Here is a 106735-nt window from a genome sequence, read left to right as displayed (position 1 = left end):
CGATACTGAAAAATCTTTTTTCTTTTTTTATTTTAGTCTATGATCTGAACGAGTCACACATACACCTTTATTACAGGTTCCTCGGCGCTGAGGACATCCTAACATTGATAAGTTTATCTGACTTACTCTAACAATAATGCCACCAATTATACATTTCAAGTGTTGATGCCTTGGATCGCATATATAATAGATGTTTTTGTAGGTATTTTCTACCTAACAATGCACCAATTATACGTTGTAGGTTCATTTTTTTATTTACCTTCAACCATTGCAATACTCTACATTACATGCTTAATGCTTGCTGTACCGCTTCATATATGTGTGTCCATCTTTGCTTATGATTCAACTTCTTAAGCAACTAATTAGTAAATAACTAGTATTTTTATCCGTAATAATATTACAAAAATATAAATTTTTAAAAATTATTATTTATTTTGTTTTGACACGTACAATATAGATTATAGATTATATATGACACAAGATTTATAAAATCAAATTACTTTTATAAAAAAATTAAAAGTTTTAAGTTGATAAAAGTTTTTTACTAAGAAAATTAAAATTATAAAATTTTTAGTTATTATTTTTATATGAAAAAGTCTAATTTTTTATTAATAATTAATTTTAATATTTATTATCTAAAATTTGAAATAATTTAACGTGTATACTTTCACATTTAATTAGGTGTTAAGTATGTTACACGAATAGAAATAATTAATTTTTATACTTGCTATTTAAAAATAATATTTTTTTTCTATGTATATAAAAATATAATTTGATATTAGCATAAAAAAATTATATTAATAGTTATAAAATTAACTCAAAATTAATTTTTTTTAAACAATTAAATCTTCATTCTAACTTTTAATTATAACATTAGTATTCTCTCCAAATTATATGTAATAAATATTTGAAAGAAGAGAAATAAAAATATAGATTAGAAAGATAAGCGGTAAAAATTTAAAATTAAATAAAAAACTAAAAAATACATATATAATTAATAATAATAATATTTTTTATTTAAATTATATTATTTTGTTAATTTTATTTTCTGTAGAACAGAAGGTAAAAAAAATAGAGAATAAAAAGAGAGAGAGAGAAAGATAAAGATGAATAATGAGAGTAATAGTTTGTTAATTTTGGAAGAAAAATTTTATTTTAATTGTAATAAAAAATATCGGATGACATATTTTGATTTGTCAAATTACTAATATAAAATATAAATTATATATAGAGTGAAAGTGGTAGAGAGAAATAGAAAAATAGAGAGAGGTAGATGAGAGAATTTAGGAAGAGAGTTTATTAATTTTGGAGAAAAATATTTTCTCTTAATTTTAATAAGAGAATGTCATGTGACACATATATATGATTATTAAATTAGATAGTAATATTATGATATATGATATATAATATAGGTACGTATATTTCAATTTCAATATTTCAATTTTAATTTTAATGTAATTAAAGAATGTCATGTTACATATTTTAGTTGTCAAATTTGTAATTAGTCATTGATAATGATATATAAAAAAGATAGAGTGGTTGAAAAAAATGAGAGATAAAAAAAGGAAGAGGGAGGAGAGGAGAATTCCTTAATTTTGGAGAGAAAGATTTAATTTTAATTGTAATTAGGGAGTGACATGTGACACATTTTGGTTGTAAAATTAGTAAAAAGAATTGAAGAATTCTTTAATTTTGAAGGGAAGGATTTAATTTCAATTACAAAGAGAGAAACATGTGGCGTATTTTAATTGTAAAATCAGTAAAGCTGCGGAAAAAATTTTTTAATTTTAGAAAAAAAATGATTTTAATTGGAATGAAAAAGTGATACATGACATATTTTAATTGTAAAATTAATAATATATAATAAAAGTGAAATCTGTTGGTGTATGTATGTGTTAATTAGCAACTAATTTAACACCAAGAAAAACACCTAATGAAAAATGCCAAACACATTAAACACCGTACATCCAACTTTATATTAACTAGGAAAAATAATCAATTTCTAAATACACCTTAAATACGATGCATTCCAAATTTTCATATTGATATGTTCATGCATGTATTCCGTGTTAATGGAAAAGCAATATAATTAAACGATATAATGATATTACACATACTTGAGATTACACATTAATGATTCAATTGAAGAGTCAACAAAAAATTTAACGTTCTAGAAACACATGATGATCATCATCATTATATAGCATTCATATCAAATCTATCACCACGTGTTTGAATCTTTATGTTAGTTTTTTTTTTTTTTTTTTTTTAAAAAAGAAACGAGTGGTGATAATATATTAAACTCTACCATTTTTTTTGGGTAAAACATTTTACTATGACCATGCAATAATTTGGCCAAACTTGTAGCTATTGACGTAGTTGCTTTCAGCGATGAAACTCATCAGCCATGGATCAAGTTCAAAATTATTACCAATCTTTGAAGGAGAGAACAAGTGATCATAATCATCATCATCAACATATAAGGGAATAGAATAAAATAATGGTGATATATATGGGAAATTATACACCGATTTTAATTGTTTTAGATATATATGAATGTAAATATGGATTTCTTTGATGGGAAGAGTTTCCAATACCCTCCATCATCTATCATTTTAGCAGGTAATAATGAATTCATTTTTTCAAAAGTAGGCTTATTTTTTTAACCATTTATTGCATTATTAATACGCCATGCATGCAAAATAAAATTGTTGATCTTGCATGCATTGAGAATTTGATTAGCCTAGCATATAAAAGTGGCATGCAACTTTTAATAACCATAACATATATATGAGTATTGATTAATAATTACCTTTGTTTTTTTCAGGTTAAAGACATGGCCATCTTTAACAATGGCCTAGCATATACTATTGTGATTGTAGTTTTGATTTCTCCAGAAATCACAACACAAGTTGTCTCCCCTCCTCCTGATTCTCCACCAGGTAAGAAAAAATTTGAATCCTCTAAATTTTGAATTTTCACTTGAAAAGATAAAATGTGATCTCCCACGCTTGAATGGTTTCTCTCTCATATTTTCTCTCGATCTCACCTATAAAATAAATGGTAATAAGAAATCACACTTTATCTTCTAAAATAAAATTCAAAATTTAGAGGATCCAAATCCGACAAGATATCATGCCAACTCACAAATTATTCATCATTTGAATCAATTTAATTTTATTTAAAATGAATTGAAATGAAAATGAAATATTACATTTCAAATAAATAATGTTGTTTTACAAAGAGAAAGAACTCAACACTTATGGTAAAACTTATTACAAAAGAAAATATAAAAAGAAATAAAGACAACTAATGGACATACCCTTAAGAAATACTTAAAGGACAAAAAGAATTTTTTTTATATTTTTAACATATTAAATCATTTTAATTCCAATCAAATTCTGTAAAAGAAAAAATTAGGGTTAGTTTAATGTTACAAATGTAATAAGTCAATTTTTAATTTTTATTCATTTCGAACAAGGAATTTGATTTTAAAATAAAATAAATTTCAATTTCATTATATTTCAAACACCCTAATTAATAGACTTTAAGCCTATTGTGATTTCATCCAGTATGTTAATATTCATCTTGGTTTATGATTGATCTATGATATGAAAAATTTATGCAGGTAATGTGTCAGAACCAATTAGACCTAAAGACAACACTGTAAGAGTGGACCCATCTGATAACTTCAAAAAATATAGAGGAGGCTTTAACATCACCAACAAGCATTATTGGAGTGTAAGTCTCTCTTTTTTCTTTAATTGATGTCTAATATATCTTCATTCCTTATTAACAAATCAGTTTTGTTACATATTAACTTAATTAATTGGATTCTTAATGTTTGTAGTCAGTTGTTTTCACAGGAGTATATGGATATGCAATTGGGGTGCTATGGCTTTTGTGTGGAATTCTATGTGGACTTTTCTTCTTAATAATAAATTGTTGTTGCCAAAGTTTTGGTGGAAACAAGGGTTGTGATCTTTTACCAATTCCTCTGGCCATTTTGCTACTCATAATAGCTATGTAAGAATATATCTATTAATTAAAAAGTTATATATTTTTAGTGTTTTAGTGTTTTTACCTTTTAGTGTTTCTTTAAAAGTTTTAAATTGATGGAAGGAGGGACATTAATGATTATATTTCTTTCGCACCCTTTTAAGTAAGAGTCTCTTTTTTTGAATTGGTGTAAAATTTTTACGGGTGTAACAAAAGTCAAACTCTAGACCTAATCTTTGAGTAATAAAATTTCTAATACTATATCATAAAACTATTTTTTACAAAAGTTTAAACCGACAAAAAAATTCCATAAATAGTTATATTTCTAACCATTAGTATCACATTTTACAAATTCAAAGTGATGTATGTGTATGATTCTTGTTGTTGTAGGGCTGCAAGTGGGTTAGTTCTTGCTGGAAGTGCAAAATTCCGTTGTCATGCAAGTAGTTCAGTTAATGTTGTAATCAATACAGCAGATAAGGCATCAGGTATTATATTCAATATAACAGGAGCATTGAAAGGCATCCCAACTGAATTGGTGGATGCTGATATTGCTTCAAAGCTTAACACCACATCTCAGAGATTTGACACTGCTGCTCAAAATATCACACAAGAAGCTGCCAAGAATAGGCACATCATCAACATGGCTTTAAAAGCATTGTAAGTAGTGTTTTATGCACTTACTTGTCAACTCTCTGAGCATGATTCATTTTAGTCTCTGACATTTTAAAAATAGTATTTTAGTCTTGTGATTACAATTCTGCTAATGTCATACGTATTATTTCGTCTTGACATATCAGCGGATTTATAATAACAGGACTAAAATGACCAATAGAATATAATATTTTGTACCAAAATAAAAAATTTGTGTCTATCTTTCTTTAACATGAAAAAATGAATAATGAATAGTGAATTGCATATTTCAGGTTTATTTTTAGCATTGTGACTGTAAGCTTGAACTTGGTTTTTGTAATATCCATGTCAGGTATGCTTTATTGGTAAATAATCAACATCTAATCATCTATCTTAGATTTCATACTAATAATTGAAGGAATTCTTCTGCATTAACTAGACATGAGTCTCATAAAAATGTTGGAATTTTCTGTAGAGCAGTTTTTGGAGTACTAAGAGTTTGGAAGGCACTTTACCTGTTAGTAAGCCAAATTGTATTTTCCTTGCACCTTAGATGTTTGTGAATTTGCCTATACATATATAAAGCTAAAATTTCTCATCTTCCATGATTTTGTTGCTTTCTCTATAATTTTCACAGATTTGTTGTGTTGTGCTGGTTGCTGACAGTGATATGCTGGATACTCTTTGGAGTTTATTTCTTCTTAGAAAAGTAAAACAAAATTCTTTAGTTTATAATTCAAATTTCTTTTCAGTTTCTTTCTCAATAGCTATTAATTTAAACTATTTTTCAGATTTTCTGATGATACATGCAATGCTCTATACAATTTTCAAGAAAATCCCTACAACAACAGCTTAAGTTCCATGATACCCTGTGATGAATTGCTCTCAGCAAAACCAATTGTATCTGAGTTTAGTTCAGGAATCTTCAACCTTGTCAATGAGGTAAATTATATTTTGCATAATCTTATACACCAATTTCTTCTTTGTATTATGAGCAAAAAGATTATTTTCATATCTCATGCAATGAACCAAAAAATGGTAGAACATAATATTATTATTTACTTTTTTTGGTACATCTGCAGGTGAATGGAGGCCTATCAAAATATCAGGGAGCACTCTTACCAAATCTACCAAATATATGCAATCCTTTTTCAGCACCACCTGATTTTTTATATCAGCCATGGAACTGCTCACCTGATTCTACTAAAATAGGAGATATCCCTGAGGTATGCCACAGATAATAACAGAATTATATTCTTTCCATAACATAATATCTGTTACTCTAAAAAATTAGTATATTTGGATACAATTTGGAATTAGCATTCATATATATCAAATTACATGAATGTACCAAAGTTTTAAAGAGACATATTTGTGGATGAAAATTAAACCCTAAAGTGGCCCTCCACTGTGTGCACTAAGATAGTCCCTGAGACCCATGCATAATTATGTATCTGAAATTGATAAAAGTGCACCATGTTAGTCCCTTAGTCTTTTTCCATCAAGTGACTCACCACCCGTTATGGACTAACATGGTGCATTTTTGCCAATCTCAAAAATGTAACTGGTGTAACTGGAATCTCAATGACTATTTTAGTGCAGGCGACCAATCTCAAGTACCACTTTGGAGTTTAACTCAAGAAATATCTACTTGGTTAATTACATGACTTTTCTATATACTAACAACATAAACTTCATTGACAAAAGGTATTGAGGCCTTATACTTGTTTTGGTGATGAAGATGCAATCTGTGGCAAAGAAAAGTTCATACCAGGAAGTGAATATGAGGTGATTAAGGAATACACAAGTTCAGTTCAGAATCTATTGGATGTGTATCCTAGCATTGAAAGCTTGTTAGGATGCCAATTAGTGAAAGATGCATTCTCTCAAGTGCTTCAAAAACACTGCAAACATTTGAAGAGATTTAGTAAGGTGACTTGGGCAGCAATGGTGTCTCTTGCAGCAACCATGGTGCTTTTGGTTGTGTTATGGACTATGAAAGCTAATTATCATGAGCATAGTCATCAACCTTAGCTTAAGATGGTTCATTACATGTAACACATTTTTACTAATTAACCCTCACTAATCAAGATCATTAATCAAACATTGTTTAGAATTAACAAACATTAACTGAAGAACAAATTGGATATTTAGTACTTTGCAAGACAAGTCAAAGTCAACCATGTTGGATTGTCTTGCAAAGCCATGAAATGTCCAATTTGACCTTATAGATCAGTAGTGTCACACAGCTTCTCAAGAAAACTGTATAGGAATGAGGTGCAGAGACTTGTACATAGAGAAATTGAGTTTTCTTTATTCTTTTGGAAATGGTAGACTTAAGGGGTGATAGATTTTTTTTACAAGATTCTTACCCCAAAAATTTCAGATGTGTAATATGAGAATCATCAAACAATAATATCAGGTTAAGAAAATTAATTTCTATCAAGATTCATAGATAAGTTGCATTTTTATCAAATTGCATTATATTATTTACTTTATTAAATGTGTCCATGTAATTGTATCAAAATCCACACACACACACTTTATTATAACATTTTTCATTATATATTATAATTCTGCTTGTGATCCTTCTTGGGATGATATAATTAACCAAGGTCAAGTTGTCAACCTCTGCTGGCATGCATGTATGTGTCTATATATGCAAACATATGTGTAATTATTTATGAGAATATAGGTTACATTTAGATTCACATTTTATCACTGATTCCTCAAGGGAAAATATATTTGAGACTCTGAGAGATAATACAATCATTAATGCAGAAAAAAAGAAAAAAAAAAATCCGATATACAACCACAAATGCTACTCAAAGTTTGGTAATAATATTATATTATGTATGTATGTTCTGCCATGCTTAACACAAACATTATGTTCTTATTTTATCAATGTCTCTTATTTGTTTGCATTCACTTAGAAATATGCTGTTGTTTGTTATGCATGTTTTCTTTTAGAATGATCTGATTGGCAATTTGGCATGATATCCATTGACTTATGAAATTATGTTGATTGTGATGCTTCCAAGGAAAACTGTGTGATAGATTAATTTAAACACATCATTCCAAGAAATGATGGTTTCCTTTTGTTATCCAACTCTAGCTACATATTCTAGATTTCCATTACCACACCACACATATTTCATCTATTAAACAACCAGAGCTAGCAAGCTATATTCATATGACAAATAATATTTGCACCACTTTTTATGTACATCTTTTTTTAGATATAAAAAACAAACTTTCCTCTCTTTTGTCACTTGTTATTATTTACTATAGAAGAGATGCTATAATGAATAGCTTGAATTATTCACCACAATATTAATGGAGGGCGTGCAATTCAGAGCATCAATTGTCCTTGGAAACATTGAGCCGCAATGAACTTTGTCATTAACTCTTGTCATCACACCTTGTGTATGTATCTGGTTTTTATATTAGATTTAATTTGTGCTTCCCTCTTTTCATCATCACATACATCACTCTGTCTAGATAATCTTCAACAACATAGATATATACTTGTGATTGATAATAAGCTAAATGGCACAAATATACTTATTTATTACTAATACTTAACATAATTTTCCTATATATATAGCAAAGTTATTATCCAAATGAAATAGCAATAACACCTCTTGACAATAATGATCCCTATATTATAATTTCCAAACTCTATATCATATAGCAAAGAAAACTACACTTATCAAATCACTTTACATTCTGATACTGTAGCAGCCTTTTCAAGTTAGTTGCTAACTCCAAAAGAATTTCCTGAAATTCACTACCCAATTGAATAGTCTCAATCAATCTAATGAACTATGATGACTAGCAGCTCTTTAAACTCAGATGATCCTTGTTTTGATGGTGATGGAAAATGGGCCACCAAGCTTCTTAGGGAGTGTGCTAGAGCAATCAATGATAGAGACTCAAGCAAAATCCAACACCTTCTATGGATGCTAAATGAGTTAGCTTCCCCTTATGGAGATTCTCAGCAGAAACTAGCCTCATATTTTCTTCAAGCTCTATTCTGCAAGGCCACTCAAACAGGCCAAAGATTCTACATGAATCTAAAATCAGCATCTGAAAAGAACCAATCTTTTGATTCAGCAAGAAAAATGATACTCAAATTTCAAGAGGTAAGTCCATGGACAACTTTTGGACATGTAGCTTCAAATGGTGCAATCTTGGAAGCCTTTTTAGAAGCAGGAGGAGAGAAAAACAAAAAGAAAAAGCTTCACATCATTGACATAAGCAACAACACTAGCACATTTTGCACTCAATGGCCTACTTTCTTGGAATCCTTGGCTACTAAGAGTAGTGATCATGTTGAAACTCCTCAATTGAAGCTGACAATTGTGTTGGTGAAAGAGAGCTTAAAAGGGTCAGTGATGAATGAAATTTGTCAGAGAATGGAGAAGTTTGCAAGGCTAATGAGAGTGCCCTTTGAGATTAACATGATAAATGGTGTGGAACATTTATGGAAGGTAACAAAAGAAGAGTTAGGAATAGTAGTTGAAGAAGAAGATAATGATGATGATGATGAGGTTTTTATTGCTGTGAACTGTGTTGGGGGATTGAGGAGAGTTGAGGAGGGAGAAAGGGGTAATGTAATTGGAATTTTGAAGTCTCTTAGTCCAAGAATTGTGACAATTGTTGAGGAAGAAAGTGGTGGTAGTGATGATTCTTGCATCACAAGAAATGATGATGATGACTTTGTAAAATGCTTTGAAGAGTGTTTAAGGTTTTACAAGATTTACTTTGAGATGTTAGAGGAGAGTTTTCCAACAATAAGCAATGAAAAGTTAATGCTAGAGAGGGAGTGTTCAAGAAACATACTTGTTGATTTGGGTTGCAATAATAATAATAATAATGATAGTGATCATAATAAAAGGGAGAGAGGAGTAGAGTGGTCTATGAGGTTTAGGGAGTATTTTACTCCAATAGGTTTGAGTGATGATGTTGTGGATGATGTTAGGGCATTGCTAAAGAGATATAATAGGTCAGGGTGGTCATTGATGTTGCCATCATCAAAAGTAGAAGGAATTTACTTGAAATGGAGGGATCAACCTGTTCTTTGGGCTTCAGCTTGGAAACCCTAGCTAGCTATATAGTTTTAGCTCTTGATCATGAAGTTGAGCTAGATATTATTTAATTTGATTTATTGTATTATTATATTATTTTATTGTGTTAGCTACGAGTTTTGTAGCTCAAGTTTCTTTAATTTTAAGAATAAATTATTAAATTTATTTGGTGTTTATTTCTAATTCTAATTAAAATCAATATATATATATATATATGTTACTTACATGAAAATATATAGCGAGGCTTTTTTTTCCTGTAACAAAAATATATAGTGAAGCAGTTAATTATATGAGTGATAAACGTTCACCAAAACAAAAGAAAGAAAAAAGGAATCATGACAATAATAAACAACATTAATATTATTATAAATATTAAAAACTAAAAAGGCAACATAATCGTATCTTATATAAATATTTCTTTAATTTCTATGAACAAATTAGTTTTCCTGTTGATCCTAATTATTAGTATAGTATACAGTAAATAATTTTCTAGTGTCTTTAAGTTTAGTGATCAATTTGTCCAACTTATCTTTTATAATAAGTATTAAATATTTAAAAATTATTTATTTTTATACTTTTTAAATTAAATGTTAATTTAAACTATTTTTAGTAAATTAGGCCATCTATCTATTCATGATAGAATTATACTACACATACAAGTTTTTTTGGTTTACGAGTCTTACAAGTTGGGTCAAGTCTAACAAAAACTATACTCACCTACTGGAGTGTGATAACACGTGCATCACTCAACCGTTTCCAAAGCGCGCTCTTACTCACCATTATGGAAAGACGCTTCTTCTTCTTCTTCTTCGCGTTCTTCCTTCTCCTCATCCTCTTTCTTCTTTTTCTCCTTCTTCTTTGTGTTTTTCCTCCTTTTTCTTTGCGTGTTTCATCTTCATCGTCATTTTTTTATTACTGTTGTTGTATTTTTTTCCCTCCTCTTTCTATTGATTTTGTAATATTATGTATTTTTTTTTTCTTTGTTTGATTTTTTCTCCTAAGAAGAATTATAAGAAAACGAAATAAGAAGATGAGGAAGAAATAAAAAATAGTAGAAGATAAGGAGGAGGAAGAGAAAGAGTTTTGAATTATGTAAAACTTATCAGAATAAAAATACACCCAAAATTCCTTAAAATACACCCAAATTTACTGTAAATACAGAAAAAATATTTTCTCTAATGCTGCATTTTCTTCTTCTTTTTTTATTTTTTTCTTTCTTTTAATTAAATGAATGTAAGTTCATCCTCTTCCAAGTAATTTTGCAACATTATGTGTTTTTTCTTCTTCTTTATTTAATTTTTTTTGTTTTTATTCTTATTAAGAGAGTAAAACAAGAAAAAATTTGAGAAGGTAAAACAAAAAGAAAAAGATGAATAAGAAAAGAAAGAAGAAGAAAATGTTGACGATGATAAAAAAAAAGAAGCAGCAGAATATGAGGAGGAGGAAGAGAAAGAGTTTTGAATTAGGCAGAACTTATCGGAATAAAAATACACCAAAATTTCCTTAAAATACACCAAAATATCTTCATGTTACACCCAAATTTGCTGCAAATACAGAAAAATGTTTCCTCTAATACTGCATTTTTTTCTTTTTTTTCTCTTATTTCTTTCTTTCTTTTAGTTAAATGAATATAAGTTCATCTACTTCCAAGTAATTTTGCAGTATTATGTGTTTTTTCTTCTTCTTTGTTTGATTTTTTTTATTTTTGTTAAGAGAATAAAATAAGAAGAAACTTGAGAAGGTAAAACAAAAAAAAAAGATGAATAAGAAAAAAAGAATATGGTGATGATGATGAAAATAAAAGAAGAAGCAGTAGAAGATGAGAAGGAGGAAGAGGAAGAGTTTTGAATTATGCAGAACTTATCAGAATAAAAATACACCCAAAAATTTTTAAAATGCACCTAAATATCTTCGTGTTACACCCAAATATCTTCGTGTTACACCCAAATTTGCTGCAAATAAAGAAAAATGTTTCCTCTAATGCTATATTTTTTCTTCTGAATTGAACCACACCTCAGCCACTTGATTGGATTCAAAACAATAATCAATTTCGTTCTGGTTCAATTAATAATCTGAATCTGAATTATTAATTATTTTCAACAACGAGATAACTGATGATGGAGGAGAAAAAGAAAAAGAAAGGAGGAGAAGAAATTCCAAAGAAAAAAGAAGGAGGAAGAGGAGGAGGAAGAGGTAGTGTTGATGACGACGATAACGAAAAAGAGGGTGCAAGAAGAAGAAGAAGGAGGAGAAGAACGTGCATTAATTGTGTGTTTTTGGAGAAGCGCGTGAATATAAATGCGCGTGAATATAAATGATTTGTAAAGACTTGTATGAGAAAAATGTTTGTATATGAAGAATAATTGTTTATAATATATAAAAACTGATCCCAACTTTTTTCACAATAAATTTAAATCATCTTTTCTTTACTAATGATGTCACGTCAGTAATTCTAATGACTTAGCAAAAGATAAAAATCGACCAATCACCATTTAGTAAAATATTTTAAAAAAAATTAAAACAAAAAACTCTTATCTATTATTATTCAATTGAAACATCAAGTACTAATTAAATACAATAAACATATATTAAAAGTGTCATAATAATAATAATTATAAAAAAATTTAGTTGCAAATATTCAAATTCTACAACTTATATATATTAAGACTCTTACTACTCGCCAATGAGTAATAGCTCAAATGGCATAAGTCTCCACATACTCAATTAAGAGGTTGCGGGTTTGAGTCTCCTATCTTTGGTAAAAAAAAATGACTCTTACTACTTTTCATTTCTTAATTTCTTATACCAATTGTCAAAATTTTCTTAAATTTAATATAAAATTTTTATATATTTTTTATTTTCATTCATTCATTTTCTTTAATTATTTACCAAAAAAAAAAGCATGAAAAGACAAAGTGTAACTTAATGCAAATCAAAAAATGAAAAAAAAAAACATACAATTTTATATAACTCTAATATAAATAATTTATGTCTTTTTTAAAAATAAATAAATTTAAAATTCTAAAATAATATGTTCTGTAAAATATTTTTAATATAATATTTATTAAAATATGTTATATAATATAAATAATTTACTTCTTTGTGCATTGCGCGAAACTCACTCTAATTATATATAGAGTCTATGCAAGCACCATATACTTTAATAAGATCTATTTGGCTTTTCAAGTCCAGTTATTTGAATGAGAAAGTTTAGGTATTTAGTATCAATAGAAAAAGTGAATAATTCTGTATTATTAGATATAATCTTATACTATTAAAAATATTAATAATGACTAATTAACTACAACAAATTACAAAATCGGTTAGACTCTAACACTCTTCGATTTGAAAAGCATAATAGGGTGATCGCTTTCACCTTCGTCTTTATTTATTATTAGTGGTCTTCGTAGGGCAGCAATTATTATTACACAGTAATAGATAATGGTTAAAAAACAACTTTTTTTTTCTTTTTGAGATTTAAATTGGACTTGACTGCTATCGTTTAATTAATAAAAAATTTAAAATTTTATTTTAATAAATATATTAAAAACTTAATATTTGTGTATATTTTTTATAAAATTGATTGCAACATAGAAGCAATAATCTGAAATTGATTGCAACAAGTCAACAACTATGGTACTAATGTCCAATCGATGGACCATTTGAATTTAATTTTATATCGAATAAAGTTACTACCAATAATTGTTTTTTTTTTTTTTATTTGCAAAGGGGTCAAAGACCCAAAAATAGAAAAAGAAACTAGTGAGGAATCATCTTAGGATGCTTAATACCAAGAGCATCTGCCATTAGAGCTGTTGTCAAAAAAAGCAGGGGAAGAGGAGAAGCACGATAATCCTAGTAGAATCAACTGTGTCTTCTTGGCAAGCACATCTGCACACGCATTTCTCTTTCTGTAGATATGGGTAATGCGCACATTTTATGGATGGACAATGAGAAATTTTAGACCATTTTCAATAAGAATTTTATCTTAATTTTTTTTTATAATTCACTTGTCATAAAAATAATTTCACATCATCTTTTGTATTATAAATAGTAAATAAAAATTTAAAGTATTTTTCTCTTCTTTATTAAGAGGAACTAATTTTAATTTTTATTGTAATTCTACTTAATTAATTAATTAAAATAAATAAAATTAATGTAGTTACTTTTTTTTACAATAATATTATTAAAATTTATAAATTCAAAAATAATTTATTATTAAAAAATATTAATATTCGAAAAAAATTAATAACTTTATATATAACAATATACACAATAATATTTACAACGGTTAGTTTTGTAACGTAGTTAATTAGCATTTTAAATTTCATAAATAAAAATAAATAACTCATTAAAAAATTATTTAATAATGTGTAAAAGTTAAATTTATTTTTTATATAAACAAATTTAATTAATTATAATTTAACATAACAATATAAATAATATTTAATATTAATTTAATATAATTATTTATTTTAAAGATAATTTGTCACATCATTAACATTCACAAGTCTCTCTGAAAAGGGACTCCTCCTCGAAACATGAGCAAGAATCCAATTTCTCTCCTTTCCAACTGTTGAACCTGTATTATGTCAAAAAAAAAAAAAAAAATGAAACGTCGGAAGACTCTCTCATTGAAGTTGCTCTTATAGCATACATATAGTGTTCCAATAATTCTTACAGTGATGTAGTTCTGCATAAATTAAAACACACAAAAAAAATCTATCTTAACATATTTATTATTTTCATATTCCTATTCTTCAGATCTTCTTCTTCCTTCGAACATTTTTTAGAGTCATTGAGAGAGTTTTCAGAGTGTACGACGAGTCCTATTATACACTATTTGTTATTACCAATAATATGTATCATTAAGACATATATTAGCTGAATTTTAATTAGCTTTTTTACATTACAACAAAATAATATTTTTACAACGGTTTTTTTATTGCTTAATAATGATTGTTACTGTTGCTAAATTTTTGTGACCGTTAAAATTTTTTTACCAATTTGAAGGTCGTTAGGGGATATAGTGACAATTTTAGACCATTATTTATAAGAGCGTCACTAAATTATTTGTGACAGTTTTAAAAGTACAAAATCGTCAATAATTTATAATACTTGTTAGAATATTTTAATGCTATATTTAGTGATGGTTTAAAATCGTCACTAAATTACTAATTCATATGTCTTTTTATTTTTATTTTTAGTAATTGTCTTAAACCGTCATAATATATGTAGCAACAATTTAAAATCGTCACTAAATTATTAATTTCTGTGACATTTTTTTTATATTTATTGATTGTTTAAAACCGTAACAATATCTCTAGTATTAGGTTTATCATTTTTAAATATTTATAGTTGTTCAAAACTACCGCAATCTTTTTAGCATCAAATTTTTGTTTTATTAACTTTTAAAAAACCATTTTTATTATAAATAACAATTTACATGTATACAAATACTATAATATCAAAGATTTGTTTCATTTTTAAATATCTTTTTGTCTAATTATATTTTATCTTTTTAAAGTCAAAGATGATAAGAAGAGGGAGATAGAAGCACAATATAAAATCTCGGTTCTATTGAAATATATATATATATATACAACGGATTAATTACTACAATATGGATATTTGCAATGTATGTATTTATATCTAACCTAAACTCTTACTTAAAGTAGTATATTTAACTATATTGCTTCCAAAATATTCTAATTTAATTTATCATCACCGTTTAATTTTTTATTATTTAACATAAATTTTGGATTGATTATTGATCCAGTTTTTGAACCGATGCGGTCACTGTCTAGAATTTGGTGGCTTCAAAATCAGAACGAAGGGGCTTGGCTTTCTGTGTCGGTGGCTCATTAATTAATTAAACATGTGCTTGAGTTTTAATTATTATTTATTTTATTGTTTTTATATTGAATAAACTAATTGGTAAACAAAATATTAGAAGGGAAAAATTATAGAAAAACATATAGTTTTTTAAGAGTTGGTCTTTACGAAGTACGGATACTTTTGCTGAGTTATCGTATCCGTAGGTCGGATACATTTCGAACACAACATTCATTGATATTTGTCTGACATATATGTCTACTATATCCAATCGCGTCTTAATAAAAAATAAAAAATTTTCCCAGATATGTTTAGATACGCTTAAATAACATCACGTGTTAGCATATTCAGTTTTATTCTTAACATGTATTTTTAAAATAAGTTTATAAATAATATATATTATTATTTATTAAAATAAAAAATATTTTAAATACTTTATATAACTTAAAAATGACATTAAAATTAGTTAAAAAATTATCTTATATTTGGTTTAATTACTCTGCTGGTCCCTATAGTTTCGCAAAATTTTCAATTAGGTCTCTATACTTTTTTTTCTTTTAATTGAGTCCTTGCACCAAAATTTTTTTTAATTGGGTTCCTACACTTTTTTTTCCTTTTATTTAGGTCCATGTACCAATTCTTTTTTTTTTAAGTTGGGTCCCTATAAAATTAAGCCAATTACTACTAAAAGAGACTTAATTGAAAAAAAAATTGGTGTAAGGACCCAATTAAAAATAAAAAAGTATAGGGACTTAATTGAAAATTTTACGAAATTATAGGGACCAATAGAGTAATTAAACCTTTATATTTTAATATCAATAAAATATCAAAAATATCATAATTCATCTAAAATAATATACTTTATATTTATATGTTGTGGCTTGTATTTTCGTGTCTTATAAAATTTTAAAATTTATGTACTATATTTATATGTCCCATATCATATCATATTATGTCTCGTATCTATGTCAATATTCATGCATCATAAAAACTAATAAAAATTATGTGATCACTACTAATTACATGATAATCTTTTTTGGAGAAGAAGTTGTAGATTTTGTGCTAATTATTTGGATTTATTCATTGTTTTTTAAAACTAACTAACATTGACCTTTTTCCACTTAAATTAATCACTTTTTTCTCTTTTAATGAGTGTGGCGTAGAAGCTTAAACTTTATACTTTATCCTCCATTATATTAACTTTCTTTCATAGCTAGTGACTACTAATAATTGCAACCACTGCATCAAATTAAACCAAAACCAAATTGCAATTACAACCACTTAATATAATAGTTTAATTTCATCATTATTTTATATGTAGCTGATTCTCTATGTTTCCTCCAAAGTGGAACAATTTCATCGACACAGAATCCCTAATTATTAGGTAATCAATCATTAGCAATAAACCAAACCAATTCGCCAGCTAGTTATTTTCTTGTGTGCTATCTGAATCTGAAAGGCACCATGTTCTAGAGAAAATAAAGGTGGGGAATAAAGTGATTAATTCTTTCTAATAATTTGAGTTTATTCTTAATGAAATAGTTTTTAAGTATCTTTTTACATGTTTATTAGAAATTAATAACCAAATCAGTTACGTGTTTGTATGAATTTATACATATTAATTTATATATTTTTTAACTAAATAATCAAATTTATTATAATAGTATCAAAATTTATATAAAGAATTAACATTTCTAATACATTCAATACATTAAAAAATATAAAATATATATTTTTTATAATTTTTGTTGGTTTTTTATTCCTTACAATTAAGATTCCTTTGCAAAAATCGATATATTAAGAAGAAAAATACTATTGGTATATCAAATATTGACATCCGTATAAATATATATTATTAATATATCAATATTATTAATTAAGGGAGCTATTTAGATAAAGACGTTTAAAACGTCTTTTTTTAAAAATATTTTTTAGCAATTAAAATTTAACATATATAATCGATTAAATCATGTTATTTTTGTTAAAATTAGGCCAGACAAATTAATTTAAACGAAAAAATTGTGAATCAAATCTTGAAACTGATCGACAATAATATATTTATTATAGAAAATAACTAAAATATTCCTATTTTATATATATATATATATATAAATTTTCAAAATCTTAAATTATAGTCCTTTACTTCTTTGCAGTCGTCGGATTAGAATTTAGAGTTTTCAAAATTAATATATATATATAATAGGAGTAATTTAGTCATTTTCTATAATAAAGGTATTGTAGTATTTTTTATAAAAAATAATATTAATTTAGACTGGTTCAATATTTGATTCACTATTTTTTCGATCAAATTAATTTGTCTGATCTAATTTTGACAAAAATAACATACACGATTTTATCGATTATATGTGTTAAATTTTAATTATTAAAAAATATTTTAAAAAAAATATTTTAGATATTTTTATCTGACTGACTCCTATTAATTAATTATATATGTAGTTTAATTATTTTATAAAAAAAAAACACAAAAATAAGGGAACGTGTGAGGGCAAAGGAGTGCAAACTGGTACGTAGCAAGATGTAATAGGACGATTCCTAGTTTGTTACATTATATTTTTATGGTTTATTAGGTTTTTACTTTTGAAATTTATTTTCACAGTTTCAGGCTTAAGATTTGGGATTTATAATTTATGATTTAGAATTATAATTTAGAATTTAAAATTTAAAATTTAAAAAAAGAAAAGTGTGCGTGATTTGATTTAAAAGCTTTTGAATTTGATTTGAATATAATTTAGGAAAATATTTGTTTGAATATTATTATTGTATATGTTAGGAATGATTATTGTATATGTTGGGAATGATTTAATTAGTTTGAATATGTTTTTATGTTTAATATTATCTAATTTTAAAATTTTATGTTGCCATCATCTTTCTTAACAAGATACTTCAAAATAATAACATAAAATACAGTTATCATTAAGAAAAAAGAAAATATTAATTACGAATTTTCAAAATAGAAATTATTTTGTATATATTATAAGTGTTCGAAATTTAAATTTTATCTTGTATATATAATAGTTTATTAATTAACAATAAATTCTTAAAATTTTAATTCATAATAAATTAATTCTTAACCTACTAAATTTAAAAATACTGCCAAAAAAAAAAAAAAAAAACTTCTAAGGTAAAAGCATTATTAATGGTTGTAGCATCTATTCTATAAGTTCCTTCTTTTGTAGCAGTTAAGGACTAATGACTAATGAGTAGCACTTCAATTTCATTAAAAAGCACAAGTAATGGAGAAAGGACACCAAGATCTTTATCTGCGTACATAAAAATTATTATTTGGCTTAAATTTACAATTGATTGATTGTATTCAGGTAGGTGTAAGGTCATTAGAATATATATGTCGTGCAATAATGAATAATGTTATCCTCTCCCTCCATAAATAAGTGTCATTTTAAAATTAAAATTTTAGCTTAATATTAATATCTATCAGCAGCCAATAAAAATTTGGATATTGTCTTTCTTTTTTAGCATAAATAGCAATTGTTGATTTTTATTCGATGCATGTATATCTACGAAATATCAATACTAATACGAATACAACACACGATACAACATAACAGATACAAAACACATCTAATAAATTATAACTTAAATGGCATAATCTTTTCATATTTATCATATGGAGACATAATATAAATATACTGTATTTTTCGAATGAACTGTAATAATATGCTTATACTTTTTTATATTAACGCACAAACTAATTTTTATAATATTTTTATTATTTTTAATTAAAATTCAATTTTAATACATTATCAATGTAAATTAAAATAATTTTATATATATTTTTAATTATATAATATCACGTCAATAAAAATAATTACTTTATACATTATTAATTGTGTGGCCATACCTATCATTTAAAAAAATAAATATAATTAAACAATTATATATATAACTGTCATTATATTAAAATTAGATTCTTTTAATTATATAAATTATTTAACATAATTTTTTATATTAATGAATTACAATATATACTGTTTTTCAATTAAAAATAAAATATATTTTTGTTCTTAAAATATATAGAATTAATTTTATATCTAAAATATATCTTATAAAACACAACAATTTAAGAAAGTCTGAATGATTTATATTGTATCCAAATTTTTTTAAATAAAAAATATAACAAGATCATCTATTTTTTTTAATAAAATTAAAAGTAAAACTCAAATTTATAATTTTTAAATAAATATAAAAAAATTATATCATTTAAGTTATAAAACATCTAATTATTTGTCCTGGCCATTATCATTATTACGATAGATGACTAATGCTACATGGAAATGCATGATACAATAATTTGCATTGTTTTTCTAAGAACCACATGTGTAAAGGTATTATTTCAAAGTTTCTATATATTATTATATTTGTACGGATTTCAACGGAATTTTTACTGTAAAAGATCTACTAAATTATAACATATGGTATACCTTGGAGATCCAGCACAACATTTTTTTTCATTTTTATTTTATTTTATTTTATAAATAACACTATAACCCGAACATTATTATTTTGTTCTTTAATTTACACCAGCCAGCGTGACTGTGCACATGCACATGCACATGCAAACTGCATATATAATACAAACATTTTATAAAAATATTATCTACCATACTTATTATGCAAGCCACAAATATTAGGAAATTTTTTAATTTTCTAGTACGTACTCTGGAATTAATATTAAAATATTTTTCTTATAAGGATATATGTATCACCTTTTTAAGTGTTTCCAACTACATAAAAAAAATTAAACTCATTATTACTATATATTACTTGTTCTTAAAATATGTTTTAATCTTTTACTATATATTGGTGAAGTGGTGCCAGTTTTTTTTTTTTTTCTTGATAGTTTATATTAGCTGAATTTCATAGTTTTCAATAATTTAATTTTTATGTGATGCCCCCTCTTTTTTTTTATGTTAATTTCTTATCCAGCCAAAGTGAAAGTGTGGGTCAGGTTCGTCATTATTTTTGTATCAGTTCAAGTGCATGTGTATTGTTTTTATGTGTTTTTGGGACATTGACAGATCTTTTAATCAATAATAAATACAAATATACAAAGGTTTATTATTCTTCTTATATATTTACCCATGTGAACTGAAGTATAATAAATCAAATTAAATGAGATATTATAGCTAAATAATTTAATTACAATGCATGTTTTCATTATTATGTGCAGCCATAAGTGGTGTAAGTATAATGCTATCAATTATTATATCATTTAACAGCTATAAGTCTAAAAATTAATAATACAACTTTAATTTATAGTACTTTATAGTTTATATCTAGTTTTTTTATAAGTTTTGGTAATATATCCAAAGTACATGAAGAAAACATAAGGCTCCAATATAATAATGAAGGTAGATTCTATAATGGAGTTGAGTTGTGTCACTTTCTAATTATTTTGCTTGCTGATAAATGAAATGATACCATAATGAAGTATACAGTACTCCAACTCCAAGTCATTTCCAATCATTTTACCTTTTTTTGGACTTTTGCATGGAAGGAAAATTTGTTTCCATGTAAATTTTAGAATTTTTTTTTTCAAATAAATAAGTAATTCACCTTTTTAATTACTTTTTATGATAAATGTGGATAATTCATGAATATTTTACTTTTCTACTCTATTTTATATATTCAGCACTTATATAATTCAAACTATAATTATTATTAGATACGATAAATTATTATTTTAGTTCTCAACGTTTGAGTCAAATTTTAATTTAGTCCCTAATGTATCAAATGATCTATTTCTATTCTAAAAATTTTAAACGGTTTAATATGGTCCTACTTTGATAATAATAGTTAATAAAATAAGTGACGTAGACAATAATAACATATTAGTTAAGTCATATCTTTTTTTATATGTTAGAAAAATATAACCCAAAATTTCTTATAACACTTCTTCTCCTTAATTTTCTTTTTGTACAAAACTCCAAATCCTAACCATGCTTAAAAGATATATATATATTAATGATTGTTGGTAAATCAATTTTATTTACATACTGAAATAAAATATTATTGGCTCTTCAACATGTAAATTGTTTGTGTTAAATTTAATGGTGGGACAACATTAAACCATTTAAAATCTTTTTGGGATTAAAATATGACGTTCAAAAGTTTTTACTACTGAAATAGAACGTTTGAAATAATAGAAATCAAATTAAAATTCATCCCAAACATTAAGAACTAAAATAATACTTTAACCTATTACATAATATCTTACAGTTTTTTTATGGAGAGAGTCAATATTTATATAACTAGTATTTTCAGCTCTTTATTATTATATACAATTTTACAAGCATAATTAAAAATAGTGTATGTACTAAGTGGGTTCTCCTTCGCATGTCACAGCTGTAGGCACCCCCACTCATGAAAAACCATGTAGTATACAAATCTCTCTTCATGCTATGGTTGGCAAATTCTTTTTCATATTAAAAGCTGCTACCAAAACCATAACTTTTCCAAATGTGATGTGTTTCACAATGAACCTTTTTTATTTTACTATGATTAAGACCATACTTCTGAATAATAAATATAACAATAAGCAAATTAGTCTGCTTCTTGTTATAGATATATAAAGGTTATTTTAACAGATAATTTTCGGACTTAATTTCTAAGAAATAAATTTAGAAAAAAAAATAGAAACAGATATTAGATCAATATCTTTTTGTCTTTAGAATTGAAGAATTTTGTATTTTTATTTTTGTCTCCACAATCTAACGAGTATTTATGTATTTCTAATGCCACTAAATATTTTTGTAAATACCCAAAATTAAACAGCATGTTATTTTGTTAGAGAACCTACTTTTTTTTAAATTAACAATAGGTCAACAAAATAATAAATGAACAAAGATTTAAAAAATAAATAAAATATTGACTAATTATTAGTAAAAAAAAGTTAATTTATAATAATAATAATAATAATAATAATAATAATAATAATAATAATAATAATAATAATAATATTGGTGCAAAATTTGATGTAAAAATTCCTATCTATGCAAATGTGAAAACCCCAAAGGCCAAAGGTCACACATTTTTTTTTTCTCTTCAGATTTGGTACTCTATACTCTATAGGAGTTACCATTTTCTTGGAAACAGCTTCAATGGTTCCTTGTTAAATTGTCCAAAATTGGTTCTTGAATGTAAATTAGTATAGTGATGCAAATTACTGAATCCATTATCAATGGCAAATCTTGTTCCTGGGGTGCTTTTGAAACTGATGCAACACATGAACACAGATATCAAAGTTGGTGGTGAACACAGGTCATCACTTCTTCAAGTTGTGAGCATTGTTCCAGCACTTGCAGGCACTGGTGATGATCTTGATCTCTTCTCAAACCATGGATTCTACCTAAAGGTCTCTGATTCATCTCATGCAACCTATGTTTCTCTTCCTGATGAAGATGATGATCTCATTCTCAGTGACAAAATCCAACTTGGCCAGTATGTGTTTGTTGAAAGGCTTGAACCAGCTTCCCCTGTTCCTATTCTTCATGGTGTTAGACCTGTCCCTGGTAGACACCCTTGTGTTGGAACACCACAAGATATTGTTGCAAATGCAACCAAAAACAACTCACCTGGATTGTTCCTTGGCAAAGGTGCTAAGGTTGATATGAATAACACTGGTTTTTGTTCTGGTAATGGTGATGCAGCTGAGAGATCAAAAGCAAACCCAAAGTCTTATGTTAAGAGGGAAAAACAGGAAGAGAAGAAACCAGTGATGTTTGGTAATGGCAGGTCTAAATCTCCTATGACAAAAACAGGAGGAGATACTGGTGTTCAGGTGAAGAAGGAGCCATTGGCAAGATTGAAGTCCTTGAATTCAAGTTCAAGGTCTGTTACTCCTTCTTCACCAAGTAGTTGCTATTCACTGCCTACTTCTTTTGAGAAGTTTGCAAATGGGGTGAAGCAGCAGGCAAGTATCAAGGGTGCCCGTGGGGGGAGTTCTCCCAACGGGAAGAGGATTGTGATGGGGAATCCAATCAGGAATTTGGTTCAGGGAATTGAGCTTGGTGCTAAGGTTCTGAGAAAGAGTTGGGAAGGGAATATCATGGAGGTCAAGACTAAAGAGACACCTAAATTAAGGGCAGCCAAGTGTGATCCTAAACAAGAAGTTCTTAGTTCTGTAAGTATGATTCACAAATCACAACACCTTTAATGGATTTAATTTCATAGTTTCCTTCATTTGGTTCATTCAAATGGATATTGAATGTTCTGCTATATGGTTAGAGTCTCTTTGCCTATGTTTGGTTAGCATCACAGGACAGAAAATATGGAGACAATATTGGTTTTCCCTCGATTATCTCATCATCTCCATATTTTTGTCCTTGGATGCTAATCAAACAACACTACTTTGAGATAGTCAATCAATAAAGTATGTTTACCCTTTGATTTTTTGGTGCTAAAGACTCCTAGGAGAAGTACTTCAAGTGAAAAGTTGGCCTCTAAGGAAGAGGGTAAGATTCAAGCACCCACAAAGTCCTCTAAGGAAGAGCACAAGGCTCAAACATCTACAAAGAAAGTTAGTGCTAATGGAACCGTGGAGGAACAAGAAAAGTCAAGCAAGCCAAGAGTTTCCATTGGAAAGAAATCATCTGAGGTTTCTAAAACTGGATTCCCTGGGAACTTGGTCAAGGTTTTTCCAAATAGTAGAAAAGTGACAGATGCAAGTGTGCAATGGTCTTCACTCCCCTCATCAATTGCAAAGCTTGGAAGGGTATACTCCCTTGAAAAAACTCCTCATTTTCTAAGTTTAGTTTCTTTGGCTCTTGTAGCTCTGAATGTGTTTATGTTATGCAAGTACTGTGGAGTGCTGAGGATAACTGAATGCAATATTCACTTGCAATTTTTCATTACATCCTTTTGAATTTGATTCATTTACACTCCCATTTGTCCTTTTTGCAATGTTAAACAGACAGGTTTTATACATCATGTGATTGAAATATAATTTGATTTCCAATTCTGAAATAGTAAATGGTAAATTTGGTTTATTATTATTGAATCCTTTTGTTTGGGAAAGAAGTTATGTGGCTTTTAAGTCTTATTATTTATACTTCTTCATGTGTGACAGGAAGTGATGAGGAACAGAGATGCAGCACAGATGGCAGCAACAGAGGCTTTGCAAGAGGCTTCTGCTGCAGAGAGTTTGCTACAATGTCTAAGGTATGAATTTAGTTCAGATCTTTAGATCTAGTTTTTCTTAATATTGATAGGTTTTAGATTGTTCATGTACACTGAAATCAAGATATATTGGTACTTGTAGTAACTTTATTATTTTAATCTATTGAAGCAAAGAACATCTGTAAGATATGAAAAATATAGTCACAGTAACTTGTATTATACTCCAATGAAGTATTATATAAAATATTTTGACATCTTCTCTTCTCCTTTCATGATGATAACAATCCAGCAATGCATCATGCCAAGTTTTTTTGACACACTTTTTGGTTGATTTTTATGTCAGTTTATATGCAGAACTAAGCAATTCTGCTAAAGAACAAAACCCGCAGCCCACGATAGAGCAGTTCTTAACTCTTCATTCAAGCCTGAATAGTTCACGAACAATTGCTGACTCGGTATCTAAACCAATTCCAGATGCTTCATCTCCGGATTACGAAAGTAGCACAATGGAAGAAGCACTAAAAGTCAAATCACATATACAGAAACTTGCAACTTCATGGATCCAGGGTGCCTTAGCCACCAATCTATCATCCTTTTCTGTCTACAATCTAGAACCTCAGCCATCCAAGCTTCAAGCTTCAAGCAATTCTCGAAATCAAAAGAACATCCTGGGAAGTAGTAAGCCAATGTTGATCCTTGAGAATTCATGTGAAGACACTTCGTCAAAATCTCAAGGTAAAACTCGCCCTATTACCAAGCTTGCCTCGCAAGGAACTCCACGAAAATCAGTCGATGGGTTAGCAAACGGGCACAACAAGCAACTAGTCCAACCTCTACCACAATGGACTAAAGGAAATGGCCTTGATGAGGTGGTTAATTTGGCTGACATGCTGCAATTAAGGTCAAGAGACTGGTTTCTTGGATTTGTTGAGAGATTCTTGGACACTGATGGGGACATTAGTTTGTCAAATAATGGTGAAATTGCGGGCATGCTGGGTCAACTAAAGAGTGTGAATGATTGGTTGGATGGGATAGGATCAGCGAAGAATGAGGGAGAAGTGCCATGCCAGATACCAGCAGAGACAATTGAGAGGTTGAGGAAGAAAATATATGAGTATCTTCTTACACATGTTGAATCTGCTGCTGCTGCGCTCACTGCTGGATCACAACCGTCACTTGAGATCCAAACAAAAGAAACAAAATCCAAAAGGTGAAAAATGATTGTGTAGCTGAGATTAAGGTATTCATTCTTTTTGGTGGCGTGGGACTGAAGTTACTAGAAACCTGGTACAGGGCACGGTTCATTTCGATATGGACTTAGATACTTTCTGTAATTAAAATACAAGTATTTCTTTAGAGAGAATTTGTCCATACTCCATACCAAAGATGTGTGTAAGAAGAAGAAGGATTCTTCTCATTGTGTTTTATATTGTACATAAATCCTACATGGGTTTGAGGTATAGATGGAGTGCTAATAATTTATGAGGGAAAAAGAAAAATGTTGAAAATGTAAGTTGTGATGCGGATTTTTTTTTTTAGTTCCTTCCCTCTTTTTCCTCCTTCTAAATTAATGTTCGGATGACATACAAATTGAGACATTTGAAGATATAAGCAATAATAATGATCTCTTTTTTCGTTTGTCTTCTGCTTTGAACATGTCATGAACTGAGATTTAAGGAAATAATAAGCTATCACCTATCTTCATTTCCTATAGTTTGAGTGAAAATCCAATAACAGCTCACATGAGTATTTTATTTACTCTCTCTCTCTTTCATGTAAAAAAAATTCGAACTACACTTCCTCTGTCTAAATAATAAATAACGAACTATGATGATGAACTCTCAAGTTTTTATTCAAAGAAACTAAGTCCAAATCAGCAGTCCATTCCTGCAAGTGAGGTGTTTCCCTCAGTCTTTGATCACATCTCACTATGCATCTCTGAGATTCTTTCAGTATATGACATGCCATGTTTCTCATGGAATTCTGCATCCTCAGATACCTTTTATTTTCAGACAATAAAGAATGATCTTGAAGTTGATTCAGTATGGAATGCCCATCATCATAAATTTCTCTCAAGCTCCTTCCATTTATGGCTCCACTTGTAACAAGCTTCATTATCATATTATCTCTAGTGATATCAGAGTATGATGCACAATGCAAGAGACAATTTTGCAAGCAACGATCCATTAAGTTATCATAGCTCAGTTTTAATATTTTGAATACCTCTTCTTCCATCTCTGTCCCCATCTCCAATCTTCCGAGTTTATTCAATGCATGTCTCCACTGTTGAATGTTATGAATCCCTTTCATGGTTCTAGCCATTACACTGATTGCAAGTGGTAAACCATCGCATTCCCATGCAATAGATTCTGCAATCTTTAATATGTTAGGAGGAAAGGTTGCAGGTGTTTTGTCTTCACCAAGTCTTAAAAGAAATAACTCCAAACCTTCACTGTGACAGAGAGGATGCATTGTTATTATATTACTTGTGGGACAATCCATCTGTTGAAGCACATGTTTCAACCGACTTGTTAGAATCAGTTTAGAGCCATTGATTCCCCAAGGAGGGATTCCCACCTTTTCCAGATCAATGAATTTCCAAACGTCATCTGGTTATCCAACGCAAATGATGAATTCATAGGAGCAACCGAGCAAGGGGTGCTTACCTCCCGGCAAGTTAATGGGTTCACTAATACTAATTGGATGCTCCATTGAATCTCCAAATAAGGCATCTGCCATTTCAAGATCAAGTTAAGACTTTTATACTTCAACAGAAGTTGCGTAAAAAGAAAACTAAAGCAGTGAATCCAGTTACATATAACCATATTAACTCGTCTAAAAGCACTATAGTTTAAATTCACACAAATCTAAAATGAGCTCGGGAATGCATGAAAGGACGTATAAGATATATAATCATTTATTTATACTGTTACTTATCAACTTAAATTATGTGTAATTTATATAATCAACCAACTTAAAATTTTAGTACAAGTAATTAATTTCAAGAAACTATCACTTATATTAAGAAACCACTCCCTTATGCTAATTTTTTTTATTTTTGGTATGAGTATTGCTAGGGAACCAAAAGCATATCAGCCAAAACCCAGTCAAATATGTCTGGGCTGGGACCAATAGCCCAATGCATATTAACACCATCCAAAAATGACTCAGCGTAAACCATATTCACCCTCCCCAAAACCCTACCTCCTTTCACCGTTTTACCACACAGAATTTGAAAATCAGCTACACCCGCGTCACGCCTCCGGAACCATCGCGCAACTCTCTTCCCTTTCTTCTCCAGAGACCGCGACGGCGCTCTTAGCAGTTCTGGTCATCGCCACTCCACTGAGGCTACGTGAGCGCAACCCTCTTCCCTCAACTAGCCAGACGCTTCAACGCCGTGCCTAGCCTCCTCGACCATCGCGCCTCCAAAATTGGAGCAAGAGCGACGCCGCGCTGCTGTTGCATGTGGGTTTTCCCGGCGTCGCCGAAGCTTCGTGGTGCAGCTGCGCCGTCCGTCGGTGGACATCCACTTCTCCATCCTGGAAACCCCCTGTTCGTCCCACTAATTGGTAAGTGTAATAGATGTTCCCTTTGACTACCTATGCATGTTTTGAAAAGGAAATTTGACAGTGATTTGTTGTAGTGGTTCGTGTGAGTTCTAATTCGATGGATGTTCTTTTCCAGGTCGTACAGCTCAGGTAACACAATTTTGGGGCATTATTGGTCCTTGGCAAACATAGCAGCTGCATGTTTTTCATGTTTTTGGAGTTTTGCAAAATCTTGATCACAAGTAAGTATGTTTATTGATTCCTAATCGAATGTTGTTGATGCTTTGCTCGGATGTTGCAAGTGGTACAGATTGGATATTGCTTTTATCTGGGTTGGATATTGTAATTATACTTGTTAGAGACTAAATATTTATGTTTTGCTCTATGGTTTAGAGACTACTAGGAATGGTGTTCATACGAGATGTTCTTTGATATTGCTAAATTAGGGGACGTTTTTGTTGAATAATTTTAGACATTTGAGTGTATGATTTGTTAATGTTTATTTGACTGTATAATTTTAGATATTTGCCTTAATGATTTGTTACTAAAAGAATACGCTGCTTCTTTGGAAGAAAGAAAAAAAAATTGGAAGAAATAACATTAATTTGGTCTTTTTGACTTCTCAAATACTATATATGCAATGTAATTTCCTGGTTCTCATCCTTTTACGGGGTCACAAATTGACTTGAGTCTTCTTTGGGAAAAAATTAAAAAGAAGTTTCCAGTGGGTTCATTATGTATATGACATCCATCTATATGCGTGAACAAAAATAAGTCACTACAATGTGACTTCCTTGCCGCAATTGGAACATTGATTTAAAAGGTTTGTATGCTGAAAATATAATGTGAAATTAAATGCGGAGTTGGTTGTTGAAATAGAATAAAATGATGTTAAACATGGTTTTACATTAGAGATAATTAATCAGATGAGATCAATTTTATTATAAATAGTGTTTTCTCTTTAATTCAGATTTTGACAAGTTCTTGAAAGTATGGAATGTTATTATGTTTTCTTCTGATTTGTCATAAGATGGTGATGTTATGTTGCATCATGTTTGGATTATCAAAGGGATGAAGAAAGGAGTTCCTTTCTCAGCCTCCTTGTATGTTTATGCTTTGATTGGGGGTTGCAGATGGGTTTGGTTTTGAAATTGTTACTAATGTTTTCTTCTTCCTCTTTTTCTTTTTTTTTTTCTTATTTATTGAATTACTTGTTTATGTATCATTGGTTTCATTTTGCTTACTTTTTCAGCCTTCGAAGGCCTTGTTAATTACTAGAGAATATTCATAATTCTAAGCACATCAACTGCAATTAAGAATTGAGTAATCACTGTTCAAGTAGCTGTTTGTTCTTCATTTATTTTTTGAAATGACTGTAATTTGGATGGTAAAACCGTTGCTGTTTTCCTATATGCAGTTTTGAGGGGCTGTTTCTTGTGAGACCTCAGCAGGATTGATTTGAAGTGAAACCCATCCAACATGGGGAAAAAGGTAAAATGATGTCTTCCATTAACTTTTTACCATTCGGGCATTATCTTATGTGTAACTTACAACAAGTATTATAATTACCAGAAATTATTAGAGTCCCGGTGCTCGCCCAGCTACATTCATGACATGATGAGCACGCTGTCAAAAAACAACTCCGTTGAGAAGCTTGCGGAGATTGATCTGATTGGTTTTGGATTCTTGATACTTATTCCAAATTGTTCGGTAAAGCAAGTCATCATGGTTCACCTAGCTGAGTCATATCAAGTTAAGCCGAGAACTTTTATACTCGACATTGGCAACATCCGCCTCAATGCCGAGTTAATCGGGAAGGTTTTCGGCATTCCGTCCCGAGGTAGCTTCTGCTATCTTGTTTACCTAGTCTTGCATAGGCGTGCTGGTGTAAATATCTCTGCTTATGCATACATATTAACATGGAATAACACATGAACATGTTGTAGGGGATCCATTTCCAGCACTGGATGAGAGTAATCCGTCCCACATCACCATCAAAAATCAGTTCCATAGACGGAGAACAACCGAGCTCCGGGAATTAGTTTACAGTTATCCAATGGCCACAGAATCAGATAGGATGGCGTTCAGGCGATATTTCATACTGGTGGTGATGAAGATGTTCCGCCCCACCACTCAACAGGTACTTTCTCCATGGCACATCTACCCCGTGTTAGATGTTTCTGATCCCCGGATATTCAACTGGCCTTTGGAAATTCTGAAGTGGTTCGACCAGGTAGTCAAAAAGTATAAGTTGAAAGAGAACAAAACGTGTGAAGGCTGCATGTTCGTCATGCTGGTAGGACATAATGACCATTAATAAATTCTGTTTGCCTTTTTTTATGAAGATCATAATTATTGCGAGCCTTATACAATCTTGCACCATATCTGATGATAACTGTTCAAATTAAGAGTATATTCAACATGGTTTTCCATCGTGTGTAACTTTAGTTGGGCCCATCCTCTATGTAGATACTCTATTTTCAGCGGTTAGAATACGGTGTGCTTGACAACTGTCTTGAGCATGAGCCATGGCTCGATGCGTGGACCTCAGAGAGACTTGAAAAGAAGGTGCAATATATACTATCCGAGGTACTCATTTTTATCTCATAATCGGTTAATTTATGCCGTTATGTAAGTCGGAGCTGCCTATCAGACCAATCAAGATGTTTTTTATGTTTGCTTTTTTTGTTGTCAATTATGCTAGGCAGATGTCCCTGATCCCGTGTGTTCGAGATTTTATTTTTTATTTTTCTTATGTTGCTGTTTCTGCTTTGTGGTTTGGTGGTGCTTTGGTGTTTGATTAAGATCATTGATTCTCTCCTTTTATTAATTCAGGGGCGCCTTTTGACTAGACATGGGGGAGGTGACGACATAAAGGGCCGGTCACCACAAGCTGCGAGGAGGAAACCCAGGAAAAAAGAACCACAAAAGCGTGGGCGAAAGGATTCGGGGCCACCAAGCGTAAGCACGTTTTAAGGCTTTAGCATGTTAACAAGCTTACTTCGCCATTGTTAATTTGGTTCATGCTATTGCTTCAAACAGGGGAGGTCAGTCGGTGGAGAGAGTAAGCAGTTATTAAAGGAAAGACCACCAAGGGGACGTACAACATCCCCACATCCAACAACGAGAAGTTCACGGCGCGCCGAATGATCACAAACTAGCCCGAGGGTGAGTATACGATTACTGTTGTCTACGGTTTAAATCATCGACTAGTTTTGTTTAATTTTACTAGGTTCATTTGAATGTACTTGGATGTTTCTTTACACAAGTTATTCGTTGTACGTAAAGCAGCCTAGCAGGGGATCTGCGCAAAAAAAAGGGGGGCTAAAAAGTACCGATCACGTAGGTCCACCCCAAAAAAATGTGAGGAAAAGGATCTCCCAATTAGCACAGATGATGATGAGGAGAATGAGCCTCTTGCCAAGCGGATGTACCGACTCTATAACCAGGGAGTTGACAAAAAAAAAAAACCAAGTGCCGAACCAACAGAATGCAAACTCAATCAGGATAAGGGAACCCATGAAACACCTGTCTCTGTAGTTCCCGATGCAGGAACACTCTCCGTTGCGCTAGTGCAACATGAAGAATGGGAGTTCGACGGGCAAGTCTCCTAGTCAAAACTTTTTCATTTTGTGGCCTATTTTGCTTGTTAGTGACTTAGGGATTGTATCCGTATACAACTGCCATTTCTCTAACATAACCGAGACCCCGAGAGTGAACGAATATGGCGATACTTTGAGCAACTGCAGATCGTGATGCCAGCCAATCCGTCTTGCATGACTCCTAGGCCACTAAGCAAGAAAATCTCACTGGGCAATACTGGGACGGAATAGAAGTATACCCAATGTACTCTTATAAAGGTGCATCCACTTCTAAAAGGGCGAAAGATGGACGAGGATGATGAGGAGCGATTGAGACGATGGGCGGCCAATGGATTGTTGGAGCAAAGTCAGGTTTTGGCGTCGTATGAAGGAAGACAGCATCTATTATTGGTCTGAGAGGACATCTGCTCACTGCTGCCCCGGCACTGGGTCACCAGCAACGTAAGTATAACATACTAACACATTGATATAATGAATATGTTTCTTAATATATATCGTGGCTAAAACAGATGACCCTAACGCAATTTAAACTTTTTTATGCAGATCGTTCAGTGGATATGTTCAACCTTTAATGACTCAAAATCGTTGCGGTTTAAGGATGACTTTTACTGTATTCCTCCCGAAATTCTGGTATGCACGAATTTGCGGATTCTTATCGATAATGATTTGAGATCTGAACCTAAATAATGCTTTTTTAATAGGAAACTGTGTTGCAGAAGAGGAACTTGGATTCATTCAGAGAGGTTCCCACCGTTAGTTATGTGGGGCTGGGTCCTCACTTCGGTGATGATTCTAGATTTTTTGACAAGATAGCAGCTTCCATGCGAAAATGGGTAAGTTAATTCGCTACATGAAAAAAACTGTATGGTTCTTGTATTAGCTAATGCTTGAAGGTTGATGTTTTGGTTTAAATGCTTACAACCTGGTGTTTATTACTTGGATGTTCCTTGTGATAGGCAATAGGATGTTCCCCTTAATTATCAATTGGATGGTTCTGAATATGGTTTTTAGTTATCATGTCTCAGGCACTTGAATTTGCGTGTGCTTAATTGAGATGTCGTTGGCTTTCGTTTCAATTGATGTACCGCAACACGTTAAATGTTTTAGAAATTTCGCAACTATATCTATTTGGTGACTAACTTGATCATGTAAATTTATATTTTTGTTTCCATCGTAGTGGTTTGCCCCAGTCTGTATCGATCGTCATTGATGGCTGTATGCCTTTGAGATTGCTCAGAAAAGGCTGTGGGTGCTGGATAGTATGAGTACAAGAGAGCCTAACAATGAAAGATTAAAAATACATGCTTATGCGGTAGGTATACGATAACCAATTAGTTCGCCGTTAGACTTAGTAATTGAAACTGTATAATTCCTAACGTGTTGCTGATTTCCAGGGGAGACTCATCGAAGACATGGCGAAAGTCGCTATGCCTGCATATGAGCACACAGAGAACGGCCTACCTCATTTCTATGCTAGCGTCCCACAACAGGATAACGGGTCAGTTAAAAATAAACCTAACAATATTCTTAATAGCACTTCACTTGATAATGATATCATGGTTGGAAATAATATTCTTTGTTTGTACATATAGCTGTGATTGTGGTGTATTCGTCATCAAATTCATGCAATTTTGGGGTTTAGATAAACCATTGCAGCATTGGGACCAGGTGAATTTAAATATGTTATAACAATTAAGTTGAACCCCTTTGTAGTCAACATTCTTTCTCGTTTTTAAAATTACCCTCCAAGACGTAATTGCCATGCAGGACGTTGTACAGGAGTTTAGGAAGGAGATCATACTAGACATAGTGATGGGTCCTGCATGATCTCCTTCCTAAACTCCTGTACAATGTCCTGCATGGCAATTACGTCTTGGAGGGTAATTTTAAAAACGAGAAAGAATGTTGACTACAAAGGGGTTCAACTTAATTGTTATAACATATTTAAATTCACCTGGTCCTAATGCTGCAATGGTTTATCTAAACCCCAAAATTGCATGAATTTGATGACGAATACACCACAATCACAGCTATATGTACAAACACAGAATATTATTTCCAATCATGATATCATTATCAACTGAAGTGCTATTAAGAATATTGTTAGGTTTATTTTTAACTGACCCGCTATCCTGTTGTGGGACGCTAGCATAGAAATGAGGTAGGCCGTTCTCCGTGTGCTCATATGCGGGCATAGCGACTTTCGCCATGTCTTCAATGAGTCTCCCCTGGAAATCAGCAACACTTTAGGAATTATACAGTTTCAATTACTAAGTCTAACGGCGAACTAATTGGTTGTCGTATACCTACCGCATAAGCATGTATTTTTAATCTTTCATTGTTAGGCTCTCCTGTATTCATACTATCCAGCACCCACAGCCTTTTCTGAGCAATCTCAAAGGCATACAGCCACCAATGACGATCGATACAGACTGGGGCAAACCACTACGATGGAAACAGAAATATAAATTTACATGATCAAGTTAGTCACCAAATAGATATAGTTGCGAAATTTCTAAAACATTTAACGTGTTGCGGTACATCAATTGAAACGAAAGCCAACGACATCTCAATTAAGCACACGCAAATTTAAGTGCCTGAGACATGATAACTAAAAACCATATTCAGAACCATCCAATTGATAATTAAGGGGAACATCCTATTGCCTATCACAAGGAACATCCAAGTAATAAACACCAGGTTGTAAGCATTTAAACCAAAACATCAACCTTCAAGCATTAGCTAATACAAGAACCATACAGTTTTTTTCATGTAGCGAATTAACTTACCCATTTTCGCATGGAAGCTGCTATCTTGTCAAAATCTAGAATCATCACCGAAGTGAGGACCCAGCCCCACATAACTAACGGTGGGAACCTCTCTGAATGAATCCAAGTTCCTCTTCTGCAACACAGTTTCCTATTAAAAAAGCACTATTTAGGTTCAGATCTCAAATCATTATCGATAAGAATTCGCAAATTCGTGCATACCAGAATTTTGGGAGGAATACAGTAAAAGTCATCCTTAAATCGCAACGATTTTGAGTCATTAAAGGTTGAACACATCCACTGAACGATCTGCATAAAAAAGTTTAAATTGCGTTAGGGTCATCTGTTTTAGCCACGATATATATTAAGAAACATATTCATTATATCAATGTGTTAGTATGTTATACTTACGTTGCTGGTGACCCAGTGCCGGGGCAGCAGTGAGCAGATGTCCTCTCAGACCAATAATAGATGCTGTCTTCCTTCATACGACGCCAAAACCTGACTTTGCTCCAACGATCCATTGGCCGCCCATCGTCTCAATCGCTCCTCATCATCCTCGTCCATCTTTCGCCCTTTTAAAAGTGGATGCACCTTTATAGGGGTACATTGGGTATATTTCTATTCCGTCCCAGTATTGCCAGTGAGATTTTCTTGCTTAGTGGCCTAGGAGTCATGCAAGACGGATTGGCTGGCATCACGGTCTGCAGTGACCTCATGTTCTGCAGTTGCTCAAAGTATTGCCATATTCGTTCACTCTCGGGGTCTCAGTTCGACAGGAAATTGGGATTACTGCAAGCAACTCAATCGATGTTAGAGAAATGGCAGTTGTATACGGATACAATCCCTAAGTCACTAACAAGCAAAATAGACCACAAAATGAAAAAAATTTGATTAGGAGACTTGCCCGTCGAACTCCCATTCTTCATGTTGCACTAGCGCAACGGAGAGTGTTCCTGCATCGGGAACTACAGAGACAGGTGTTTCATGGGTTCCCTTATCCTGATTGAGTTTGCATTCTGTTGGTTCGGCACTTGGTTTTTTTTTTGTCAACTCCCTGGTTATAGAGTCGGCACATCTGCTTGGCAAGAGGCTCATTCTCCTTATCATCATCTGTGCTAATTGGGAGATCCTTTTCCTCACATTTTTTTGGGGTGGACCTACGTGATCGGTCCTTTTTAGCCCCCCCTCCCTTTTTTTGCGCAGCTCCCCTGCTAGGCTGCTTTACGTACAACGAATAACTTGTGTAAAGAAACATCCAAGTACATTCAAATGAACCTAGTAAACTTAAATAAAGCTAGTCGATGATTTAAACCGTAGACAACAGTAAACGTATACTCACCCTCGGGCTAGTTTTTGATGGTTTGGCACGCTGTGAACTTCTCGTTGTTGGATGTGGGGATGTTGTGCATCCCCTTGGTGGTCTTTCCTTTGATACCTACTTACTCTCTCCACTGACTGACCTCCCTTGTTTGAAGCAATAGCATGAACCAAATTAACAATGGCGAAGTAAGCTTGTTAACATGCTAAAGCCTTAAAACGTGCTTACCTTTAGTGGCCCCGAATCCTTTCGCCCACGCTTCTGTGGTTCTTTTTTCCCGGGTTTCCTCCTCGCAGCTTGTGGTGACCGGCCCTTTATGTCGTCACCTCCCCCATGTCTAGTCAAAATGCTCCCCTAAATTAAGAAACGGAGAGAATCAATGATCTTAATCAAACACCAAAGCACCACCAAACCACAAACTAGAAACAACAACATAAGAAAAATAAAAAATAAAATCTCGAACACACGGGATCAGGGACACCTGCCTAGCACAATTGACAACAAAAAAAGCAAACATAAAAAACATCTTGATTGGTCTGATAGGCAGCTCCGACTTACATAACGGCATAAATTAACCGATTATGAGTTAGAAATCAGTACCTCGGATAGTATATATTGCGCCTTCTTTTCAAGGCTCTCTGAGGTCCACGCATCGAGCCATGGCTCATGCTCAAGACAGTTGTCAAGCACACCGTATTGCAATCACTGAAAATAGAGTATCTACACAGAGGATGGGCCCAACTAAAGTTACACATGACGGAAAACCATGTTGAATATACTCTTAATTTGAACATTTATCATTAGATACGGTGCAAGATTGTATAAGGCTCGCAATAATTATGATCTTCATAAAAAAAGGCAAACAGAATTTATTAATGGTCATTGTGTCCTACCAGCATGACGAACATGCAGCCTTCACACGTTTTGTTCCCTTTCAGCTTATACTTTTCGACTGCCTGGTCGAACCACTTCAGAATTTCCAAAGGCCAGTTGAATCTCCGTGGATCAGAAACATCTAACACGGGGTAGATGTGCCATGGAGAAAGTACCTGTTGAGTGGTGGGGCAGAGGAACATCTTCATCACCACCAGTATGAAATATCGCCTGAACGCCATCCTATCTGATTCTGTGGCCATTGGACAACTGTAAACTAATTCCCGGAGCTCGGTTGTTCTCCGTCTATGGAATTGATTTTTTATGGCGACGTGGGACGAATTACTCTCATCCAGTGCTGGAAATGGATCCTCTACAACATGTTCATGTGTTATTCCATGTTAATATGTATGCATAAGCAGAGATATTTACACCAGCACACCTATGCAAGACTAGGTAAACAAGATAGCAGAAACTACCTCGGGACAGAATGCCGAAAACCTTCCCGATTAACTCGGCATTGAGGCGGATGTTGTCAATGTTGAGTATAAAAGTTCTCGGCTTAACTTGATATGACTCAGCTAGGTAAACCATGATGGCTTGCTTTACCGACCAATTTGGAACAAGTATCAAGAATCCAAAACCAATCAGATCAATCTCCGCAAGCTTCTCAACGGAGTTGTTTTTTGACAGCGTGCTCATCATGTCATGAATGTAGTTGGGCGAGCACCGGGACTCTAACAATTTCTGGTAATTATAACACTAGTTGTAAGTCACACATAAGATAATGCCCGAATGGTAAAAAGTTAATGGAAGACGTCATTTTACCTTTTTTCCCATGTTGGATGGGTTTCACTTCAAATCAATCCTGCTAAGGTCTCACAAGAAACAGCCCCTCAAAACTGCATATAGGAAAACAGCAACAGTTTCACCATCCAAATTACAGTCATTTCAAAAAATAAATGAAGAACAAACAGCTACTTGAACAGTGATTACTCAATTCTTAATTGCAGTTGATGTGCTTAGAATTATGGATATTCTCTAGTAATTAACAAGGCCTTCGAAGGCTGAAAAAGTAAGCAAAATGAAACCAATGATACATAAACAAGTAATTCAGTAAACAAGAAAAAAAAAAGAAAAAGAGGAAGAAGAAGAAAACATTAGTAACAATTTCAAAACCAAACCCATATGCAACCCCCCAATCAAAGCATAAACATACAGAGATGCTGAGAAAGGTACTCCTTTCTTCATCCCTTTGATAATCCAAACATGATGCAACATAACATCACCATCGTATGACAAATCAAAAGAAAACATAATAACATTTTCATACTTTCAAGAACTTGTCAAAATCTGAATTAAAGAGAAAATACTCTATTTATAATAAAATTGATCTCATCTGATTAATTATCTCTAATGTAAAACCATGTTTAACATCATTTTATTATATTTCAACAACCAACCCCACATTTAATTTCACACTATATTTTTAGCATGCAAACCTTTTAAATCAATGTTCCAATTGCGGCAAGAAAGTCACATTGTAGTGAGTTATTTCTGTTCACGCGTATAGATGGATGGCATATACATAATGAACCCACTGGAAGTTTCTTTTTAATTTTTCCCCCAAAGAAGACTCAAGTCAATTTGTGACCCCGTAAAAGGATGAGAACCAGGAAATTACATTGCATATATAGTAGTCAAAAAGACCAAATTAATGTTATTTCTTCCACTTTTTTTTTCTTTCTTCCAAAGAAGCAGTGTATTTTTTTAGTAACAAATCATTAAGGCAAATATCCAAAATTATACACTCAAATAAACATTAACAAATCATACACTCAAATGTCTAAAATTATTCAACAAAAACGTCCCCTAATTTAGCAATATCAAAGAACATCTCGTATGAACACCATTCCTAGTCTCTAAACCATAGAGCAGAACATAAACATCTAGCCTCTAACAAGTACAATTACAATATCCAACCCAGATAAAAGCAATATCCAATCTGTACCACTTGCAACATCCGAGCAAAGCATCAACAACATCCGATTAGGAATCAATAAACATACTTACTTGTGATCAATATTTTGCAAAACTCCAAAAACATGAAAAACATGCAGCTGCTATGTTTGCCAAGGACCAGTGATGCCCCAAAATTGTGTTACCTGAGCTGTACGACCTGGAAAAGAACATCCATCAAATTAGAACTCACACGAACCACTACAACAAATCACTGTCAAATTTCCTTTTCAAAACATGCATAGGTAGTCAAAGGGAACATCTACCACACTTACCAATTAGTGGGACGAACGGGGGGTTTCCAGGATGGAGAAGTGGATGTCCACCGGCGGACGGCGCAGCTGCACCAAGAAGCTTCGGCGGCGCCGGGAAAACCCACATGCAACAGCAGCGCGGCGTCGAAGCGTCTGGCTAGTTGAGGGAAGAGGGTTGCGCTCAGGTAGCCTCAGTGGAGTGGCGATGACCAGAACCACTAGGAGCGCCGTCGCAGTGTCTGGAGAAGAGAGGGAAGAGAGTTGCGCGATGGTTCCGGAGGCGTGGCGCTGGTGTAGCTGATTTTCAAATTCTGTGTGGTAAAACAGTGAAAGGAGGTAGGGTTTTGGGGAGGGTGAATATGGTTTACCCTGACTCATTTTTGGATGGTGTTGATGTGCATTGGGCTATTTGGTCCCAGCCCATATACATTTGGCTAGGTTTTAGCTGATATACTTTTGGTTCCCTAGCAATACTCTTTTGGTATTTACCAAGGATCAAACACCTAGACTTTTTAGACAGAGAACTTTAATACCATGTCATGAAACTACTTATCTAACAATACTTATATATATATACCTCCACTAAACTTGCGTTCACGCCACTTGCACTTCCATGTATCGTCTGTCTCTTTTGTGACTTGATTATGTGAAAATTAGTAAAGTTAATTTTAGAAAATAAATAAATAAATAAATAAATAAATAAATAAATAAATAATAACTAAATAAAATAAAAGGTAATAAACAATCCTAGTTTATAATCTTAGGATTTTAATGGTTGAAAAAGAGAAGAATTATATACCTCGAATTGATGGATGGTTCATATTGAAGAGACTCACTTATAAATTGAGTTTTTCTTTAATTCATTTCAATCAAGCCATCCAGATAGAATAACATAATATTTCTTTGAGTAGTTTTTTCCTATATATGATAGAGAGAAGTGTGTTCTCTTTTTATTAAGAGAGAGTGTTATTGTAGTCTCTTTGTAATAGAGAAAAATTATAATTCTCAAAAAAAGGTATTCAATTGTTTCTATATTTTATACAAATTTTTAATTTTTCATCTCTATATTTTACTGTGTCATTTGTCTGGTACCTAACAGATTCCAGTAATGTTTTTGCTTCGGCCTACCCATACCGCTAGTGTATGTATATTCAGTGTTTTACTTATCGAACCAAATCTAATTAACTTTGTAAGAACAACAAAGTAAGTAAGTATAGTTTTATTTATTTAATGAAAGATTAGTTAAGTTACAATAAGTAAACTATGATTGCCAAAGTAAACTACGGTTAATTATCTTAGTCATCAAAGATTATTGCAATATTTTTAGAAGCAAGATATTTAGTTATTTACCTTGAATAATGCTTGTCATACTCATATAGTAATTACTTCATTTGATTGATATTGATTGCGCATTACATTTATTAAAACAGAAAATTGGTTTATTGATGCATGTTCATGTTGAAGTCCACCCGTTTATTTGTCTTCCTTTGCGAGTCTAATTCGGCTTTGTCATTCATTATTAGTCAATGGTAACACAATGTGTTGTCATATGGTTTTTACTTATTACTATACTTTTTCCTAACGTAATGGATCTATCAAAGTTCGTTAATCCACATTAAACTACACTGGCCATGGTTTCAAATCAGATTTTAGGTCTTTTAGAATACAGCAGCTACTTAACCAGTCTACGACGCTACATGTAACATATTTTACATGAAGATTCTATGGTGCTTACAACTGAGAAAAGCATACTATGCTGACTATATGTGTCAAGAAAAGAAGAATGATGATACATGACTTTATATACTTGTTTCTATTTCACACTGCCACGGTTACACACACAGTTACTGTCACACACGCAATTTTTTCGTTTTTTATTTTGAGCTAAATTACAGCTTAATATTTTTATTAATTTTTGAAAAGCTAGAATTTATTTTTGGTAGTAGACTGAATCTATTTATTTTAGACTACTAACTGGATTTATAATAGTTAATATTTTTTGGACCAAAACTTGGTTGAAATCATATATAATAAATATATATGACTCCTTGAAACCTAAAAAGAATATGTAACCCCTTACGTATAGTAAAAAAAAAAAAAAAAGATATAAGACCCCTTTTTAATGTAATTTTTTATAATTAATATCCCATGATACCTAAAAGAAAATCATATATAGAGTGATATTATAAAAAAATAGGAATGAAATTATCATTTCTCATTTTTTTAATCTATAATTTATTTTTTGAAAGAATTGTTTTTTTTTTGGTAGATAATTTTTAATGTGATCATTTTTTTAGATACAAACAACAACAATAACAAAGTCTGTCCCACTAGGTGAGTCGACTACATGAATTAAACGACATCATTAAACTCTGTCATGTATCATGTTTACATAGAGACCGTTTACATGTAAATCTCGTTTGACCATTTTTTGGATGGTCTTTTTAGATTTTCCTCTGCCTTTCATCCTTTGTTCATCTTCCATCTCATCCATCCTCCTGACTGGGTGTTCTGTCGGTCTTCTTCTCACATGTCCAAACCACCTGAGACGCAAGTTATCTGTCATATGTATTTATTATATATATATATATATATATATAAAAGCCTGTTGTTGTTGTTATTTGATATCATGATTCATGAAAAATAAATATTTTTTAATAAGTAACAAAGACAATATATAACTAACAAATACACTTTTGATAAAAAAAAAGCCTCAAAACAGTATAAGAACCGCATGTATTATAGTGTTTTAAAAATTTATCATCAACATATAATGCAAATTGTTTAGTAAAATAAAATAAAAAATTGTAGTGATCGACCAAAATTTTTAAATAATTGTTTAAAATATTAGCAAGAATATGAAAAAAAAAAAGTGAAAGACATAAGACTATATAAGAGGAGATAAAAAAATTATTTAAAATGAATATTAATTTATATAGTAAATATAGATAAAAATGAGAATAAAAACAAAAAAATAAATTAAAATTTATTAATCAATTTATATCTATTAAAAAAAAATAACATTAAGTTTAATTTATATAAAAATAAAGAGTAAAAAGATATCAAAAGATAAAACTAAATACTACGTAAGAGGAATAAAAAGTGATGTGATGATAGAAAAATTATAAAATAATAATTTTACTTAAATATTTATGTGATAATATTACAAATTATCTAATATGTCAAAAGTTCATTATGTCATTATTTGATTTTTCTTATGAGAAATATTCAAGAACCATTAAAATTTGTTATTTTTTGTTATCATTTTTAGTTATTGATCTAATTTTTTTAGTTTAATAATCCAACAATATACTTTTAACTCACACTTTTAAATATTGATGATTAACAGCGGACAAGAATAATAAATTATATTAGTCTTCTAACATTCCTAATTTTTTTATACATTATAAGTAAATTAATAAATAGATAAATAAATAAATAAATTTTTTAAAAATAAAATTTATTTTTTAAATAAAATATATAATATTAGAATTTAGACTATTAATATGAATTAATATTGTTTATGCTATAATTTTTTTTTGATAAAAATTAAATAATTTAGCGTGTGAAATTATGATATTAATATAAATTAATTATATAATACTATTTTCTAAGATAATATAAATATAATTCTAAAATATTTTTTTCTATAATGTTACAATAAATAACATGATAATTTTATATAAAAACTTAAAAATTTATGTATTATTTTTTTACAATAGCATTACTTTTAGTTTTTTTTTATATATATTATAATAGATGACCCACACACCTTTTTGACCAAAAACCGAATTAGGAACGAGGAAAAAAATTTCTTAGTTTTAGCTTTTAAGGGAAAAATCCATTTTCTTAAAAAAAAAAAAGACATTTAATAATTATAGTTTGCATCCTCACGTAGTAAAGAGGTAACACATTTGTAAATGAAGTCAACTAATTACTTGCATTCAGATTCCCTCTGGGATGGTAATAATCTAAGACTAATTAAGAATGATTTAAGTTGATTAATTAATGGTAAGAAAGGAAGTGGGAGAAAATGGAAGTGGAAGTGGGTTGTTGTTCTAGAAAGTACTATTCGTATTTTCACGTTAATTTAAAGCAACTTTCTCTCAACACTGAAATGAGATGAGTGAGATGGGTAATCTGAGCAAGCAGCTTCTTAAGCTCTTTCTTTTCCTCTTTGCAACTCTTCAGTTCCCTTCTTCTTCCTTCGCTGAGGTCTTCTTCGAAGAGAGGTTCGAAGGTAACTATTAATGATACTTCTTTTTGATTCAGTTGGAGTTAGTTAGTTTGGTTGATTCAGTTTGACAACTGCATAGGGTTGTTATTATTTGTAACTAATTAACTAACTAACTAGCTAGCATTGCCTTCAAACTTTGAATGTTGAAAAAAACAAGATGGATGGAAGAGTCGTTGGGTTTTATCAGATTGGAAAAGGAGTGAAGGAAAAGCTGGTACCTTTAAGCACACTGCAGGAAAATGGCCTGGAGATCCTGATGACAAAGGTTCGTTTATCATTTTGCACCATCTTACACAGTTTCATAATATTTAGGATTTTTTTTTTATTTTAATGATGATTCATTCTTTACGCATGTTTAATCATATGCTGACGCATTGGAAGAAAGTGGTTGACTTAACTATGCACCATCTTAAAAGGCTTACAAGTTACAATACAAACCAACTTAGATTGTTCGAGTGGTCAGCTCACTCGTCTATTTAATTAAGTGTTCAGAGCTCGAATTCCACTTTGGGTATGCAACAGCCCATTGGTCAGCGGCGACAAACCCTTAAGATTAGTTCTGGGGGATACCGGGGGAAAACAAAAGGCTTACATTACAAATATTTGATTGGATGATGGGATAAAACTCTTTTATTTTGTCAGTAGAATAGCAACTGTTTTAGTTCTAGTTACATTATATGCAGATTAGTGCAATGAGGGGTTTGACCAAAATAATTTAAAATTTCTATGGCGTGTTTAGAAAATGATAGGTATAGGAAGCTTTTGATTACAAGTTGCTTCAAAGCTAGGATAAGCTTATCCCACAATCCTTGCAGGTCTCCAAACATATAATGATGCCAAGCATTATGCCATATCTGCGAAGATACCAGAGTTGAGCAACAAGAACAAGACACTGGTGGTCCAGTATTCTATTAGGTTTGAGCAGGACATTGAATGCGGCGGTGGTTACATCAAGCTTCTTTCTGGTTATGTCAATCAGAAGAAGTTTGGTGGGGATACTCCGTACAGGTTCGTGAATTTCTTATTCGTATGTTTAACTTGGTTTGTGGCTTATGATTCAGAAGTTCTTCAACATGTTACATTAGATTGTGGAAAAGTTGCTCTTTTGAAGAATGTGCTGCAGAGTTTAGCTCATCATTTCTGATGAGCACACTGATCAATTTTATGCTTATTTGTTCACCCTCGTCATCAAATTTTCACAACCTCCTTAATTAGTAGTGTTGATATGTGAGAGATATAAGCAGTAACTTCTTGTGATTTAAGAAAATGTCACTCGGAATTCCAAACATGAACTTACTATATACTAACTTAGCTGAAAAGATATAGACATGAAGTCTGTACTGTATATCATTGCTGCCTTTGAGGAATTAATACTCCTTCCTTGATGTGATTTTAGTCAACTGATTGGTTTTTCTTAATGCAGTCTGATGTTTGGACCAGATATATGCGGCACACAGACCAAAAAGCTGCATCTTATACTATCATACCAGGGGCAGAACTACCCCATTAGAAAGGATCTACAATGTGAAACAGACAAAATGACTCATTTCTATACATTTATTCTAAGGCCTGATGCCTCTTATAGTGTCCTTGTTGATAATCGTGAAAGAGACTCTGGAAGCATGTATACAGATTGGGACATCCTTCCTCCAAGGAAGATCAAGGATGTCAATGCCAAAAAGGTATTATGTTTTGCCCTCTGTGTGTGTCTTCTTTCTCATTTGAATTTTGTGTATGAACCGTTGTGGTGCCTTTTTTTTTCCCCCTCAGTAATTGAGTAAAGTTCAAACATTCAATAATTGTTATTAGTTATTACTGACTGGATCTAAAAGGCATACATGCAAAACAACTTAACCAAATATTCTATAGGATGCTTCATTTGAGATGGGATTCTTTTGGTATATCTTCTTTTACAATCTACCTTTCCTGTAAAGTCGTAAAATTTTCCTTATTACAGCCAGCTGACTGGGATGATAGAGAGTACATTGAAGATCCTAATGAAGTCAAACCAGAGGTACTTTTGTCCCCTTCTTCGCTGAAATCTCATTTTTAATAATGTTTAGTTTAATTTAACTTTTGTTAAAGTTTTCAGCAAGATTGAAAACAATATACATGCATTTCCTTTTGTTAAAGTCTTCACTTGATAAACGAGAATGTCTACTTCAACTAGTACCGGAGCTAATTTAGCAAAATGTTATTGGTTTCTGTATTACAAGTGCTTTTAATTAGTTATTCTTTTAACATCTGTCAAAGGTTATTATTCGTTTTCAAAACTTTTTCAGACACTTGTTATCTTTCAGATATTTTATTTGTTGGGGAAATAGATAGTAGCTTCTAACAAGGATATAATGTCTTTTGACAATATATTATTGGTGAAAAGAAATCTAATGGAAGACCTCTCAAAATGTTTTAGGTGCTGCACACAGATTTTGATTAATCTTTTTATGTATAGTTGCCATATTTTGACGTGTGCTTCTCATTATCTTAATATTGCAGGGGTATGATTCAATCCCAGCTGAAATTCCTGATCCTAAAGCCAAGAAGGTTTATTTGCTTACCATATTCATAATTTAAGAGTAAGATCTTTATTTAGATAGAAGGCTTTGCTAAAAGCTTAGTTTGCTTCTTCTTTTTGATACTTTGTTTGAGTAGCCTGCTGACTGGGATGAGGATGAAGATGGACTATGGAAGCCCTCCAAAGTGCCCAATCCAGCATACAAAGGGCCATGGAAACGCAAGGTTGTTCAAGCAACATTTGTTAACATTTGAATAGATGTTCATGTATCTTGGCGTTTCTAATTGCTGTAATTTGTTGTACTCAGAAAATCAAGAACCCCAATTACAAGGGAAAGTGGAAGATCCCATGGATTGACAACCCAGGTAAGTTTATGTTTTAAACATGGGATATCTGTCATTTGGATCTAGATATAAGGTTCAATGGTTCATGGCTTTAATTAGGTTGTAGTGTAACATGAATGAACTACTTCTTAGTTTCATGAATGTAAAAATATAAGAGAAAAAAAAAATTTCTTACATGTGGCTTCCTTTGGATACTACAGACTTTGATAGCATTTGGTTTTATCCACCATCTTGGGCCGTATTTATCAATACTTGATCCTTTCTTACAAAGCACCCGAAACTTTATTAATATTTTTCGTGACTAATTAACATTGGCTCTCGTGAATTTTTCTTTGGATTTCCTGTTTTCTGCAGAATTCGAGGACGATCCTGATCTCTATGTGTTGAAACCAATAAAATATGTGGGCATCGAAGTGTGGCAGGTGCTTTATGTCATCCTCTATGTTGATTGAAGTATTCAATTGCCAACAAAGTTAACTGGTCTCTTGACTTGTTTATTTATCTATTATTTATTCGAAGCTTTATAATATTATGATTCGGATCCACAGGTGAAGGCTGGTTCAATTTTCGACAATATTTTACTTTGTGATGACCCACAGTATGCAAAGCAAATTGTGGATGAATATATGGCTAATAATAAAGAGGTGAGCACTTGCTTTCAGTGTTCGTATCTTTTATTTGGTTTATTGGAACCATGATTATTTGCATTCTTATTTTGTGTAAAAATTTCAGGCTGAAAAGAAGCTTTTGAAGAAGCAGAAAAGGAAAGAAAGGCTAGGGAAGAAGAGGTAATTTGAGAAGTCTAAATACCTAAACAATGTTTTGATATGTCCAATATCAATACTTGTTATGTAATATTTTATGTTATGACTATATAGGAGGCGCAAAGAGCAAGAGAAGAGGGCGAGAAGAGGAGGAGGGAGAGGGATCATAAATATGGAGATAGGCGGCGCCGTAGAAGGGTAATTTATTTTCCCCCTAATTTTATTCCGAAGTTAAAATAATATTTGCTGACATTCACTAGCAAAGTGTTGATTGAATTTTCCAACTTTTGCTTGGTAGGAATTACTCTAAACAAAAATATGCCGTTTTAACCAAATTGGTATAGCAAAAAAACAATGTATTTGGACATAATTTTATCCGCATACATTGATTTTCTGTTAACAATTTGGCAAAAGAAACATTTATTTTGAATCGGAGCAAGTAGAATGGTAGAGAGAAGAGGGTGGGGGACATATGGTGGATTTCTTGCCCTCCTTTCTTAACTTTTGTGTTCGAGGGGTGAACATGAAATATAGTACAGGATGATGATTGATGGTTGAAGCAAAATCATTTTCGTTATTATTGTGCTTTTTGAAACTGTTTCCTTCAAAACAAGAAGGTAAGGCTGAAAACATTGGACAATGATCTTGTAAGTACTAAGTACCAGCTGGACCAATCATGGAAGTGGGAACTATTGGACAATAGTGTTAAGAGTGAATAATTTATGTAGGAAGCTCACAACTTGGTCCCTGAAAAAAATATCAACATAAAAATTCTTCCCTGAGAGATCAAAGATACAAGTATAAAAATAATACTTGAGAATTAAAATTTGATTTTATGGATGATTATTAAATAAATTCTGATTTATAGACCTTTTTCTTTTTCTTAGTTTGGTAATTGATTTTTGGACTTTATTTTGCAGCCGGATCCCCATGAGTACATGGATTATCATGTAAGCCTAAAACTCTCTTTTCTCTTTCCTTATTGATGTGAATGCTTCTTAGTACTTTGTTGTATTATCTTATATGCAATTTGGTAATTATGTATGCTCTTTTAGTTGCTACAGAACTAAGAATAATATCTAATTAAACTCATTGCCATCCAAATAACAAACTCTTCCACATCCAGCTAAAATGGAACCAAGGTATTTAAATATAGAAAAAGGTTGCATGTGCACAGGAAAAAACAGAAGTGTAATGCTCAGATAATGCACTATTCAAATGTAGCTTTATACCCTTCTTGAGATAAGGCTGTGACCACAAGGTCATTGACTACTATGTAAAGTCTGTATCTGTTTTGGTGCCTTATAAAATGGCAAGTATGCAATGATGGAATATAGATAATGAAGTACTATGCTAAGAAAATTATTGCTATGGAAAAATCGGATTGCTCTAACTTCCAACCACTGCCTCAGAAATTTTAGCAAAAGAAGTAACTAAAAAAAGGGGTTCTTCTAAGTTTCAATAATGTAATAAGAACTTAAAAATAGATCAGACTGATGCCATATGCAGAGGATTTTTTTTCCTTAAATGGTTTTGGAGCACATTTAACAAAGTCTTTTGATACGTTTGCTGTGAATTTAGCTCCTAATACTCTATATTCACCAGTATATAATATGTTACAACACTGTTTAAGTAAGGTGTATCAATCATGAGGATAACTTGTTGGCCATCCCAGTTGTTATTGTACTACAATTTTAAAATAGTAGAGTAGTGCTAACTTTTTGAAATTCTCAAGGCTACCTTTAGATTCATTGCACTAAAACTTAATGAGTTCTGTGCAACCTGGCAACTTTTTTCTGTTTCCCTTTTGACATAAATGTCAATTGTCAACTCTTGTTTGTTTTCCATTACTCTTATTTATTATTTGCATTAACTTGGCTTTAACAACAGGATGAACTTTGAAAGTTTGTGCACTGCTTCAGCTTGTGGTGGTTGTCCTCTGCAAAAATCTATGCTATCACTCTGGAAGGTTTTTCAAAACTATTTTGTACGATCTTAAAACATATTTAATGTGTATCATAAGAATATCTATTATCTATAATTATTCATTTTTTGTTTATATAGTAATTCTTAAAATCTGAAAAATGAATAATTATAGATAGATATTCTTAAAATGCGGATTAAATTTAACGAAAATGCCTCCAGAATTATGCAATTATTTTTCCCTTTTTTTTTTTTCTTTTGAGGGTTGTGAGTGAAATTGTAGGACCAAAGCTGCAATTGCACTGAAATGATGAGCTGTACTGAACTGTACCATATTGAGTAGATATGGGCTTCAGCAATTTATGTTAACTTTGATTTTCTATTGAATTGTTAGATCATGCAGTTATGGCTCTGCTCAAAAAGTGTGGATTATATAACTTTCTCAGTATCTGTACCAGTACCACTGGGAGGAAAAAAACAATAAAAGAAAATAGCCATGTCAATATATTAATTATGTATTATTCTTGTTATTATGTCTTCACACCTAATTACCTAAAAAAGAAACTAAATGGTGACACATCTTTCTAAAGGGTACCCTTTTTCAGTTTTTATTTCATTCATATAATCATATTTTAGACACTGAAATTTAATTACACTATAATTAGAGAGAGAGTTAATTACACGTAAATATGGCTGCGTATGTTTACAAACACAGGACTGAGACATGGACAAAGAGATAGAATTGTGTTTGGTAAATAAGATATGAATAAATATATTGTGTCTTATGACACTTTTTTTCTTTTATTTTTATTTATAATTTTTTATAATTATATTTTTTATTATGTTATTTTTCTTTTTGAATTTTATGTGAAAGAAAAACTGAAAGTAAATTAGATTTTTTATTATTTATTTATTTTATATTCAGTTTATCACTAAATAAAAAAAATATTAATTTTTATGTCTTATTTTAAATATTTTATTTTATTTTATTCTCAAAACGGTTTCGCTACATTACCAACAACATATCTGCCAACTTTTACCAACTCTTATTTATAATTGTGTTTCATAAAAGTGTGTTCGTGGATGTGTCTAATAAAAATGTTTTTTTTATAAGTGTGTTTAATAGAAGTGTCTTTATAGATATATTTTCTGGATGTGTCTCTTTATATATATATTTAAAATATATTAATTATTAGACACATCCACGAACACACTTTCATAAAACACAATTATAAATAAGAATTGGCAGAAGTTGGCAGATAGTATGTTGGTACCCTATACTTTTCCTTCTCAAAATCAATAATAGCCTTAGGGTAAGTTTTAGGTATGAAATTGAATAAAAAAGCGAGAAACACAGAAGAGCTATCTACTCTATTCAACTGTTCATCTGTTTTTCTTTTTCATAAAAAAAAAATTGAGAATATTATTAAAAATCGTCACACCTCTTGTAAAAGATGAAGGGAACAAAAATATGTCAAATGGCCAAGTGAGAAAGGAAAGAAACTAAGTTCAAAATACAGTATACAAATTTCTTCGGGTTTAAGATTATTTTTTAAAAATTAATATTTAAGAGAAAAACAGCTAATCATTGCTAAGCAATCAATGTTACCTGTTCATATTGATTTATGCCTAAGATACCAAAATGGGGTGTATTGGTGATGGAAAGTGGAAACATAGTGCAAACAGAGGAAATTACATGGTTGCCCTTGGCCGGCAATTTGTGAAAGACACGGTCGGTGGGAGGGATTGTTCAAAGATTTGACCAAATACACATTTTTTTTGGGCAAATTTAATTATTATTATTATTATTATTTGTGAGTTCGCTTTCTATTTATATTGCATGAATGCTAAAATTAATCACTAAATCAATTCTTGTGTATTTGTATATATCATTATATATTTTTTCTGGTGGAGCTTTAATATATAACACTTTTCAAAAGTTTAAAAAGTTAATGATCAATGTATTTTTGCATTTTTATCTGTATTGCGAAATTTGTTTATATATATAAAATATAAGGTTATTTTGTATTTTTTTTTTCTTATAAAGATCTTTATAATGATACATGATTCATTTTTAGTATATATATATATATATATAGTATTATTGCCTTCTATTTATAATTTTATATGATATGACCCAATTTTTTTATTAGAAAGTTAAAGTTATTCTAACCAATCTTATAATAAGATCGGCATAGTAAAATATATTAATACATACATACAATTTTTACATGTTTAAAAAATATGATAAACCTATATTCAAATAGATACAGCACTAAAAAAAATTTATTATAGGTTTGAAACATTATAAATATCATTTAACATGTGAAAATTTCTCTACGTTCATAACACATTAATCACTTCAGAAAACATGCTCCTCCTTCTATTCTCCACCTCAACTTCCCCACATTCACGTGAATCTGTCTCATAAGTCATAACCAAATCTTGTGTCTCAACTCTCAAGCCACTTAATCGTCTGGTAAAAATTTAGGTGCATTTAATTTCATATGAAATTAATAAATGAAAATTATTAAATAATTTGACTAATTTAATTAAATTTTTACGGTTTTTAATTATCAATTTTACGTAAAATTAACTGTACCTGAGTTTCCACCTAATCATCCAACTAAAGTTAACAAATGAAACCAAGCACTGCCACTTTTTTTTTTTTTTACATATATACGATGTGCTTAATTTTAACATATTTATCACGTAAAAAAATTTATATAATTATGTAATTAAATTCATATATTTAGATAAATCATTTTTTTAAAATGAAAAAATTTATAAAGTAAAAAATTAAATATTCAATCACCATTAAATTAAAATAACAGGACTCATTATGTATGATGAAAGCTATAAATTAAAAAGTGATTAATCTTTTGTTTTATCATTTTATCAATTTTTTTCTTCAAAAAATTCAAATTTCATTTGGATAAATGAGTTTAAAATTAATTATTTTTGATAATATAGTAATACATGATTGGATATATGGATAAAAAGTATTTACATAAAAATTAAATTCATATATGATTAGGTTGATAATTTTCAAAATATAATTTCTTTGTTCTCTTTATAGTTTATCTTGGATATTGAAAATGAAAGTATGAAACCATTGTATCAATCAATGCATTACTTATTTCTTAGTCATATTAAACTTGTTGGTTCACCTAAGAAAAAAAAGGAACACCGGTTGGTTAACATCAAATTGAGTGGGATTCATTCCAAAAACAAAATAATTATTGGAATCTTAAGAGAGAAAAAAAAGGGGACTAGTTGTCCACGTGAAATACAAGAATACGCGTGTCACGTGTGACGCAATAAATTAAATTTGATCATTGATCATCATTACTAAACTTCATTAGTAGAAGTAGGAGTAGTATCTAGTGTCATTTCACTTATTTACTTAAAGTCTTAGAAATATAAATTTTATTTTGTATATATAATAATTCATTAATTATTGAGAGACTCTTAAATAAAGCTAAAATTTATGATAAATTAGTCTTTAATTTGTCAGATAAAAATATATTACAAAAAAAATTGAAAAAATTTTAAATATATTAGAAATATTAGTATTCCGATTATTTTAACCGTTGATATGAATTATAAAAAATATATATAATATAAATTAATTGAAATCAACCGTTAAAACAATTGGAACACTAATATTTTTGGTACACTTAAAATTTTTTCAAAGGTATTATATTAATAGCATTCTTTCAACTTTAGAAGAATAAAAAAAAGTTAAAAAAGAGTAAACTCAAATTAATGTTAAAGAATTTCGGAGAAGATATTTTGATTTCTTGACAAACGTTTATTCTATAGAAATTTTTAAAAATGTATATTTTATATAAATAAATTTATAATAATTTGTTATAAGAAAATTAAATTTTTACAAACACATTCTAAAATAAATTAGAACGGTTGTAAAATAATAAAAAAAAGTAACTATTAAATAAATTTATTGGAGATCAAAGTTTACAATATAAAAAAATTTAGAATTAAATTTTGGGTATTTATTCATCAGGAAAAAAAAAAAAAAAAGAGGGGTTTAAATGAAGATGGTGGAGGACAAAGGGTGGTAGGAAGAAAAAGCAATTTCCTTTTCAACAGTAAACTAAAAGAGTGTGCCAACATTACAACATTAACACATAACATAACTGCTTCTCTCTCTCTCTCTCTCTCTCTCTCTCTCTCTTTTCGTTCATTTATTCATTTCAATTCCAAATTTCCAATTCAATTCAATCACAATTTCAGATGCAGTGAGATGCTCTCTAAGCCTTCCTCTGCAATGCCCACCTTCCCTTCTTCCTCTGAGGTTTGTCAATTCTCCTCCCTTCTTTTTTCTTTCTCTCTCTTCATTTCACAAAATTTGGAGAATTCTAAGACTAAAGTTTCATTTTTTGGAAGAAAAAGAACTCTGGGTTGTGCTGAATTGTATGGACGAACAAGAGAATATGAACACCTAAAACAGTTCTTCCTTTTTGTTTGTCACTAGAAGGGGGGAAAAAACTTTTGTCTCTCCTTGTTATTTTTGTGGTACCACATTTGATGGGTTATGAAGTTTTTTTTTTTTTGGTCTTAGATTGGAATTGTTTTACATCCCATGAAGGTAAATTCATGAAAAAGATAATATACGTGAAGAAGTCTTTTTTTTTTTTTTTAAAAAAAATTGGGAATTTTTTCCCTTACTTTATGAGGGACTTACTGCACCCTCTGTTTGAGAGTTTGATGATGATCTACTTCATTATTTTGAGGCGGCCTTATTTTGATTGTATTATAGCCTGTTACAAGGGTTATAACTTTGGTTGGTACTTGGTAGAATGAAGATGAACTGATTTTACTCCAATTATAGTTTTGTAACTTTGGAAGTGTTTGGATTTCCTTTTCTAGTTTAGCTTTTAAGGTGATTGGGTTCTAATCTTGAAGGCCTTTTTGTCATGCAGCTTCTTAAATTCTTATCTAACTGTGGCATCAGTATTATTCATACTGACATTGCTAGTTTCATTGATTGTAACAATATTTTACTTAATTTAGTGTTTAGGAGAATGATTAGGATGTTATATCATTACTTTTGATCGGTTTGTTTATATATAATGGCTTATCCTTTTGCATTTATTGTCATTGTTGGTGGATTATTAGTTCTTGTAATCTAACACTTATGTCTCTATGTTATAAGAAAAAGCTAATTTCTATCAGGTTTCCCTGTTCTAATTCCATTTTAACTTTTATTTTGGCCGAAGAGATGACTATTGATAATTATTTGTAATAGTTTTGTTATTGTGTTACTATTATGTGGTTTAGGATAGAAATGGCTTCTGCGTGTGGCCGGATGTGAGACAACTTTGCATTCGAAAGAGTCTTCTATACGGAGTTATGAGACTCTTTTCTTTACCATTGAAAACACTGCGCGGAGCGAGTCGGTCACTGAGAGTAGACCAGTTTTGCAGTGTAGTGAACATTTCCTCCTCATTGCAGATTGAATTGGTGAGATATCTCTTATTACTTTTTCAGGTTCATGATGCAATTGGATTAGTATTATTTAGTCACATAATCTAGTAAGATGTTTCGAGGCAACATGCTTGAAAATTAACCTGTCTTATCTCATTTTTTCCTTTAATTTTTCAGGTGCCTTGCCTTGGGGACAATTATGCATACCTTTTACATGATACAGACACCGGGACAGTTGGTGTCGTTGATCCTTCTGAAGCGGCACCTATCATAGATGTTTTGAGCAAGAAAGATCGAAATTTGACGTATATACTGAACACTCACTACCATCATGATCACACTGGTGGAAATACAGAGTTGAAAGAAAGGTATGGGGCAAAGGTATGATACTTTTTCTTCTGCTGAAGTTTATTATATTTTCAATAAACGTTTCTAGAAGCACGTTTTGCAAAATGTTAAAATCGTCTTATTAAAATAATGTAGCCTTCTGAGCAAGGGACACCGAGCATGTTGTTGGTGATAGATTTAGGTATCGATTTGTTCAAACTTCATTGCCACTGATATACCTAAAAAATATAGCCTTCTGAACAAGGAACCCCCTATATGTAATGGGCAGAGTTCAAGTGAGGTTTACTACGACTATTTCTAAGTCTTCTCCTGTTGCATTGCAGGTAATTGGTTCGGAAGTAGACAATGACAAAATTCCCGGAATCGATATCTCTTTGAGTGATGGAGATACATGGATGTTTGCAGGCCATGAGGTCCTTATAATGGCTACACCTGGTCACACCCAAGGTTATATTCATAACTGATTTGTATGGTTATTTACTTTATTTTTCTAAGATCGATTGATAATAGAAAAAAAAATCAGCTCAATGTTTTCTTGTTTGGCTATTCTAATCTTCTTCAGTCTACTTGTCTATTTAATATGATTTTATATCGACCAGTTTCCCCACGTCATCTAATTTGAAATTTTGACTCCATGAAATCTAAATTGTTATTTCTTTGCTCTGGTATTGAATGAACTCTTAATTTGCACCTCGATTCACATTAGTTTTTAATAGTTTAGCTTGACCTGTATATTATAAGCAGGTCACATAAGTTTCTACTTCCCTGGATCCGGAGCGATTTTCACAGGAGACACCTTGTTCAGCCTATCATGTGGCAAGCTCTTCGAAGGAACCGCTGAACAGGTTGATTTGAGTTATATTTAGTTTCGATCCTTTTTGTTTAGGATTTGGATTTCTTTCTTCTGTTACAAGTCATTGCATTTCACAATATATATTTCGTGTTTTGTTGTATATCTTGCTTTATCCCTTTTCCGGAAGTATACGATTTGGAAACTCGAGAACAATCGATCCATAGTTCATTTCAAAGCTTGTATTCATTCAATAATCTGCAACTTGGGAATACAAACATACAATTGCATGTTTAAAAGTATGGTGCCTTTTTGACTCATTTTCGCTCGACAATTCCATAATTTTATCCATGTTTACAGATGTTATCTTCTCTTAAAAAGATCATGTCTTTGCCGGATAATACAAATATATACTGTGGCCATGAGCACACACTGGTTAGTTTCTCCTACTTTCATCTTAAATCTTCCCTGCTACTTTTCTAAGCTTAAGTGTGGTGAAACCTTGAGTCCTTGACATTGGTTCTTTGAAATTTTGCAGAGTAATTCTGAGTTTGCATTGTCTATAGAACCCAAAAACGAGGAACTTCAATTGTATGCTGCACATGTGGCACACCTTAGGAATAAAGGCTTGCCGACGGTAATTCAGAGTTTCGAAGTGCATTCTTTTCGCGAATCTGTCGCTATTGTTCATTATTAGTATACTTTGGATCTTTGTATTTTGCTTTGACAAAATTGATAATGTTACTGCAGATTCCAACTACGTTGAAGGTAGAAAAGGCTTGCAATCCATTCCTTCGCACGTTTAGCACTGAAATCCGGCGGAAGTTAAATATTGCAGTCACGGCAGATGATGCAGAAGCGCTGCGAATTATCCGGCAAGCGAAGGATAATTTTTAGAAAATTTTTTCATATATATATCTTATCTATAAATTTTCAAATGCTAAGGATACTTATGCTGTATAGATTAGAGGTGATGCATCCATCAGGGAATATTGTTTACTTGATGCTATCTTCTCAATATAATTTTGCATTATATAATTTTCTTTTGGGTTAAATTGAGAGTTATCTTTGTAAACTAGATTAAGGTTTGGTGTCACAAAATGATCATGAATGGAAGAATCTCATTAGTCATCACTCTCCTCATGTTAGCATATGCTTGCTGCTTAAGAAAACTCTGTTTTGATGATTTGATCCATAGTGTTATTGTGACATGAATACCAGATTGTACATTAGATCATATGAAGAAATGTTTTATGCACTTCTTTTTATAATTTCTTTTATATACTGAGTTGATAGTTTTTTTTTTTTTAAGATATAATGTTATGATGCATTGTATGTTTCAATAGAGTGAAAATGACTTCTTTTATAATAGAAAAATTGCCATTTTTAATCCAATTCTATGTTTCACTATTTTTTTTTCTATTTGGTAGATTATATAACTCAAATTGAAAAAATTATGCTAATATTAATAGTTTTTTTTTGTTAGCCACGGTATTTCTCAATCCGACAGGTCAATGACTAATCCGTCACGAATCTAAACTCTTTTTAAGAGTTCGACAGGTCAAGGACTAATTCATTACGAATCTGAACTCTATTTAAGAGTCTGCTGTTAGTTAATGAGTTATTGCATGTATAAAACGGGATTCGAACTCCTGACACTTGTTTAAACAGACGAGGAAGCTGATCAATCGATCTGCCCAAGTTGGTTTGCTGATATTAATACTTCACCAGATTGATTTAATCATTTTGTTAAATACTTAAATAGTAGTCTTTGACTTTTCTAGTTTCTAATTATAGACCATTTGTCACATTAGTAAATGCTGGCCATTCTTGTTTCTTTAGCTACCAACATAAACTAATTAATGGTAGTAAATACAAGGGAGAGAAAAAAAACAATAAATGTCAGGGCTAGAGATATATAGTATTTTGATGAATTTGGTTAAAATGTGTTCTTTAAACAAAAGAAAAAGTTTTCACTAAAAGTTTAAGATTTTATATTTTAAATATAATTTTAAAATATTAAATGTATAATTTAACCAATCAAAATTTGAATTCAAATGTACGTGTCTTGAAATGAATTGATCAATGGTGAAACAATTACCATTATCTATGTATTCAACTAAACTCTTATCAACATCCAGTTAATTTGAGTGGTTCATGTTAATAATAAAATATTTTAAATAATTTATTTTAATAAATACAGAATAAATATATTTAAAATTTAAATTTTGTATCTTTCTCATAAAAAATTTTAATTAATAACTTTATCATATATTCTTAAAGAGTAATGTTATACATCCAAGTCTTTTTTATGAACCAAATCTAACTAAGTTAAACAATAAGACTTAGAATAATGCTAATTATAACTAATTTTTGTTATGTTAAAGTAACTTGGTTAACAAAAAGACTTGGATGTATAACATTATTCATTTTTAAAGTACATGTTAGCTGTGTTGGAATAAATTATTTCAATAACCCAGATCATTCATATTGAATCACCAAAAATATTATAATGCGGAAGTATACCTTTACTCATAGAAATCAGGAATTAGAGATCAGAGATTGATGGAAGGATTGTCTGGTTCTTTTGATCTTTCTCAACCAAAACCTTCTGTATCCATAGGCGGCTGAATTGTGACTCTTCTAATGGAAAAATAGCGACAAAGGCGGCTTTTGGTATCTTGAGGACCGAAACACTGAAGGCACTATTTATATTTGAGCATGGCACCCATTAAACCCTAAAACCCAAATAAAAATAGTATATAAAGTCTAAAAGATAATATATATAAAATCCAAAAGATAATTATCTAAATAACAAAAGATAATATCCCGTTTTATTATCTTTTAATTCCAAATAAAAAGTAATAATAACTTATTCAATTTAGCATTTAAAACAATAAATGAGATCACTATTATATAAGTCATTTAATTTGAAATAACATAATTTGTAATTACAATTAATATATATATATATATATATATATATATATATATATATTACGCACAAACAAATTAAAAAATTAAAATAATTTTCTAACAAGCTGAATTCTTTACTTAATTAAGCATTGTTACAATATATGGAGATCTTATAATTAACTCTTTTTCTTGTTTGATTTGGCAATGACCGTTGGCCATAATGCCATCATTCAATTTTCCTTGTCCTTTCAATTTAAGAAGTGACTTGAGTAACTTTAGAGGAAGACAAATTGATGTGGAGTATTATAATCATATTATGAAACTTTAGGACTAGTAGCACTATATGCCTTACTAATGTTATGGTGGAACTAGCTTTCACACCTTTTAAAGTTGATGGATTGATTCACCTAACCAAAATATTTTTTTTCTTATTTATTTATTTATTTATATATATATATATATATATATATATATTTTTTGGTTGCTTGGACATCTCCATCCCCCTCACCATACCACCTTTGCTTTCATCTCTTGAAAGAAAATGACAATTGACAAATGCCACCATCAACATCTTCCAAGAATATAAGACACAGTTACTTTACTATGTGCTATATATATAATATTGTATTCTGTTAACAGAAAATATTTCATATTATTTATGCACCTGCCCCATTTCCTCCTCATATTTGGAGGCATTATTATTGATGAGAATAGTTGGATAACCACTCCTAATTAGGTGTTGGATATGCATGCCCGTTACTGTGTCTTTAAAGCATTAATTAAAAAGTTCTACTTATTATTAGTAAAATTTTAGATTTTTCAGCAAATATTTAGGCCTACCGAAGACTTACCCACGGTATTCCTCAATTCGACAGTTCAAGAATTAATCTGTCGCGGATCTGAACTTCATTTAAAGGTTTGTCACTGGCCAATAGGTTGCTACATGCACAAGGCGGAATTCGAATCCCAACACTTACTTAAGTGGACGAGTGAGCTGACTACTCGACCAATCCAAGTTAGATAACTGTAATATAATAATTGATACCATGTGAGTAGGAGTGTTTGCGGTGCGATTTAGTTCGATTTTAAGGGAAATAGTCATCCGATCCGAACACCTAATTTATGTGCGGTGCGGTTTGAATTGGATGAACTTTTTTGGAAATCCGATCCGATCCGATTACAAGCGATTTGGATCGGTTTGGATTTGCGATTTTTTAAATGAAAAAATTAAATACATATAACAAGTCTCAACATCAAACTTTAAATAACCAACAATGACATAACAAGTCTTAACAATATCTTAAAAAGCCAACGATAACATAACAATAGAAATAAAATTATAGGTTAGTTAAAATAAATAAATAAATAATATTTTGAACATAAAATATTTATTAAATAATAATAATACATAAATAATAAAAAAATGTATAACAAATTGAACATGTTATAAGTATAATTGTAAATATAATAATATTATAACACAAATTGTGCGGCTTGGATTGATTGGATCGGTTATCAAAAATAGATCCGAAATCCGATCCAATCCAGCAGTTTGCAAAAAATAGAATCCAATCAAATTCGAATTAGTGCGGTTTTAATCAGTTTTCGGTTTGGATTGAATTGGATGAGCGGTTTAATTTAAATCGGTTTGGATTTGAACATCCCTACATGTGAGTAACCATACAATATTCCAAATATATTTCATTTGACATTACTCATACAAATTTGCAAGCTAAGGTGGCAACACATAGTATTTTTATCCCTAACTAATATTGGTTACATTTATCAAAATTACAAAATATTTAAAAAAAATAACTTGTAGACACTTTGAAAAAAGAATTATATGGACATCTAACAATAATAATAATATATTATGATAATAGTAAAATATTTGAGTATTCATTATCTGAAAAATCATACCAAGTTATAAATTAGAAGATAATATAATATATACATAGAAATTAATTCATGAGAGGAAAAACGGTTAGTTTGGCTAATTTTATTATAAACTAACGGAAACAGAGTATTAAAATTTAAAACCTCAATTATGGTTGTGTTATCAATCTAAAAATAACTACTATCTCTTTCTTAATATTAACTATAGCATTAACATGGCTATTTCACGTCATGATGCTAGCTACTATATATAATTAAGTTTGAAATCAAAATGTATCTCTTTATTATGTAATGTACTTTAAATGTAATGGTAGTTGATCCATTAGTGTTAGCATCATTATTATTATGGTTGATGGTTGATATCATGTAAGAGTTTAATTTTAATGGATTGATATTATAAAATATTTTATATAATTATATTTATTTTTTTAGATAATTATTTATATAATTAATATAAAAAATATTTATTTTTATTGATATAATATTACGTAATTAAATGTACGTATACAACTACTTTACACTTATAGTAGATTAAAATTAAATTTATCCATTTAAATGCAAAAGAAGGCCAACAACTTTATTCAGAAATGAGAATGAGGCAAAGTACAAACTAACAAAAGTCACTAAAGTGATTTATCATAGTAGTGACTTTAGACAAATTTTACTTTTAATCAGGATGTGAATATTATTATAATCATCATTTTGAAAAGACCCATTTTCATCTAACCATTGTTATGTTCAATTTTTCTCTCACAATGATATATTAGTGTGGCTTTGTAGTAATTCACATAGTAATGAAGGATGCTTTATTATGTTTAAGTGAGAATAAATTAAAAAAAAATGTAATCATATCAATAAGATTAATGGCATAATAACAATTAAGATTCTTAGGTCCTCAACTCCTCACTCAGCTGCCTTATTTCCTTGTCTAAGAGATGCTTTATTTAATTACAATTATTATATTTTCATAAAGATATTTTTATATGAATAGTAATAAATTTATAATTTATTAATATATTAAATCTGAATTAATAATTTAAATTTAATTATTTAATTAATTTTTATAATTTTATTAAATTTATAACTAAATTTTTATATTATTTTTAATTTTATAATTAATTTTTTGATGATATAAAAAATATTAGAAATAACCAAATATTTTTTATTTTACTACGGAAAGATCTAATTACGAATAATTAAACCACCAAAATTTTATTTTCAGACACCAGTTTAGAGTACTGTTTCCGAAAGATAAAGCGGAGCAACAGTTTCCGCGCCAAAGAAAAGATACCACAAGAAGAAGAAACCACGGGTATACGCTTCCGCTTATATGCTTCTCACGCCATCATTCAACAAAACTCTTCTCTCTCTCTTTCTCTCTCTTCCAATATATATACACATATATTTTTTTTTATTTCTCTTCTTTTGTTTCCATCATTATGCGTTGCGCATTGAATCGAACGACAAATTAAACCATGAAACGACATTGACGTTAACGATTTCTTCATAGTTTTTCATTTTATCGGCGATGGCGGCGGCGGTGGACGACAGGTTCGCCGATTTGCAGAACCCTAAGACGTGCGTCGTTTTGGGCGGCAGAGGCTTCCTCGGTAGATCGCTGGTACTTAAGCTTCTCAATTTCGGTAACTGGATCGTCCGAGTCGCCGATTCCGCCGAGTCAATTCAGCTCCACGCTTCCGAGGCTCTTCTCTCTGATGCTCTCTCTTCTGCTCGCGCCTCTTACTTTCACCTCGAACTTAGGGATAAACTCAACGTAGCCAAAGGTATATATGAAAACAAGACGCCTCAATCATTCCTCTTTTATGTTTCTGTTGATTCGAATAGTAATGTAGGAACGTGATCGTAATTCATCTTTACATCGATTTGTTTTTTTTTCTCTTAATTATTAGTATACCTGTTTCAATTAATTCATGATTTTGAATTACGTTTGCCATGCAGTTGTAGCTGGAAAAACAAAATGCTTATTTCTTAGATTTATGATTATGATATGTTTCGAACGTAAAATATTGATAACATGTTATAATCATATATACGAAAATAAACAAAGAGCTAATTTAGATATATTATATTGCTGACGGCTATGGAAATGCAAATTCTCCAGTTCTCGAAGGTGCTTCGGTTGTCTTTTATATGGATGTTGCTGGCTTGAATCCGAATGACTTCTATAGTTGCTATACTCTTATAGTGCAAGGTACATCTTTCTGTTTATTGGCATTGGTAAATTTCTTATTATGGTACAATTTTTGTATTTTTGTTCTGGAAGTTGACTTGTTTTGATATTTCGTTTAGGTGCCAAGAATGTCATTAGTGCTTGCAGAGAATGTAAAGTGAAACGCCTGATTTATAACAGCTCCGCGGATGTAGTATTTGATGGTTTCCATGATATACATAATGGAGATGAATCATTGCCATATCCATGGAAAGTATGGCTTTGTTGAGAGAGCTTCTCACTTTATTTTTTAATGAAAAAAAGGGTTAGATGTTTCTCATTTACAAACAAATGAGTGTTAATAGGTGGATGTGAATTGCAGATTGAAAACGTGTTAAGTGACTTTAAGGCTCAAGCAGAGGCATTGATCCTCAGTGCCAATGACATTGATGGCTTGTTGACATGTGCTCTTCGTCCTTGTAATGTTTTTGGACCTGGTGACACGGAGTTTGTGCCATTTTTTCTTGACTTGGCAAGATTTGGATTTGCAAAGGTGTTTTACTTCTTTCACCAATTTGTCTTAGTTATTTGTTGGACTTTATAGAAGATATTCTGAAATGTGCAGAACAAAATTTTCTCACTAGTAATGATAAACTTTACAAAAATATCTTTTCCGTCATTTTATTGAGTGTGAACTTTGAAATGAATACCTTGTGTCACTTTTGCAGAACACATGAAAATTGCTAATTAGTTTAACAAATGTCCCCCTTTTCCATATTTTCTCCTTGCAAGTCTGTGCCAAATGGACCAGATTAGCATTCATGGAACATCTTGGTATTCTACTTTTCATGCTTGTTTGGTTATTTTTCTCCAAAAGAAGGACCGAGATATTGTCATTTCAAAAGGAAAAATGAAAAAAAGTCCCCCCCCCCCCAATCCTTTTCCTTTTCTAAAAGCCAAGGGTTTTAACATTTCGAGGGAAAACAAAAGACCTTCATGCTAAATCTGACTATGCCTTTCAACTTAGTGTCTTTACTGAAGCTTACCTGACCTAGTGAATCACTGGATCAGTGGTTGTGATTGATATTTCTGTCATGTCTTTTGTACTGAAGTTTTAAGACTTAGAGCTGTTTGAGCTGATACCCATTTCATATGCATATGTTTGTAAACATAATATTGTAGGTACTATCTTTATTGAAAGAGTGTATTCATATTAGTTGGCATGCAGGCTGTCATGTTCTCATTTATTTATCCATTTTTCTTTCGATAACAATTTCTCATTTCAGTATATTATAGGGACTGGCGATAATATGTCAGACTTTACCTTTTATGAGAATGTTGCTCATGCCCATATATGTGCAGAAGAAGCCTTAAACTTTCAAACAGTCTCTGTGGCTGGAAAGGTATAATATAATTCAATTATCCACTGTTATTCGATGTTCAATTCATGTATAACGGTGTTTACTTTTGATCTTCAGGCATTTTTTATTACTAATTTTGAGCCTATGAAGTTCTGGGAATTTCTCTCACTTTTGTTGGAAGGTCTTGGATATCAAAGGTAAAATAAGCAACCTGTTCTGATATATCATATATGGGTTGTTATGAATCCTTCTGATGTTTTCTGTTTATGTTTAACAATATTCACTCGGGAGAGTTTTGGGAAGGGGGGAATGACTTTGTAACATAAGATTTCCTCTGTTCATATCTTTGGAAAAGTGCTATCACAAAAACCATTGAATTAGCTCTTTCCTGCCAATCTAGGATATGTCATATCCTCTAGATCTATAATCTGTGTCTTGTAAAACTAGGTCTTGTATATTTCCTCCATTAAGGCACTGAGCAAAGTTGGCCTATCTCTTTGTTGTCTTATTGACATTCTTTGGGATATTTATATCTCTGGCTTGCTGCTTTATTCATTGCTGGAGGCAGAAGAAACTATTTCTGGTTGTTCTTTTTTGGTGGTTTATGGACTCTTATGCTTTTAACCAAGACACGTAATTACTTGCATTAATTGTAGGCCACTCACCAAACTTCCTGTCAATTTGGTGCAATTCGTTCTCTCAGTTTTAAAGTGGATGCATGACAAGTTGGGGTCCGGAGGCTTCAGTTATCCTTTGTTAGTTCATTTTTTTCAGTTAGCAACACACACCAGAACTTTCAGCTGCACCGCAGCTCGGAGAGAACTTGCATACTTACCAATAATCTCCCTTGAGGTATATATCACCATCTCCTTTCTTTATTTTTTTCTCTCTTAAATTTCATTCTTGGCCTTTTTAATATGAATTATGTCGGGGTATGACTGCAACCTTCAAAGAGGCCAAATGTGTTGCAATGGAATGATGGCTTACTGAAGAAAAGTGGCCACTTCTTTCCTGCATGCACAGACAATAGAAACAAGAAAATTAAAGTAGATGGTCTTCTTACATATATCTCAGTTTTTTATCATTTATTTTTGTTAATCTTGTTGTTAAGACATTAATTAAAGATGTATTCTTATAATTGATCAATCACTTTTTTTTAGATAGTATTTGACAAGTTATGAATGCTGTAAACAGTATACTTGATCAACCAGTAGCAATCACTTTCTTTTCATTTCTATGTTGCTTTAAAGTTTAAAATTGTTCTAACAGATATGATGTTCTATTTGGAAGTTTTCATATATGGTATTGAAAATTTTTTTCTCTTACTTTCTTTAATACTCCCTGATATGGATAACACAGGAAGGGATCGCATTAACCATAGATTCGTTCTCTCATCTAGCCAGAGAGCTATCTATTTCAGGATGCTGTGATTCCACTGAACAGTCAAAAGCAGCTAAACTGCTTGGAGGTGGAAAAGGTTGGAACATAATGCATTCTCTTATTTTACAATGTTATTATATACCTAAGCAAAGCAACTGTTGAATTAAATGGTATGGTTTGAGGCACATTGCATGGACCTCTGGCCCATCATGTTAGAATAGTGAAGTCATAATTTGCAAATCTCTTAAAATATAAAGATTGAAGAGAAAGCAATCCATTGAGCCAAGTGTCAAGCATTGGTTGATGGTGCTCATATGGTTCATCTTATGGTATGATGGAGCTCCCATGTCATGAATGTCTCATGTGAGTGAAGAGAAGTGCTTACTTTTGTCAAAAAGCACATAGTATGGGGAAAGAGAGGAAGTGATTACATGCATATAACAGAAGTGAAACATGCATCATCAGGACTAGCTGAATTTCACTATTAAGCTCATTATGGCATACATAGACTAGCATTAGTATTCCTTCCTTCTCTTCTCTATCTGATACCACAACATTAATTCATTACAATCAATTGTCTCCAAAAAGCAAACTGATTTGAACTTCTGCAAATTTTAAATTTCCCTCCTCGTCAATTTTATTTTAAAATGTGTTATCTCTAGTCATAACTATGGTACGACCCTCTCCAATCTAAATTAATTTCCATTTTCCTTCATAGAATAGACGCCACCAATCTATATTCTTTCCTACTGTAAAACTGTTGAAAATGACCCAGAAGTTTGATCTATTGGAACTGCATCCATGCATAACTTAAAGAGATGATGAATGAATATGAAATGGAAAAATACTCTTTCAAAATAAATAAAAAATCATACATATTAGCACTAGAAAATAATATGGTACATATTTGTATAAAGCTTTTCCTATCTAATAATGAAATTGAGAACTATTAATATTTTAAAAAATAAAGTCCTTGATAATTCCTCTCAACTTGATATTAACAACTATGGGTGTTTAAATTTGGTTTGATGTGCATAGTGCATGTACATATACCAGTTATGTTAACCCTGGCATCAGTACTAGTGCTGTAGTGCACCACCTGCAACAATAAACATCATGCCTATTGAATTGTGTAGTTCATTTTATTTTTTTATTTTTTTTTTAAAGGGAATGCTTAGCACTTGGCAAAAACTTAGAATGAGAAGTGACTTTAGGATCTTATGAAATTATGGTGCAACAAAAGCGTGAGAGAACAAAATTTTGGCAGCACACCCCAAAACTTTGTTTGTTTGTTTCTCTTTAATATAAAGGTAGGATGAAAACCTTTGTTCTTCACTCCCTTGCATACTTTGCCACCTTTGCTTCCCAGCATCCTCCAGATTGCATTAGTAGTTTATTTTTCCTTTATTGTTACTTTTGGTATTTCCATACTTATTGTTACTTGGAATACAGTTTCATGACAAACTCTGAAATTGATGAGCAAATGGGTTTATTTTCTGAATAAGTTCTTACAATCACAAGTTGTGCCCCACATAGTTAAGCTGAATCTTTGTTGATACACCTGTAATTTGTAAACTATTCTGAATCGTCTGCAATAACATTTTGTCAAGCCAAAATAATGTTTTCATTTGTTGTTTCAGTGGCTGATGTTTTGTTGTGGAGAAATGAAAAGACATCCTTTGCATGTTTCATTGTGATGGTTTTGTTATTTTACTGGTTTTTCCTCTCTGGAAGCCCTTTTATATCATCTGCTGCCAAATTCTTGATGCTTGTCACATTTCTTCTCTTTGGATGGGGTACTCTACCAGCAAACCTGTAAGTGCATGCTCATAAAGACTGAGGCTCTTATATTCCTGTCTGATTCTTAGAAAATTACTCATGCTGCTTTCAATCACCTGGCATTGCATATCAGAATTGTTTTAATTAGTCTGTTTCTTTGTTGATTGATGGTTCATCAGTTGGTCCTCCCTCAGTTTCTACCCAAACAACGTTTTTGGTTTTTGGTCATGGATTATTTACTTAAGAGTATTGTGGAGTGATATGGTCTGTATCTCAGCATAAAGATATAAGCTGGTCATGTCTAACCACAATTAGTGCCAAGCATAGGAGTTGAGCCATATTTCTACATTTAACTAATTTTGAAATTGTCTTGGGGTAGAATTGTGGAAAGGGAAAACTTTCTACAAGCACTAACTTTATGACACTTTCATGGCAGATTTGGGTTTCAAACAAAAAGGATATCCTCCTCTAGTTTTAAGATATCTAATTCAGAAATGAAAGGTTCAGTTACAACTACAGTGAATCAGTGGAACAACAATTATAAAACTATAAGGAGACTGCGTCAAGGGGAAGACTGGTTGACGTTCTTCAAGGTAAAAATTGTGACCTCCTTTTCCTTAAAAAAAATGGATATTAACTTCTTCCTTATTTAATTCAATTTATTTTGTAGTAGTAGTTGTTGTTATTATACGTTGACGTTATGCAAGCATTATCCTTTTATTGAGGATGCATGTATTCTGCCTTGGTTCCATCTTTTGGTTTGGTGGAGGGTTTAACTTTTCTATCTTCCAATGCAGATTGCAATTCCACTTTACTTTCTGAAGTTGATCTTGTCAGCGCATAAGTTGACGACATTTGTAGGGATAGGTATGGGATTCTTTTTTTGCAACTCTAGAACATTCTGATGGCTTCCAGAGCTTTCATTTTTACCTAGTCTGAATTGTGTTATGCAGGTTTGGTATTTGCATTCACTGCATTTTTTATTTACGAGCAATACCAATCAGAAATTGATTTATTAGCGGAAATTCTTTTCGCTCAATTGAATGCACTCATGAGATACTTGATGCGTGTTTTATCTGATTTGACTTCGCGTCTTCTGCAAAAATTTGGCAAGGCTCGGTCTTACAAGGAACCAGAAGTAAAGGAACTAAGATAGTCATAAGAGTTTTTGGCTTTCTATTACTTGTAGGCAAGAGTTGTTTCCCCAAAAGAAAAACAGAAAATGGCAGAGATGTAAACATCTTTTAGGAAATTGGAATGGCCTCTCCAGTTTTCTTTAAAGACAAACCGGACTGGGGAACTAGGCTGGAGATGTTGCTTCTGATTTTTGACATTATTGTGGTACTCTTTTTAACTGGCGAATCATTAATCTAATCGTTCATTGATTTGACATCAATGATCTTGTGCAAATGGAATAATGCTGATTCTGTTGTCTTTGTCCAAACTATAGTTTTGACTTTTGAGGTTCCAAAATAGAAACCAAATATGTTATAAACACCAAGTGTCAGCATAAGGAAAGTTCATTGAAATATGACAAAACATGTTAGAAGACTCGAGTAAACATAACCATTCAAAGCTTCGTCATAGGATAATCAATTTTATCCTTACAATTGAAAATTGAACGTGTGACATGGAATACGTCTTTTACAAAATATGCTAATTTTACAAAATAAAACCGAGGATATTAAAGATGGGGCGAGGAATTAAGATGAAGACTTTTGTTGGCTTATATATATATATATATATATACTTTTTTTTTTTACCAAAGATATGAGACTCGAACCCGCAACTTCTTAATTGAATATGAAGAGACTATGCCATTTGAGCTATTACTCATTGGCTTGTTGGCTTATAGTTGTTTAAAAATTAAAATGACGCTCGTATAATTTCACATATATATTATAGTATAAATGATAATTTTTTTTATTTTTTTAATCAAAGGAAGATGTATTAAAAAAGATATACAAAAGATGTGTACGCACAAAGTGTATCTAATATTATTTATTAATAAAGTGTTGGCACATCCATATTGGTTAGCAAAAGTTGAATTTGGTTTTTCAAATTTTACTAGCATTTTAATTTGGTCTCAATTTCGTACATGAAGTTAGCACCTAAGTATATTTCAGTTACTCTAAGGCTACGTTTGTTTGAGAAGAAACGAGAAGGAAAGAAAAGGAAAAAAAGAAAATTAGAAGGAAAATAATTATTTTTTATTATTTAATTAAAAAAAATTATAAATTAGAGAAAAAAGTTGATAATATGAAAAATAGATGAGATTCAGTGATCTATTAATTTTTTTCTCTCTAATATTAGAAAGAAAAAAAAGAGAAAACTTATTACGTTTCTCTACTTCTAATATTATTCTCTTTTTTAAATATATTTTATAATACAAGAATAAAATTATTTTTTTATAACAATTTTTTTACTTATTTTTTATCTAAATATATTTTAAAAAAATTATTTAATTTTTTTATTTCTTTCCTTTTTACTTTTTTTTTTAAAATTATTGGAAATGATGTTGGTCTTGGTTTTGGACTTTTGGCAGTCATTTATGTCATTTCTAGTCTCATTGTTTTCTCAAAACAAAAACATTATTTTCACTGTTCCAACACGATAAACATCAGTCTAGACTTCAAATCAATATTCAATTAATAGCTTAATGATAAAAGTATATTGAAGAATAATTTGATACATTCTGTCAAATTCGGGACCAAATTAAATTGCAAGTCAAATTTAAGTATTAAAGTGAGGTTAGTTTCTTTGGTTTGATACGGAGTGAATTGATTTTCAATTTTCACGCCAAATCTTTGTTTTTGATATTCATATCAAATAAAAACTAATCGTTCACAAATAAAGTAATATTACATTACTTACAAGACAATTTATCCAAATCAACATTTTTATTCACACACAGAAAGATCAATGTTTATTTTTGTTATAGAGACTTTTTAGATAGATTAATCTAGCTAGTTCATTTTTTTTTCATAATATTTTTCAATTCAAATTAAAAACTAATTCGTTATAAATTAAAATTCTATTTAAAAATTTATTGTTAATTAATTAATTGCTACATACCTAAAATAAAATTCAAAGAGCTCACTGCTTATTTAGCGTAGACTAATGAACTATTACATCAGTCTAGTTTAGAGACTTTAGATAGTTTATTTTTCAAAAAAAAAAAAAAAAGTAATACTTGCTCTATCCGAACTCTCTGGAAACTTTCGAACCGGCCCACGGGCCCATTTGTTTAACGGTGTGACGCGGCGTAAATTATTATTTTATTTTATCTACCTTTTTACCCTCTTAAAAAAACACAAAAACCGAACAACGGAACCACCTCGATTCATACTCTCTCTCTCTCTCTCTCTCTCTCTCTCTCTCGCGCCCTCTCTTTTCATAGCAGAAAATTCCGTTCTCTCTCTTCATTTAGGGTTTCCTGCTTTCCTTCCTCCTTCAACTTTCACTCTCGATCCGGTTATTCCGAGTCTGTGCCTTGCAATGCCGCGTCCGGCGAAATCAGTGAGGCCGTCGCACGAAGGAAGCGCCGCCGCCAGGGATTCCGACGAACCTTCCAACAACCTCTGGGTTGGGAATCTAGCGCCGGACGTAACCGACGCTGATCTGATGGACCTGTTCGCGCAATACGGCGCCCTCGACAGTGTCACCTCTTACTCTGCGCGTAGCTACGCCTTCGTGTACTTCAAGCGCGTGGAGGACGCTAAGGCCGCGAAGAACGCTCTCCAAGGGTTCTCCCTCCGCGGCAATTCCTTGAAAATCGAGTTTGCCAGACCGGTTTGTTCTCGTCTTCTTTGTGCTCTGTTAGGGTTCATGTATTCTTATTCTTATTGTTTTTGTTATTGCAATATGAACCGTGTTATTATTGTTAAATTCCTATTTTCGGCTCTTCAAATTGCTCGATTATCTTTTATTTTTGTTTTTTGCGTGCATTTAATAATGTCTCAAATCGAATCCCTATTTTTTAACAATTATCCTATTTTGCGTGCATGACTGGGAATCAAATATGCGTTGAGGCAAATCGCCATTGCAATCGATTCAATTGCGTTAGGCTACGAAATGAGTTTTTAATTAGTATAAACTATTTTGTTTATTTCTCAAAATTTTTTATTATTATTAGTTATTATCATTGTTATTATTAATCAATTGCGGAATTCAGCTGATTTATATTCCACCGACTGGTGAAGCTTGTTCTGTTGTTTGATTTAATTTATTATTTTTAGTTTTAAAGAAGATCCCGTGTAGCTTGTTTTGTTTGTTTTGAAGACCTAACATATTTAAAGCAAAGTTTAATTAATTCGTTAAACTACTTATGCAAGGGAATGGATCCCTCTCAATTGTGAAAAAATATTGAGAGTGTAAAGTTTGATCTTTAACTTTTTATTGCTCTCTCTCATATTTATTGTTGGTCTCATTTATAAAATTATTAATGGTGAGAGATGACGCTGTACTCCCTCAATTGTTAAAAAACATTGAGCGGATCCATTTCCTGCATGCAACTGGTAATCGTTAGGGTTAACAATGACACTGGAAAAAGAATATGACAGTAAGCTAAAACATTATTATATAAATAAATATATATAAGCTGAAATCACCCACTACAAGCGAAAACCAATAGTACCGAGGGTCAAGGCTTCGTGTTTATGTTCATTACTTTCTGAAATTATATTCTTTTTATTGGGACATGGGAATTATGTATACACCAGGTAGCTGCAGCCGTGAGGGAAGTGCAATGACATAAATTACGAAATTGCATCAATGAAGTAAAACGAGAAAGAAACAACAAACTCCAAATGATAGAATGGACACAAATATTCAAACACAGTGAATAAGTGATGGTACAGTAACATAAACACTGAGTATTGGGGGGTTTCCCCGGTACCAGAATTAAAATCGGTGTTTGGTAGTAATTAGTGGCTAAAAAATATGCATGTGTTCCATTAACTCAAATTTTGAAAATTTTAATCATATTTAAATAAAAACAGGCCACAAGGCGCATCTGACTCCCCAAACCCGGCGGTTTTTAGCAATACTTGATTTGTAAGGTAAGCTAGAGCCAAATTGCAGTGTATGTGATGTTGCGGATAAGAGGCCCCAATAGAATCTGACAGACAGAATATATATGGAAACTTACGTTACTCATAAAACCTGAACTAAAACATTGATAGAGAAAATCCTACCTAAAAAATTCGAGCTCTTCAAGTAGATATGATTCTGGGCATGTCGTCTTTGTTTCAATTATATAATGGAAGTAACTGTAATCTAGAAAATAACAATAACAATGGCGCCATGAAGCTTGACAGTAATTATTCTATAGTATCGTGAACAATAATTATCTAATAGACCAAATAACAAGCGCACTTGAATTCTGATTAGCAGTAATATTCTTCTCTTGCTCTTTTAAATTGATTACGATCTTTGAAAATAACATGGAGTAATAGAAACTTGCTAGTAGAGCTTCTAATGGAGAGTTGATCAAGGGATGATGCTGCACTATTTATTTAGTCCTTAAACAAATGACAGCTCCAGTGATCGGTTGTATATTCTAATTAATGTGGGAAAGAATATGCTGGGGATGTTGATGAGCGGAGTGGAGTAAACACACTAAATAATTTGAAAATGGTTAAATTTTACCCTAAACGATGCTGATATGAGAAGCAATGCTAAAAAAATTCTAATTGTCCGGAGGTCTCTTCCACTATAACTGTTATAGTTTGTCATCTAGTTCATACAACAATTTTATCATAAAAGTAAAAATGTTTGGGTCAAGTGTGAGCTTTGCGTGATACAATTGAATCCTTTCTTTAGAAATATGTATTGCATAAAATAATTTTAGTAAACGATGATATTTCCAGGTTTTTGAGAAAGTGATGCGACTTTCTTTCTGTACATGATGTTGCCTTTTAGTTATTTATTTTTGGCCCAAGGTAGCTGTGACCGTCTTTGCATGGTTTACGTGCTAGAATTACATCCATATTGACGCCATGATCTGCATTTATCATTTTCTCTAATATGTGTTTAATGGAAAACCTATTTTCAGGCAAAGCCATGTAAACAGCTTTGGGTGGGTGGTATTAGCCCAGCTGTGACAAAGGAAGAATTAGAAGCCGAATTTCGTAAATTTGGTAAAATTGAGGATTTTAAGTTTTTCAGGGACCGAAATACTGCATGTATTGAATTTTTCAATCTGGATGATGCCACTCAGGCAATGAAAGTCATGAATGGGAAACGTTTAGGTGGTGAACACATTCGTGTAGACTTCCTTCGATCACATTCTACAAGAAAAGTAAGTGTAACATATAGATTGCTGGCCTTGTTTCTAGCTTTTTTCTTTTCTTTTTTTGCCAAACCTAGGCCCTGCTCTTACATTGATAAATATTAGAAGCTCGCTTTTCTATAGTTTACGCACTACCTTTAAACGTGTGCTTGGAGTTCTTTTATTTCGCATGGTCTGATTGCACTGTTTCTTTATACAGTTATCAAGATTTTTGCGTATTTCTTTGTTATTCTTGTGTGACCAATGTGTCCTTTTCGGATTGTTGTAGGATCAGTCGTCTGATTATGGACAGTTTCAAGGAAAAGGCTATGGGCCTACTGATCCCTACACTGGACAAAAAAGACCTCTGGTAAGTTATCTTCATTAAAGTGCATACCTGTCATAGTGCATCACGTACTTTTTAGGTTGACATTACACTGTAAAGTAATGCTTGCACCTTCAAGTACAATCACTGTTGTTTTCTCTGTATAAATAGCAGTGTACTTATAAATTGTTCTTCTCGTCTCAAACAGCATTCACAACCCCCAATGGGAAGGAAAAGTGATAGTCAACCCAGTAATATTTTGTGGATTGGCTATCCTCCTGCCATTCAGATTGACGAGCAAATGCTCCACAATGCCATGATTTTATTTGGAGAAATTGAGAGAATCAAGAGTTTTCCTTCAAGGAACTATTCATTAGTTGAATTTAGAAGTGTTGATGAAGCTCGGCGTGCAAAAGAGGGTCTTCAAGGACGCCTTTTTAATGACCCTCGAATAACAATTATGTATTCAAGCAATGAGTCTGGAAAAGATTACCCTGGCTTATATGCTGGTAGCGGTCCAAGAACCGACACGTTCATGAATGACCATCCATTTCGACCATTGCAAATGGATTCATTTGGTCATAATCGTCCCGTGGTTCCAAATAATTTTCCTGGACAGTTGCCACCTGGAGGTATTCTTGGACCAAATGCACAAATGCGGCCGTTTGGTCCTCAAGGGAGTCTTGAACCTCTTATTTCTGGTCCTGAGTTTAATGAAATGGGCATGCACCACAAATTTCAGGATGGTAGTTCCAAGGGTAACATGGGTCCAAACAGGAAAAGGCCTTCTCCTCCTGCCCCAGGGATGCTTTCTCCTTCTCCTGCATCAGGTGTCAGGCTCCCTTCAAGATCAGCTTCCGGTGGATGGGATGTACTTGACATAAACCATATTCCAAGGGAGTCTAAACGTATGAGATTAGATGGTACTATGCCTGTTGATGATGTTCCGTATCCTTTAAGGAATGTAGATGATCGTGTGTTAGGTATGGACCAAACATATGGTCTTGATCCGGTGAGCACAAGGTTGGGAGCTGGAGTACTTGGTGCTGCACAACCTGATGCTGATCATATATGGCGTGGAATCATTGCAAAGGGAGGGACTCCGGTTTGTCAAGCTAGATGTGTCCCTATTGGGAAGGGGATAGCTGCTGAGCTGTGAGTATAATTTTATTTGTTTTTGAAGTTTCTATTGAATTTTGAAATGTGAAGGTGGAAGATTGAAGATAGGAATGTTCCTTATGCGAAATCAATTGATAATTCTTGTATTTTTTTTTTGACCCCCTTGCGCGTTTAACTTTCATTTTCACGGAGTCCATTATATCTTTGCCATGAACATATCTTTGCTTTGTGTATCAGCTTATCTCCTTGTTGAAAATGAGCATTGGCTTGATAGTGTTTTTAACAGAATTCTAAGATATCCTATCATGAAAATACTTAAGATTACCTCCAGTTTCAGTTTTAGCATTGGGAGTAGGAGTTGAGTGTTTGTTGAAAACCTGTTGTCATTATTGTCAAGATATGTAGATTCAATATGTAATTGCGGAGACCTGGAAAGTTTGATAAGTATATTTTTTACTAGTTCAATTCTGAAATGACTGACCATTACTTTTAGTAAATCTTGTTTCTTTTGTGCAGCAGGAAATTTCTTAGTGCCACTAATACTATATATCTTTCCCTACAACATTTCATCAAAAAAGATATTAGGGTCAATTTGAGTATTTTGGAAATGAGCCCATTGTATTTTGTTGTCTTGTCCCTAGCTGGTAAAATACATGTTTAGTGCAGTAATTGAAGTTTGTTTTGTTGTTCTGCTGCAGTCCCGAGGTGGTTGATTGTTCAGCTAGGACGGGATTGGATATACTCACAAAACACTATGCTGATGCTATTGGTTTTGACATTGTTTTCTTTTTGCCAGATAGCGAAGAGGATTTTGCTTCCTACACTGAATTCCTTCGCTATCTTAGTGCAAAAAACCGTGCGGGTGTTGCAAAATTTGCTGATAATACCACATTATTCTTGGTACCCCCTTCTGATTTCCTGACAAAAGTTTTGAAGGTCACTGGACCTGAACGTCTATATGGTGTGGTTCTTAAGTTTCCTCCAGTTCCAGGTAATACTCCAATGCAGCAGTCTTCGCATTTGCCTATACCATCAAGTCAGTATATGCAGCAGATTCCTCCTTCACAAGCTGAGTATGGATTGATTTCTGCAAAGGAAGAACCAGTTTTGCCAACAGATTATAACAGACTGTTGCATGATGAGTCTAAACTTCCTCCTAAACCAGTCTATCCGGCCACTAGTGGTCCCCCCTCACTTCAGGCTGGGCCTCCGGATTATCCTACTGGTTCCGTGTCCCAAGCTGGAGTTGGATTAACTCCGGAGCTTATTGCAGCTTTAACTAATTTAATCCCTGGAACAACTCAATCATCGACAATTGATGGTGCCAAGTCAGCAGTAGGCTCCTCGACTGTGAGGCCTCCATTTCCCCCTGTTGCACCTAATGATGGTAACCAATCTCATTTATGGAAACAGGACCATCAAATTGTTGATCAGTCTGTTCATCCTCCTCAAAATTTGGGGAGTATGTATAACATTCACAATGCTCACTATCAGCCTTATCCACCACAATCTGCTCCTGGCTTCCCTAGTCAAGTGGTCCCTGGCAGTTCGCATATTCAAGACACTGCTGCTGGTCTGCAGCAGCAGGGTGCTGTTTCGTCTAGACAGATGACTAATTACATGATACCTTCTCATAGTGGACAGGTAGCTGCACCCACCCATGTCAGTCAGCAGTATCAGGTTGAAGTCTCCCCCGGCAACCAAGGAGGATATGGAGTGCTTCAAGGGACAGATGCCTCTGGTTTATATAATTCTCAGGCTTTCCAACAGCCAAATAATTCAGTTGCTGCATCCACTCAAGTTCAGAGTGTTAATCCATCACAGCAACATGGTGTCCTGCCATATACACTGGACCAAGTAAATGCTGACCCTAACAGTCAGAAACTTCCTCTCTATGGAGTTGGTCAGGGCTCGACAGAAGTTGAGGCTGATAAGAACCAAAGGTACCAATCAACGCTACAGTTTGCTGCCAATCTTCTCTTTCAAATACAGCAGCAGCAGCAACAGCAACCCCCTGGAGGACATGGATCAGGAATTCAATAATGAGAATCGTCTTCTGTAAGTAATCATCTCCTCATTAGCTACCTCTTTTAGATAAATAAATTCCTATATATCATATTTATGTTCTTTTCCTGAGTACCTTTTTTTTTTGGTTGATATATGCTTTCTGGTTCCTATATTAATGTTTATGGGTTTAAGTTTCTGTCCTAAAATCCTAGACACCATAGGCACAGAGGAAACAAAAATAAGAAGACCATACGTGAACTAAGATAGTTAGGCTTTTGATCATTTATCTGTTTTTTGGAGTCTCGTCCAAATTTTGTGAGGGTCTTCGATAGATTACCTGTTTGGGCTGGGAAAGTGGGCATTTGAAGTCAAAATACAAGGCAAATGGTAGTTTGTATAGGCAATCTATGATTAGGCTAGGTAGTTTGCATGATAGTGGTAGTGCTATATAATAATTATTTTTTTTTTTTACTCGATACATAACTAGTTTTGGAGTACCCTAGGCTATCTTTATTGGCCCAAATATTTCTAGCAGGGGATGGAATAGGAAGTGGATAATGATGTTCTAATATGAAATCTGCTTTGCTATTTCTTCAATGCCAAGTACAGTGTGTTTTAGGTTGAGAGCTATAGCTGTTTTTCCAAATTGCAGTTAAGTCATAATGAATAATTGGGATGATTCTCTGCTTAGTTTCTAGTTTGTAATTTGAAACCCAATCGATTGGTAAAACCATCATTATGGCCACATGATCAATGTGGATAAATAAGTTGCTTTTGATCCACTTATAGTTCTCCTTATTTTATATGTTTGCAGTATATTGTGAATCTCCATATTGTCACACATACTATTTTATTATATCTGACTAATACGTATGCCATACATGTTTGTTTTTTTAAAAAGAAGTTATTGCTTGTTGAATGTTCAATAGAAACAAGTAGTATAACATAGAAACTTGCATAGATTCTTGAGCTTTGCTATGCTTGCAGTTGCATGGTAATACTTGCTTTTCTTAAAGTGTTTGTATCCCATTATATTTTAGCTGTAGGCTGGGATATGTTTTCCCTTGTTTACCATCCTATGGAATTTAGCTAGGAAAGGTAGTTTTAAGGTACTTCTTATCAGGTGGTGTAATTTGCAATATGTAAGGTATCTTGAAATGCTTCTAAAGATTATATGAAGAACTTATTAAATTTGTAAATTTAGAGTGTACTAACGTTCACTATTTCCCTAGCTAATCATTACCATGAATCGGCTAACTAAATCGATAACTTTGGTATCAGATGGCAATAACTTTCACTACGTTTCCTTCGTTGCCATTCAATCTTGATGATGCATAGAAATCACAAACTGCAAAGTTTAATGTAGTAATTGAACTAATAGGAGGATTAATGTCCTCTGCAACTCTGAATCTAATCTTAATCAGTCCATTGACTTGGTTGGGAGATCAACTTTCAACTGAGTAATGGCTTATGAAATTTCGGGCAGGAAGTCTAACTACACCGTACATATTATAGATAAACACAGTCATCCATTGTTGCGATTGTTGTTGTCGGAATTCACTGAATTCAACCTCTTTCCTCCCAAGTCCTAATATTACGACGAACCACATTAAACTAGCAAGTCAATTATTGGGGTTACTTGATTGGTTTTCCTTACTAAAATAAAATGCTAGTGACCTGTAACAATTATTGGGGTTGCAAACACTTATTTGTTTGTCATAATGAATGTTCTACCAAATCCCGATAACTTAGTTTGAGGACATTGGTTTTCTGTTTGTGTTAGTGTTCTGGTTTGGGAAGTGAGTCGGTTATCATTGGAGATGAATATTATTCGATAAGAATATGATGATGGCTAAGAAAGTTTAAATGAAATTCACTTTAAATGACTAATGCATAGTTGAGATGAAAATGCTTCTTGATGATTAAGCTTTTGCTGTTGAAAATATCGGAGCCACTTTAATTCGCGACCTATAACATCATATTATGTGTCCATGGATTGGGTGTATTGGTGCAAAATCACTTTAATCTGGTTTTAGGATGTTGAGATTATTGTATTTGTTGTCGCCTTGCCTTTCCTCGAACAGCTTGAGGTGATTATTAGTTTTGAAGAACATTACCTTCAAATCTAACGTTTGCATTCGGCAATACTAAAACCGCATTTTGTTCCCCCATACAGTACATTATTAGTGTTTAATACATGGTTGATGCTAGTAAGTATCCAGCGATCTTATGTTTTACCGAAGTGCTCAATGCGTAGAACACTTAAAAAGAATTATAATGTTTTACTGTCTAAACTAATCTTCTGGTTCATATTAATTATGTTATTTGGTCCTAAAACAAAGAAAGTAAGTTAGAATCTGTAGTAATCTGCGTCTATTAAGTATTAACATGACTGTTTTTACCATTACCCTTTTTAGTATTGAACGTGAAGGCAATTCATGCGCAACGAGATTAAAAAGTTGCTAACTATTTTTGACAGGTTTTGCAAAATCGCCATGATTACATTCCTAATCGTGTCGTTTATATTCCGTTCTCCATGACGCATAGGTAATGGAATCGCTCAAAGCAAAGGCTACGACTACTCCACCGATACAATGCAACGCCGTTGGTAGCCATTACAAAGTTGATGCTATCGTCTATTTAATCAACCACAAAAGGAACGTCTCTTTTTCTTTCCCCTTTTTAGTTTAGTTTTCGTTTTCTTTTTCTTCACCCGTTCGCTCGCCTTGCATCTTTGTTCTCTCAGAACTTCATAGATGTAAGGCTGTTTTTTGTCGTTTTTGTTTCTTTCTGGTGAATGTATATAATAAATTTTCCATCTTAAATGTAGCCCCAATCAGTTTTTTACCCCGCTACTCAGTTTCTGTGATTTTCCTAAATTGTAATCACGAACGTATTCGTTATTTGGTATTTTGGGCGTGTATTGCGGAACCGCGTGGAAAGGATTGTTTCTTGTATGTTTGCATGTAGAGTGACCAAATGGTATTGGTTCCAAGTTCAAACAGATATGTTGATGATGATAGCTTTAGCTGGGATATATATCATGTTAACTAATTTCGTCATAACTAAATATTAACAAAAGGTGTTGAAGGGAAAAAGAAAAGGAAACATGTAATTGCAGCCAAATGATCAAAGCGATATGTCAACTATTCTTTTTTGCACTTCAAGTTCCGTTATTCCCAGAGAATAGAAAAAAGAAATGAGTAAACTATAAAAGTTGCTCCTTAATTATCTAATTAACTTTGCTAAGAAGATAATGAAAAATCTAAATAATGTGAACAATGGGCTGCAGATACATGTAAAAAATAAAAAAATACTCCACAAATTATGGAAATATGTAAAAAATAAAAAATTCCAGTTAGTTTTCGAAAAAAAATAACTATCTCAAATTTTAATTTACTAAAGTATTTTACTTCAATACATTTTTCTTTCCCAACTAGTTGCTACCCCTACCTTCATCAATAATCATCTCATTTCACCGTTGCTGCTTGGCTTGCCACACGCTGCCACCGACATCGCTCACCCAACATAGTTTAATTATATATAACTAAACTCAATCCAATCATAATAATCTTTCACGTAAAAATTAAAATAATCATCCGTATATATCTATTAAAATGACCATCTAAACTGGCCCTTTTCATAAGAGTGATGATCATAATTAATCAAGAACATAGAATGATGATGCCAAATAACTCTCAAACGTGTTCATCACCTTCTAATAATAATAAAGAAATAATGGGAAAATGTTTATGAGGTACGAAGAGAATGCAGGTTTCAGAAGTTCAAAGGCGTTGTTCCTCAGCAAAACGGCCATTGGGGAGCACCAATATACGCAAACCACCAGAGAATATGGCTGGGACATTCAAGACGGAAAGAGAAGCCTCATGGCTTACGACAGCGCTACCATCAAGCTAAGAAGCGGCGATGATCATAATGGGTCTGCACGGCCGGCAGCGGAGCAGAAAGGAGGATGCACGGGGCTGCTGCAAAGCGATCTGAGGTTGCTACGGAACGTCAAGCGGGACAAAGAGATGCTTCGGCGGCGTTGGCGGGAGGTTGGGCGGCGTCGGAACGAACGGCGGAGAAGTGCCAGCGGGGTGAGGACAGGAGAACAATGACGGCGAGTTTTGAAATTTTTAAAAATTTTAAAATTTAAAATTAAATAATTAATTAATGATCTAATTTTTTATTTTAATTTATTGTTTACCTTGTTTATAATTATTAGAGTAAAAGATAAATAGGTTCCTAACTTTTTTAAATGTGGACATTTTCGTTTCTCAAAATTTAAAAATACATTTAAATCCCTCACTTTATAAAACGCGTGACAATTAGACCCCTCCGTCGAGTTGGGGTTCAAAACGACAACGGAACATACTGACCTAGAAGGATAGTGTTAGGTGTCCGTTTTGATTGCTGAGGTGGATGGAGAACAAATTTTTAATGGACAAATTAGTCCTTGATGCCTAACATCTTGCCTCTGAGTTTCTGCTCAAAGACCCTCCTACTCTCCTCATTCGAATAAATACCCATAATCGTCCCTGAGATTCGCGTAAATACTCAATGTAATTCTCAAGATCCCAATTTTCCCCGTTTTAGTCCTCCAAATAGAGCTCCGAGTACTCAAAGTGGTCCCTGGGCATATTTCTAGTGATGAGTCATCACCGGAGCGCTGACGTGGCCTCTGTTTACCACACTGGAGGGTCCAATTTTCAATTTGTACCCACATTGGTCCCTCCATTTATATCTAACCCTATATCCCCAAATTCTCGTAAACTTCATCTCTTCTTCTTGTTCATCGCACTCTCCTCACCTCACCTTACCTCCCTCCAACATTTAGCCATTGCTGATTGTCCCAAGTTGAAGAATATGGAAGGAAAAAAGCTGCCTGCCTCTCTAATAAGTATACAACTCAACATCTGGGGAAGCCTTTTTCTAGGCAAACGATGTCAGATGAAGGATCTACAGCTTTGGCCCATAATCTCCCACATCCCCGTCATTCTTTGCTTAACACTTGTACCTTCTCATACAGGTTATCCATCGACCCAACAACACAACTTCTTCCATGAACGATTTCAGACACCTTCATTGCCTTCACAACCACACCATTCTGGCGGCCCCGATCTTCTGCTCTTGGTTGGCGTTCTCGTCCGGTTCCAACTAGATCACTACAAAATTTTAGATGCTTTGAATTTAATTTAGCTATCAAATTTAATTTTGTTAAGAAAATTGCTTACCCTGTATCAAAATTTATGATTTGCTTCTTCTATTTGTTGCTGCTGGATTCAGGGGTATTACTAGCAATCCCGTGGTACTTTACAATTTATCTTCATCTTCATCTTTAACAGCAAACTTCTTTTGTGTATTGCATTTAATTCCTTTACAATCTTCTTACTTGGCAGAATTTTGAAAGAGCTATAACTTTATCAAATGCTTACAGTGAACAGTTGAGGTAAGTTTTCTTTTGTACTTGATTTTCAATATATAATGTTTTGCATAGAATATAGATTTGAAGTAGGTTGTGATATACTTTTTTATCTACTTTATCTCTTGTGATTAAGCCAAAGGTATAAACTCTAGATAAAAAAATTTAGGTAAATTCTATTGAATCAAATTGTTGAACTCATTATTCTGATCTTCCATATTGAGAAAAAAGATTCAGACTTGTGATATAGAAATTCGTTGACTGTTAGAAACGTAATTCAAAGTGTAATAAGTTTAAATGTCACTGCAAGTTGTTATGCACATTATGATGTCACCAAAATTTTATCCTTGCAGCTTATAGAAGCAACAATATGCTCATTATTTTTGTGTATTTTTTAACAACTTATATTCTGTCTCGCTCAATACGAAACAGTAATCGATGCTTACTTGGATGGTCTTGAAGCTTCTGAGATGGCTGATCTTTCAAGGTTTAAAGTTCTGCTGCTTTCTACATTAGTAGAGTGGACGTTACAATTGACAAGAAACTTGAGAAAATTGGTAATTCTGAGGCTCTTGATTTTAGGAGAATGAACAGAGCTTTCACCTGCAGTGCTACTCTCACCCATCATCAACATGAGTAACAGCCCCCGATAGAAGAATGAGCAGAGTGTGATGAACAAGAATAAGAGATGAAGTTTACAAAAAATTGGGGATTTATGGTTAAATATAAAAGGAGGGACCAATGTGGGTACAAATTGAAAATTGGCCAGCTCAGATAGCTGTTGGACCCCTCCAGCGTGGCAAACAGAGGCCACGTCAGCGCTCCGGTGATGACTCATCACCAGAAATATGCCTAGGGACCACTTTGAGTACTCGAAGCTCTATCTGGAGGACTAAAATGGGGAAATCGGGATCTTGAGGATTACATTGAGTATTTACGCGAATCTCAGGGACGACTATGGGTATTTACTCCTTCTCATTCTGATTATTTTGAAACTTGTTCATAGCTTGCTCCAATTGATTCAAAACCTCCATTTCACTATACAAATTCTTAGTGTTACTAACATACCTATCCATCTTCCTCACCATACCTTCCATAGTTCCATATGCTTAACCAAGAACCTTAATTCATTGACATCTATGACCCCACTCACAATATCACCATACACATGCTCAAATCCCTGCAATGCAAGAACAGAACACTTCTTCCCTAACCTAGAAACGACGCCGGCGACACGGTTCAACTCGTCGTGCTTCTCGGCGAGAGCAAGGTCGAGGAGATAGGAATGGTCGGAGGAAACGAGGCTCCTAAAAACTTCAGAGGTCAAGATCTCATTCCTGAGCCTCGAGATCTCAGAATCCGGAAGGGATTTGTGAAGGTGAACCGTTTTGGACATGACATTGGCTACTTCAAAAGAAAGAATGTCAATGGTTACCTTATCGTTGTTCTTGATGGTGCTGCTATGTTGCTGCTGCTTCCTCTTTCCGAAGAAGAAGGGTGTGCTTGAGGTTGGAACTGACTTGTTTACCCATCTTCACAAACCAGGCCTCTGCAATCATGCTCCCTCCTCTAAAATTGGTCTTCACTGAATTAATATTTACCAAGTGTTTTTTGCTTTTTCTTTGTTGCCATGGTTCTCATCATTGACAATGAATTGTGGTCTTAGAGACATTGAAATTAGGGGAAATTAACCAGTTTGAGATACTAGCATCAACTGTAACTTGAGGCAACAGAGGTTTAGACTAAAGGACACTTGATTTCATGCTTAAACAAGGTGAGAAATTCGAGCGAGCTTCAGTGGTGGTCGAGGGTATGCTTGGAACGTTCTCCTTCCTCCTGTGCTTACTTGATGGAACTTTTGCTTTGATTGCTTTCCACTGAGTTAGGTTCTCTACAGGGCTCAGAACAGAATGCATGTTTGTGCTTCTGTCTCTTCCACTCGCATCAATTGGCATCTGATTCCTTGTCCTGCCTTCGGCCGCAGAAGAGTTGGACGAATCGGGCAACTCCTTCAGCCTCATCATTCTCTAAACTATTGTCACTACTACCATCATCACAATCATATCCATCATCAAACTCTTCATCATCCTCATAGTCATCGATGTCAGATTTCTCATAGTCAACATCTTCCTCCTCGCCGATATCTTCGCTGCAGTTATAATATCTGTAATTTGGAGGGTATGTCACTGTCAAGGATGCAGATCCTTCTCCGGAGATGGAAGGTGGATTCGAGTTCTTCTTTGTTGGTTCTGCAGCATTGTTTTGGTGTTCTTCTTCCTCGTTATCTAGTACCTTATAAGCTGTGGGATCAGGCTCATATATCTGAACATTCGGATTAAATGTAACTTTCTTCTTCTTCTTCTTGCTTTTGACATTATTCTACTCCTTACATTCATCTCTTTTTCTAACAAATAAATAAGTGAATTCGTTGATGAGTAAATAAACAATCTAGTGTATGCAAGAAAGAGTAAGGGCTTGACTAATTTATGAACATTTTTAATGGATAATGGAGAGAGGACCAAAGCGGTGTCGTTTTTGAAGAGTGTGAAGAGGGATGTAACTATGTAATGTTGGCAGATAGGGTTTCTGAACGGCGGATGAAATCGGCGTAGGAGAGGTGGCGGCCGACGGCAGAGTCGATGAGAGCGGTGACGGAGTCGGACCAAGGGAAGTTGCGACGGAGAGAGAGAATGTATGATGGCCGCAAAGACTAATTTGTCCATTAAAAATTTGTTCTCCATCCACGTCAGCAACCAAAACGGACACCTGACTCTCTACCCCTTCCAGGTCAGCATGTTCTGTTACCATTTTGAACCCCAGCTCGACGGAGGGGTCTAATTGTCACGCATTTTACAAAGTAAGAGATTTAAATATATTTTTAAATTTTGAGAAACGAAAATGTTTACGTTTAAAAATGTCAAAAACTTATTTGTCTTTTACTCTAATTATTATTATTTTTCCATATTTTCTCCTATCTAATTTGCAGGCAAAAATATCCTTGAAGGAAGATTAACGAAAAAAACTAACATGGCAAATGGCTTGAGTGTATTAAGTAATGAAACTAGATAGTAATTTTTTCCCCTCTCTATTAAGTTTCAATCTCGCTACGACTAATTTCTAATTATGAATAATGATAGGATTATTTAATAATCTAAGACTTAAAAATATGTGATGAATCATACATTCATACATAACATCACAACAATTCTATTTGGACTTTCAAGTTTCAACTATAGCCCTATATTAACGTATGTTTGGACATTCATTTTTATTATTTTTTTTCTTGTTTTATCTTTTTTTATTGAAAACAAAATTGTTAAAAATTTCAACTACAGAAATTAAAAGCTGAAATAAAGAAATCGAGAACTTTATTTAACGTAAAATCTGGATGTTATATATGGTAGAAATTCAGATTAACTTCATGTAAATGTGAAATTAATAGTTATGATTTGATATATTTCATTAATTTATCATATCATGTCTCTCAATTATACACGTGAAATTAACTGTAGTGTCAGTTTCATCCGTGATATATATATATATATATTTTCAATCATCCGATTAATCCAAGTTTTTATCCCGTTTCAGAAAAAAGAACAGCGGAAAAAAAAAAATCCAATTCTTACATCGAAAATACATGAAACTGAATTGATAATCTTATGGGTTGTTCATATTTGCTGGGTCGGCAGCAGAGTTAAGAGTAAAAGCTGAAGCTGAGGCCGAGGCCATTGATGAATGCGAGTGACTGAATTTGAGAGAGAAAGCACGCGATTATGGGGTTGGAATCGCTTGGTGATTTGGCGATTCATGTCATTCTCAAGAAGTTGCCTCCCAAAGACGCTGGAAGGGTTTCCTGCGTCAGCAAAAGGCTTCGTTCTTCTGCCTCCGATGACCTAATTTGGATCAATTTCTGTCGCAACGATCTCTCCCTCTGTCACCCTCGTGATCCTCTCGGAAACCCTCTCCCTTCCTTCAAGGTATCCTCTTCTTTCACCCTTTTACTTTTACTTTTAATTTCAATTCCTCGTATTTCTGATTTTAACTCTGCACCCTAAAAAAAGTTCCTTTTTTTTATGCTGGATTGTGTAATAAAGGTGGTTTTTTTTTTTTTTTTGGGGGGGGGGGGGGGGGGGGAGGGAATGAAAAAAATATTGCGTTACAAGGACTTTAGAAGTGGCCAACGAGCCTTTGGCATGGTGGGAAAAGCTTTGGATAGTGGTGATTGGAGAGGAAAAAATTGTCAAAGTTGGGTTTTGTTTTGTTGCTGCATCTTTCAATTTCAAGGAGAATATGTGGTCATATTATGCTGGTTGTCCCTTGGTATTGTTCAACCTTGTGTGTTGAAATGGATAGGTAGGAGCACTCAATATAACTTCACTAGGTTGTTGACTTGGTCCAAATCACTAGCTTCACTCTCTCTCTCTCTCTGCTTTGCAAAAACATCTTGTGGAGTTTGGAGAGAATAGAAGAGGGGAAGGAAGGACTTGTAGTGTAAAGTTATTGGAGTTTTAATTTTTCCTCCAAAACTTCAACTCACAAACACATCCTAAAGTTCCTGTAGTTGTTTTCTGTCTGAATTGATTAGTTTTTTCCCTTTTGCTTTCATGTTGCTGAAAATTCAGACTGTTTCTTTTATTGTGCAGGAAGCTTATCAATCATGGCGTCAAGCTTTTGGGAAGTATCCTTGGTCACTTGTTAAGCGTGTAAAGAGGTGCTGGGACAGAATAGAGGCTTGGCTGAACGATAATTTTCCCGAAGCTAAGGCGACTCTTTGTAAAGGTGCAACAGAAGAAGAGATTCTAGAGTTGGAGAGTGCCTTAAAAGTGAAGCTGCCACTTCCTACTAGGATTCTGTATCGCTTTCATAATGGTCAAGAAGTTGAAAAGGCAAATCTAGTAACTCATACATTTGGCAGTTCTTTGGGCATAATTGGTGGTTACTCATTCTATAGTCATTATGTGAACGTGTACCTGTTACCAATACGTCAGGTAATACGAGATACTCTGCAAGTTACGCGTAAATTAGGCTTCTTCAGGAGATCCAAGTATGTTCTTGTGGCTGCTTCGACCACTTACAGTGAAAAGTTGTTTTTCCTCAATTGCACCAATGGTCAACTATATGTTGGAACCAGAAATCTTCTTACAGAAGGGGAAATGATCCCTTGTGTACCCCATGAGCTGATTAAGTTAGGTCATGGGTTGAATAGTAAAGAGCAACAGGATGCCATGCTACTTTGGTTAGAAGAACACGGTCGCCGTTTACAGAATGGATTTGTCAAACTGCATGAAGAAGAAAATGTCAGAGCCATTAATCTTTTCCCTGAAGAACCTCCTCTTTGTTCTACAGCTATAACCAATGGTGTGAAGGTAGGAAAGTAAATACTACCCTTTATAGTTTCTCTTTTGATTCTGTATCTCAGCATGAAAAAGGGAACTGCAATAGTAATAGTTAAGTCAGTTTTCAGAGTTGTATTGGGATTTGGGAAACATGGAATATATAATTATATATGACAAAGTAGTGAACATTTTCCGAAGGTTGTTCACTTTTCCTCATTAGTAGTGAATGAGATATTCCAAGTCACTTGTCTATTCTTGTGATTACTAGGTAGTGGACATTTTTATAGCAATTCCTTATCTATTATGATTCATTATCATACTAAAACTATTGCTTATTTCTTAAGGTCCGCGCCTCTGCTCTGCTTATCCCTGAGTTGTCGGATCTTCAAGACGATGTTGAAAAATTCTTATTTGCCTATTCAATCCGTATGTCCCTTGAACCTCAAGGATGCATCATTAATGGGGTATCCTTCAACTCTTGCCAGCTTCATTGGAGGCACTGGATAATTCGTGCTGATGATATGGTAGTATCTGATGTTAATGGTGAAGCTGTTATCGGGAAGGTATAATTTCCCTTGTGTATTCTTTTTTCTATTATCTATTTAATATTTAATAATTAATATACTTGCACTGTAGTATGATACAAGTGTGGCTGTTGCAGTGGGTGATCTAAAGTTGCATAATTTTTCCTGAAATTTCAGAAAAAGATATATTAGTTCAGTTTTGACTAGTTTAAGGGTGGGTGGTCGTGGGTGTCGGCACATGCAAAATCCAACTTCCCTTTGATTTAGCACTTATCAATATCAAAATTTAATAAAACAGTTATTTAAGTGCATTCTAACTGAACTAGGTCTAGTTGCTGGAATGGATTATATGCACAAGCCTGTGTCTCTTTAATTTGGTGTAGCTTTGGTGTTTCGTCTTGTGTGCATATATTAATTGAGTGCACTTCAGTCAAGTGAAGCTTGTAGCACGGTTAATATAAGTTATACTGTTTTAGTGGTTCTAATTTTCAATAGTAGTCACTGCTTGTGGTTAAATGATGTGGTCAAAGTGTCAAACTACTGAATTCTGTGGCATTTCTTTGCAGTTCCCACTTTTGTGTCCAGGTGATAAAGAATTTGTTTATCAGAGTTGCACACCTATACCAACATCATCAGGTTCTGTTGAAGGTTCTTTTACATTTGTACCTGGCAGGTATGCATTTGTCTCGCTCTTGATTATTGTTGGTGACAAGTGATTTTGTCATGTATGGTCCAACTGTTAATGTAGAAGTCTGTGAATTCCAGTTTGAAGAATCAGACAATTAGCTATGATGAATTCACATTAACACTATTCCAGTATTCCTTGTTAAATCTGAGTACAAACAAAAAGTGTGTTGAAGAGCAAAGTACTTTAGTATTGAAAAATCCAATCTCAATTTCTTTACCCTTACGAATATTAAAACTCACTCATTTTTAACACAACTAAGCCTTATCCCGCCATATAGAATCGACTACATAGGTCAAACAATGCCAGACTACCATATTAATACTACCCTATCATAGATCATCTCTCTTTTTAAGCCATTTATAGTCCATTTTTAACATAGATAAATAAGTTGAATTATTATCTTATTTCAATGAGCTAATGTTTCTAACTTTTTCGTGGTATTAATGATTTCAGATTGGCAGAACCAAAAGGAGACCCTTTTCTAGTTACAGTGGCAAGCTTCCCACTTAAGCTGCCAGATTATGTATTCTGATTGTCATTCTGAATTGGCTATAAATTTATCTGATGGCCATTTTCAGCTACGGAATATACTTTGGGTGTATAAAGTTACTTTTAGTGTGAATTTGTTTGGTGGGGTTGTAACAATTTTACTAGTTATCCTTGCATAATTTCTCTCTCTCTCTCTCTCTCTCTCTCTCTCTCTCTCTCTCTCTCTCTATATATATATATATATATATATATATATCGTTTTTGTTCCCAACGTTTGGGGTAAATTCTATTTGTGTCCCTAACGTTTAAATCGTCCTATTTGTATCTCTAATGTTTATAAAAGTGATTCAATATTATCCTGCCGTCAATTATATATCATAAGCGCTTTAGTTTGAGTTTTAAAAATCTCTTCTTGAAGTTAGAATACAAATGTCTGGGATAAAATCGATAATCTACTCCGAAAAATAGCTCATCAAATGTTGAAATTAATTTTTACAACATTTACATAATTCGCTTTTCTAGGGACATAATTGAATCTAAATACAAATAGTGGGTATAATAAAATCGAATACACCCAAGTGAGTCCTAATTGAGAATGAATATATCCAAGTGAGAATAATTGAAATATATAAATTGATTTGTTAGTATAATTGATAGTAGGATAACATTGAATCACTTTTATAAACGTTAAAGATATAAATAGGACGATTTAAATGTTAGGGACACAAATAGGACTTATCCCAAATATTGAGGACAAAAACGATGATACTTTGCTCTTTTTTTTTTTTTTTTTTTTTCGGGAGTTCTTCATTTGTCTCTCCCTTCATTACTTTGTACAAAATCATTAATATGCAATCACATGATATATATATCAATAGTTATCAAAACCTACTTGCCAATCGATCTAGTCAACATACTGGGTTATTGGGTCAGTGTCTAATTAAATAAATTTAATTAAGTATATAAATTGAACTTAAGTAATATATTAAAAAAAATAATGTAAACAAAATGATAGTTTAGTTGTTAGCTTGTCTCTAACCTAAGGGACCACTTTTAGTAGTTTTTGTTGGTTTTAATCGATTTTGACTATATTTGATCAATTATTTATCCGGTTCAACAGCTCACCTGAATTAGTTTAATGTCTGGAGCGCCGAATTTTTTGTGAAAACTAAATAACTAATATGTCCAGTTCAGTTTTGAATATATGGATATATTTAGATTTTGCCTAGTAGTAATGAAACCTATAATTGTGTATGAGTGCGTAACGTGCATGAGTTTGTATGCCTATAAAAATTTACTTTTGTTCTCAAAGTGGTTTGATTATTCGTGAATTAAAAAAAAAAAAGAAGAGAAAACTTAAATGTGTATTTGAGATTTTTTTTTTTGGTGACTTTATAAGCTTTTTTTTGGTGACTGAATGTGTATTTGAGATTAGTTATTCTTATACAATACCCAATGGTTAAATATACCATTTTTTTTTATTTATTTTACCTTTCTTCTTTTATTACTGTATTATTTAGACAACTAAAATTAAGTTATTCATGAACTTTTAATTCAATTCAAATTTGAAAAATAAGTTAGAATATTAATGTGGGAATCATAAAATATACAAATATAATGGTAACGAAGTATGAGTTAATAAGGGTATATACTAGTTGTTTAAAACATGACATATCTATGGTCTCTATAGTCTAAAGGTGCTTAGGACTTTTGTTGCGGAAATAGTGTTAAATCTTCAGTGTTACAACATGTGATATTCATGCAATCATGCGTACATTTTCTTTTCAAGTATCTTTTTTCTGTTTGATTTGACAATCTTATTCTTGTCATGTCCTACTTTAGCAAATCTAAATATGCTTTTAGAGTTTTAATTGATTACTTAGAAAATTGCCAACCAAAAAAAAAAAATAGCTACTACTAATCGGAGATGGATTTTTTTATTTTTTAATTATTGAATAAAGTATAATTTTTTATTATTTATTTATTTTTATCTCATTTAAAGAATGTATGATGAGAGATTATATTTTATTAAATAATTAAAAAAATTAAAAAGATTTATTTTCCTACTGTTCTGCTGCCTCGTTCTTAATATAGGTTTTTTATTAATTTTTTATTTTTTTATGCAATAATAGATTTATTAGACAGATTATTATATTTTTTATTTCTTTAATTAAGTGATAATATAAAATAATAATTGGTTGCTTAATCTATACAAAATAGTTAAATGTAGTATTCAAATTCATCCATTGTCATATCAAATTATCAATTAGTCCTTGGCATATTATGTAACGTGATTAACTGAAGTAGAGTACTATTTATTTAGCATGTATTGACCAAAAAAAGAAGCGGATATACGGAAATAGATACTCTTAATTTTTTTTATTTAACAGTATAAAGTGTAATTTTTTATTATATATTTTATAGATAAAATTAAAAAAATATATAAAAAATATTAAAAAAATATTTTATAAATTTAATTATTTTATTAATTTTTATAATTTTACTAAATTTGTAATTAAGTTTTTATATTTTTTATTTCAATTGAATTCTTATATTGTTTTTAATTTTATAATTAAGTTATTTTTAGTGTAAAGAATATTAGAGTTAACTGACTATTTGTCTATAAATTAAAGGTATTTATAATTAAAAATTTAATTAAATCTTTGACTATATATTTTTTAATAGAAATACTTCAATAATTTTAATATTTTGACATGAAAAAAACCTAATTACTAAATTAAAAATAATGTAGGGATCTAATTAAAAAATATAAAAATTTAATTATAAATTCGATAAAATTATAGAGACTAATTAAATAATTAAATTTATTTTATATGCATATATGAATTTTAAAAATATTATTTATACGTAAAAAAATTAATTATTAAATATTTATGTATAAATACATATTATTTAATTATTTTTAATATATATTTTATATTTTAATAAATATTTTGTATTGATAATTAATTTAATAGTTGATTTTTTTATATTAGTAGTAATAGTATAATTATATAAACTTTTATTTAATAGTGGTTCTGCTTTGACCAAATTAACTTTCAATTTTTTCTCTTTCTTCAGAAGTAATTGTTGTTGACTTGCTGAGTTTATAAGAGTTGTTGAAATAGCATTCTGTTGAAGATTTTGGAATCAATTAATGAATATGATACCAACATTTAATAGCAATTAAGAGAGAGAGAGAGAGATCATTGGTCTCTCTTAGGATGTTTGGTTTCTGTTCAATGTCCAAATCCCTTTCATTTGAAAACTTTGCTCCTTCCTCCCCGCAGTTACATGTGCCTTTGTTCCTCTCACCATATCCCAAAACCTTTTTGTCCATTCTCTTCACCTTTCCAACTCACACATACATAAACAACAACACATTCTATGTCTCACACCATTACCCCTTCTCAGTTCTCTCCCATTTGGGGCTGTTTCAAGCTTTGGATCCTTCCCATCTCACACTTTCCTCTGGTCTAAGCCACACTCCAAAAAAGTTGTCTTTTTTATCATCTTTCAGGCTCTAAGGTACAAACTTTTTAGCTTTCACGAGTGTTCATGATTTGTTCTTTAACTTCCCATGTTCTATTATTTGTAGCTTCCAGAATTAGTTTACATTGATTTTCATAGTTTTGTTTGTTTATTTACCCTTATGAGATATGATTTCAGCTGAATTGAAATTGAGGCTTATTGTTTGGTTATGTTACTAAGGCTATGCATTTTTTTATGGTTGATTTTCTTTTTAGTAATTAGTAGGGTTTTGGAGTAGTTAATCAATTGGATAATCTTCATGGATAAGGACAAATCCCCTGGTCATGGTGGAGGTTTTCCTCCTTCTTCTGGCCGTTTTTCGGGATTCTCAGCCTCCGCAGCCCCTTTTAATGTGAAATCAGAGTTACCATCTTCATCAGCATTGCTTCCTCCTCTGCCAGTTCCGGCTGCAACCTCGGACTCTGCTAGTTTTAGTCATGACATTAGCAGAATGCCTGATAACCCTCCGAGAAATCGAGGCCATAGGCGTGCTCATTCCGAGATTCTCACTTTGCCGGATGATATTAGCTTTGAAAATGACCTTGGCATAGTTGGAGGATGTGCTGATGGGCCCTCATTCTCCGATGACACTGAGGAAGACCTACTGTCCATGTACCTTGATATGGATAAATTCAATTTGCCGGCCGCTACAGGCGAGTTTGGAATTGGGGAGACTTCAATTGGTGGTGCAGCAACAGCAGCAGCAGTAGCATTGAGTTCAGCATTGGCATCAGGAGCCGCTGCCGCCTCTTCAGAAGACAACACTGCTGTTGGGACTAATGGAAGGCCTAGAGTGAGGCACCAGCATAGCCAGTCCATGGATGGATCCACAACCATCAAACCTGAGATTTTAGTCTCTGGCTTGGAAGAGGCCTCAGCAGTTGATTCCAAGAAGGCTATTTCGGCTGCCAAGCTTGCCGAGCTTGCCTTAATTGATCCAAAGCGTGCCAAGAGGTACCATTTTAAGCCACACCCAAATTGTTACTTGAATTTAGTGGTGCTTATTTACCTTCCCTAGTCTGCTTTCTTGCTATATCTGTCTTGTATGCGGATTTCAATGTATATCTTGGACTGAATTGCTTACACGAAAGGCTTCATTAGCATACCTTTCTATTCAAGTAGATTAACCCTCCACCTTATTCATGATTGGAATTTTTTGTGTTCCTATTATTTACATTTTGTTTTAGTTCACATTTGAAAAAAATTACACTGTAACTAATACTGCTTAGTTGGGTAACAGGATATGGGCAAATAGACAGTCTGCTGCTAGGTCAAAAGAAAGGAAGATGCGCTACATCGCCGAGCTTGAAAAGAGGGTACAGACATTGCAAACAGAAGCAACATCCTTGTCGGCACAATTAACTATCTTGCAGGTGTGTATTAGCTAATCATCTGTATCTGATTTTACAGTGTTTTCTACTTTACTCCACTTGTATCAACTCGCGACTGTGATTTATATATGTTTAAACTTCTATCTTCTCAGTGGTGTGTATTGTCATTATTTACTATGTCGCTTTCTGTTTGAAAAGCTCTTTTGGAGGAAAAATAATCAATTCATTTTGGTATCTTATGAGCAGAGGGATACAGGTGGACTGAATGCCGAAAACAATGAGCTGAAAGTGCGGGTGCAATCGATGGAGCAACAAGTTCACTTGCAAGATGGTAAGCTCATGCTGAAAGCAACCTTATAATGTTTCTTTACTTATTATGGCACATTTTGATGTATTGTGTATTACTACTTGGAAATTGGAATTTTGTTGAAGTTGATACACTTGTTATACTATTGCCTTCACTTTAGAAACCATTCCATGAAAGTCAAATTTGAATTTTGAATGTGCAAAGGTAGTTGATCTTGAATCTGATTTTATATCTCAGTTGCTATAAGAATCAATTCATTTATATTTTCGTGTGTAGCGCTTAACGATGCATTAAAAGAGGAAATTCAGCATTTGAGAGTCCTTACCGGACAAGCTTTGCCAAATGGAGGAGCACCTATGAACTTTGCTTCATCAGTTGGAGGAGAACAACAATTCCAATCCAAAAATCAGTCCATGCACACCATTTTAGCTGCCCAGCAGTTACAACAACTCCAAATTCGCTCGCGGAAGCAACAGCATCAACAGCAGCTATTCCAGAACCATCAACCTCAGCATCTGCAGCAATTTCAGCAGCCACAACCACCACAGCAACAACAGGAACATTAGCATAGAATTTTAGGAACTGCACCAATTACCCTTTAGTTTGTGTTGAGTCTAGAGTTTAATTTAGGACATAGTCATTCTGTTATCCCTTATTCAAGAACAGTAGAAATGGTTCTAATAGTTAGAGATTAAGGAGTAGATTTTATATCTTTGCCATGCAAACTAGTCTTCTTGTACCTTTAGCTATGGTAATGGATCATGGAGGTAGATTTTTTTTGTTAGCTAAATCTTGCCATCAGTTTCTTATGGTTTCAACTTTCAAGTTCAACTACACTTTTGTTTGTATTGGACTGAGTTTTTTATTTTAGGCATAAAACCTAGAGGCTAGAGTAGACAAAAAGATACAAGATAAAGGTGCTTTTCTTTTTTCTTTTCTTAGTTAATTTGAAAGGTATTTTCTAAAATAGTTTTATATATTATTTAAATGTAATCTTAAAGTTGGGTTAAGCTTTCCTCCAAGAATTATCTCTTTGGCCCTTATAATAAACGAGGGATTCAAAATCACTAATTTAAATACTTTTTTCATCCCTAATTCCAATCGAAGCATTGATATTTGAATTTTATTACTAAGAATCTAACTATACTTTTACAAGAGATTATTTGAAAGAAAACACGAAAATCCCCCATGACCCTCTTCTTACACATCACAAAGGCATTAATTAATGAATGAGTAAGAAGCTGTAACCCTCAGTTGCAGGACTAAAATTCCATCAACATTTAACACTTCCACCTAACAGTAAGACTCATTTCTCAATTATGCATGTTCATTTTTTCTCCGAGATTGGGAATAACTATGTATGCTTTTGCTATGAACCAGCTCAGTGGTTTTGATTAGGTACATAATGAAAGCTGTGCTTGAACACTCTCATGAACTTCTTCCTACAAAGTCAATGATGTTCAAAGTAAACAAAAACGTCAGTGTGCATGTGAAGAGAACAATGGAAACCAATCATGAAACGAGGATGAACAAGTTCTTCCGATCTCTTGTTCATGATTCAGAAGAGAATGGAAGTTTATCTTTTGTCGAACAAGAACTAAGAAATCATGTTAAGAAGGAAATTCATGCAATTGGCGAGGAAACTGATTGTAAGGCTTTAAGGAGGTTTTTTACAAAGATGCGAGAGCAAGAACGGAATTTTTTCTATGATATAGACTTTGATGATAATTTCCAAGTGAAAAATGTATTTTGGGTGGATGTAAGAAGTAAGGCAACATATGATTCATTTGGGGATGTGGTTAATTTTGATACAACATGCCTGACAAATAACTATTACATGCCATTAGTTGCATTTACTGGTACTAATAGATATAAAATAAAAAAGTATAATTAGATAATTCTAGTAGTAATATTCACCACAATTATTATCTCAATATAATAGAAATGATTAATATATTTACTAGTATTATATATAAAGATTGAGAGAAGAATATTTAGAATAGTTGCAACATAAAAAAAAAGAGAAAGAATTGTTTTTACTGTGTGTATATTGTTTTAGAATAAATCCCTATTTATACATGTACAGAATATTCTTTCTCCTCTTTCATTAAATATAATTTTTTTTGGTAATTAAACATTTCATTATAGAAAAATTAAACCATCCAAATTATACGTGGTCATCCATAATATCATCTTTATCACAACACATTATGAATATCATGACATTTTTCTTCTCACAAAAGTGAGTAACTTACAAAGTAAACGAAAATTTTTCAAGTGTTATCTATCATTTATTAAATTCATCCCAGCATTTTTCATAAATCTATCTATTTTTATTATATAAAAATTGATACCAATTTTTTTATATGAATTTAAGTCATATTCTCTTCTAATAATTTTAATTTCTAATCATTTTAATTATTTGGCGAAACATAGAAATCAACTATTGTGAAATTATTGCAAACAGCACAAGTTTTTCTATTCCTCTTTTTTTAACGGGTTTGCAAAATTTTTAATTATTCAAAACATTATTTATATTCTTTATCGATTATAAAAACTAATTTCACTCACACTAAAGATGACATACCAATTAAGAGATTAAGGAAAAAGAAAAATAAACAAATTCAAGACACATTTTTACATGAAAAAATACATATAAAGATAGAACCAAAAAACAATAAAAAATACATACAAGTCAATTATTCAAAAAGAATATATACTCGGTACTCACAAGAATCGACTATATTACGTATACACCAAAATTAGCCATCAATATAAAATACATATTAAAATACAAATACACATTAATAACTAATTTTTGTAGCTGATTTTGGTGTCCGAATAGCATTTTTAAAATTCTTTTCACGAAAATATGTTATTTGCGTATACTGAGTAGACAAATATAATAAAAAATAAACAGTTAGTCACAAAAAAAAAAAAGAATAAACAGTTAAGTACACGAAATATTTCTCATTTTTTCCTAATCGTTAGAAATATAAAGAAAGTCATTACAAACTAAAAATCCATGTTCTTGATCCTGAAGCATGTTCTAAATATGAATGAATAAAACCCTGATTATTCCAGATCAAATTTGTGCTATAATGGTGGATCCTAATACCTGAGATTCTTCTGGCTAGTCCTGCATTGTACTTGTATTCCACTGTATTATTGTACATATACGTACAGGTATGTATATATCTATGTTTATGAATATTCTACGTGCACATGCACAATTCATGCAATGCATCATTATACTATGGATCTATTGTTGAAAATTACCAGATCTGTTAAAATTATGCACAAACCAAACATGTTTGCTGTGATTTCTTCAAAGAGGATCCAAAACTCATCATCATAATAGAGTCGTGATGCAGAAAACTGTTGAGGGCTTTTTAGTATTACAGTTCAATTTCTTTCAAAAAAAATTTTAGTCGACATTTTCTCAACATTTCTAGTTATTTTGCCAATTTTGGAAAGCATGTTATATGCATAGATCATGTTTTGCCGATTAAGATGTGTTATTTGTACTCATTTTGTCTTATACATTGAGTTAACACACAGTCACACACCACTAATCTGGTGTCAGAATCGTGTGTCGACTCAATGTATAAGACAGAATACTAAAAACAACTCTGTCTACCATTTAATCGCGATTGTATAAACTTGTCTATTTCTCAGAAACTGTACACACTATGGCCAACCGTGGTGGCGAAAAGAAATGTGGATGGATAGAGAGAATAAAATCTGAAGGAGCTGTTCCATATCTTGAATCAGATAACAGTTCAAATTGTTGGTTTACACCTCCTGGATCTGCATTCCAGGTTAGAGGTTCTGATTACTTGAGAACAAAGGTTAAGATCCCTGGTGGTGATTATCTGCTACAGCCTATTGGATTTGATTGGGTCAGAGGTTCTGTGAAAATAAATGAGATTTTGAGAAATCGAAACAACCTAGTTAGGAAGATCATTGAAGAGGAGTTTCCAGATAGTGATAATAGGCCTTTTATTTGGGCATTCAACCTTCAACTTCCAACCAAGGATAACTATTGTGCTGTCATGTATTTCGCATCCAAAGAACCATTCCCTGAAGGTTCCTTGGTAGACAAGTTTCTGAAAGGCGACGATGCGTGGAGAAATTCGAGGCTTAAGTTGATTGCTAACATTGTTAAAGGTCCTTGGATTGTAAAGAAGGCGGTGGGCGAGCAAGCAATATGCATAATTGGGAGAGCACTTGCTTGTAAGTACTGTGTGAGAGCAAATTTCATAGAGGTAGACATTGATATTGGATCTTCCATGGTTGCAACTGCAATAGTTCATTTGGCATTTGGCTATGTGAAAACTTTGACTGTTGATCTGGCTTTTCTTCTTGAGGGCCAAACTCAATCTGAGCTACCGGAGAAACTGCTTGGCGCGTTGAGGTTTTGTAGCCTTGATCCTGCTTCTGCTACACCAATTTTGCCTTCACCTTCCATGAGCAGCAGTTCACTAAACCGATCTTTGTCAATGAGGTTATGGAAGTCTATAGGGAATATTCTTCTTCCAGGTTCTCAAGAAGATGGTTTTGCTTCTCCTCCTGCATCTCAAAGTGCTGCCACAAAGGATATTCATGTGAAGAAATGGTGAGTATCTTCAATTCTGATCTCATTTTTCCATTTTCATTTTAGTGATTTCTGTTTTTAGAATCTTGGGAAGGAAAAAAAATGATGCAAACAATAAAATCATATTTTCTGTCTTCACCTCTTGTTTTCTTTTTTCTTCGCAAAATTTTAGAAACAGAAAACAATGATAATGAAAATAGAAAATGAAAGCGCAAACCAAACGTACCCTTAACTTTTAAATCTTTCAATATAAACTCTCTCTTTGTGATTCCTTAATCAATTTTCTTACAGCACTAATTAGCCCTTCAAGTAATTCTATAAATTTTCTTCTTGGAACATAATGTAACTGTTTTCTAAACCTGATTTAGACCATTATTTTTAGCTTTTCTGTTACAAACATAGCTTCTTTAGAAGAGATGAATAGAAAAGAGGAGAGAATTGGAAAGAAATCAATGAATGAATGAATGCTTTTTTTCTGTTAGCTTATAAATTTGCTTATTGTTTGGTAAATATCATGATTCAGCATTAGCATTTTGATTATGTTACTGTTACTCTCTTTTGTGTCCACAGATATACTGAAGGTTTTGAAGGGAAATGGAGAGTTTCCATTAAAGTTGGTTATTCTTTTCACAATTTCTTTCCTATGGTCGAATCCAAAGCATCATCCATTGCAAGAGCTAGCTCTTAGTGTTATCGTTATTATTAATATCATTACTATTTATTTAATATTTTTTATATGGCTGCAGAAAAATACACTTCCCTCAATTCTTTTTAGCTGGATATATAGATCTTTCTTAGTAATAAGCTTATGAAAATTTTTATAGTTGAGAGATTTTTTGTTATTGTCTTTGGGGCATACCTGTTTTTTGGGAATTCAGAATTGCCTCAACTTTTATGGTGCTACATTGTGTAAATTATCTTTAACAGTGATTCTAGTAGTTATAACTTTTAAGTATAATTGGCGACTTAAATCAAAGGAAGAAAGAAGCAACCTCGAGATTTGGCACAAAAACATAGATATATAGATATGATCTAATATTTTCTTGTGACATCTATCATAAGTTAAATCTACATTTCCAAAGCTTTGAAAAAAAAAAACACAAACAAACAACCAACTATTATACCAATATTTCTAAACCAAAAAGCAACATATTATATTAAATAGTATATGCTCAGTCTCTTTAAGAGTTCTTTGTTCAATTTCTGGAGAAAACTGAAGTTAGAAAAACAAACCTAATGCCGCTCAAAAAGATTAGTATCTTTCGTTGGTAAATAGATGAAAAGAATATCTATGGAAAAAGAAAAGAAAAGAAAAAAGGAACAACCACCATGGCAGCTTGATGTTTTCTTGAGTATCTTGGAAATGGTAAATTCTCATTGCCCACAATTATCTTAACATTTTGTTTATGAGTTAATGTTCAAGGCTAATATCAGTGGATAATAATGAAATTCATCAACAAGCATCTTTCCAAGTATGCAAAATTACAATTACCAATCAATCAACTATATAAACCCAGGTACTAAATCTTCACTCAAATCCAGAGACATGAGTTTGTGTTTGGCTTTAGAAACAATTAGGATTAGGAAATGGTAAAAATACTACTATATCTAATAATAAGTGTATCATACATGAAAACAATAGCTGACTTTAGCACACAAAAGTTAGACAAAATTAGCACTATCATTCCATCAAAATTGATATATGGCATCTGAGAACATCCATCATCACATAACCAAAGATGCAAGCTATAAAAAAGAGAAGATATTGATGGAGCTTTGAACAAATTTTATATTGGAAGAATTAAAATCACATTGTTATCATGTTGAGTATGCCAAAAGGCAACATCTAAAATCACAAAGATATATTTCTATGAACTTATTATTAGACAAATTCAACATTTCCATTAGGCAATGCACTGATCTGCAATGTTCTGCCATTGCCTGATCCCAAAAACCGTACCGACGGGAAGGATGGATCAGTCACTGATTCGATCTCAAGGAAGTTGAGGTCAACAGCACCAGATCTCTTCAAGCTCAAGATGAAGACAAGTATGATCCAACCCAACAAGGAGAGTGCCCAGTAATTGTTCATACCATGAATCAAACCCCATGCTATAGCATATCCAATCACAATTCCTGACAAATGGCCAAGGAAACTTGCCTGAGGGACAATAATCGAAGTAAAAACAAGCGACTCAAACGGTGCGAAACTGATTGGAAGCGAAAGGAATCCAAAGAGATCCAACTTTGAGGAAGGCTGCTTAACAGCAAGAATTGTCATCCACCCAAATACAACACACGAATAACCAACAGCTGTAATTCGGCGAAAATACTCGAGTTTAAATCTCTGAATCAATATGTGGTACATTCCAAGAACCAGCAACCCTGATAAAACAACCAATACAAGTGTGTATTGCAAATAGTACCCAACACCAAGACCCAAGTGCCCTAATTCCTCTATCACCCCAAGACTCCAAAGTGCACTCATGTTAAAAACAAGATGAATGACACTTATATGGGAGAATGCAGAGGTGATGATCCTCCAATAATGCCCTTCAATGGCAGTCTCATAACTCAGACCAACATGTGAGTATCCAATATTCTTCTTCTGTATGTAGAACCAAATAGCACTGCATATTCCTATGATGCAACTAGTTGCTGGCTTCTCCAAGATCTCATAGAACAAAGGCTTCCCCATTTCCCAGAGCTCCTAACTTTTCCAACCACACTTTTGCAATTCCCCAAAGATCAAAACTTCAGCCGAAAGGGTAGCTTACTTTACAATCCAAAGAAGATAAAAAGAGTCTCTTCAATCAGAAGCTCCCAAAAATCAAGGGTTTTTTGTTTTCTCTTCTGCAAACCCCATAAACTATTGAGACCACAACCAAATATACAATCCCTAAATCAAATGCTTAGCTACAAGGGTAGCTAATTTTACAATCAAACAAGACAACAAACTCTCCTCAACCTACGCTCCCAAAAAGGATAAAACGCAAAAATTTGCGAACCCCAAGTGTAGAAACAAGAAATTCATCACAAAAAGGGAATTGCAGGGGAGAAAGAGCGCATAAAGATTGTATCTTTGTGGTGGGAGAAGGACAAGGAGTAACACTGAACAAGTTCAATTCAATTAAATGAAATGCTATATAGTCACCAAAAAAATGAAATGCTATATGGGTCCTTCGATTGTAGAGATAATTGAAAAAAGGGTTTTTGGTTGAAGAAAATGAAGGGATGGATCAAATTGGGAAGAAGATTCTCTCACCTGTTGAGTTACTAGACGATTCGAGTTCTTCGATTTGGGAATGATGATGATTGATGACCTACGCTTTTTTCATGATCTATAGTAAATTAGTAACTGCAAACAATAATTCACAACAATATATATCTTTTCGGCTCTGCTAGATAGAAAATATAGATTGTAAATAATACAAATATCGGATTATAATATTGGTCCAACAAAGATTAAAAAAAAAAAATTCACTCTCAATTATTCTCACCAAAAGTTAGGGGTGGAACCGTCGGGCCGACCCGTTAAACCCGCTAAAACATGCGGGTCGGGCTAGGATTTGGAGCCCGTCAAATTAGCGAATTTTGACGGGGCGGGCCGGTCTGTCGGATTGGAAATTTTTATTTTTCATTTTTTTATTAAATAAAAGAGTGATTACTATTATAAAATTAATAATTATAGAATTTTTAAACATTTTTTTTTTATTTTTCTTTTAGTTATTAACTTTATTTATTTTATTTTACAATTTCGTATATTTGTTCGAATTATGTGACTTATTTTTTAAAATAAAGATAATTCTATTAACAAATATTATTTGGAACAATTTTATTAAAGTTAAAAATTAAAAAAAGATAATAAAAAAATATTTTTTAATTTGACTATTTTTTATTTGTATTTAATTTTTTAATTATTATTTTTTAGTTAATTTTAATGAACTTTATTTAAAAAAAAAAAAAAAGAGTCAAGCGGGCTAACCTGTCGACCCGCCAATCTACCATAAAGTGGGACGGACTAGCATTTTGAACCCATTTTAGTTGGCGGGGTGGGGCGGAGCGGGCCGTCCCGTTTTGCCACCCCTACCAAAAGTTCTATTTTTTACATTTTAACTTTTAGCGATATTTTTTTATTCTATTGACCACCGCAATACTATGCTCTTAAATTCTCTCATCGGTGACACTCCATTTTTTACTGGCCACACTGGTTGATGTTAATCCGTCTCTCACAACAAGAATTAGTGTCGTCACTTCTTCTCTATCTAGCCCTCTCATCGACAAAAAAACTAAATATATAATTAAAAATAAAATTAATCATCCGCATATCTATTAAAATAAAACATCCAATATAATTTAATTGTATATACTTAAATCCAATCCAAAAAATTAAACATCCAATTTAAAATGAAAAAAAATCATCATCATACCTAAGAAAATAAACATCCAATATACAACAGTACCAACCCCACGCCTACAACACCAATCACGAGACAACAACAGAAAGGGACTACGGAAAGCACACACGACAGTGAAGGAAACAGACGGGGGTGCGGCTATGGTCGTGTCTAAGAGCAGTGCAAGTACAGCGGCTACAGTTGTGACAGTATGGGTGCTGGGTAGGGGTGACAAACGGGCCTAAACCCGTCGGGCCGGCCCGTGTAACCCGCCAAAAAAAGGCGGGCTGGACTGGAAAATTGGGACTGTCAAATAGCAAAAGTCCGCCTAACCCGCACCGCTTAAATCGCGGGCTTTGGCGGGGCGGGGCGGGCTTCCCCGCCGGGCTTAGTTTTTTTTTGCAAGGGGTATTTTTACAATTTTTTTTTCCAAAACCCAACTTCCCCCAACCCAACTTACAAGAGAATGAAGATGAAAATTGAGTGTTTTGGATTATGTTTATTTTGTTTTAGAGACAATATTTATAATTATATTTTGGATTATGTTTATTTTGCTTTGGGAACAATATTTATAATTATGTTTTGAATGAAAATTTGGTTTATAATTATGTTTATTAGATATTTATAATTACAAAGACTTTAATGTTTGTGAATATAAAAATTATTTGTTTATACTTTTAGAAATTATAATCGTTAAAAGTAAAAAATAGAAGAGATTTTTTATGCATTTATATATATTATTTAATAATTAAAAGTAAAAAAAAGAAGATATTTGGTGGGCCGCCGGCCCGCCAGCCCGCTGTTAGGCGGGGCGGGGTGAGATTCTGAGACCGCCTCACTAGGCGGGGCAGGGCGGGGCGGGACGGGACGGGACGAGCTTCCCCGCTTGCCACCCCTATGGGGGGAAAGCAGTGTTCGGTTGTGTCTGCAAAGGGTGGAGGGATAGCGGCGTTCTGCTACTGAGTCAGTGAAAGATCCAAACAGGAGGTCCGGCTATGGACGCGTCCGAGAGTGGTGCAGGTACAACGACTACACGAATGCGGACGAGAGCGACATTCGGTTGCATATGCAAGGGTGGAGTGACAGTGGCATTCTGCTGCGTCTGAACGGTGTGAGGGAAATGGCGGCGGACCGGATATGAAAAATGTATAGTAAGCGATGAACGTGGAGCTCTAGAGTAATCATATGAATGAGCAATGGAGTTAAATGCAAATCTTTATCTTTGAAATTTCAAATTTAATAATTAATTAATTAATTAATTAATTAAGAATATGAATTAATTTACCTTTTTTTTTTAGGGTTTGTTTGGATAGGTTCATAAATTACTTTTTTTTTTTTTACTTTTAACTTATGAAAAGGTATAATATTAATGTTTGATACAATTTTTAAAATCAAATTGCAACTTTCTAAAAACTATTTTAGTACTTATGAAGAAGTTAAAAAAAATGATTTCTCTTATAATAAAATTTTTTTTATCATTCTTCTCTTAAAATAAAACACTTTTAGAACTAAAAAAAACAAACACAAAAATAAATTATTTTTAATATAAACATTGTTTAAACTAATTTTTCAAAAGAAATTTAATTAAGATATTTATCCAAACTAAATCTTAATCTGTTGTTTATATTGTGTACTATATACATTATTTTCTTATATTTTCATATTTTTTTTCTTTCAATATCAACAATTAAAAAAAACGTTTTTTTTTTTGTTTATTTTATTTCAATCAAGTATAATTACATAGATAAACATATTTCGTGTAAAAAAATAAATATATAATAAGGTATCTTCTATGTTCTATCCTTTCATGTCAATTTCGATACATTATTAGTGCAATCTTTCATGACATCATTCATTTAAAAATAATTTGAGAGCTTATGTTCTTTCTTTTTATTTTTTGTTTTATTTTTATTCTGGACAAAAAATTGAACCAAACACACCTACATGCAAATAACAAGACTTAACAATTTCTCTCATTTTATTGGATAGATAATATTTTATAAATTTAATTTCAATGATCAATCAGTGTATGATAATTAATTGTGTATTGTATATCAATAAAATTAATGATTTTTTAAATTTATTACTTAAAAATTTATCTAAATATATAAATTTCATAAAAGAATGGTATAAAATTATTTTCATAAATCACATATCAAAATTAATTTTATATTTTATAATCAAATTCTTTATACACTAAAAATTAGGGCAATTTACTGAAATAAATTATTTGAAAAAGAATTTTACCTAAATACAACTTTTGAAATGACAAGATGCAAATGCAATTTTTCATATTTCTATAGAAACCGCTAGTGACAATAATACTTTATAGAAGAACGTAAATCGCTACTGCCAGCCGCAGTTTATTTGGGCTAACGTTTTATACAGAAACCACTGTAGACAGCAGCGATTTCTGTTGAGTGTGGCATGTGCATAAACCACTACAGGCAGTACCGATTTATGTGTTGGATGGGGTGAACGTAAACTGCTGGAGGCAGTAGCGATTTACGTTGAGTGTGCTTATAAAATTGTGGAAGACAGCCGCAGATTCCTCATTTGGTGTGGATTTTGAGTTTGGCTAGAGAGAGAAAATTCTGGAGAGAGGGAGGAACACTTTGAGAGCGGATTCGAGGTTTCTCAGTGCCTACCTTCAGTTGGATATCATGGCAAACAAACAGAGCTTGTATCAACTAAACGGCGTTGTCTATATTGCCGGTGCCATTGTCAACGAGGTTAGTTTTGTTTTATTTTTCTTAGCATTAGCATTTGTTAAATAGAATATGGTATGTAGGATAGAGGAACTAGAATTTACAATTTAACCTTTATAGTTGAGTATTAGACTTTGCATATTAGGGTGTAGAATGTAGGGGTGTACATACAAAAACCAAAATATTGATAACCGTTTAAAAAATCATAATTAAAATTTGGTTAACTAACTCAACTAAATGAATTTAAAACCATATCCATGCTTTTCAAAATTGGCTAAGAAAAACGAAACTGGTTTAAAAATCGGTTTTTGTGCGGTTAAACAAATCCAGAACCAAATTTTAAAAGATTTTATTTTAAAAGTCTAATTTTAAATAATCAATTTTTACCAAAGTTTCTTTTAAGAAACAAGTTTTTTGGGCCAGATATCGATTTTTGTCGAAAATGTGTTTATTTTTTATAATCAATTAAAAACTGATTTTTTTTATTTTATAACCGATTTTTTAATTATTTAATAAATTAAATATTTAACAATTTGATTTGTTAATTGAATAATAGTTTAATTGTCTAATTGTTTCATTGTTTGGTTATGGTATATATTATTTATTTGGTGTAATTAGATAGGATTTTTTCTTGTAGAAAGTAGAATTTAACTGCTTCGTATATGTCTTTTCTGTTGGGTGCAATCAAGTAGGTGTCTCTACAGT

At 32.3% G+C, this 106735-nt stretch overlaps 12 protein-coding genes across 14 annotated transcripts; 10 read left to right on the top strand and 2 right to left on the bottom strand.

Moving 5' to 3' along the window:
- Positions 1-5429: 5429 nt before the first annotated feature.
- LOC112735722 (uncharacterized) lies at positions 5430-7050 on the top strand. The gene is made up of 3 exons (XM_025785235.3): positions 5430-5574; positions 5715-5858; positions 6340-7050. Exons 1-3 carry the CDS (start codon positions 5494-5496, stop codon positions 6664-6666), a joined length of 552 nt encoding a protein of 183 aa, XP_025641020.1. The 5' UTR covers positions 5430-5493; the 3' UTR covers positions 6667-7050.
- A 1412-nt stretch (positions 7051-8462) lies between these two features.
- On the top strand, positions 8463-9740 carry LOC112735721 (protein SHORT-ROOT-like). Its single transcript, XM_025785234.2, has one exon. It carries the CDS (start codon positions 8463-8465, stop codon positions 9738-9740), a length of 1278 nt encoding a protein of 425 aa, XP_025641019.2.
- Positions 9741-22584: 12844 nt separating this feature from the next.
- On the top strand, positions 22585-26251 carry LOC112736798 (uncharacterized). The gene is made up of 4 exons (XM_025786398.3): positions 22585-23718; positions 24001-24309; positions 24664-24755; positions 25057-26251. Exons 1-4 carry the CDS (start codon positions 22777-22779, stop codon positions 25925-25927), a joined length of 2214 nt encoding a protein of 737 aa, XP_025642183.1. The 5' UTR covers positions 22585-22776; the 3' UTR covers positions 25928-26251.
- Positions 26252-26519: 268 nt separating this feature from the next.
- On the bottom strand, positions 26520-27452 carry LOC112732498 (putative disease resistance protein At4g10780). Its single transcript, XM_025781244.1, has 2 exons — positions 27380-27452; positions 26520-27322 (listed from the first exon to the last, which is right to left on the bottom strand). Exons 1-2 carry the CDS (start codon positions 27450-27452, stop codon positions 26520-26522), a joined length of 876 nt encoding a protein of 291 aa, XP_025637029.1.
- A 15606-nt stretch (positions 27453-43058) lies between these two features.
- Positions 43059-49271, top strand: LOC112736797 (calreticulin-3). The gene is made up of 14 exons (XM_029291398.2): positions 43059-43341; positions 43496-43603; positions 44154-44346; positions 44762-45020; positions 45296-45352; positions 45835-45882; positions 45991-46077; positions 46161-46218; positions 46552-46619; positions 46746-46841; positions 46930-46985; positions 47076-47159; positions 47882-47911; positions 48852-49271. Exons 1-14 carry the CDS (start codon positions 43224-43226, stop codon positions 48958-48960), a joined length of 1371 nt encoding a protein of 456 aa, XP_029147231.2. The 5' UTR covers positions 43059-43223; the 3' UTR covers positions 48961-49271.
- A 3656-nt stretch (positions 49272-52927) lies between these two features.
- On the top strand, positions 52928-56607 carry LOC112736796 (probable hydroxyacylglutathione hydrolase 2, chloroplastic). Its single transcript, XM_025786396.3, has 8 exons — positions 52928-53202; positions 54189-54371; positions 54513-54716; positions 55007-55130; positions 55428-55528; positions 55834-55908; positions 56012-56110; positions 56224-56607. The coding sequence occupies exons 1-8, from the start codon at positions 53152-53154 to the stop codon at positions 56368-56370; spliced, it is 984 nt and encodes a 327-aa protein (XP_025642181.1). The 5' UTR covers positions 52928-53151; the 3' UTR covers positions 56371-56607.
- A 4852-nt stretch (positions 56608-61459) lies between these two features.
- LOC112736795 (3beta-hydroxysteroid-dehydrogenase/decarboxylase) lies at positions 61460-68385 on the top strand. Of its 2 annotated transcripts, XM_029291397.2 has the most exons (13): positions 61460-61597; positions 61796-62069; positions 62408-62497; positions 62596-62729; positions 62838-63008; positions 63742-63858; positions 63934-64013; positions 64473-64668; positions 65176-65293; positions 66837-67011; positions 67412-67568; positions 67773-67842; positions 67929-68385. In XM_029291397.2, exons 2-13 carry the CDS (start codon positions 61814-61816, stop codon positions 68129-68131), a joined length of 1767 nt encoding a protein of 588 aa, XP_029147230.1. In that variant the 5' UTR covers positions 61460-61597; positions 61796-61813; the 3' UTR covers positions 68132-68385. The 2 variants fall into 2 exon arrangements, with proteins under 2 accessions (XP_029147230.1, XP_025642180.1); XM_025786395.2 differs by lacking the exon at positions 61460-61597 and having other exon boundaries at positions 61602-62069.
- A 1903-nt stretch (positions 68386-70288) lies between these two features.
- On the top strand, positions 70289-79701 carry LOC112736794 (flowering time control protein FPA). Of its 2 annotated transcripts, none has more exons than XM_025786392.3 (6): positions 70289-70767; positions 73031-73276; positions 73536-73616; positions 73780-74726; positions 75389-76748; positions 79177-79701. In XM_025786392.3, exons 1-5 carry the CDS (start codon positions 70474-70476, stop codon positions 76731-76733), a joined length of 2913 nt encoding a protein of 970 aa, XP_025642177.1. In that variant the 5' UTR covers positions 70289-70473; the 3' UTR covers positions 76734-76748; positions 79177-79701. The 2 variants fall into 2 exon arrangements, with proteins under 2 accessions (XP_025642177.1, XP_025642179.1); XM_025786394.3 differs by having other exon boundaries at positions 70295-70767; positions 79245-79701.
- A 5696-nt stretch (positions 79702-85397) lies between these two features.
- LOC112736793 (F-box protein SKIP16) lies at positions 85398-89338 on the top strand. The gene is made up of 5 exons (XM_025786391.3): positions 85398-86099; positions 86766-87488; positions 87803-88021; positions 88549-88655; positions 89124-89338. Exons 1-5 carry the CDS (start codon positions 85896-85898, stop codon positions 89200-89202), a joined length of 1332 nt encoding a protein of 443 aa, XP_025642176.1. The 5' UTR covers positions 85398-85895; the 3' UTR covers positions 89203-89338.
- Positions 89339-92251: 2913 nt separating this feature from the next.
- Positions 92252-95112, top strand: LOC112736792 (probable transcription factor PosF21). Its single transcript, XM_025786390.3, has 5 exons — positions 92252-92687; positions 92906-93644; positions 93931-94063; positions 94268-94352; positions 94605-95112. Exons 2-5 carry the CDS (start codon positions 92950-92952, stop codon positions 94892-94894), a joined length of 1203 nt encoding a protein of 400 aa, XP_025642175.1. The 5' UTR covers positions 92252-92687; positions 92906-92949; the 3' UTR covers positions 94895-95112.
- Positions 95113-98020: 2908 nt separating this feature from the next.
- On the top strand, positions 98021-98950 carry LOC112732496 (protein ENHANCED DISEASE RESISTANCE 2-like). Its single transcript, XM_025781239.3, has one exon. The coding sequence runs from the start codon at positions 98021-98023 to the stop codon at positions 98948-98950; it is 930 nt and encodes a 309-aa protein (XP_025637024.1).
- Positions 98951-100696: 1746 nt separating this feature from the next.
- On the bottom strand, positions 100697-102320 carry LOC112736790 (RHOMBOID-like protein 13). The gene is made up of 2 exons (XM_025786389.3): positions 102191-102320; positions 100697-101778 (listed from the first exon to the last, which is right to left on the bottom strand). The coding sequence occupies exon 2, from the start codon at positions 101621-101623 to the stop codon at positions 100808-100810; it is 816 nt and encodes a 271-aa protein (XP_025642174.1). The 5' UTR covers positions 101624-101778; positions 102191-102320; the 3' UTR covers positions 100697-100807.
- Between the last annotated feature and the right edge of the window lie 4415 nt (positions 102321-106735).

Source organism: Arachis hypogaea, chromosome 13, assembly GCF_003086295.3.
Source record: "Arachis hypogaea cultivar Tifrunner chromosome 13, arahy.Tifrunner.gnm2.J5K5, whole genome shotgun sequence".
Classification (NCBI taxonomy): domain Eukaryota; kingdom Viridiplantae; phylum Streptophyta; class Magnoliopsida; order Fabales; family Fabaceae; genus Arachis; species Arachis hypogaea.
Note: the sequence above shows the minus strand (reverse complement) of the source record. Positions and strands in the feature narration are given on the sequence as shown.

Excerpts from the sequence above, each read along its gene's own strand:
- LOC112735722 (XM_025785235.3), top strand. The coding sequence starts at position 5,494 with ATGATACCCTGTGATGAATTGCTCTCAGCAAAACCAATTGTATCTGAG. Across the intron at positions 5,575-5,714 it reads TCTTCAACCTTGTCAATGAG|GTGAATGGAGGCCTATCAAA; the intron begins GTAAATTATATT and ends GTACATCTGCAG. Across the intron at positions 5,859-6,339 it reads AAATAGGAGATATCCCTGAG|GTATTGAGGCCTTATACTTG; the intron begins GTATGCCACAGA and ends CATTGACAAAAG.
- LOC112735721 (XM_025785234.2), top strand. The coding sequence starts at position 8,463 with ATGACTAGCAGCTCTTTAAACTCAGATGATCCTTGTTTTGATGGTGAT.
- LOC112736798 (XM_025786398.3), top strand. The coding sequence starts at position 22,777 with ATGGCAAATCTTGTTCCTGGGGTGCTTTTGAAACTGATGCAACACATG. Across the intron at positions 23,719-24,000 it reads AACAAGAAGTTCTTAGTTCT|ACTCCTAGGAGAAGTACTTC; the intron begins GTAAGTATGATT and ends TTGGTGCTAAAG. Across the intron at positions 24,756-25,056 it reads AGTTTGCTACAATGTCTAAG|TTTATATGCAGAACTAAGCA; the intron begins GTATGAATTTAG and ends TTTTTATGTCAG.
- LOC112732498 (XM_025781244.1), bottom strand. The coding sequence starts at position 27,452 with ATGGCAGATGCCTTATTTGGAGATTCAATGGAGCATCCAATTAGTATT. Across the intron at positions 27,323-27,379 it reads ACCCATTAACTTGCCGGGAG|ATGACGTTTGGAAATTCATT; the intron begins GTAAGCACCCCT and ends TTGGATAACCAG.
- LOC112736797 (XM_029291398.2), top strand. The coding sequence starts at position 43,224 with ATGAGTGAGATGGGTAATCTGAGCAAGCAGCTTCTTAAGCTCTTTCTT. Across the intron at positions 43,342-43,495 it reads CTTCGAAGAGAGGTTCGAAG|ATGGATGGAAGAGTCGTTGG; the intron begins GTAACTATTAAT and ends GAAAAAAACAAG. Across the intron at positions 44,347-44,761 it reads GGTGGGGATACTCCGTACAG|TCTGATGTTTGGACCAGATA; the intron begins GTTCGTGAATTT and ends TTCTTAATGCAG.
- LOC112736796 (XM_025786396.3), top strand. The coding sequence starts at position 53,152 with ATGCTCTCTAAGCCTTCCTCTGCAATGCCCACCTTCCCTTCTTCCTCT. Across the intron at positions 53,203-54,188 it reads CCTTCCCTTCTTCCTCTGAG|GATAGAAATGGCTTCTGCGT; the intron begins GTTTGTCAATTC and ends TATGTGGTTTAG. Across the intron at positions 55,909-56,011 it reads GTGGCCATGAGCACACACTG|AGTAATTCTGAGTTTGCATT; the intron begins GTTAGTTTCTCC and ends GAAATTTTGCAG.
- LOC112736795 (XM_029291397.2), top strand. The coding sequence starts at position 61,814 with ATGGCGGCGGCGGTGGACGACAGGTTCGCCGATTTGCAGAACCCTAAG. Across the intron at positions 62,070-62,407 it reads TAAACTCAACGTAGCCAAAG|TTCTCGAAGGTGCTTCGGTT; the intron begins GTATATATGAAA and ends CAAATTCTCCAG. Across the intron at positions 67,012-67,411 it reads GGTACTCTACCAGCAAACCT|ATTTGGGTTTCAAACAAAAA; the intron begins GTAAGTGCATGC and ends CTTTCATGGCAG.
- LOC112736794 (XM_025786392.3), top strand. The coding sequence starts at position 70,474 with ATGCCGCGTCCGGCGAAATCAGTGAGGCCGTCGCACGAAGGAAGCGCC. Across the intron at positions 70,768-73,030 it reads AAATCGAGTTTGCCAGACCG|GCAAAGCCATGTAAACAGCT; the intron begins GTTTGTTCTCGT and ends ACCTATTTTCAG. Across the intron at positions 74,727-75,388 it reads AAGGGGATAGCTGCTGAGCT|TCCCGAGGTGGTTGATTGTT; the intron begins GTGAGTATAATT and ends GTTCTGCTGCAG.
- LOC112736793 (XM_025786391.3), top strand. The coding sequence starts at position 85,896 with ATGGGGTTGGAATCGCTTGGTGATTTGGCGATTCATGTCATTCTCAAG. Across the intron at positions 86,100-86,765 it reads ACCCTCTCCCTTCCTTCAAG|GAAGCTTATCAATCATGGCG; the intron begins GTATCCTCTTCT and ends TTTATTGTGCAG. Across the intron at positions 87,489-87,802 it reads CTATAACCAATGGTGTGAAG|GTCCGCGCCTCTGCTCTGCT; the intron begins GTAGGAAAGTAA and ends TTATTTCTTAAG.
- LOC112736792 (XM_025786390.3), top strand. The coding sequence starts at position 92,950 with ATGGATAAGGACAAATCCCCTGGTCATGGTGGAGGTTTTCCTCCTTCT. Across the intron at positions 93,645-93,930 it reads GATCCAAAGCGTGCCAAGAG|GATATGGGCAAATAGACAGT; the intron begins GTACCATTTTAA and ends GTTGGGTAACAG. Across the intron at positions 94,064-94,267 it reads CACAATTAACTATCTTGCAG|AGGGATACAGGTGGACTGAA; the intron begins GTGTGTATTAGC and ends TCTTATGAGCAG.
- LOC112732496 (XM_025781239.3), top strand. The coding sequence starts at position 98,021 with ATGGCCAACCGTGGTGGCGAAAAGAAATGTGGATGGATAGAGAGAATA.
- LOC112736790 (XM_025786389.3), bottom strand. The coding sequence starts at position 101,623 with ATGGGGAAGCCTTTGTTCTATGAGATCTTGGAGAAGCCAGCAACTAGT.